At 37.3% G+C, this 144,179-nt stretch overlaps 8 protein-coding genes across 12 annotated transcripts in view; 3 read left to right on the forward strand and 5 right to left on the reverse strand.

The window, feature by feature from the left end:
- Window positions 1-4,998, forward strand: part of LOC309391289 (fatty acid-binding protein 5-like) — an 8,103-nt gene extending 3,105 nt beyond the window's left edge. The window contains exons 3-4 of the mRNA XM_081951592.1: window positions 4,500-4,604; window positions 4,757-4,998. Of these exons, the coding sequence (XP_081807718.1) occupies window positions 4,500-4,604; window positions 4,757-4,807 (156 nt within the window). The 3' untranslated portion in view covers window positions 4,808-4,998. The remainder of the gene's footprint in view (window positions 1-4,499; window positions 4,605-4,756) is intronic.
- A 26,671-nt stretch (window positions 4,999-31,669) lies between these two features.
- Window positions 31,670-39,631, reverse strand: LOC309392286 (myelin P2 protein-like). Its single transcript, XM_081953351.1, has 4 exons — window positions 39,384-39,631; window positions 37,081-37,253; window positions 35,762-35,863; window positions 31,670-32,105 (listed from the first exon to the last, which is right to left on the reverse strand). The coding sequence occupies exons 1-4, from the start codon at window positions 39,454-39,456 to the stop codon at window positions 32,055-32,057; spliced, it is 399 nt and encodes a 132-aa protein (XP_081809477.1). The 5' UTR covers window positions 39,457-39,631; the 3' UTR covers window positions 31,670-32,054.
- A 3,846-nt stretch (window positions 39,632-43,477) lies between these two features.
- On the reverse strand, window positions 43,478-50,880 carry LOC309391449 (fatty acid-binding protein, adipocyte-like). The gene is made up of 4 exons (XM_081951931.1): window positions 50,719-50,880; window positions 47,862-48,034; window positions 45,211-45,312; window positions 43,478-43,699 (listed from the first exon to the last, which is right to left on the reverse strand). Exons 1-4 carry the CDS (start codon window positions 50,789-50,791, stop codon window positions 43,649-43,651), a joined length of 399 nt encoding a protein of 132 aa, XP_081808057.1. The 5' UTR covers window positions 50,792-50,880; the 3' UTR covers window positions 43,478-43,648.
- A 600-nt stretch (window positions 50,881-51,480) lies between these two features.
- Window positions 51,481-65,063, forward strand: LOC309390838 (myelin P2 protein-like). 3 transcript variants are annotated; one of them, XM_081950653.1, is made up of 5 exons: window positions 51,481-51,584; window positions 60,805-60,916; window positions 62,384-62,556; window positions 63,187-63,288; window positions 64,944-65,063. In XM_081950653.1, exons 2-5 carry the CDS (start codon window positions 60,841-60,843, stop codon window positions 64,992-64,994), a joined length of 402 nt encoding a protein of 133 aa, XP_081806779.1. In that variant the 5' UTR covers window positions 51,481-51,584; window positions 60,805-60,840; the 3' UTR covers window positions 64,995-65,063. The 3 variants fall into 3 exon arrangements, with proteins under 3 accessions (XP_081806779.1, XP_081806781.1, XP_081806780.1); XM_081950655.1 differs by lacking the exon at window positions 51,481-51,584 and adding an exon at window positions 59,465-59,509; XM_081950654.1 differs by lacking the exon at window positions 51,481-51,584 and having other exon boundaries at window positions 60,628-60,916.
- A 1,191-nt stretch (window positions 65,064-66,254) lies between these two features.
- IMPA1 (inositol monophosphatase 1) lies at window positions 66,255-79,663 on the reverse strand. Of its 3 annotated transcripts, none has more exons than XM_081950327.1 (9): window positions 79,241-79,663; window positions 76,351-76,419; window positions 75,518-75,651; window positions 74,210-74,314; window positions 73,961-74,006; window positions 73,730-73,838; window positions 71,512-71,620; window positions 69,768-69,919; window positions 66,255-68,775 (listed from the first exon to the last, which is right to left on the reverse strand). In XM_081950327.1, exons 2-9 carry the CDS (start codon window positions 76,411-76,413, stop codon window positions 68,657-68,659), a joined length of 837 nt encoding a protein of 278 aa, XP_081806453.1. In that variant the 5' UTR covers window positions 76,414-76,419; window positions 79,241-79,663; the 3' UTR covers window positions 66,255-68,656. The 3 variants fall into 3 exon arrangements, with proteins under 3 accessions (XP_081806453.1, XP_081806452.1, XP_081806454.1); XM_081950326.1 differs by having other exon boundaries at window positions 76,351-76,423; XM_081950328.1 differs by lacking the exon at window positions 79,241-79,663 and adding an exon at window positions 76,569-76,592.
- Window positions 79,664-80,127: 464 nt separating this feature from the next.
- ZFAND1 (zinc finger AN1-type containing 1) lies at window positions 80,128-86,731 on the reverse strand. The gene is made up of 8 exons (XM_081952432.1): window positions 86,572-86,731; window positions 85,031-85,073; window positions 84,733-84,772; window positions 83,275-83,402; window positions 83,098-83,189; window positions 82,149-82,270; window positions 81,686-81,841; window positions 80,128-81,603 (listed from the first exon to the last, which is right to left on the reverse strand). Exons 1-8 carry the CDS (start codon window positions 86,624-86,626, stop codon window positions 81,436-81,438), a joined length of 804 nt encoding a protein of 267 aa, XP_081808558.1. The 5' UTR covers window positions 86,627-86,731; the 3' UTR covers window positions 80,128-81,435.
- A 1,789-nt stretch (window positions 86,732-88,520) lies between these two features.
- On the forward strand, window positions 88,521-105,041 carry CHMP4C (charged multivesicular body protein 4C). The gene is made up of 5 exons (XM_081952433.1): window positions 88,521-89,065; window positions 100,507-100,684; window positions 101,860-101,968; window positions 103,377-103,485; window positions 104,531-105,041. The coding sequence occupies exons 1-5, from the start codon at window positions 88,855-88,857 to the stop codon at window positions 104,593-104,595; spliced, it is 672 nt and encodes a 223-aa protein (XP_081808559.1). The 5' UTR covers window positions 88,521-88,854; the 3' UTR covers window positions 104,596-105,041.
- Window positions 105,042-125,644: 20,603 nt separating this feature from the next.
- Window positions 125,645-144,179, reverse strand: part of SNX16 (sorting nexin 16) — an 18,717-nt gene continuing 182 nt past the window's right edge. Inside the window, exons 1-8 of the mRNA XM_081951404.1 lie at window positions 144,132-144,179; window positions 139,415-139,870; window positions 138,030-138,116; window positions 136,215-136,363; window positions 130,615-130,684; window positions 127,968-128,104; window positions 126,973-127,092; window positions 125,645-126,471 (exon numbers count right to left, since the gene is read on the reverse strand). The exon at window positions 144,132-144,179 is cut by the window's right edge and continues 182 nt beyond it. Coding sequence (XP_081807530.1) covers window positions 126,363-126,471; window positions 126,973-127,092; window positions 127,968-128,104; window positions 130,615-130,684; window positions 136,215-136,363; window positions 138,030-138,116; window positions 139,415-139,783 — 1,041 coding nt within the window. The 5' untranslated portion in view covers window positions 139,784-139,870; window positions 144,132-144,179 and the 3' untranslated portion in view covers window positions 125,645-126,362. The remainder of the gene's footprint in view (window positions 126,472-126,972; window positions 127,093-127,967; window positions 128,105-130,614; window positions 130,685-136,214; window positions 136,364-138,029; window positions 138,117-139,414; window positions 139,871-144,131) is intronic.

The following is a 144,179-nucleotide window of genomic DNA, read 5'->3' on the forward strand; positions in this document are numbered from 1 at the left end:
GCTCGTATCTAGAGGAGTTTGGCCACTGTTCTTGTGTGTACAATCACACAGATATGTGTATCCCTTCCCTGTCATTTTGTGCTCATTTTAATTGTTACAGCCAACTTCTGGTGGCTGTGCTGAACTAACGTTTTGAGCTGAATCTAAGCCAGATTCAAGAGCCAGTGTATTTGCAAAATACAGGGATACAACTCATAATGTTACTCTCAATTTACATATGTCTGCAAAGGCAATTACCACAAATAAATAAACAAAAATCTTAGAAATAAAGTTCAAACTCAAGAATGTGTAATACAGAACAGTTTTGTAGACTGAACTTTACAAATATTATCTTTACCTGAATCCACTGTATAAACCAGGAGAACTGATCAGCTTGAGAGTAATTTGTATGTAGTATTTATGTTTCTGTGTAATTGTCTCTAAGTAAGCCTTCCCAAGTGGTACTTTTTTTAATAGTGTCAGGCATGTAGCTAGCCACAAAGTTGGGGATGTCTGCTCTAATATATATTTTTCTGTCATTTTTTAAATACACACAGAGGAAAAAACGTGAATGATCAGGAAACTATGATTACATAAGCAGTGTCATTTGCCTGGAAAGAAGTAGAAAAGTATAATTTATTAAAAATATTTAAATGCATTTGGGAATGAGGCTTAGATCTTACATAGAATCAGGTAGACAGTGATGCTGAATATATTAACTGAATTTCAATGCTTCAATGCTGATTATTCAAATAACATATTTCTTCATCATGCATCAATTTCTAGATGCCAAGTATTGTAGATTTATTTTTTATTAGTATTCCATAGTTTTTGAAATTTGCCCTCTTTCAAGTGTTGGGTGAATCATCCTTATGATCTGTGGTCATAGATCAGTTTAAATGGGTATAGTGGTTAAACAGATACAGATATGGGTTGTGTCTGTTAACCATATATTTTCAATTTAGAGTTCCAACATTAGAATAGAATGGAATGAATGAAATAGAATAGAATAGAATAGAATCTTCATTGTCACTATGTACACTAATCAGCATACGTTAAAATGAAATTTCAGATCATTCAGCTCTCAAAAGATAACCATTATGCTTATACCCACATACACATATATGATACAGGGAAACATCAGAGTCTAGTTTAAATGTATACATATACATGGCCAAAAAAAATCCTGCAAGTTTACAAGACGGATGGCACAAGGATCAAAGCTGTTACAGAATCTAGTAGTACTACTATAGATACTTCAAAACTTCCTCCCAGAGGTGAATAAAAGAAACAGACCATGAAGTGGGAGGGGAGGGAGGGAGAGAAAGAAAGAAAGAAAAAAAGAAAGAAAGAAAGAAAAAGAAAAACAAAGAAAGAAATGCTACAAATAAAAAATGGTCCATATTATGAGATTTCCAAATAGAAATTGATAAAGCCTTGGATCATAAAACACCAGATTAAACAGTAGTTAAAAAGAAAGAAGTGGACATGTGGTGATCCAAAGAGTAGTAGAATGCAAGGCAAAGAACGGGAGAAGATTTCTAAGTATTAAGATCTAGAAACTTGATAGATTATGGCATAAACCAGCTGTGATGCTCCCAGTGATGGTCAGCACACTGAGTGCCATACCAAAAAGTCTTGAATGGCACTTAGAAAATCTGCACATTGACAAAATTTCATTCTATCAATTACAAAAGGTGTGCTTGGATCTGCACATACACATTACGACAGCCTAGATTCTTGGGAAGAACTTGATCTATGAAGACCAACACCATCTAAAGAACTAGTCTTGTGATTTCCATTTTTGTGTCCTTCATCATCATCATCATCATCAAAGAATTTATGTTATCCCAGATTCTTAGGAAGGACTTGATAGTGTATAAAAATGTCAAATCCAATCTAACATCTGACTGACTGTGACCAACTATAATAATAATAATAGCTGACAACATTAAGCACACTAAAGTAAAAACAAAGGTTAGAAGGGAATACATGAAAGTGAAGAAGATCTTAAAATCCAAGTTTAGTAGAGGAAATGTCATCGAGGAAATGAACACAGCTGGAATAATTGACTGGACTCAAGAAGAACTGAAAGCCCCGAATAGGAAGACCAGAAAAATCATGACAATGAATCATGTTCATCACCCACACAGTGATGTTGACAGCCTTGTCATGGTCCTGGAATGTTGCAAGTACTTCAGACAGCTGAAGAAGAAGAAGAAAGGGCGTTGAAAGAATATTTGAAGGATGGTAAAGAAGATGCACTGAAACTAGTGTATCATGAAGGCTTACTGAATACCTCAGATAGCAAACTAGCCTACAAAAAATACCAAATGAAGAATAAAAAAGACATAGCAAGGCAAAATATCATATGTCCACTGCACCCACACACCCACAAAAAAACTCTGCATGCGGTGTACTTCACCAGAGGTTCCCCAAAAGCAAAGTCAATGGGGAAGCCAGCAGGAGGTCCAAATGATTATCATGGGCTAATGGGGAGCTGCAGTTGTCATAATTGCAAGCTGGTTGCCAAGTACCCAAATCACAATCACGTGACTGCAGGAACACTGTGATGGCTGCAGCCACAAGCATCAATCATAAGTTTCTTTATTCAGCACCATGATAACTTCACGCTTAATATCCACATGTTAAGCGTTGATTGCTTAACAATGGCAACTGAAAGTGTCAGAACACAGCACATCGTGCTTTACAACTACATTGCTTAGTGACACAGTTCTCAATTTCAGTTGCTATTGTTAACCAAGGACTACCTGCATAATCAAGAATAATATAAGATTTTTAAATTCAGAGTGAAATCAACTATCTAATCTAATATGAGCAGGTCATACAGCACAACATACAAGCAAAATATCTCCACTACAGAATTGCAGTTCTATTATACATTAAATAAGCAAAACCCTTATATCAAGATCAGAGGAAACAATTTCGCATAATTTAAAGCATGACTGGTTGGGTGTGGCTTGGTGGGCATGGCAGGTGAAGGATACTGTAAAATCGCCATTCCCTCCCCACTCCAGGGGAAGTTTACTGCAAAATCCCCATTTCTTCCCAATTAGCTGGGACTCGGGAGGCAGAGAATAGATGGGGGCGGGGCCAGTCAGAGGTGGTATTTACTGCTTCTCCGAACTACTCAAAATTTCCGCTACCGGTTCTCCAGAACTGGTCAGAACCTGCTGAATACCACCTCTGCTGCCAACCATCATGGAACTTCAGAAACAGCAATCCCAGCAGGACAAAAATAGAGGACTATTATGTGAGAGTTCCAGATTAGCTGCAAAAAGCACAGATTTACCCATTGTTTTAAACAACAAAAAGCCAAACAGGTTTTTCTGTTGAAAAAAAAATGGAAATAAAAGTTCTGCAGTGGGAACTGTAGAACACTGAGAGTAGAGATATCATAATGATGAGAGATGACTTTACTATGAGTGAAAGGAACACATTTTTAGGGTGCTATTAAGATTAGGAATCCATCAGGGGGCAATAAACTGAGACATTCTCCCAGAGGAAACCCAAGTGAAGTGATCAAATCCTTCAAATATTCAGTAGTTGGTGTTCTGGACATTCTTTTAATACTCTACTTTTGGCTCAAAATGTTTTTGGTTGTTTTTCAAGCTACTGGCAAAGATTGCTGTAGATTTTACAGTTTAAAAAAAAACATACAGCTGCATAGAGCCTCCACAATATGTTTAGTTTTTCCCCTTTTTAAAAAACCTGTATTTTTGTTTCTGATTATATAGTGATGGCCAAGAGTGTTGCTGTTCTCATAGAGAATTTGCAAAGAATGTTTTGTCTTTCTGCCCTTGCCTTCAAAGGGAGGGGGGAGAACTTGGTCAGTCAGTAGGGTGTGGAATTCTTGGATCAAGTTATGCTTAAGAATAAGATTGGATGTAGGCTTGGATAGAAGCCATAATACTAAAAACCTAAGAGCGAACTGGAGATAGCAGATATATTTAAAATGGTATGAGACTATTGTCTCCTTTGATCTGATGAAAGGAACTTTCCACATAGTTACAAATTTGGCATCTGCTGAAATTTTCTTCAGTGTGTAATCAAATATTGCATGCGGTTAGATGAGCCATGTAGTTGTTACAATAAGTTGTCACTCAGGAAAAACACTTTGTATGAGCAGGAAGGGACAGTATTTAGGCAAGCCTTTCCCTGGATAATAATCATTTAAACAAATAGATATAAAATGCATAGTTGGGTAGTCCTTTTATTAGAGCCAAATAACAATGGGCACACTGTCAGTTCTCCGGAATTCTTCACCAGCCAGAATGTTATAAAAAGGAGTGGGTGGAGAAGAAGCAAGAAATCTCAAGTTCTTGAAGGATGTTGCAGTCATGAAATGCTTGAGTTTGCCTCTGATTTTGATTGTGTATCACACTTTGTGAATCACAAGCCTAGAAACTATAGTTTCATTCCCTTCAGTCTCAAGACAAATTGAAAATCAACCCCATGAAGGAAAGAGCACACTACTAAACTTCTATCTTCCTTTACAGACCCTCATTACGTTAGATGACAACAATGTATTGACCCAGGTCCAACAGTGGGATGGCAAAGAAACCACAATAATAAGGAAGATAGAAGATGGGAAATTGATAGTTGTAAGTAGAATTTTCTCTGTTCCTTACGCTAAATTTGTACACTATAAATGAAATGTAACTTATCACAAATACCATAAATATCCACCTACCTTACCCTGCTTCCAAACAATCTGTTTGTAAAAAGAGAATGTATGTATCTTTTTATTTTCCAGGAATGTGTCTTGAATGGTGTCAAATGTACTCGTGTTTATAAAAAAGTATGAAGAGCTTGATGTCTATTTTGGAGAGTGGCAGATCATCCTCGAAAAAGGACTAGTCCATATTTTTTTCTTTTTTCTTCTTCTTTCTAAACTAGATTTTTTTAAAAAAAAAACCCATCATGTGCAAGAAACAGTGTTGTATGCAATTTAAAGTCCTTGATGACAATGATTAAATTTTAAAATTTCAAAAGAGATTGTAACTGTGTTAATATTTGTGAAATATTCCCCTTGCCCTTTTAAGAAAGTTGAGGAACTTGAAATTAGATAAATAAAATAGTAGGAAAAGTGTTAAAATGTATTTTAGAAAAAGAATGCTGGGCACACATATAGCGTGAATGTATACATTTTCCCCTAAAAGCAGACCTCAATAGCAACATTAATACACTGCACTAAGTAATTAGTTGAATTATAATTCAACAAATCCTGATGAAATGAGGCTATGATTTAGAACAGGGGTATCAAATTCACAGCCCCCGGACCATGTGCTGGCCACGCCCACCCCCAGTTTATCGAAGGGGACAAAAGTCACGATACATCATGTGACGATGTGATGCCGCGAGTTTGACACCCCTGATTTAGAATAATGTATGCATCTACTTATTCTATTTAAAAATGCAACACCAAAATCCCTTCCCCGAATGCAATTGAGCTGAAAAACACTTTGAACTGCTTGAAACTGGAAATTCAATCAGCCGTCATTGGAACAGCAGTTAAACACACACAAGAAGTCAGAAAAAATGGACAAATAGCTAAGACTGGCATGCTGTAGTGTAGTCTTTCTCCAACCTAGAACCAGTTGCAGAGTTGCAGATCTACCATATTGGAATTGCACCAGGTCAGAGGATTACTACAACACATCAAACACTGTGCCTCCAGCATTTGCTTTCATCTCAGCTCTACTAAACACTTGTGTGATCCTCAGTGCTGTCTTTCTTTGAACCCAGAGTCAATTTATTTATAAATAATGCTGCATTCCAAGAGGAAACACACCAAGACTGGTATTCCATGGAGAATGGAAGGTTTGCAGAGTTTGGGGAAGGTAATCAATTTCCAATGAGGACAAGTCTTGCCTTATACAACTACACAAGTTGCCCTACAACTACCCAAGGCCATTGAAATCTATGGATCAAATTGCCGAAAGTCTGCTGAGTGAAAGTCAGTAATCGTAGGCTTTCATTCAGTTCTTTTTCATACAACCGTTCCAAGAAGCTGTGGGAAGAAAGCATTTTTTTTTAAAAAAAATTATCCAGCTTTGTTCTTGATTCTGATGCAAAAACTTGGTAGGATGTTTTTTTGTTCCCAAACGTGCTATAGCTTTAAGTGCTAGAACCTCAGGCAGTTCCCATGAAGAAGTGATTGCAGTAAAGTCACAAATCTTACTTTGATCATTTAACCATGTTCATGGAATCTTATAATTTCTAAAGCTGCCCAGAACAGATGGCTGAAGCAGATTGCTTAGGTTAAACATACACCAGTGGATTCCAACTGTTTTGATTTATTTATTAATGTCCTATCTTTGGAATACAAAAAATATTCTTGAAACCTGGAGGGATTTAAGTACTCTCCCCAGTTGTTTCCTTTGTGATTATTTAAATTTTTCCAGCGCAATAAATATTTTTAACCACTGTTTTAGAACTGAGCACCAGTGATCATGTTATCTTCCCCTGTTTTGAAATTAATGGATAATTTGTATATTTCAATGCCTCCTTTTCTTTACTCAGAGCAAGTTGCAGCACTTGATCTACTGATATGGTTTATAATGGTTTTAGATGAGAAAGGCTTAACCTGAATCTTATTCTAGTCATCTTCTAGTAAAGTAAATTCACCTGAAATCAATAGGGCTTACTTCTAAATAATTATACCTCCATTCCTTCCAATCCAAACTCATGCAGCTCACAACATTTGCTACATCATATTTAGTAAAGATATCCAGATCTTCAGATTTGACTCCAAAGTGATGTTTAGGAATATGTAATCCTGAACATAGCATTTATCTGCAACTCTTTAACAACTGCATCTTTCCCCCAAATCACATGAATGTCTATGCATATGGCAAACAACCTTTTGGGAAGTGAATCCAAAGTATTGCATATTATTCATTTTGAACGAAATGACCATCATATCATTCAGATTGAAATGCCATCTCTTAGCTAATGTAAAAACTACTAAAATCTGGTGGCAGTTAGCATATAGAATTTCTCTTTATTTCTTAAAATTCTTTATCTCAATTTAAAGTGAATTGGGATTGATCTTTTCTGTGATACTCAGGAGTCAGAATTACTCTCCCTCACTTCATCCTCCCAAAAATGTCAGTTCTATTTTTCATTTGACAAAGAAGCAGATTGTTTTTCATTTTAGACAGTTTTGAGTACTACATATTGAATCAACATAAATAGTAGCACGTCATAGAACAATATGTAATTCAAACAATTATAGTTAAAACAGGTCAAAGCAAGCTGTGTTCGTTACAGGTAGAAGGTTGGCATTATTTTTCACCAACCAATGACTTTGAATTGAAGATATTGGCTATTTGACAGTTCCCCCCCCTTCGAGGGGTTCCGGATCCCATTGCAACCAGTACGGTGCAACGGGGCCCGGCGTCCACCACATGAATGCGCTCAGTGCGCGCATGCGTACTTACTGTCTGCATTGCTCTGCAATGTCTCTGCGACGCTCCAGCTGCTTGGTAGCTAATACAGGTAAGGATGGCGGGCGGGCAGGTGGGCCCTCCGGAGCACCGTACCGGAACAGTACCTGGTGCTCCCGGCAGACACTGGTACGCCCGTACTGGGGCATATCGATTGTAACCCACCACTGCCGTCTTCTTAAGTAATCCTTGAAGTATTTTTATTCCCCTTTAAAATAATGTACAATTACCAATTAATGCATTGCTCACTATAGTAAAAGTAACATCGCTAATTATGAGAAGAAAGTTTGGTCCTAATAAAATGAATTATTCCATTGTACTGTGAATTTTGTTCTAATGCTGTTCTCTTTATTTTAATCAAGCTTTTGTATGTCTTGGATGTGATTAAATAGGATATTGAAGGGTGTGTCTGCTTAGTTCCTGCATCTTCAAGAATAGCTCCCAAAAGTGAAATGTATTTTGAATTACAAATTTCCACTGGCCTACTACATAATATGCAATATTTAGAATGCATCCAAATATAAGCTCATATAAACCTAGCCAAGTCTCATCTGTTTGCTTTACTTTTTTAAAAAATTATTTTATCAAATAGCTTTATTCCAAACAGATCTGTAGCCTACAGACAATTATAGTCTGTTCCTTCTGCTTCATTGTAGGAGATCTTTTGAAGAATAGAGACTGATAGAGAGGATGAGGGGAAATAGCTTTGTAATCAACAGACAAAATAATAAATAATGGCATAACAATGAAACTGAAGTCTCAATTGGAGGAAGAAAAAAAATGTGATTTTTGTGAAACATAAGATCAACAAAGCAGAGTTAAACATGTACATATTCTGGTGAATTAACTTTCGGCTGCCTTTGTTTCCTAGCTTGCCATGAGTTCAGAATAGTTATATTCTTCCAAACGTTTCATTACCAAACTAGTTAACATCAGTTAACTAGTGCTAGTAAACAATGGATTTGGTCTCAGTCACCAAAACCACTCCCACCAACTCTGACTGACCAAGCCACTAGTATATAAAATGAGAGCAAACCCCACTTTCTATTAGAACAGAAGATATTATCTAATTTGTAATGAAATGTCTTCAAGAAAACAACCAAGTTCAGAGAGCACCAAAGACCTCACAGTTCAACCCTAAAATACAAATCTTCTGTTCTATAGGTATCAAAATAGTTTTAAATTTTTTCATTACCATTAAAAGAGTTGACAGATTTGTTCCATTGATTAAGACAATTAATTTAGACTTGTTTACAAAATACAAAAAAAGAGAAGTCTATTATACACAATAATGTCTTTTTCAAATTGTTAATTAAATTCTGGAGACAGATGTCAATGAAGATTCTCAATCATCCACAGCCTGATTGTCCCAAATGTGCTTTTTCTAAAAGGCAACTGGACTTTCTTGATTTTTTCCTTTGAAAATGTTTCACTTCTCATCCAAGAAACATCTTCACTTCTGGAGAAAGATAAAAAAAAGATCTCTCTATCCTTTTAAAAATTGTGAATTAGGGAAGGTTGGTTTTTTTTTAGGACCTTCAAAAAGGACAAACATTTTAGCTTACGCATCTCATGAACTTCTCATCCTGCAGCTCCAATCTGAATTCAAAGCTTCCATCAATATTGTTGTCTTTAAAATAATATATTACGGTAAGTACATTGCAACAGTTTTTAAATGTATTGCAATACATTGTTATATGCAATAGTACAAATTCTGCAGCAAAATTAAATCCCATTTCATGTTGTAAACAAAGATAACTGGGTTAACAGTGCTAAGTAATTATTTGTTTTACCTTATTAAACCAACCAATTAATCACAGTTGGCTTGATTTACACATTGCATCGACCCATTTACCATTGTCAAACTAGAATGAACTGGTTCACACAACTCACTATATGGCATTCTTAAGAGGGAAAGGCAGAAATAGCTGCCAAATAGGGCAATGTCCCTCTGATGTTTCCTTTTTACTTTCTTTTTTCTTTATCCTACCATAGGCATTGAGGTACATGCATGTGAGATAGGAACAACAAAGCAGAAGAGAAAAATTCAGCCTTATCTCACAAGAGAAGTGCTATCATTCTTTTACTAGCTTTTTTTCCCCCACCAAAAATGTAAACATATCAATCAAAACAAAAAGTTCCACTTGTGGTTGGGGCACCTGTTACAGAAATAGCAGCAAAGCCCACCAAGCCATTCCCACAGAACCGGTAGTAAACATTTTGAATCCCACCACTGGTGCGGTTGTCACTTCAAACAGTCACTAAAGGAATTATTGTAAGTTGAAGACTACCTGCACTCCTTAAGTAACAGCAGGTGAACTTGCCCAATGCTTTCCAGCTTCAAAGAAATGAATGAAAAGATGAAATGGACAGTCTATGACAGGGGTGTCCAAACTTGGGGACTTTAAGACTTGTGGACTTCAACTCCCAGAATTCATATCATACTGCATGGGTATTCTCAGTATGGGTGCAAGAAGAGTAATATTAATGTAACTCAGTGCTAACATATTCCAAGCCTTCCTATCAAATTTAGGAAAGACTGATCAGCAACTTAATATTCAGAACATTCTTGAGTAATGGATAAACACTCTGAAGAGTAGAAGCAGGTACAGCTTTGTGGCACAGCATGAATTTTGCATGCAGGAGTTCCTTAATTCAGAACAATGAATTTCCTGATAAACATGGATAAATTATTGACAGCCAATGGGGAGACAAAACTAAATGAGATGGACCAAGAATGTGTCTTCATATAGTCACAGTCTCTCCATTATTTCATCAAACTAATTGAAGAGCAATTCCCCATCTGCATGTAGCTTCCTTGGACCTACAGAGGCAGCTGTCTCAGACAGTAGATACTGGAGCTGAGGTAAAAAGGTAAGATGATGGAGGACATAAGCTTATTTCCTCTGCGTCTAGTCTGCCCTATAGCTTCAGGAATTGAGGGAGGTTTAAAGTGTGGTAGAAAAATGCTGGGAAGTTCAATTAGCTGTTTAGCTGCAGCAGTGAATTTGTAACATTCTAAAGAACCTGGGTGTAAACTAGACTTCGTCTACAAATGTGGGTATCTCAGATATTAGCAACTGCAGATTAAACAAACAAACCAAAAAGTGAAGACTTAATCTAAGCTTCTGATCAAAATTAGGCAAAAGAGTGTGTAATTTTATTTCTAGAACTGGATAAATATCTAGTAGTAGTAGTAGTAGTAGTAGTAGTAGTAGTAGTAGTAGTAGTAGTAGTAGTAAAAAATCCAATTAGTTCATTATTTTATTAAATAAACATTCAATTTATGCATTGGTTTTGGGGAATTCTTCATGCCCATAATTAGATATAGAATCAATAGGAAATCTCACACTCTAATTTAAATATTTATTCTAGCATTAGCAGGCCCCCCAAATCCTGTGTCAGTTAAAATTAGACATAATTATTTATAAATATATCCCATCCTGCCTATAATTGAGACATTTTCACAAAAATGCAGACTTTATTTATTAGCACACAGAAGTGTTGACGCAGTTCCTTTGTGAATATTATTGTTATGGAAAAGTCTTCAGCCTGCAGCAGGAATAGAACTTACTGGTTGCATTAAAATACTAATAGATGCCTGTTGATATACTAGCCAAAGAAAGCTGCCAAACCTAATAAATCACTTATCCAAACACTGATTTCCTTCAGTAGTTTCTTTGCAGAATATGAGTCAAAGCTGTTGTTTTTCCTTTCCCTTTTCCCTTCCCTTTCCCCACTGCAGGTTAGGCTAAATTTTGGTGGCCTGAATTTTCAATTGCAAAATAATATCAATATTAACTGAATGGAGGAAAAGAACAGCAGCTGGAATAAAATGAGATTTAATGGAGATATAAAAGACAAGGCACTCCTTTTCCAGATTGGCGAAGATTTTTCCAGGGGCAAAGAGAAGAGAAACACTAAATAGAACAAGGAGTCTCATCATATATAAGCCTATAGCAGTGCGACACTTTTATTTGGTGGTAATGATGTACCCATTATAGATAGTGGCAAAGAAAGGATTAGAAATTATATGTCCTCTTCCTGTCTATCCTGCTGGTCATTGCATTCTTATGAATATATTTAATCTGAAAAAGCAGAAAAAAATCCAGGTGCAATGAAAGGCAAGTCTAATTTCAACCCTAATGCCTAATGCCAGAATCAAGTGACCGAGATCTCAAAAACCTAAATGTCCCATCAGTGAGATAGAATAAAGAATAACAGGGTTGGAAGGGACCTTGGAGGTCCTTTAGTCCAACCCCCTGCTCAAAAAGGAGGCCCTATATCATTCCAGACAATTAATTGATGCTGTTGCATTGAAAATCAAAGAAGAGACGAATAAAGAATGCTACATTATTTTGAATAATACTTTAAATAATTCTCTGTTTAGGATGTTGCATCTTGATAGCCTAGCATAATCTGGGTTTCAATCAATAATATTGGGTACTTTTTGGCTTTTCTTTCATAAAACCTGAGACCATTTAGCTGCTATAGCATTTTCTCTGTCAGCTTATCCTTCTGCTGCTGTGCCCTGCCTAACTATTTGCAAATCCCTTTCTCTACATATAGACTTGATAACACCATGTTATCTTACCCTCCTTAACTTTGAAAGCTGCTATAGAACCTTGTATATCTGGAATGCTGAACAGAACTGCAGCCGTGACCTTGCCTAACAATTTCTCCATGGGGCCTCTTGTAACTCTAATCTCAGACTGTTCAACATATACTCTAAACCGCCATTTGTCAAAATATTGTAATCAGGCAGCTGTAGAGAGATAAAATTAAAACAAGAAGCTTGAAAATAGCAAAAGCAAAGTTGTTCCATCAGCAAGGAAAAAACACACTTGCACAAAACAGAAAGATAATAAATACAACAAAAGCCAGATATGTGAATGGGAAAGAGATGACCTTGTTTTGCCTTTCTGGCAGAAAGCAATGGGTGGCTGGCAAAACACTTAGCTGCTTATGTCTACTTTTTTTTTAATTCTTAGGAAAATGTAAATGGCTTTTGCTGTTGTTCCAAGAAAGGAAGTCAGGCTAAGTATTTTTTTGTCCTTACACTTGACACGTAACCATCATATTCATAGGGATTTTTTTTCAATAGCGCCCAGTAACTATAGTTTTGGGCTGGCATTTAGAGAAAGCAAGGATATTTGTCTTGGATTGGTACCAATGTCATTTCATAGATTTTACCATATTTACACAGGCTTCATTTGAAATAGCTGTTTTCCTGAGTATCCTCATTAAGGCCCAGGGGTAGTTTTCCAGGGGTTGTATAATATCGTTCAAACTTATCCTCATGTAAGGATACATTATATATTACTTTAAGGATGACATGCTTTGAAATGAGCAATTGGCTAAAAATTCACTACAGTGGTATTGTCAAAATGAATTGTGCATTAGCTTTAAACTATACAGTTTTTCATGTCTTATCCAGTGGGCAGCTGAAGTTAAATTAGATACTTCAGTGATGAATTATCTTCTTGCTTCACGTGTAGATTGCATTTTATTGTATTGAAAATGAACTGGGATTGTATCCAAAATACTATCATTTGAGCCTGGTCATTTGTAACTCAAGTAAGAATTTTGGATTGATTTGTTCTACAATCCATTTGTTTGTTTTCTTGGTCATGAAAATGCTTAGTGACCTGATCAAAAATAATCCACAGAGAAGAAAGTAGGTCTCATCCTTCCCCGAGGGGCTTTGCAAAAGAAAAATGGACCCCCTCCTGGGTGTTTTGCATTTGGATATCCATGAGGATGGAATAAAAAAAAATCAAGATGGTGAACACAACATGGGATTGAAGTCCCATTCTTTTTTTAGATGTGTCCCATAAAAAATATCAAGGGTTGCCATCACAACATACTTGATCCCCCTGGAACTTCCTGTTCTGTATCCACAACCATGTAAAAAAGCTCTCTCGCTCCCTCCCCCCCTCTTTCTCCCTCCCTCCACCCCTATCTCTGGCAAAATTCCTGTTTATTTCTGGGGATAGATAGTTCCTGTTTCTAAAAAAATATTTATTCCAAAAGAAAGGATGTTATTTTGATTGGTATTGCACAATTCTGAATTTGCTTTTGATTTTTGTTCAAGACAGTTAAAGGAAATTCAGATGGAAAATAAGAAGCCAGTAAAAAAAAGCATTCATTGTTTATTAGAAAATATATCTTTTCAGGCTGCTTTCCACTACTTTATTGGGAAGACATTAAACTTTAATTTCCTCCTTGCCTTATAAAATACCTTGGTGGTGCACGGAAGCTCAAGTTTATTAGAAGATTTGCTCTTGGAAGATTTAGCACATTTGATTAAACAGCAACTAAATGCTTTAAGATAGCTATTCCCATCACAGTCCCACCAATGCTACTCCCATCTTTCCTGTATTCCCAGCTGGGTGGAAGCTCTTAATTGGTAGGGGTTACTTTTAAAGTAAATTTGATCAGGTCTGGTTCAGATTTGAAAGGAGAATCATCAGGAGATCCCAGGCTAAATAAGCAAAGCCTAAGTAAAAAGCAAAGAAAAACCTAAGTAAAAAGCTTTCCTTTTTTTTTGCTGAAAAGAACAAATTACTTATACATTGCCAAAACAATCATATGGATCTGTCCAGGAAATCAACAGAAGGGAAACTGAACTTCCATATTTGCTTCCCCTGTCTTCCTTCAATGACATTTACTTATAAAATCTCCTATATGAACAATAGTTGAATAATGAAACCATATGTGGAAATAGTAGTCTACTAGACTACTTTTCTAGTCTTTAAAGGGCCATGAAATTCATTGTTTCCCTTTTATCTTTGCCTGTTTCATGTTCTGACCTAGACCTCCTGCAGTAATGCAAATAATTCATTCAGCTTTCTTACCATTTCCTTTCCAATTTTAATACCAACAATGTCCACAGAGTGGCTTAAAAAGTCAAGATAATAGTAGCATCAGGTTCTATTGTACTACTATAACTTTCATCTTGTTGACCTCTCTCTCTCTCTCTCTCTCTCTCTCTCTCTCTCTCTCTCTCTCTCTCTCTCTCTCTCTCTCTCTCTCTCTCTCTCTCTCTCTCTCTCTCTCTCTCTCACACACACACACACACACACACACACACCTTCATGGAACCCCTTGTTTATTTTTCTCCTTTGTTTTTCCAGAGTCCAACTGCCTCCTTAGCTTGTTCCTGCTCTGATGTCTTACAAAAGTTACAGCCATTCATCCTCAGTTGATTTGACTGAAGACTTGACTCAGTATAAGATGAATATGCACAACACAAGATAAAAACTGTAAATTTGTAAAATTTGTATGTATGGATTCTCTGCAAAGCCACCTTTCTTTTCTTGCCATCATACCTCGACAACTGGCTTAGAGGGTGCACACAGGTTGAAATGAAAGAGGGGGAATCTATTGCACTAGCAGACCACACTGAATGTATCTCATGAGCACTGATCTCCATTGTCTCATACAGTTGAATTTCACTAGAAACACATACAAGCACAGACATGAGATATACTAGCATATCAGGTGTGCAATATGTTCATATTGCAGGCATTGATTATATCATTGTAATTGCAAATTCTTTTTCCTGAATGATCACTGGCAGCCCCCCCCCCCAAAAAAAATTAATGCTTCCCTTGGATAATCTTTAAAAGTAATTAAATCTAAGCCTCATTAAGAATACATAGGTTGATTAAACTCCAAAATGCATTCAAAGAAATTTTGCCTCTGTGGTTGGGGTTTTCTTTCAGTGACATGAAATAGCTGAATTTCTAAGGAGAGGTATGTATCACGTATAATAGGCTTTAGCCCTTGTTATTATTTATTCATGAAATTATTTATTCATGAATGCAACAAAAATATTTCTGATGCACTTTCTTCTGCTTTTACACAGTCTGCATTTCTCTTTTATTATTTATTTTATTTAGTTGATTTTTATCCTGCATTTATTTCTTTATAAATAGCTCAAAGCAGCAAACATACATAATATCATTTCTCCCAGCTACTTTTCCCACAAGAAGCCTTTGAGGCGGGCTGGGCTGAGAGACAGTAACTGGCCAAAGTCACTGTTCTATCTTGCGGAGAACACAGGTGGACAAATGGAGGCGAGCCAGGACTTAACAGAATGCTAACAATTTATTGCTAACAGGTTGCCAACGCGGCAATTCACAATACACGCGCTTCGCTAACAGGCAACAGCTGAGCTCTGCTCTGACAGCCTTTATATATGCCGCTGTCAGAGCAGTCAGCCAATCAGCGTTTAGCACAGCGCCCCCTAGTGCAGCGGACCAGAGGGAAAACTATATACATAACAGTCACCCAGCTGGTTTTCATGCCTAACAACTCTCAGTCTTTTGGTTTCTAGCCTGGAGTCTTAACCATTATGCCAAACTGACTCTCTCAGCCAGCATGCCAAACTGGTTTTCTTCTGCTTTTCCAGAAGACTGGCACATTGAATATCACGAATTCAGTTGCATCTTCACATTTTAGGAAAACATTTATGTCACCTCCCATACTTGCTCAAGAACAGCTAACACGATGGATATAAGTGTGTAGATAGGTAAGGGGAGAGGAGAGAGAACACAGCATATATCATCATAAAATCACCAAAACAGTCTACGAAACTGATGTTTCCTATCCTTTCTTTAAGGTTTTTCTTATGTCTTTTATTTCCCTTTCTGCCTCTTTATTCCTCAAAATGTTTTGTGGATTTCACTTGGATCCACTAGGTGTCAGGATTACTCAACACCAAAATTTGATCAACTACTAGACAATCTATAGGGAACATCTAAACTACACACAACCATCGTATTTTCTTGGGGAAAGTGAAGGACAAATCTGAAAGAGACAAATCGGAAAGAGGTTCGTAAGGATTAAAAAAAATGTTTATGTTTCTAGCTTTGCTTTACAAAGGAAAATTCAAGAGCAAATACTAAAAGAAACACCCTACATAAAGGTTCCTCTCACACATAGGTACTAGTTATGCTCATCTCAGTTTCAAAGCCGAAGAGCCAGCACTGTCCGAAGATGTCTCTGTCCTCATGTGGCCGGCATGACTAAACGCCGAAGGCGCATAGAACGCTGTTACCTTCCCACCAATGGTGGTCCCCATATTTCTACTTACATTTCACTTGGAATTTGTATAAAATTTCATATTATCAATCTAGCAGTGACGTGCGGTCAGGGGAGGCAGGGGAGGCAGAGCCTCATCGCTCTCATGAAAAGAAAAAAATATATAAAAGGGAAAAGGCAAGTGCTGAGATGAGGCTTAAAAAAGCCTCTGAAAAAGGGAGGACTGTGACAACTTTGATCTTTGCAAGCGTGCAAGCAAAATACCCCAGGAACACGGTGGCGGGGACAGCAACTCCTTCCACTGCGCTGTGGAGAAGAGCCACGCTGTGCAGGAGGCTCCTCAGCGCTAGCCTCAGATTAGCGCGAGCCGCGGTCCCCTTCATGTTGGCTCAGGAAGGAGGGGAATGGGACTGCGGCTCGCGCTGATCTAAGGCTAGCGCTGAGGAGCATCCTGCACATGCGGTCCCATTCACCTCCTTCCTGAGCCAACATGAAGGAGACCGTGGCTCGCGCTGATCTGAGGCTAGCGCTGAGGAGCCTCCTGCACACGTGGTCCCGTAGTCTATATATCACATCTACTTTTCTAGATTTTGAATGTAATCAGTATAGATAGGCAAACATGTAGCCTGCCTGCCTGCTTTCCTTCCTTCCTTCCTTCCTTCCTTCCTTCCTTCCTTCCTTCCTTCCTTCCTTCCTTCCTTCCTTCCTTCCCTTTAAAAAAATAGTTTTTATTAAACATTTTTACCTTTAAAAACAAAAAAAGAGATGCAACAAAGAAAAAAAACAAGACAAACTTAACCATATAGAATAGTTATACAGCCTTCTGTATCGGCACTCATGTTTAGCCTTTGTAGTTCACCATTCTACATTGCCTTCCTATCGGTTTTAACTTCCTTCCTGATAGCTGACAAATGCACATGTTTTATATGGTAGAAACATATGTTGCACACACAACAGAGGTGGGTTGCTAATGGTTCGTCCCGGTTTCGCCAAACTGGTAGTGGAAGTCAGGTCTGGGTTGCAGAACTGGCAGTGACTCAGGCCTGCCACACCCCTGAACTGGTTCCCTCGCCACCGCCATTTTGGATTTTAGTGACTGCATGTGTGCAGTTCACTGTAAATTGTTCTGTGCATGTGCGCAGAACAATTTACATTGAACAGCGCTTGCGCGCATGTTTCAAACCAGTAGTAAAACCAGCAGCAACCCAATCTGGACACCCACGCACCCACACCCACACATCTACATGCATGGCTTCTTCCTGACAAAGCATCACACTTAGCCCTTGAGTGAGCTCTAGGATCTTTTCCAAAGAAACAAACCCCACCAGAAACCATTGGTGATACAAGGACAAACGTATTTTTTTAAAATCTTTAATATTAAACTTTAATTATCACACTATCTTTCTGGATGAGTGTGAGGAAATAATGTAGGAGTGGAGGATAGTGTTGCGGTGCCTTCCTTTCCATTAGATTGCAGCTGATGGGGAGAGAAGTTTAATCTAAGAAGGCCCATGCTTTGTGGGGTGCTGTAGGTTTGACTCTCTCCTTCTCCTATTTAATCTCTAACAAAGCTGCTGAGTGAGGTCACCTGGCAACATGGGGCCAGGTATTATCAGGGTGCTGATGATATCCAACTGCATATTTCAATCTCTGATCACCCAAGCAATATTTTTTCTCAGTGCGTGGAGCCTGTTGGGGTTTGTAAAGGAAGGAACAGGCTCAGACTAAATCCTAGCAGGCTGTTTGGTCTGTAGTGCTTCAAAAGAGATGTATATCATAGCTGTGTTTTGTTGAAACTAATCCAAACCTATTGGAGAGCTTACACTTTTCACAGATCTGAAAACAACTGAATGTAGTAGTCATAAAAGTGATGTTTTAAGGTAGTTTTTGATCTGTCTTTGAGGTTTCAGGTAAGGCAAGGAAAGTTTTATCTCTGTGCTTAATCCACAAAGTCTGCAGTAGTAATCCTCTCCAGACAATTCATTTCAGTTCATTTCTTTCACCAAAGTTATCAGATTGTTGTTGTTTTTTTGAAAGACAAAGACACAATTGAGCTGAGACATTATGGTACCACCCTTTTACTTCTGTGAGCTGGCTGGAGCCATGAAATGATGGGAAGAGAGATTTTTTTGAATTAATAGATTTTTTTAAAAATAAATGACTAAAATTCAGTTGGGCAAGTAAAGTAAAATAAATAGGGTAGAGTTATAAATAGGCGTTGTTCTGTTTGTTCTTGCCTGCTTGATCAATTGCCTATCAGCTGATAAAAATATCCAGTCTGTTGAGCGAATTAAGCAGCACAGTTTCTGGTTTGCTCAAATGCAAATTCAACAATTATAAAGTTCATTTAAGAAATATGAAAGAGGGCTTGTTCTGCCCACTTTCACTTGCACTTATGCATGCTTTTTCAAGCAGTGTGCATTTAAATGAATGATGAATGAAAGCCACTCGTATTTCTTTATGAACTGTAATAGAAATTGAATTCCTAAGCAATATGTGCCGCCTTTGAAAATGTAGGTTTGCTATTTGTAAAGTTTCCAAACTTCTACCCACCTAGGTTTCTTATGCTTTTTCCTGATTTCAGCATTTCTTTTTTGCTTTTTCAGCTTTCAACTACTTTCATAAATTCTTCCTCCTGCTGACCTCTCCCTACTAGGCAGAAGTTTATGGATTACTTAACATTCTGCTCCATATTTTCCCAATTCTTGAGCCAGAAAATATTTCGGAGATATGTGGCATTCAGGGCATGGATTCCTCTGAATAATGGCAGAGATTTTTGTAGCTTTTTAAATATTTGGCCCAGGCAGAGATAAGCAACATGAATTCTTCTTCAAGGTGTTTGAAAGTGAAAGCCTATTAAGCTAATTATTTCCTATTGTAGTTTTTCAGGGTGAATTTAAATTAATGATTTCCAAACAAATGAATCGGAAAAACTAAAAAACTGAAAATGGTATAGACGTCAGTAAGGCATATAGTAATAGTCTAGTATGAAATTTCTCACTCTGTTTCTGACATGATTTGATCCAATCAAATGCAATGGAATGCTCTACATTTTGAGAGTTATCTGAAGTGATGTCAGTTACATTAGCAACTGAAAATTCCAGAGCGGAGCTAAGATTTTGTATAGGTCCTTTCTTATTAACATAAAAACACGAGGTAGATATGAGCTGTTCAGCCATAACGTTAACTGTGTCCCTGATCTCAATGAATCTCTCAATGGAAGATTTCTATCCATGGAAAATTCTGTATATTCTCCAATCATGTGCAATCAAAGAGTTCTACATAAATAGGTTCCCAATTTTAGGATTTTTAGGAGCAGATAAATTGATACATGATGATGATGATCATGATGAAGCATCATAAAAGTGCCAGGTTTGAGTGGCACATTCTATCAGGTTTAATTAAAGGAAACAAATGCTATTTAAAGTAAGACAAATCAGCATCGTCCTTTTAAATTGTGTGAAAATGGCAGATCTCTCCTTCATCCTAAATTATTGTCTAGAGCAATGTGTACTTAGAGCATGACTAAATCAAAGTAAAGATTTTGTAAACCCCATTGACTTTAGAGATAGACTTGAGTATATGCTCCATTGTCATTCAAGCAAGAATAGGCATTGTGTGACCTTTATGGCTCAACAGCAACTCAGAAAAATTGCTAATATTGAGAGAGTTGTATCTAGAAAGTTACACATTGTCCTCCACTATATTAAGATTGCCAGGATTTTAATATGACTCTTTTTTATGGCTTAAAGTCCTGAATACTACAGTTCATTAAATAATAACACAACCAAATGATATATTTTTCTTCTTGGTTTATTATGAATACATCTTTTTAAATAAAAGATTATTGTCTCAACGTAAAGCATAATAGGTTAACATTATTGTTTCTGCAGCTAAATAGAATAATAAAAATATTTTGTTTTATGGAACCAGTAACTAATAATAAAAACTAAGAACAGGATATAAGTATATGTAGCTACATCAGTTTTCCAGCTCCAGGGAAGGAGAGAAGTTCACCATGCTGCTAGTAGAGGAAATCTGCTCACGGCATTACACTATGATGTTGTTTTACCAATGCAGTTTTGACAAATAGGGCATACTATAGCCTATACTATCTGGCTCTGAACATACCATTGCAGGCCAGATGATCCTGTCTTACGTGACCAGCCTACAAAGTATAACTTTAGTCTTGGACCTTTTCCCTGCTCAGTAACAAAACTATCCATCTGATAGCTGTTTGAGTCAGCAATAATTATACTGACATGAAATTTGCTTCCTGCAGTACCGATCCTTATCCAGTCTCTGTTCTGAGTCACTGCCAAATGCTGCAGTCCTGGTTTTGTATGTTCAGCATGCACTGGGCAAAGCAATTTGTTGAGTCCTCAATTTGCTTTCCTCCCTGTTCAGCACTTCATCAACCATCAGGAAAAAAAAATATCTACCAGTCGCAGGATCATCTGCATATCCAGTGCCAGTCCTAAAGCAGGCTGCTCTACTGTTTAGCATGGGGGCATATTCTCATAAGTGTCCACCTTAGGGTCAGCCCAGTTAGACCCGGTTAGTACTAAGACGGAAGGCCGCCTGGAAATTCCAGGGTTAAAAACAAGACTGGGAATTTGAACAAACATCCTGGAGTTGGTATCAAAGATGCTTTTTCAAAAGGCAACTGAATTATTGTTGTTTTTTCTTTGTGGAAGAAGAACAAAATATTTTACTTCTCACCCAAGAAACTTGGCTGTGATGGAATGTGCACCTGGAGAAACGAAGGGAGGGATAGTTTTGGCAACACAAAGCTTTCCCACAAAGAGAGCCAGATTAAGAATCTGTGCAATCCCAGGCTGGGTGGGGTGGGGAGGAAGAGGTTCAGGGTAGTTCAGCTTAGAATCTCTCTGGATATATCCAGTAAATTAGAAGGTTATAGCTTTAGTTTAGTGAGAATCTGTGCATTAGGCAAAATCAAATAAAGGATTGGGCATGACTGAATTTAGCTGTGTGGTTTTTGGCCCTGGGAATGTCAAACCACTTCTTACTGATGCCTGTCAAGAAAAACTACTCAGACATGTTTGTGCTATCATCAGAAGTTGAGCTTTTGCTTCTAGTTTCTTAATTGCTATATAATATTCATTTCTCATTAGCATTATGATTTTCATAGTCATGTTTCCAGTCTGTCTTATAAAATGCATAATAAAAACTTTTGAATGGCAAATAGAGAATGAAGAAAAACATACAGTGAAAGAGGCCTTAGAAATGAAAACGATTAGCAAGAAATGGCTCCCACATAGCAGATAGCAGGAGTGCTGAGTATTTGCAGGAAAATGCTGCATTATCTGGAGCTGAAAATAAATTGCTGAAAGCTACAAAATACCTAAATGAGCTTGGTGAAGAGCTAAGCTGACAAAAGTCAAGAGAGGCTTTTGAACTGACAGCATTAGTTTTTAACATGGTGGGTAGGAGAGATGGACAAATTAATACATGATTTTAATCAGTAAAGTTTAATCTGGGATTTCCAATATCAGGGATTCCAACATCATGAACACAGTGTGGGATTCTGTCACATGTTTTTTGAAAACAGGCTTCATAGTAGAAAATATAAACTAGCTGTAACTATTACTGGGTCTAGAGTTGCTGCTTCCATATAAGTTCTCTGATTAGGCATGTAAAAGGAAAGCAGGCATATGGCCTTAGAGTATGGAACCTGAAGGACTGAAAAACAGATAACAATTTAATGATAACATGTACAATTAGGAGACATGAGGTTTTTTATATATTAGAAAATCTTGCTTAAGAGCAGCTGCTATTTCCCACAGTTTTGTCACATATTGGTAGGAACTGGAAACAGAGCAAACACAATGACACTACACCAATTCCAGTAGTAATTAGTTTCCTATTTTCCTACCATGGGTGTTTGTATATCCACAAACTAGGTATTAGATGGATAATCTTTTAAAGGCTAGGAAATTAATTGAAATGTAAGTTAATTGAGGTTTTTTCATTTCTAATTTATTCTTGTTCATATTTACACCATTCATATGCGAAGAAACAAAAGGAGACTATTGCCTTGTTACAGAATAGACTACAGTAATTTTACAGTCAAGAGAATTTGGGTTCCTGATCCAAGCCAGGGTTTCACAAAGCGGATCCCAAACATGCTGCATGGAAAGGACGTAGTTTATTTTTAAGAGCAGGGAATCTGCTTCTGAAGGTAGCTACAAATGGGGATAAAGAGAACAGAGATCTTTATAAGAAAGACGGTCCTTATAGGGGTGTAGGGTGAATGTATACATGCCTTATAATTTGGCAAATGTGTAACTTGGGTGGGGAAAATATTTTAATTAACTTATATTGTGTTTGCAGATCTTCTTCAATGTGTGGGTTAAGCCTGGGCGACTCATTTGTGGGCCCAATGAATTTTGTGTGAAGGATTTTCCTCACTTGTTATTTTCTTTGATTTAATCAGTTTTGGCTTAGCTGTTAATTATTTAGCAGAGATGCGATATAACGATCATTTGTAACAACTTATTTACATTTGCTTGCAACATAGATTCTAGCCTGAGCCATTTGCAGATCATGTTAATGGGAAGGTTTGAGACAGTGTAGGAACAAAGTTATTTTGATATAAAAATACTTTTCACATTGCCATAGTTTGTGATTCCTTTCTTTGCTGCTGGCTATATTTTCTACTTCACTACAGCGCATGTCTACTAAAACTGAACTTTAAATTAACCAATAGTAGCGCTTTATAGTCATGAAAAGTGGCTGTGACTAGAAGATAGAAAGGGCAGACACAAGTAGCTATTCTCAGTCAAAGTAGCAAGTGTGAACAGATACATCTCTTGCGCATCTACCAGCATCATACCTAAATGTGATCATGTTGGACCCTTTGCTAAGCCATTTACAGTACTTTATTCTCAGGCCCTATTGGTAGATCTTAGGATTCTTAAAGAGAAAGTACTATATCTTTAAAGACTGCCTATAAGTGATTGACTGGGTTCTACATAACAGTTTTCATTGGAGGAGTCAGTCAACTTTTAAAATAATGTAAAATAGATTTATTCAGGAAGTCATTCGCTTGGATAATTACTCCAACACAGGAACCTTCCCCCAAACTTTAATGTATTTTGTCATTTGAAGATTTTTTTCTTTTTTAAAAAAATTAACGCAACCTTTAAAGAAAAAGAAAGGAAAACAAAAATATATACAAGGAGTGTCTTCCAACTTCTTCCAACGTTATAAAGAACACTTATATTTGACTCATTGCTTAAGATTGTAATAAAATGTCCATACCCCCCCCCCCAAAAAAAAGGGAAAGAAAAAAATCCTTTAAAATTTTTGCCAAAACCATATGTCAAAATTTAATTTATCTCCACCTTCTGCAAAAAAGTCGCATAGGGCTTTCAATTATAGATGAATTTCTTCAGTGATTTTTCTCTCACAACTCTCTTGTTGTGAGTTCTGTCACTTTTATTAATTATTTGTCTATTGTGGGTATTGTAAGACCTTTCAAATGCTGAATATATGAAGACATGCTGCTTTTATAGTATAACAATAAAACAACACAAGACTGTTCCATTATAATTCCATTCATAGATCCTAACAAAAAAAATGCTCCGAGTTTTATTTATTTATTAACTTTATTGGCTGCCCATCTTATCACATAGTAATTCTGTAGGATATTGTTTATATACAAGTTATTTACCCTGGCAGTATTGGTGGGATATTTGATTAATTTGTTTTATTGTTTGTCTGAGTTGGTATTTCCTTAGTTGGGGTATTCTACCACTGATAATGTTATCTAGTTGGGTAATGAAAAGTCTGCAAAAATACAATCAAACTCAGAGAGCACCAAGCACCTCACAATTCACTCTTGCTCATGAAAAACCTACCATAAACAAACCTCTAGCAATACCAAGAAAGGTTGTCATACCTTTTACATTGTATCTTCCATCCTTTTCAGTTCTCTAAACCTCTTTTTCTTATCCAAACCTGATAAGATGTATTTTATCATTTCAGTTATGTTTGTGTATGTTTACCTTTATTATTACTTAGGTACATTAAGCTGTCATTAGTTGTATTGTTGTATTGTATTGTTGTTGTTCTATTGTATTGTTCTGTCCTCCAATCAGCATCCAGGATGCTTACAACAGTTACTGTTAAACCGTCTGTCATTAGATCTTCCAAATGGTTAGTAGGCCACTTTCAAATTGAAGCTTGAATGTTTTTCTGAATATTGGTTCATTTCCTGTATGATAATTGCTGCGTTTTCCTTGGAAAAGCTATTTTTTAACAATGTTTCGTTCTAGTCATTATTCTCCAAATTGATACTGCAAATACTTCACATGGTATTGTAGAGGTAGACTGCTTGGTACCTTGATATTTTAGAGCCCAATGCATCCATTTCCTTAGTGTGGGCTATTTTATCTCAGACTACCGAAATTAAAACTGAAACCCAGGCTGGTTGTGTCCCTGAACTCCTGTATTCCTTTGGCAACTGCACTAATAATATTTAATAACATATACTCCAATTTATATGAGTTTCATTTTAAAGGGGTATTCTTTTAACCTATGAGTAGTTTCTTAAGATTAAAGTAAAGTTGATTGATAATAGCCAAAACGGAAAACCAAAACATTGGCTTACTGATGTCTTATAATTATCCGTACCACTGACCTTGTATCCACTGGAAAATGTAAACACATATTGCTTACAAGAGACCCTCTCAGTTTCTCCCCCCCCCTTCTTCTTCTTCTTCTTCCTGTGGTGTATGTGGGAGTCATGGTTGAAAATACCCTAGAATATCTCCGAAGAAGGAGTTGAGAGAAGTCATGTTGACTTTCAGATATGTTAGGAATTCAAACATCCATTATTATCTCAACCCTCTAAAAACCCTCTCTTGCCTTTATACTCCAGTCAATCATATCTCTTTGGTCATGTGAGATCATGATTAATGAGATCTGAAGAAGGCCTAAAAAGCTGTGTAAGGGCTTTGCATGGAGTGAAGATAAGTCAAGTATTATTAGCAGAACTTTATTTTTGTACAATGGCGTGGGTTACTATTGTACTATGGATATGAAGTTCATTATCATTTTAGCAACCACAATTCCAATCTTCATATTAGGTTTTTTTTCCCCAAAAAAAGAGTTAATGGTGCTTCAGTGACAGAGATGTCCACAAAGGACTTGATTATCTTATGAAAATCTGAGATCTGACAAACTAATCCTTTCTGGGACCTTCACTTTTTTAAAACCAGGATTTACTTGTACTGTTTATTCAATATGTAGAGTTTCATTCAATTTCTAATTTAATCCCTATCTTTAATGTATTTGTTGTAATCCATCCAAGATATTCATTTTTTCAGTTGTTACCAGATTCTGGATCCCAGTATGCATTTTCAGACCACATTATTTCTCAGTCTTGACTCTCATTTATGTGTGACCCTTTCCCCAGATGCTTACAAAAATGTGAAAAATATAGAGCTTTGACTCTAATTTCCTGCACAACAAATTCAACTTTCACCTTAAAAACCAGAAGCTGGCCATGTTCCTCCAAGTAAGGGTAGGTCAAGAAGTGTAAGTGAAATGTGGGTATGTTCACTATCACCTCTGTATCCTGTCCACTGTAAAAACAAATGGGGAGGGACATGTTATCAGATTTAGTCCCAAGCCACATATTATACTTTCTAATTCAATGCAGCCTGGATAATATTCAGTTGTGTAGACTTCAGTGCCTAGAAGTCTCTGTATTGGCCTTGTGTTCAAATATTCAGGAAGCTGAAGTTCATGCACTTGGAAGATGCCCAGGTTGGAGAAGACTAAAATAGAAGATCATATTGTCACCACTCAAGAGCACACTTGAAGAAGCCCAATTGTTACACTTAATTCTATCCTGTTGCTCTTAAATGATGGAAAAGCTGGAGAAAGGTATAATATGCTAGTCTAGAACAAAACGAGATGCTAAAAATAAGGATGGGGAAACCTGTGACCTTTTGGAGGTTGCTGAATTACATTTCCCACCATCCTCTTTTAAGGATCATATTTTACTTGGGCTCTTGATGGCTGTGTTTCAGCAACAATTTGAGGGTCACAGAGATCCCACCCCAGTGGTGGGGTTCAATTTTTTTGACTACTGGTTCTGTGGGCATGGCTTGGTGGGCATGGTAGGGGAAAGATGCTGTAAAATCTCCATTTCCATCCCATTCCAGGGGAAGGATACTGTAAAATCTCCATTCCCTCCCCACTCTAGTGGGGAGTTTACTGCAAAATCCCATTTCTTCCCAATTAGCTGGGACTCGGGAGGCAGAGAATAGATGGGGATAGGGCCGGTCAGAGGTGGTATTTACCGGTCCTCCGAATGTCTCACAATTTCCGCTACCGGTTCTCCAGAACTGGTCAGAACCTACTGAATTCCACCTCTGTCCCACCCCCATTGGGAAGGTTATTAACATTTGTAATGTTGTATTGCTTTATGTAAAATATAGCAGGAATCATTTGGACTGAACTAGTAATTTAAATCATCATTATTAAGACTCAAATAGTGATTTAAGCCATGATTATTTGGAGTGAAACAGTGATATACATCTTGGCTGTTTTTTAAATAATTCATCGTTTCCTGATAGTTAGAACTAAGGGGAAATTTCCTGATATTTAGAACAATTAATCAGTGGAATGATTTGCCTCCGGACGTTGTAGGTGTGACAACACTGGGGTTTTTGAAGAAGAGATTGGACAACCATTTCTCTAAAAGTATATAGGGTTTCCTGCCCGAACAGGGGGTTGGACTAGAAGATCTCCAAGGACCCTTCCAACTCTGTTATTTTGTTATTTTCTGAGAATATTTAAACCATGAAAATATTGTTTACACTGAAAATGTTTTCTTAAGTTTTGATCACCTTTGTGAATTGTCCTTACTTCTGACATATTTTTTAAAATGAAAACGAAAAGACACATATTGTCATCCACATATTGTAAACTGCTGAAAAATATATCTGTATTTCTCTTTTTCCCTTTTAAAGAAAATAAAAACTAACTCAAAGTAGTCTGTGTGATATTTGTCCACATATGGAAACAACTTTCAGGGTCGAATTGCTTGGCCCTGAATCAGATTCTTCATCTAACAAATGTGCCTTGGCTATTCTGCTCAAAGTCCCCTGAGCCTTTCATTTCCTTAAATAAATGTTTTATATTGTTACCAGAAAAAAAAAAACATATGGGAAAGTATGTTGAAAGGTTGATATAATCCAAAGCCTAGAGGAACTTTCTGATACAAGTTATGTTGCGCAAAACTTTTAGCACTGATTATTTTCTAATGAAGTTTTGAACTTTAATCCAAATTTTGTTACTATTATTTTCAGGAAGTTATTTTTCCATCTGAAGTACAATGGCCTATTACCCAGTGCAGGGTTTCTAAAGTAGCAAGATGCACCATTTCCTTCTTAATAAACATGGGGATTAATACCATGAATTGTCAAGGAGATCTAAACACTGTTATTTAGCCAGTTTGTCAAATGGAAACCCAATTAGAAGGTATTATTTGTGGATCTGAGTGTAATTGTGAAAGTAGACTTAACTCACTGTAGAGTCTACACCAGGAGTATCAGACTCAAGGCCCGGGGGCCGGATCCAGCCCACAGGGTGCTTCTATCTGGCCTGTGGGCATGACCTGGAAACAGCGAAGGACTGGCCCACAGTGCCACTGCCAGCAAAACTGGAGCTCATGAGGACCACATGTGGGACCCAGGCCCCATTTTCAGCCACGATGGCCTCCTGCAGCCATCTGCCAGCAAAAATGGAGCTCCATTTTCACTGACAGAGGGTTACAGGAGGCTGTCACAACCGAGAACAGTGCTTGGGGGAGGGCAAGCATGGCCCACCTGAGCTCTATTTTCACTGGCAGAGGGCTTCAGGCCATTGTGCCGAAAATGGAGCTCAGGAGCCTGTTTTTCTTGGCAGAGTGCTCAGGCCACCATAGGTACCCCCGATATGAATGATGTCAAGCTGGCCATGCCTACCCTGGCCCCTGAGGTCAAACTCAACCCTGATGCACCCTTGATCTATACACTTTTATTCATATCTATGATTGGTCAGATTCATTTTTTGTGCTAAGTCCCCCCTGTTTGTCTTAACTTGCATCATGACATAACAGTCTCCAGGTGTGTAGAATGTATTAAATTATCAAAATGCCAACAGATTGGTTATGGAGTAATAGAATGTATAAGTGTAGCTGTAATAGCCAATCAACTTTACTATCTGGAGTATATTACAAATTTATATCTAATAAATTCATGAAAAATTTCACCAGTGCTAAAGTTGCAATTGTACTGTGCCACTCAAAAGTAACAAACCTTGTGAATAAGCCACCATGTTAGGCTAAGGGCTATCTATTTTGAGTTCAGTATCTCACCATGTCCAGCCAGACACATCCAGGAAGATCACAAGGAGGACATCAGCAAAATGGTGTCTTTCATTGCAGTTGTTTTATTTTACTTCAATATTTACAGAGCTCATAGGGCATTCAAATCTACTGACACTAAGTTAATCATGATTAAAATCTATTGACTCTAAGTTGATCATGATTAAAATATCTCCTACGTACTGTTCATGTGGAACTGATAATCATGAATAAAAACTTCAAGAACTGTGAGTATAAGACCACTATAGATATTTAATAAGAATCTTAATGGGTTAGCCCCGTGATGACGAACCTATGGCCCTGTCAGCTCCAGTGCGCATGTGCACTAGCCAGCTGACTTTAGCCTTCATTTTTGGCAATTTTTTACCCGCCTCTGGGGGGCAAAAAACAACCCAACACAGAAACCGGAAGTTCAGGAACGGACTTCCAGTTTGCATGTTGGGTTGTGCTTTGCAACAGCCATGGGGTCGGAGAGAATTTTCTCAGGAGCGACGCCGGCGGGGTTGGAGGGAGGCGTACCCCAAGCTCTCTGGGACGGGTAAGCAAGTGTGGGGAAGCGAAGGGGAGATAGAAGAGAGAGAGTTGGGCAGGAACCACAGGAGGGGTAAAGCGGCAGCCAAGGGAGTGAGGAGATTCCGATTTGCATGCAGGAGCGAGAGCGCCTTTAGGCTTGCAGCTTTCTCAGCACCGTTGCAAACCACGGTGGCCCCGATGCCCAGCACCTTCCATCCACAGCATTTGCACCCTGTTTTTTATAGGCAGTCTCTTTTAAAACAGTAAAAATTCCTCACCAGCTGAAAACACTTTCTCTTTCCGTATCCTTCCGTTTTGGAGCCGCCCCGACTTCATCAGCCTAATGGCTGGATGTTTTGTCGCCTGCTTGAAGAAGCAGGATCAATCAGGGACTTTGCGATGTCCCCGAGATCAGCAAGATCTATTCTTCCTGTTCACTTTCTCTGCGGGAGGGTTTAGGTCCATTTGGACCACCCAGCGGCAAACGTATTGACTGCAATCTCAGAGCAGTGAGATTGCACGTTGTTTCATCATGACATTGGCTCCTCCTCTCCCAAATATTTCCATTCTTGATCTTAGGAAGCTGTTAACTGTTAAAATAGGTAATATTGGCTAGACAAACAAGCTAACTTGAGGTAACATTTCTATATTTGTTTTCCTTATATTGCTGCCTTCAATGTAATCTGATTGTAATACTCACTTATTATTAATCATTATAGTATTCTTATATTATTTTTAATAACACTATAAGGGTGCATAATTCCTACTTGGCAGAGTGAAAACAAGATCTGAGTTTTATTATAATACTCTGGCACTTGTCTATAAAAGGGGATAATGGCCCATTCAGGTTATTAACTAAACTGGATGGAGAAAAGAAGTGGTGAATGGACAAGTGGCTGGAGCTGTATCCTATGTGTATATATTCAGTTATGTCTGGTGTGTCTAAATTATATTAAATTGAAGCACAGGATGTAGTCTGATTGTTTTTAGAAAGATTGGACCACTTTCAGGGCCCCTCCACCCACCTGAGTCCCTGCTAAAACAAAGGTTTAGAATTTGATTGCATGCTGCCTATTCATCAATAGGATGTACCATCTACCTCATCTATTTATTTATTTTTTTCTGTGCTATCAGCACAGTTGCACTTTTCCTGTTCTGGAAAAACTCTTAATTCCCATGACACAGCTGCTAATCGTTATTTTTCTATAGAGAAAGTGCCAGGCAGATCTGTTGCAGAGCTGAGCAGCTGCATTTTCTCTCTCTCTCTTAATAAAGCATACTAGGCCAGTAATTTAGGTATGAACAAACAAAATGAAGTAAACCTTTTAAAGGCTATGAACAGCAGAACTAAACATCTCCTCACGTATAGGTTGAATTCTGAGAGGAAAAACATCACTTCTAATCAGGTGTAAGGAAACTTTTTATCATCGAACATTATATTCCTTAAAACCTTACTTAATCTGCTCATTTCCAAATGCACTGGAGGTATCATAAGTGGAAATCTGTGAACTTTATTCCAACACGTCAAGAAGGTACTAGTTAAATATTATATTGGTTTGAGACAGTGAAATTTGAATTCAGGGATCAAAAAATGGTGTCCATGATCAGAGCTGCCATGATTTTTTTTAACACATCCATGCACCTGCCCCATCCAAACGTATCTGGTTGGGTACCCACTGCCAATGTTGAATGAAGTTGAATGAATTGGTAGGTAGGACCAAGGACCAAGAAATGTGAAGCTTTTCATTTGGGTAGGGGGTGGGGTGGGGGGCTGATTCCCACTTCCCTTTCTGCTGTGAAGTTGATAATCAGGAAAGTGACACAAAAAAGTGTGATCTACTTTTTGGATTGGTATGTGGTAATGACCTTGAGAGTCCTGGTGAAGAGATGCTGCCTAGAGAATTGACTGATAAGAGGGAGCATAGCCCACAGATACACAATGGGTGAGTCAAGAGGTTCCTGAAGGGATCTTCCCTATCCTATTGGGCTGTAAAGATAAGGGGAGGGAAGAGACTTGCAAGATTCTATTAATGTAGCTTTATAATAAAGCAGAATTAGTTTATCTGGCCATGTTTCCTATCTGCTGTGCATAGTCAGGATGACACTTTCAAATGATGTTGAACTAAGCTGAGAACTACTTTAGCCTAATGTGAACTCTCAAGTTCACAGCACAGCTTTAGGAGAAAATAATGCCTTTCATTAAGGGATGAAAAAGATGAAATCTTGCCTTTCATTAAGAGACGGTGAATATTTTATTTTATATTGTCAAGGAACCCAGATGGGCTGTATAACATATAATTTAAAGAAATCATGAATATTCCTGTTTCTGTGTAAAATGACTATAGATTCCCTGGTGCAAGAGTGCATCACTATGGAATAAGAACAACTCATTAACAAGATATTCAGGAAGGCTAGATGAAACCATTTAATTTCACTGAAACTACACGTTATACAATGGTAAGCATTTATTTAGTCTAAAATGTGATCTACTTTCTTAATTTTTTAAATGAATACTTATAGTTTAGTTGCTCTCCAGTAAAAGGGAAAAAGGGAAAAGGTGAACAGAAATGGCAAGTCCTCGGCCACTCAAGGAAATGATGTGGAGAAATGGTCTCATCTGGTATAAACTTCAAGTTTTGTTACATTTTCTCATAAACTCTTGTACACAGGGCACCTTTCATGATGCATTCCTAAAAAGGGAAACATAATTTGAGATATAAGACAAGTCATAATCACACAATTAGCCTCAACACTATTATACAATATATTTATACAAATATAAGATGAGAATTCATAATTATTTTTTAAAAAATTAATAATCAATAATAAAAACTTGTGTTAAATTTGCAGCTACCAAGTTTATATCGGTTTCTTTTGATTTTGGTTTCTTTTCCAGCCTTCTTGTACACTGTCTCTTATGATACTGCTGCCTATCAAAAGTCAATGAACAAAATCCAAGATGCTTTTGTTTAATTTTAAGGAACACAAGATTTAATAAAGAACAAGTAAGTCAGCATGTGCCTGGAATTTTCTCTGAATGCTAATGATCAAGACATTAAAATGATTCTCCCAGTCACTTTAAATTTGCACATGTATGTATAATTTTAATCTAGAACAAGTGAAGCAGCCTTAAATTTAACTTTAGAAAAGGGTGGAACACAGCCAGATGAACCAATCACATTTTCATCTAGTCTACACTAGGAACTAGGGATGCAGTGGTTCAGTGGCTAAGACACTGAGCTTGTTGATCAGAAAGGTCGGCAGTTTGACGGTTCGAATCCCTAGCACCGAGTGAATGGAGTGAGCCCCCATTACTTGTCCCAGCTTCTGCCAATCTAGCAGTTTGAAAGCATGTAAAATGCAAGTAGAAAAATAGGAACCATTTTTGGTGGGTTGGTAACAGTGTTCCGTGTGCTTTCGACGTTTATTTATGCCGGCCACATGACCAGGGAGATGACAGCATTGGCTCTTCAGCTTTGAAACAGAGATGAACCTTTGAAACTGAGATGAAACCTCCCTAGAGTCAGGAACAACTAGCACATATGTGCGAGGGGAACCTTTACCTTTACCTAGGAAAGCCAAAAAAAGGATAGGAACACAATATTCCCCTGGACTACATTTATTAGGAAATAATGGAACTTACTGTTTTTGTAAGTATTATATAGCTATCATGAGTAATGACTACAAATAATATTTCTTTCATTTGCTTTTACAACCATTCAAATTATTGACCATTGCTAAACCATAGCAAATTCTACCTGTCAGCTTCATTTAATCAGATTTAACCCTCTTACCATTCAGCTTCACTGTATTTATATCTGACATTTTGAGAAAAATTTCTTCCTAACCACCCAACATGCATAATTTTATTATATAAATTTCTTCTTCATTTGCTATTTCTGCCTAATGTAAAAAGCTGAAAATACCATTACTCATTTGGGCCCTTTGAAAGTAGTCTTGATTTTAATCAAATTGGCTCACACGTATGTTTTCACCGATGAACACCATCACAAAATCAAAATCTGCTTTAAACTGTACAACTATGGAAGGACATATTCAAATCCATCCATTCATGAACTGTTCTCTGAGCAGATAAAGATGCACTTCCTGCTAATCCACATATTTTTATTTTTTAATGTTTAATGTGCAATTTCAGCAGGGTACCCTTTTCATCTATACAGCTCTCATCAAAATATATACCTTGCCATTCAAAAGTTCCTAAGATTGCGGGAGTTGACCTGAAGTTCTCCAGCTGGACAGATGTGGGGGATGTGAGCTCTGAAGAGTCTCACATGAACCCTGTCTTACAAACTGTCTCCGAGATCCGTTTTTGGATCAGAATCCCCCTGTGGGGGTGGGGGTGTGAAGAAGGGGCAGCTTCTCATCAGATCCAGAGGGAGTGAACAGGTCCCTTGTAGGTCAGGGATTTGCCCTCTGAATCGGAGCTCGGATAGCAGCATGGCAACAAGGCTGCACAAGAGCTGGCTCCAGGCCAAAGCAGCTGAACAGGAGTGAGCAGAGGCAAAATGAAAGCCTGGTAAGATCTATTAACCAACAGTTATAAATCAGAATTTGGAAAAAGCAAAGAACCTTGAGAGCATAAATATTATTAATGGACAGATCGGGATTTTTGAGAAAAGAAAGAAGAGGATAAATGTAGTGTTGAATCAATCGCCCCAAAGAGAGCCATTTGCCTGAAATAATTTGGATAGAAAGGAGAAAAAAGAGAAGTGACAAAGCCACTTGAACACAACCCATTTAAACACAAACTCTAAATTTGGTCTTGGACTTGAAAAGTTTGTGTTTTTAAAGGTGTCTAGGAGCATGAAGATTTGCTTCGTCCAAGTGTCTTTTAGCTAACATATCTTAAGCAACTCCAATTAATGAGAATTGAAATGCAACAAGGGAGAAAGATCAAGAAAAAAGCACCATCTCCTTATGGACAACTGATAACCTAATCTTGTCTGTATGGGAAATTTTAATTAACCAACTGCCATAAATCAGACCTTGGAAAAGCAGGAGGGAAGAGAAACATACCCGAATTTGGCAGTATGCAAGTTTGTTTCAATTAATATATCTTGAGCAATTATAACCAACGAGAAACGGAAAGTACCAAGGAAAAAATAATAACAAAATCAAGAACTGGGTAAATATGAAGTCTTTTTTTCTTTTTTGTCTGCAAAAGATGGTTCCAGCTTCTCTTCCATTTTCACAGTAGTTGAATTAACTAAATTTAAGGTGGACCAGAATTTTGGAATAAGATTTGTATAACTAACTGCAATTTTAGAACTGGACATTAAGGAAGAACAAAAGACCAAGATGGATCCCATCGGTCTTTCCCACAGCAACTGAAGTAGATACATTTAAGGTGGACCAGAACTCTGAAATAAGAATTGTATAACTAACCGTAACTTTGGGACTGGATATTATGGAAAGGTGGGAATTTGAAGAACTACATGATATTATTTTAAAAAATCACTAAATCATTAAAATCAAACCTAAATAGAATTCAGAATTCAGAGAATCAGGTATTTAAGGAAGAAGGGAAGGAAGTAGGGGGACAGACAATGAAGGGGTAGAAACGGTGGGAAATAAAAAGCAGAAAAAAAACTCTATAGGGCTTGGCAGTGGTATAGGGAAAATTGTAAAGGGGGATCTGTCCCAATAAAAAGCAGACAAAAGATGTTTTGGAGGTTGACAGTGGCATAAGGAAAATTGAAATAGGAGGGAATTGTAACCAGGTCTACATCTCGGCCAAAATTAGGCAGTTTTTTTTAAGTATAATGACTATATATGTATACCTTGTTGTTTTCTCTTTTTTAAAAAAAGGAGGAGGAATATATATGTTAAAATCAAATATGTATACTGAAAATGAATTATAAATACCATCAACATAAAATGGAGCTCGCTCAGAAGCTGAAATACACCAAGTAAATGAGATGAAGAGTGTGAAGTAGAGGAGAAAAGTAAGGGAAGAAGAGAGGGATAGGAGAAAGGGCAGGGTGGGAAGAGGAGGAGAGAAAAGAGGAGTGGAAAGGGGAGAGAGGAGAAGGAAAGAGGAAGGGGAAGTAGAGAAGAGGTGACAGAGGGAAGAAAGGAGGTACTGAGGGGGAGGAGAGAGGGAGAAGAAAGTGACAAAGATGGTGTATGGAGAGCAGAAGAGCCAATAATTGTTTTGGGAAGTTGATGGTAAGATGAATTGATGTAAACATTTAATAATACAATACAATGTTGGCTATGTAATAGTATACATGTGGTTATATGTTATGAAAATATATCCTAAGATTGCAATAAACAAATTAAACAAATGCACACCCTGTAGTTTTCTTGATTAAGAACTACTTACCACCACCATTCTTCCATCAATTAATTTCCTCCTTATTGTTGAGTCCTTGCCATTCCATTTCTGCACTTGAACCAGCGCTCCTTTTTCTAAGGTTACCACAGTCTGTAGATCCAAACAGTAATTCTAAAAGTTACTATTTTGACATGGATTGGGTACAATAAAAATGTGAAGTACTATTAAACCATTCCCATACTTAAGTCTCTCTCTCTCTCTTATCTATTTATCTATCTATCTATCTATCTATCTATCTATCTATCTATCTATCTATCTATCTATCTACAGTATCAATCATTGATTTATCTATCATCTACATATCTAGCCATCCATCTACCATCATCATTATCATTATCTTCTAGCATTTAGAAATAATCAGCCGAGAGAGAGACACACACACATATATCCTGCTTGTTACACTGCATAGCAGTACTTAACTGACAATGGTGGCTGAAAAAACTAAGCAGAACTTGGATGATGGGCTATCAAGAAGCAGAAGGGCAAGAGACTCAACCAAGTAGTCAAAATGCACCCTGGAAGAAAGCCAGGACAAACTACTTTTGTACTATTGATATGAAAATAATATAGATGAGTCCATGAAGTCACCAGTCAAGCTGTTCCCTAGATCCATTTTGCTGTTTCTGAATCATGAGCATGTGTTGTTCCATCATAAGCAATCTTGAGCTTTGCTACTCTAAATTAAATAGCTACAGTTTTATTAGCAATAAGATGCCAATTATTTTTCTGCTTTGAATCACAAACAAATGACGCTCAATATATATGTTATAGTATATTTTCCTCTTGATGGTTCCTCTTCCTTTTTTTCTGCTTTAGCTTCCTCATGATTTATGCTCAGCTCAGTTTTCAAATGCCTGTTTTGGTTTGGGCCTTGTTTGCTTCATCGCCTTTGGATTATTATTTGTGTTTGTATAATCCTTGAGGCCCTTCTTGCCAAACCTGAGGTGGAAAATCCAGAGGTCCACTATTTGGTACGAAGTTAATTTTCTCTACCTCTATACTACCCTCTTGCAGTCATCTGGATATAGTAATTCTATTATATCAGTAGTAAATTGGAAGTTAAAAACATTTTCAATTACAAGACATTTTTCTTCCTTTTCCTTCAAAATACATCTTAAACATATCCAATATATGAGAAATTCCCACATCAGGACTGATCTCTGAGGAAATATGGTAGACAGTAATCAACTGTTATCTGAATGACTCACTTATTAATTTCTTCTGTGATTGGAAACTCTTAAACTGTTCCTAAGAGTATCAAAACACCTCCAATAAAATATTTTAAAAAACCCACAAAACTTGTTCACCTTGGTTTTTCTGCCATCTGCTGTGGTTTCTTGAAATTCTTGACCCAACTTAAATGTGATCTGTGTATTTTTAAAGGTACTTTCTGTTCTGATTGTGACCTCATCACCCTTCATGCTGATGATGGTTTTAGGTTTTGCCAAGTTACCAAGTTTCCTAGTTGCCAATCCCACTCCTATGGAACATGAAGAAAACAGTAGTCATTCATTATTCATTTGACAAAAAGTGTATGTGGGGGGTTGTATTATGCAATCATTTACACCAATTATCTCTGACATACTACGTACCTGCACTCATATTTAAACTCATAATTAAATAACAGCATTTATTTGTGTTCCTAGAAAGACAAATAATGCATTGCTGCGAACCACATCATCATAGCCCAATAGAATTTTCATATTCCACAGTGATGGCAGGGGACAATGGGAATCGTGCTCCAATATGTCTATAGAGTGCCTGGTTGAGAAAAGCTAAAAGAGTAGCATCAAATGAATAATAAAATTAAATAAATAAAAAATGGAAGCTAAAGTAGGAAGAACTGCTTTTCTGTGATATCTTCTCAATATGAAGAGTCGGTTTCCAGAAGAAATTTTAGTCCTGCGAGAAAGCACAACCAGGAGTACTAACTGTATCTTTTTTGCACATTAACAGAGTTTTGCAATACTGAAAGTATGCCTCTCCTTCTTTACTTTTACTCCTCAGAAAACTAGGGTCCCTTTTGAAACATTTCTCCCACTCTCCCTCCTTCTCTACGGGGCTGAAGCATCTTCCACATGCTGGTTGTGCAGTCGGCACCTATCTTGTAAAGTCACTTTGACATAACATTACATCAATATGCAAGATCTGATTTTAGTTATTGAGTCTTCTGCATTGGATGCTGGAAGGCGAAGGGGAAAAAAGTCTTTTGCCATGCCGGGAAACATCATGGCAAAAGAAGCAGCTGGTGAGGTTGCCGGGAGAGAGCCCAGGAGGAAAAGTGCGCACTCAGAGGAGAGGAGAGGAATCTAAGGTAAAAACAGCACGTGGCTCTCCCCGACGAGCTTCCTCGCCCCTCACTGCTTTTCTCCGGTTGCTGCATTTTGTTGGAAGTTGCCCCCCCCCCCGCCTGCTGGAGCGTGGATGCAAATTGGCAATAGCACTTTTTATTATCCGAGGTGGGCTAGAATCCAGTCATTTCTCCTGAGCTAAGGCTCCCTTTTAACCACCTGAGGTTCCTTTGGTAACAGACGGGGATGGCTGCCTCACCAGCCATAAACTTCACCGCACGTCACTGGTGTACCGTGTGTATGCACCAGGGAGAAACATATTGCATATTACTTCCAAGTGTGATAACCACATTCTTTCTTTGATGTTTGATATCTGGTGATGCATTTACAAAGATGAATGATTGCTCGGTATGACCGGTACGTCTTGATGATGTAGAAATAAAGCATGTATGGGCTACACAAATCCAGATGACTATCTGATGGCAGCAAAGAGATATAGGAAACTCTAATGCTCAACTGCCATTTATTAGCCATGTGGATATTTACAGTCCAGACTCCATATAATAACCTCATCACACATAATCTCTTTTATTTTTTCAAAGATGCATTTTCATAGGTTAAAAAAGTAGTCTGAAAGGACATCTTCTTAAGTATATTGATCTTACAACAAACCTAAGTTAAAATTCTCTAGTAAAACAAATGGTAATTCACACAATTCTTTCTTGTTTCATATTTTACTTAATGTTCAAAATCAATACCACACAGTTTTATTTAAAAATAATATATATGTATATGTATATATATTTTATATAATATTTAACATATAAACAGCAAACTTTCATATTTAACTAAGTTTCCTTAAAATATCGTTCTAGGGACAAAATAAGCAACTAAATTCCAGAGACTTCATTAGTTAAAAGCCTTCACTGATGGAGTAATTCTGCAAATAAATAGTTGTGCCTATAGCTTCTGTGCAACAAATAATTTTATTTACTAGGAAAAACTGGCTGTCAGGAAATTTAGGACTATTTATTTAAATTGATTAGCTACCCAGGTCCAATAGACTCAGATTAAGTTTTTCCTTTTTCCATCATGAATAATGACTTGGAAGTTATGACATCTAATATTATAATAAAAGCTAAATAATAAATTCTATCAAGGTTATTACCAAAGAAGAAATTTAAAAATCCTCAATGTTTTCTAATATTTATTTTGAAGAGAATTAAATTAAACGTTTCATGATCTAATTGCAAAACTGATGAGAAATCAACAACGGATAATCTGCAACATTCTTAAAATCAAATCGAGATAAATCTCACCCAATTCTTTCATGTAATCATCAAAATTTTCACTAGAGATGAGTTTCCAGCTTCCCACAAATTTGTTACACATAGTTTTGCTGGTCGTGTATCCTTGGGAGAAGGGCAAAGACAGGAGCAATTCTTAAGAAGAGACAGATGGATTATATAAATGGTAATATCCCAGCCACATCTTTTTAAGAGAGACCTAGGACATGCAGGGCTTAGCACCTCCCAATGCAGAAGGGCAATGTCAGAGGCCAAACAATGGGCCCTTGTGCCCTACCATTCATGCTAGTACCAAGACCAGCGGCATTTGCCTGCCACCAACTCCTCCGCAGTAATACAAAGAGGAAGGGTGATGGGCGTGAGCGTGCTACTATTGTGCTGGAGCACAGATGCAACATAGTGCTCTTGGGAAGGACAGCATTTGATTTTCAGGAAAGTCTTATGACACTGTCTTATGAGAATGAGGAATAAACTTAATGAAGCCATTAAGGAAATAAATACAGATGAAATAGTGTTTAGGATAGAAAATGTTGTGTACTATAGGCAAGAAACAGGTTCCAAAATTCCTTGCACTATGTCAACATACTAGGAGGTCTTAAAGTCAAGATATTTCAGAATGTTGAAAGTATAGTGTTATATTGTACATAATATTGACACATTCTCCTGGCACCACAATAATCTAAAAGGTTCATAACACAGATCACAGAATGGCCTTAGAGGTATTTCAGTCCAACCCTGTGTATAGATAGGAATGTAGGGACTACAAGAGATATGTTTCTAACTTCTGTTTCTATTTCAACCAAAGGAAATTCCATTACATTTATGACTGTCTTTGTTGCTACTTTTATCCCAATGTTTCGTAGATTTGTGCAAAACCTTGAAGGCACAATGTCTTGCTTCACTGAAGGAATATTTGAAGTATCCTTTACAAGCTTTATGTTTTGTGAAGTAACACGTCCCCCCCCCCCCTTTTGAAAGCAAAGTGAAGCAGTTATGTTATTTTGCTTTAGCTCACTTCTGAGTATTCCTTCTATGGTTCTAAGAAAAGGAAGAGGATTCTGCACAAAAGCTCCTTCCTCTTAGTCCAGGGCTGTCAAACTTGCGGCCCGCGGGCCAGAGGAGTCATGCGCTTGCCACTTCCACACCTGGTTTAGCAAAGAGGGAAAAAATCGTGATACATCATGTGACGCCGCTGTGATGCTGTGAGTTTGACACCTCTGCCTTAGTCAGTCTTTTGACTTCATCTCCGGGAGGAAGTTGGTTACAGTATTGTTATGTGGAGCACCAGGGATCAGCTTCTTCAGGATACCTTTTCAGTTATTTGAAAGTTTTATTAAGCATCACTAAGTATGTTAGAGTTAGAAATTCTTTATTTAATTTGTTTTTTCTCGATTATCCCAATCATCTATCTCTGCATGTATTCTTTTTTTTGTCCATCTTATTCATAAGATATAATGTCTAACACAAGACAGGACCTCAAACGCAGCCTGACTAATGCAGAATAACAGCTGTCTATTCCAGTGATTTGGATTTTGGATTAACATAGTTTAAGATGGGAGATATATGTGTATATAGTTTGGACTTGCATTCAGTTTACTAGTAAGATACCAAACTCCTTCTCTATGTACTGCTCCCAAGTCTTTTATCTTTTAAAATGACAAAAACGTGAAATTCATGTTTCAGAAGTAAGGTACGGAATTTACTTCTTATTAAATTTGAAGGCTTTACCTGCTAAAGAAGAAGATACGGCATTCACTTTCCCTGTTTTTCCTGCCCTGGATTGTGGTCCAAGTAGTGCCATATCAACATTAAGATATAACAGAAATATATTTCCTGATTTTCTGATTTCCTCCACTGATTTTCTATACACTATATGCTTCTCACCCTTATCAAGCTTTCTTGGAAATTCTGGGAGTTGAAATATACACCTCTTGAAGTTGTCAAGAATGAGAAACGTTGCTAAAGATTCTTCTCCATGGTAGCCTCCAGATATTCTTTATTATTTTATATCTCATTTTTATTATTTATATAAATTATTATAACTATATTGTTATACCAATAACTCAAGGCAGCGAACATATTCAACACACCTTCCTCCTATTTTCCCCACATCAACAATCCTGTGAGGTGAGCCGAGTGACTGGCCCAAAGTCACCCAGCTGGCTTTCATGGCTAAGATGCGACTTGAACTCAGTCTCTTGCTTTCTAGCCTATATATTAACTACTAGACCAAACTTGTGCACAAAGTGGTTGGAAATGAACCTAGTCTAAGAAATCTGTTTCCAAATTTCAACTCCTTCCTCCATGGTATTAAACTAATGTCCATTAATTCTTTTGTGATGGCATCATTGCCCTGTTGATTCTTGGTGCTTGTGAAAATCTGCTTTAAGTATTGTCAATATGCAAGTGTGGACCTACCACCTAGAAAGTATAGTATTGACAAGGATGCCAATGTGGGAACCAGATTCTGCAACAAACCCAGCTATCTAGTCTTTGCCCACATCTAAACCAACACATTCACAACAATCTTTGTCAAGAAGTACATGATTAGACAGACCTTTAAATGGAACAAACTTTGAGCAAAATAATTAAACCCGAAGTCAAGGTCATCTGGTTTTCTGTGTTTATATGATGCTCTAAATCAGGGGTGTCAAACTGGTGGTCCGCGGGGCAGATGTGTCACACACAGACCACGCTCACACCAGCTCTGCAAATGGGAAAAACATTGCGAAACATCACAATGGCAACATGACACAGCGAGCTTGACACCCGCGCTCTAAATGATAATCCTCCCACACTAATGCTGATATAGTACAAAGAACAAAAAAAATAAGGGTTGGTAGTTGGAAGGGAAGGCAGCAGGGTGCAAAAAGAAAGATAAATTCTTTAATAAATGCTGTGATCGCCTAAAAAATCTACCTCTTCTTATACAGAAATATGTATAACTGTTTTTCAGAGTTAATAAATCTTGAAAAGCATATTATATATAGATTTTTAGTTTTCATAGATTTTCGCAGGTGTAGGTATGCTGGTTTTGTTGTATTCGGGTCTTTTCCTGTGTTTGATGAAAGCTGGGCTAACTCCTAGTATTTGCACTTATTTGATACAGATAATGTTGGCTGGAGAAGCCGAGTCATTTTGTTGTAATGCTATAAATATGTGTTCATTTGAAGCATGACCTCTGCCCCAAGTAACAGATAAGATCATTGCATCACAGGTTGCTTTACAAAGTGTATTTCTTAATAACTTTATTTTATTTTATTTTATTTACAAAAATGGAATGTTATTCCCTCTTGGACCTCCATTAGGGAGCCTTCTTGCATTTCTCTTGGCTCCCGGTGTGTTCCCTTTCCCCTTCTCCCTTTCTATACTCAAAGTACTTGAAGGGAAAGCCAGTTCTTTTAAGTTAAACTTCAACTTCTTATTTTATTTTTGACTGTTTCTGGAATCCCTAAGCATTCTTCGATCAGGGAAAGAAGAGTGAGAAGCTACACAAGCTACACTTTAGGAATCAATCTAATGTCCTGGTAAATGAATATAGTCATGCTGGCCTTGTCTATTAGGGCAAATCACTTTATACCACGTCCACAGCATAACTTTCAAATATAATTTGGGGATTTCAGAAGTCCTGATTTAAACATTTTTTTAAGATAACCAATATGGGTAATTTTTGGAACTATGCTTCAAATAGCACAGCAAGCAACTTCCTATTTTTCCAAAGGACATTAGTTTTTTCTCAGAAAGAATCACAGAAGTTTATTCTAACAAATTATGGTTCCAAAAAGATGATTCCTGAAACCAGCCTCTGGGAGCCCTGGACTGTATAGTTATTCCAGTATTATTATTTTTTTGAAATTGATTTTTCTATAGGTAATAAAACAAATATAGCAATCGAGAAACCTTGAACTTTTCAATGTACACAGTATAAAAGAATAGGTGGGATTGGACAATTACACGTTAGCCTATTTCATTATTTATTAGTTGGGGTTTTTAAAAAATATTTCAATAAGTGAGGACAAATATGAGGCTTAGTTGATCCCTTAAACAGAACCTGAAAATCTAGTTTGGACTGATCCTTATTCACTTTCCACAATTGAGCCAGAACCTTTTCATTTCAAGGTAAACACTTTATTGAATAACCAAAATGTTTTGAATTAGGTACAAAAGTAATTGGAAATTGGCTTGTCAAGCTCAGCTTCTGAAGAACAGGCTCTGCTCCGTGAATCAAACTTCATATTTTGCTTTGAGATCATTCTAATCTGTACAAGATGGATTTTTCATGCTTTCTCATACACTCGAGTGGAGACAGTTTTGTTCATAACACACTCCTAGAAAAAAAAAGTACAGAAATATCACCATTATATCATATCCTCAATACAGTTATTTTCAGTAAGTGGATTAAGTGTTCCTTTACCCAAATGAAGTTTGAGACTATCAAGGAAGCCAACAAGACTTGCATTGATGCAACATGATAAGCCAATTTTGGCTTAGTGTATTGCATGACCCCAGGCAATGGTGCTTTATTAAAAAAAACATATCCAAGGGAATAAGACTCAAATTGCTTAAGTCTGCTTATATGTGCTTATATCCTTGACCACTGAAAAATGCATTAGGCAAATTCTCTCCAAAAACTATTTGAAAATTGCTTTTTTGGCGTGCTTGAAGAGAATTTGACTTACTTTTCTGTTTAACAATGGACTGAATATTATGTTGTTAAATAGTTTTAATTATGCTTGTATAAAAGACTGAGAAATAATCAGAATATTTAATCAAGAGTTTTTAAGGTACCTCTAAGTTTTCACAGTTCATAGGTTGTGCAAGTTGACATAATACATTACTGCCAACATGTTTAAACATTTTGGTTGAAAAGACATTTGCTTAAGGCCCTTCCCTTGATGTTGTCACATAAACGATCAGTTAATCCAATTGTCTTGTTTGCACATGTCCCTGCATGCCAACTTCATCCTGAAATCTGAATGACCTCATTTTCCTGATACTGCTCTTGCCACAGCTCATACAGGGCAGGTTGGCATTATTTTCTCCAGTTAGAAGAGTATTTCTGATTACTTTTCAGTGAGAAACTGTCTGCTAGAATGCTTTTTCTTTGCTATAATCAAGGCAGCATTTCAATTACTAGGATTTTCTTTTCATTTATCTTCTTGAAAGCATGTATGTGGTGCCTATGGAAAAGGTTTTAAATATCAAAAGAGTGGAGTTTCCCTGCATGTCCTAGAGATTACAGCAGGGCTACATGATTTCCAATGATTTTCAACTGCCCTCGATATCACTTTTCAATCTGATCCATTGCTCTCTCTTTTAAAATTATAGATTCTAAGTGTATAAACATGAGAATTACCAGTTGGCCACAGTTAGGGCCATTCATTTCCAATGAACTCATTGCTGGGGGCTGCCACTGAATCATAATATTTAAAACCTGCTTCATTTTGAAATTATCCTATACTAAAATGGATGTTTGTTTTGCAAATTTATTTTAATTTGAGCCGATTTGAATGCATTCTCAGATTGAGAACGAAGGATGGTTGTAGTAGAGTCTGAAATAGTGCTCTCAAAATGAGATTTATTTAAATACTTTAAAAAATAATATACTGTTCTACTTTCAAAATAGCTTAGTATTGTCCCTCTGTATTAACTTGTTTATTAACTTCAAGGAATTCTTGACTCGCCAACCAAAATAGGACACATCTTTCTTCTATAGAATAGAAGAAAAGAGAATATCTACTTGTTTTGCTCTTTCCCCTTTGAAAAATGTTCATTCATAAACTTGCAATTTCTATTGCTGCAAAACACCCCGAATGTTTATAACCAAAAATGAACTTACCACAACCAATTTACCATCCACTATTTTTCTTTTTATTGTTGTCTCTTTGCCATCCCATTTCTGCACCTGATTGAGTGAGCCATTGTCTAGTGTCACAACACTCTGCCAAGAAAAATTATCTGGTCAGTTTTACAACCTAGTGAAGAAAGGGCAGCAAATCTTGCATTTGAAATATGTGAATCAATAAAATAACACAGTTCTCAAACTATGCATAATGTGCATCTCAGTAAGACAATAATCGGTAGTCAATGGGGTTTTTTAAATAATGAAATTACTAGCATGGTGAAAATTCTGCTCCTTGTAAGAAAATAATAACAGACAGAAATAACATGTATGTATGTATGTATGTATGTATGTATGTATGTATGTATGTATGTATGTATGTATGTGTATATATAGCCTGGAACACCTAATATCTATTTGTATAAATAGGGAGTCATGTAGATCAGAGGTGGGTTGCCAATTTTTCTACTACCGGTTCGGCTGCATGCATGTGCAGAAGTATCTGGGCGGATGGTCGGAGTCTCCAGCTGCCGCTACTACCGGTTCATCCGATCCGGGCCGAACCAGGAGCAACCCACCTCTGATGTAGATGGCTTGAACAGAAGATTCAGAAGCTGCTACAGAACCATATTTTCTGCTCTAGGAAAGAGAAAGTATCAGGAAGAGGCTTTGGCTGGCTCCTGTGTTTTTATGGGTATCAGTGGGAAGCAAGATAAAAGACAAGCAGATTTTATTACGATAACCTATCTCAATTAGTTTCCTAATCTGGTCAGCCTTGGGAGGACTGATGTATATGAGAGAAGCCTTCTCAATCTGATCAGATGTATTTGAAGTATATATATTCCCCCTAAAATTCTTGAAATCTGGGGCCACCATGATCTCAGAGTCATCAATTTTATTTTTATTTCACCTTTCTTTTCTGTAAGAGCCAAGGTGGTGCAGTGGTTAGAGTGCAGTACTGCAGGCTACTTCAACTGACTGCTAGCTGCAGTTTGCCAGTTCAAATCTCACCAGGCTCAAGGTTGTCTCAGCCTTCCATCTTTCTGAGGTGGGTAAAACGAGGACCCAGATTGTTGGGGGCAATATGCTGACCCTGTAAACTGCTTAGAGAGGGCTGTAAAAGCACTATGAAGCGGTATATAAGTCTAAGTGCTATTGCTATAAATAATGTGAGGAGAAATACAGGTATAGTCTTCATACGGCCATAATTGAGTTCAAAATTTTTGTTGCTAAAGTAATACAGTTGTTAAGTGAGTTTTTCCCCATTTTGTGGTAAAGTTGTGAATTACTGCAACTGTTAAGTTAGTAACACAGTTGTTAACTGCACCTGGCTTCCCCATTGACTGTGCTTGTTAGAAGGTTGCAAAAGGTGGATCCCATGACCTTGGGGCACACAAAAATACATGCCAGTTGCCAAGTGTCCAATTTGGATCCCATGACTATATATGGAAATATAGTTGAAATATATATATATTCGTGGATTTTCACAGGTGTAGGTATGCTGGTTTTGTTGTATTCGGGTCTTTTCCCTGGTAGGATTGAGATTGTCTTGGCAACGTTTCGGCAAGATCTCACTTGCCATCTTCAGGCTTGGGTTTAAAATGCGATCGGAGCTGCCGATCTGTGTATATACATACACACACTGTGTATATGTATACACACACACACACACACACACACACGGATATAGGTAGTCCTCAACTTACAACCTCAATTGAGCCCAAAATTTCTTTTGCTAAGCAATACAGTTGTTAAGTCAGTTTTCCCGAGTCCTCTTCGGGAGAGGGGGCGGTCTATAAGTGTGAATAATAAAATAAATAAATAAAATTGCCCCGTTTTGTGGCACAGTTGTTAAGTGAATTACTACAACTGTTGTTAGTAACACAGTTGTTAAGTGCATCTGGCTTCCTCATTGATTTTGCTTGTCAGAAGATCGCAAAAAAAAATATCACATTACACCGGGACACTATAACTGTTGCAAGTTTGAGTCAGTTGCCAAGTGTTTGAATTTTGATCATGTGGCCATGGGGATGATGCTACAATGGTTATTTAAAAATGGTCATAAGTCACTTTTTTCAGTGCCATTGTAACTTTGACTGGTCACTAAATGAACTGTTGTAAGTCGAGGACTACCTATACCTTTGTTGGCATCCACCAAGTTTCATGCAGTGTCCAAATTTCACATCCATTAATTAAATCTGCAGGAAATGGGCATGCTACTTGGCTGGCTGGGGAATTCTCGGAGTGAAGTTTACACATCTTTAAGTCGCCAAGGTTGAGAAACATTACTTCAGTTTACTTTCATCAATGCTTTAGATCTCCAAGTGGACTGCATATTCTTCTTAATTAACAAGAACATGTGGCTTCAGCCCACTGTTTGACTTGGATGTCAACTGCCCTGAAATCAGCAAAACAAGAACATCTTGTAGATTAAGTTGGGAAACAAGAGCTTAAAGCCCTTGTTTCCCAATTTAAAGCTTGCTTGAATTCTTAGCCAACTCATTCAGCTGGTATTCATGTCCCACATGTTCCTTATTTTATAAATGTGGAAGTTCCCAAAGACCCATTTTCCAAGAGGGTCCACAACACATTTTCAGGCGTCCAAATGTACTCAACCAAGATGATTTAAGGGAAAGTAGAGAACTCACCTTTACTTTTCTGTCATCTGCTGTGGTCTCATCAAATTCTTCTTCTAATTTGAAGGAAATCTCCGTGTTTTTGAAACTGCTTTCAGTCTTGATGGTGATAACACTTCCATTGCAAGTGATAATTATATTGGGCTTGGCCACTCCAGCTATTTTCCTAGTGGCAAAGCCCACACCTACAAATCAAACCAAAATCATGAATTTCTTGACCTTGAAGACTGAATTGGAAAAAAAAACCCTACTTATAAAGACTTGATTCAAGCTGAGTTATATAGCCAGACCCCTGCAGAATGAGAGAATAAAGAGTTTGAATACAAGAGTTTCTTTCCAGTCATTTTTATCTTGATGGGGTTTGCCTTTGATTAGAGCTTCTCTGTATAAAAATTCATCTGGATGTTTTAGGGCATGGTGTGCAAACTAGATATTCGATCGGGGGACCAACTTGAATTGTGTAGTATACTAAATTAGGTGATTCTATTGTTTGCCATAAACTAGGCTGAAAATAATATAGCAACCATCCAATCCAATCTGTTCTTGTATACTATTTTGTATAAGAAATCCAAAGTAGTTTCCATCAATTAGCTTTAATATATGTTTTCATAAATATCCAGGCTGATTTCATTTGGTCTAGCTAGCAAATAGCATACAATGGCTTTTTCTTTAAGGCAATATCACTATTACAATCACTCAAATCCATCAACATTATAAATATTTAAATGAACCAAACTATAAACTGATGAGAGGAATACTAAAAACCCTCCTGACATCCAGGACAGTATTTACCCCAGGCTGTCACAGATTGTGAAAGATAATTTCCCCAAAACCACGGGAAAAGAAAATGTCAGAATCTGGTTGGTCCTATATAGCATCCTATTTTCTACACTGGGCAGTCATACATTAGTGAGAAATATTCAGATCAGAAGTCAGGCTGTTACCCATTTCTCCAAACTGGCATTCAGGGGAAGCTTTCTTTCGGATTCTTAAAGTAATATAGACGTGAATTATAAGATAGAGTGATGGCAACTACTGTGATCGAAAATTATACTGTTTCAGCATCAAGAAGTTTAACCAATGCAATTCATGCATAGCATGGTTGCAAGTTATGACTTGCAAGAACACATTAAAGGGCTTCCATGGTGATGGGACAATGTAGATGGGGTTTTCCAGTCTAAGGAGTTAGAATAGGTTTTTCTATCTTTGTCCAGAGCATAACCATTTGTTTTAAACAACCACTTTACTCAATGCTTATTTACCAAATATTACCTTCATTTTTACACCCATCTCCACTGAATTTTCAAAAGATTTGCGGCAAATATAACTTCTTGAAATATTATATAAACTAAGTTCCTTACCCTACATAATTTGATATAATCCAGAACTGCATTATTTCATCTGAAGAAACATTCTTTGTAAGAGCTGATCTCTACAAGAATGTAAGTAGAAGATTGCCCCCCAGGTTGCTTAGCAGCAGAGGCACCTGGGAAGCTACCTTACACCTAAGGAGAAAGTGACTTATTTTCACATAGCATTGAACTATGATTCATTTAAATCAAGACTGCTTACTGAAAAATGCAAAAATACAATCACTGGAGGGGTGTAAAGAAATGCAGATTACCTTTCTATTCTCATATTATCTATTCCAAGTGAACAGTAGTTCCAGAAGTCTTCCATATCACTTATAGCTAGAAGTGCTATTAGCCAGAAAATGAAGTGTAAAGCTTCTGCAAACAATCCAAGTGTTCCAGGATAAAACTATGGGCTTCCCATTCCACTTGAACTTGGTCCAAGAAAAGAGTGTCTAACAGATTTAGAGGTATCTTTATTCCTATGCCCTATCTATATCTATCTATCTATCTATCTATCTATCTATCTATCTATCTATCTATCTATCTATCTATCTATCTATCTATCATCAATCTATCATCAATCTATCAATCAATCTATCAATCTATCATCTATCTATCATCTATCTATCATCTATCTATCTATCTATCTATCTATCTATCTATCTATCTATCTATCTATCTATCTATCTATCTATCACCTATATCATTAATATTGGAAGTAGGCTACTTGCATACATTAGTTTCACCACAGTTAACTAAGGGACCAGCATTCTACTTTAAAAGTGTGATGGATAAACAATGCAAAGCTTCAGGCTAATTCTTTGAGGTATCATTAACACAAAGCAGGCATGTCTTGATAAGAACATTGCCGCTAGTTCAAAGCTCATAGCTAGCCATTACCAAGCATCGCAAACCTTGCTCACATTTGGCCAGAGGGGAAAAAAACCGTAAGCTTTCATGTAAGGGAGCATCCCATCACAGCTTTTTCTGTTTGGAGTATTTTATTAACATTTGTATCGATGTTCTCAATGTATGTTGAGAAAATATCAGACAATAAACATTTACGTAAACAAGTAGCAAGAGCCCTTCACACTCCTGTGGTACATTTACCTGGATACAAAAGCTACACAAAATCTAAACAGGATTGTATGTTTTTCTAATATTGAATAAAACAATTCCAGGGTAACATTCTACAGACTATTCATGTTATATTATTAACTGAGTTTGCACGTTCAAAAAATAGTTGGGAGATAAAATGCAAACTAAATGAATTTTACTTAGCATACAGTACAACATGGATTACTATGGAACTAGCATAATGCTAACGTAATGTAAGCAACAGGTTTTCCTCCACATTACTATTAATAATAAAGAAAATAGGAGTTATGTTGTCCCAGGTTAAGTTTATAACAAATTAAGTCCACTAGTTACATACCTAATAAAAAAAATCTACATAACCACATTCTCCAGCAAAAACAAAGTTTTTTTTACTAAATTCAACAAATGATTCTTACCCAGCTCCTTCATATACTCATCAAACTTTTCACTCGAGATTAATTTCCAAGTTCCCAAAAATGGTTCACACATTGTGAAGGACTAAGTCTTCTAACACACTCTAAGCACCTTCCTGCAAACCTCAATGTAGTCACCACTTCTGTGACTAACCTCACTCATGCCTTTAAAAAGAAGCTTTAACCATGTGATTTTCTGCTATTAGCCAATAGTCACACAGGCAATCAATTGCTTTTACTTTTTTTTCCTTAGTGGGTCATAGTGCTATTAGGCATTAGGACAAAGCATTACCAGCACCTAACTATTATGTTTTGTTCTAGCAGCAGTAGTAATTTCTGCTACTTTTTCTCTCTCCCCCCTCCCTCCCAGTTATACTGTATTTGGTATGACTAATCCACTGCATAAAATGCACTGACCTCTGCACTGATCTAGCAATTAACTATTTGCTGCAAAATTATAATTGCATATAATGAATAGCACAACCCCATGCATGTCTGTTCAGCTGTCAATTCAACTGGGATTTACTTCAGGGGAATTTATTTCCACATAACGTTAGGAGAACTCTTTGTGTCTTAAAGCTTTCAGAATTCTTTTTTAAGTTTATTTGTTTGAACAAATCAAACAAATATGCTTCCTATCACTATTCAACTTGATTTGTGGTGATAATAGGATCCTTAGATTTGCTGTAGGTATTTTAATTATCTCTATGTGAATTATAAATTAGTCTAATCCTGAAGAGAACTGATACTCAGTCAACTGTTTGATGCAACAAAGAGGGTAACATTTTATTCAGAAGAAAGAAAAGTGTGGTTGCATTCATTTTAATGAGTGGGATTTTTAATGACTAGAAGAAAGACACTGTGCTTATGTGAGGTTTGAAGCATTTCTTCTGAAACTATCCTAATTTATGTTTTATTTGGTTTTAGCTTATCATGTTGTATAAACAATCAATTGTGGTTTGTAAGCATGGTTTATGCAGTGTGTTGTGTGAACCCAGCAAATGAAATAATTAGTACAAACTTTTCCAAAAACCATACAATCCAATTAAAATGGATTTCCTCATTGGTTGGGATGTTATTAAAATCAAGTTACGGAAAATTATATTATTACTGAAGTCAACTGTTAAAATAATAATTTTAGAGAATATTTTTCTACTCTTTTAAGCACTGCCTTATATTGCAGAAACAATATACAAATATGTTGATTCCTAACATAAGGAAACAAATCTTTGCAAGGATGTCTTAAATTGTAGGAGTTCCATCACCAAAATTCTCTTTGAGGAAGGATATTTTTGAAACAAGAAGGAATTACGGCAATCTATTTTCTAAAGCATCAGAAGGCAAGACAAGAAACAATGGATGGAAACTAATCAAGGAGAGAAGCAGCGTAGAATTAAAGAGACATTTCCTAACAGTGAGAAAACTTAACCAGTGGAATGGGTTGCCTTCAGGTTGTGGGCACTATCACTGGAGGCTTTTAAGAAGAGACTGGATAGCCACTTTCTGGAGTGATATAGGATTTCCTGTTTAAGCAGTGGGTTGCACTAGATTAGAAGACTTCCAACATCCTTTCCAACTCTGTAAGAATTCAAACTTAAACTTCCTTAAGAATGTATCTGGGCTACTATTATTGATGGGTGGAAACTCATCAAGGAGAGAAGCAACTTAGAACTGAGGAGAAACTTCCTGACAGTTAGAACAATTAATCAGTGGAACAGCTTGCCTCCAGAAGTTGTGAATGCCCCAACACTGGAAGTCTTTAAGAAGATGTTGGATAGCCATTTGTCTGGAACGGTATAGGGCAGCAATGGCGAACCTTTTTTGGCTCACGTGCCATAAGTGGGGGGAGCGTAGGGGGGGTCGTGTGCGGGCGTGCCGCACCCATAATGCAATGTGCGACCCCCAGTGCGCATGCACGCACTACAGGTGCTCCCCCTCCCATTTTTACATGCTTTTTCGCCGTCCCCAAGCTCCAGAGGCTTTATAGGAGCCAGGGGAGGGCGAAAACAGCCCCCCCCCACCCCGGATGCCCTCCGGAGGCATCAGGGAAGCCTCCAGACGGTCCCTGACGCCTTCGGAGCACTCAAAACGACCCTCCGAGCAAACTTCCGGTTTGCTCGGAGGGTCGTTTTAAGCGTTTCAAAGGTTTCAGGGACTGTTCGGAGGCTTCCCTGACGCCTCCGGAGGGCATCCTTGGGGGCGGGGGAGGCTGTTTTCACCCTCCCCAGGCTCCTATAAAACCTCTGAAGCCCGGGGAGGACGAAAAATGGCTTTAAAAAAGGGTGAACTCAATGGCCAGCGCACGCATGCACGCTGTCCAGCTGACAGGGCAGCGCCTCGCGTGCCCTGACAAATGGCTCCGTGTGCCACCTGTGGCACGCGTGCCATAGGTTCGCCATCACTGGTATAGGGTTTCCTGCCTAGGCAGGGGGTTGGACTAGAAGACCTCCAAGGTCCCTTCCAACTCTACTATTGTATTGTATTGATGAGCCAACTCATGAGAAAGTTGTTTCAGGATTGCATTCACACAGTCTGAGCCTTTGCATTATTAAATAAGTATAAATAAAAGCTATACATGCCTATGGAAGTACAGGATATTCTATTCTAAATTTTTGCAGAAAAAATACATGAAGCACTAGAAAATAAAATAAACGAAAAACTAAACAAACAAAAGACAAAAAGGGAGGAAGATTACAAAGTTTAGAAATCTATGCCACTGGAAAACACAGAGTAATTTTTTGATTAGTGGATAAGACTGTCTTTTCAAAAATAGAAATCACAGATCTCTTAAATCCAATCCTAAATCTCAGGAATATTATTGTTTTTCAAACTTAATAATAACTCTTCAAAAATAATTACCTTCCAAAGATTTAGAACATAATTTAACACCAACATTCTAAACTAAAAATTCCTCAACTCTATGTATATTGAAATATTACTCTGAAAAGATTTTAGTGATTCACAGGACCAAATCATCAGTCAATGACCCCTCAAATCTTTTATATCACCAACAGATATTAATCCTTTAAATCCTTTAAAATTTGGTGTGTTTAGTACAGTTTAAATGAATCCATTTTAATTTTATATCCACAGAAGCAGCTTTAATATTTCGAAGAACTGCAAGCTTTGATGTGCTCCAATTCTTTAATTCATGAGCCATAATACTGACTTTAAAAATATTTGTTTAGTTTTGATACAGCTATGAGCATCATAACTGCTGAAAATGTGTTATTTCAAAGGCATAAATATTTTCATTGTTTAAAAATTTAAAGCATCCAATGAAAAAAGGGGAACATGCTTGCTTGCTTCAGGGGTTACATCCCAAAGACAATAAATTGTTCCAACCGCCTTGGAAATTATAGAGATGTATTAATCCCTTTCCTATTATATCTCCATAAAGACATACCATGACAGAACCATACATTTTAGCTCAAGCTCACTAAGCTTTCTTAAGATCTCTTGAATATCCCTAGAAATTACAAATATTTGATCATGCATACCTAGGAGGATTTATGTGGATTTCTGCTAATATGTATAGGGTTCATGGAATTGGCCTTTTTGCCAATTATGTTCTCATACCCCTTTTTAAAATAAATGTTTCAGTGTCTTTATTATTTTGAAGATAGAGTTTAATTCTGCCTATTTGAGAATTATACATTTTATTAGGTTACTAGAAAATGAATATAAAAAGTTCACTTTTGCATAAAATGTCATAAAACCTAAATCAAATTGGTCCCTTCCAAATGTGATTGGACATCATGTGGAGAATTCCCAGTCAGGCTGACCTTTAGTAAAAATATTATTTGGGGAACTATATTCATGAAACCATATTTATTTTTAGAAAAGAAATGAACTTTGTTCATGATTTTTTTCCCTTTCTGGCTCCTAGTTTGAACTATTACTTGTTCTTTTTTCCCTACAAGGGAAGCAAGATTTCATTTCTCAGCTTCACTTTAATAGAAACTACTTATCCTATTATTCTTCATTATCAACAGCTGTTATTAAATGTGAGTTTTCTGACAAAAGTCCTGAAAATATTCCAGGGCCATCATATCAAGACTGCAACAATCTGGATGACCACTAAGTGGCAGCAAAGATTAGAAACCCCAAATTTAGTGGTGGTGCAACCCAGCTAAAATAGCTGTAGGTTTATGTTAGGAAGGAACATAGCAGACAAAACTCTCTCCGTGTTGGAAGATAATGCCCCATAATGCTCCCTAAGACAATGCCAGATTGTAGCCACTCACTTGCACCATGAAGCACATTGCTGCTATGCATAAAAAACTGAATCACTTTTTAAATTTACTTCTATTGCTACCCATCTTAAAACAGTTCTGGTTGCTCACAACTACAATAAACCCCCCTTCCCCCCCCAAGCTATAAAACCCATAAAGCTGTAAAACACAACCAAAAAATCAATGCATCTGCCATCTACTTGGGATGCACCAACAACTAACCCCAGGCACTCTCACTCTACCCTAACACCTAGATAAAAAGCCAGGTTTTAAGGACCTCCTGGAATGCTAAAAGGCTGGGGAGGGGCTACTGGATTGCCTGGGATAGGATGTGCAAATGATAGGAGCAGTCATGGAAAAGGTACACTTTTGAAGTCCCACTAGAAGATGCTAACATTTCAGGGAAAGGACTTGTAGCATGCCTACTCCACCTAATCATGTAGGATAAGCAGATATGTTCAGGGATCTAGCACACAGGGCATCTCCATTGCACGTCATATAAATGCAGACGTATACTGTAAATGAATAAGGTTGCTTCCTACGTCTGTGGTAATAGGTAGACATACCAATTGATGGAGATGCATCTTGTGCTGATGGAGCTGTTTTGGAACTTTTTTGTTTTCCCAGACATTTTAATTGATGTAATTGTCCTGACCACTGTCTCCCATACCCCTGCTTTCTTTGTTTATACTGCTATTATATGGTTTTTACTGTTTTATATGATGATTTATCGCCACCCTGAAAATATCTGGGAGAGCCCCATATTCCCATTTTTTGCTCTGCTTGGTGTGATGTAGAACTTGAGTTGTAATGTTGACTTTGGGGACAAAGAAGCAAGTACTATAGTGGCCAATTTATTGTATGAGAAAACAGACTTCAAGCTTATTAATTTAACTTTTCTGTGAAATCACTGAATCTCTGCTTCTTGGAGTGGGATTTTGCTTATTGTTTCAAATATTTGTATTTTTACTTGCCACAAACCAAACCTTATCCATAATTGACCGACATGAATTGTAGTTAACTACTGTTAATACCTCAAAATAAGAGAGAGGACGAGAGTTCTTGAAATCTATCTGCTGCATATCCTGTTCATTGTTTCCGTAGGAATAATGACTCATGTTTCCATAATATCTGAGATTAAGAATCCTGCAGCATTATATGTCTTGAGCAAATTTTCAACAGGAATGACCTTGATTTTAGAGAAGCTGGTAAAACAGCAGAAATATATGGCAAGAGTAAATACCACCATTTTGATTTAGGCTTGAAGCATAACACACCAACTCGGGTGTTTCCATTTTCCTAGCTACAAGGATTTTATGCTAAAGCAGTTTTGTATCTGACACTGTTTTTAATTAAAAATAATTAGGAGGAAAGGCAACATTGTTGCAGACTTCCTTTGAAGCTCCTAAATGAATGAATCATTTTGCCATACATTCTTCCAGATTAATGCCCCATGATTGTTGCTGCTTCAGTCATCAGCAATTTGTGGTTCATAATCACTGAACCAGATGAATGATGTCAAGAAGCCTGCAGTGAGAAAATTGGAGATGGAGAGCACCTTCTGCTGTTATGATTTCCAGTGCTCTGCTTTTTAGCAGAAAGGCATAGATCAAAGTATAAATGAAACCTTTTTTTTAAATTTATGCCAAATAATCCAAACATTTTTATTACATATAAGATATAGATGTACATATTAAGAACAAGGTGGGTGTGGTGATTATAACATCTGGATAAAAAGCTGGAGACTATGAATTCTAGTCCTGTTTTAGACATAAAGCCAACTGAGTGACCTTGGGCCAATCATTTTCCCTCAGCCCTAAGAAGGAGACAGTGGCAAACCACTTCTGAAATCTTGCCAAGAAAACTGCAGGCACTACTCTAGTCTAGGCAATCACCAGGAGGCAAGATTGATTCCAAGACGACTGTGCACACATACACACAAAACATGTACATAGGATAAAAGCTTGCTGCTTTCACTCTTTTGTTGGTATCTTATTTATTGGATGGCAGAATAATGACAGATTTCCCTTGAGTACAATGAACTTTCCTGCTCTTTTTATTCTGAAAAATGTACTTTTCAGGAGTTAGGAGCTTTGTTAAGGACAAAGCAGCCAGCAGAAACAAGTAGAAACTTGTTTTAGTTTATGCATATCCATGTTCCTAACCATGTTGCTGAAAGATGGATCCTAGAATCCATTTGGTTATACTGGCTGAAACGTATATTGGGAGTTGTGTTACAAATGTGGAACACCACAGTTTCCAGTTGATACTTATGATTGTTATATTGTTGGAAAAATTTGAATGGTTTTCTCTGAAATAATTACCCATTTTAAAACTGCATCTTATAATTAATAGAACTGAGCAGAGGTTTGGAAATAACTTAGAAGAATTAATTAAGAGTGTAAATATACCCCTTTCTGCAACTCTTCAAAACAGCTGCATCTTTTCTAAGGAACGCATAGCAGTTTTCTGCAGCTACTAAAGATCCAAGAAAAAAATGCAGTTTTGCAGAATTCCAGAAAAAATGTTATATTCATGCTTCTGTGTGCCTCTTGGAGACTGAATTTCAAAAACTCTACAATCCTAAACATCTTACTTTCTGTACTTTATATTGCAAAACAATGTTGGACTCCACTGAATTAATATTATGACTTCATTCCACACCCACATCCCTTTTTATAGGCTTTTGTTTTGAGGTAGGGACGTGATGGCGAACCTATGACACGCATGCCAGAGGTGGCATGCAGAGCCCTCTCTGTGGGCACACACACTGTCGCCAGCTGCTCTTCATGGGCGCTGGAGCACCAGAAAATGGCCCCCAAAACAGGTCATTTGTTGGGCTGTTTTGAGGCTTTTTCAGCCATTTTCAGGCTGTTTTTTGTGCAGTTTTCAGGTTGGTTTTGGGCCACAATTGCCCCCCCAAATTGCCTGAAAACGGCCCCCAAAATGCCCAAAAAACAAGCATGCGTGCATCCGCCAGCTGGTCTTTGGATTTCTGGTGTTCCGGTGCGCACACGCACGAACATACATTCTGGTTTGGGCACTTGGTGCCAAAAAGGTTCACTGTCAGTGAGGTAGGGGGTTTAGTAATTTGCCCCAGGCTTAAGTTACAATGGGTTGTTATTATGAGCACGAGTTGTGAACTTACTGAATAAATAGGTATTCAGTTGTGATTTAAATATTTCAAGGTTTCACTGATAGCATATTTATAACCTGTAAGAATAAATATCCTGCAAGAATGGTACTTTTCCATGCCATAGGTATAACTTAATATTTTGTAATATCGTGGTATTTATGCATCTTGATTTGAAATTGCAACTATGCAAGTAAAGCATTAGTCTTGATTTTTGGACTTTCTGTTTATAACCATCTCACATTTTTAAATGATCACTATTTCATGAAGAGTTCTGAAAAACCTGAAATCTGCATACTTTTAAAAATAATTTGATTTCCATAAAAATAATGCCACAATAATGTGTTTTTCCCCCTCTCATGGATCCATGTTGCTGCATTTCTTTATTCAAAATGGTCTCCTCCCAGTTTACTGTATGCAGATCTTTTTGAAGTAGCTTGATTTTTGAGTTTTAAACCTGTTAATTCCCGGAGAGCTAGCAATCATGAAGTGTTTCATTTATGCACTCATTACATTTGCTGACTTTTTAAAAAAAATTGTAACATATTTGGAAATACCAACAATGATATCATTAAAGAAACTCACACATTTCTTTGCTAAGTCTTCAGACAAGTCGGTCAGCTTTATAAATTGAACTCTAGCTTCCTTTTTGCACACTGTATTTCTGACCTTAGTTCTACTTGTCAAGTATAATCCTGGCTGTTTCGTTCTGTGAAAATACAAAGACACCCCCTGCTGGTCTGGGTGACAAGCATAAACCTCTGATTATACTCCCTGAACTTTCATTAACAATTTTGCTAATTGATTACCTGAATCATAGTGACATGCAGGGATAACAATGTGTATTTGCATTTGATTATTTCATACAGCAGATGTCAAGATGTTCTTGTTTTCTATTCAGAAATCTTTCTTTCAGGAGAATATAAGAGTTGGGCTGGCCAAACTCCTGGCCTCTTGAACCAGTACAGTATTCTCTGACCAGATACCATTTGAAGTCACGAGCAGGACATCTGGGCCACCATCATCTCCTACCAAAAAGTAACATTTACAGTGCATGGAGCACTGAATTTCATGGCCACGTTCTCTAAAAATGTCTTTGCTCTCCCTTGAAGGAGCGTACCAATTATCTAGGGGCAGGGTGGGAAGAAGGAAGAAAAAATTAAAAATGAGGTCAAAATACCACTTTGGTGAACAATTTAGGACTTAGAGAAAGAGCTTTTATTGACAGGCATTTAATCTATTTTTGGTCTATGTGATAGTGTACATTTTTTAAATATTTTACATTTTTAAAAATGTCATCTTCCTGGAAATCCAAAGTTCTTGTGGCCTCTTTTGGGTGTACAGTACAGTAAAGAACAAAACAAAACGTTAGAGGCTCTAAATTTGATCTCTCTATCCAAAAGGGGAGCACTGTCAGATTTGCAAGGTAAGTTGGAGAAAAATATTTTTTGTTTTTAGTGCTTCCACCCACTTACCTGCCAATATCCTTATTCTTCCTTCTTTCCACTCTCTTTTTGCAGGGATGGCAACAGGGTGCGGTTAAAATCAACATGGGAGCCACAAGCCCATAATTGAAGCTCTTTCCCTTTACATGCATCAAAGTATGTGCAAAGAGGGTTAGGGCTTGGATTTCAGCTGCCATCTTGATTTTTTTTTTAACCTTTTCCAGGATACCTTTGTTCTTTTGGCCTAGGAGAGTCACATTCCATTTCTGATAAAGAAGCATTATTTAGAAATCAAGGCAAAATGCTTTGCCTGAAATGCAGGGATGGGAACATCCTGCCTTTCTGAATTGCTGTCTGCTATGCAACTCTTAAAAATAAATGAAAGCTCTTGAAATCTCTGTTTGCTTTAAGTTCTATTCTCTTAGATGACTCAAATTACTGAACAGATAAGACGCCAATGCCATGCAATATCCTGTTTGTGTTGAACTTACTTCCTGAGTCTTCCAAAGTAATGGAAAGTCCTACTGCTAAAAATAGGCATTAGCCTGCTTTGTGCACAATATTAAATCATTATAACTTTTAAAACAAATTGGAATAAAACCAAACTGTGGTGTGGTATGAACTTCTATTTGTCCTGTCACGAGTTATAACAGTACATCTGTAGGTACTGTTTTCATTTCATTTCACACTTCAGGGGTTCTTTTAAACGTTTTCCAAAGCAGTAAGAAATAATAAACATTTAAATGTGAATGAAAGCAGAACTGTAAAATAAAGCACTACCGTGACAGGAAAATATTCGAAGCCAACATTAAAATAATCATCAGCATTGCCATGAATAGTTTGTGAAAGAATAGTGACTAGAATCTAAACATTCTGTTTGGTTTGGCACAGTTGCCCAGCTATCCTGGATTACTGAGAAAGCTAGGATGAAAAATGACATGTTTTTACTCCGCACTTAGCCAGTTTCACCAGTACCAAAAAGCCCACATGGATAGCCAGGATTCTTGCTAGAAAAACTGACCAATGAATGGTTAAGGCTCATAGCCACACCTTGGAATATATTGGGAAAGAAATGGAAAATGAATATACAGTTATTTATCCATTGTAAATTAAGAAGTCCTGTGTTGGCTTTAGTTCCTAACTGATTTCTCCCTAGGACATTCCTTGGAGAAATTCAAATAACATAACCTTACATGAATCCATGATGCAGCTACCATTGTGAAAAATCTATCCAGTGTTCCATTCTTCTTGAACGTTCTGTCATGTTAATCCACAGATCTATTCACGTGTTTTTTTTCTACATCATAATTAAATGATGGTGGAGCAATTCTTGGGAACCTGGAAACTAATCTTGAGTGAAAACTTTGACGACTACATGAAAGAACTGGGTAAGCAAGCACACTGCAGAAAAAAAACCCCAAAGTTTTCAGAGATAACCAGATTTACTTGTTTCTTAGAATTATAGACTGCTTTTTATCCAACAGCAAAAAGTAGCATATATAATGTACCATACTCCATTTTTCTACATAAAAATGTGAAGTACAGTAGAACCTCTGATCACAACCATAATTCGTTCCATAATTTTGGTTGCAACCCAATTTGATTGTGACCCGAACCTAACCAAAATCAATGCAAAATTAATGGGGCCACATGTGGGTCGCTGTTGTTTGTAAACAAACAACCAGGAAATTTGGTGCTTACAAAAAAACCCGGATTTGATCATGGTCAGAAGCGTTTGTGACCAGAGGTTCTAATATATGTTGGATTGACAAAGAGTAAGAATGAGTAACTGATCCAAAGTCAGCGAACTTGCAATTTTGGATCTTCCCAGTGCCAACTTTTCAATCACTACCTTTTAAAAGTGTGTTGCCTACAAAGGAATATCAGATATTTCTGTTTACAAACATTGGAACAAATACTATGAGATACAGTAAAAGAATGAAGTGTATTTAAACTGCAAAAAATAGGACTAAGAAGAAGCATGATAGCATCCTTTAGCCCTTTAAAAAGAGAGTTGACTTGTTCTCTCTTGGTAGGCTGGGAGTTACTAGGCTTGCACTTATGTAAGGAGGTCTAAAGTATTTCTTCAAAAAATATTTGAAACCAAACAGAGCTATAATAATTGCTTCTAATACTCCTTAAAATGGCAATTTCCAATCTGGTGCTCCCTGAATAAATTGGATTGCAGTATCCATCATCCTTAATTAAAATGGTCAATGCCTTTTCCAATTCAATACTTTCCAGGAATATTTTTGATTAGACTTTACAGGTATAGTTAGAAATTGTAGATCAACATATATGACACCTATCAGGCTAAAGAATATTATGTGTCTTGGATATTTTATTTTGGCTTGCATTGGAAGATTACTAATCAAATCCACTAAACAAAATAAAATTATCCTAAAATCCAAATCTTGATTGTCTAAATTCCTCCTTCTGCACACTGAAGTAGAACATATTGTGTTTTTTTTAAAGTTTTATTTAACCAAACCTGCAATTCCATACCAGATTTGGAAAATATGAAGATTTAACCCTGTTACCAGGATGAAAATAAAGTGGAATGTTATGGTTCACTAAAATAATGAAAAATTAGAAATTATACTATACCAGTGAGCAATGTGTCATTTATTTTACTTTCAATAAGTTTTAATTCACATTCAAGTTTTAAATATTTTTTGTATTTATTTTTACTTTATCTGTTGTTTTTCTATAAGATACAGTATGTATTCTTTCTTAGAAAAAAGGTGGCATATAAACCAAAGAAATGGTAATAAAAATTAAAGTTTTCAAACCTGAGTTATTTCTAAAAAGGCCTTTAAAACACTGGATAATATTTCATATTTTGCATTCTGTAGGAATAAGCTTTGCCCAAAGACAACTGGGTTCTCTAGCCAAACCCAAAATAATCATCACTATGGACAAAGATGTCATCACCATCAGAACAGAAACTATCTTTACAGTTAATGAGATCTCTTTCCAACTGGACCAAGAGTTTGAGGAAAGAACAATAGATAAAAGGCTGGCCAAGGTAAATATTTCTAGGTTTTATTCCCATGTTTAAGAAGATAGAATAACTTGCTATATAACAGAATCATTATTAGAATGTCAGTCTAGTGCAGTGGCTCTCAACCTGTGAGTTGGGACCCTTTTAGAGGTCGAACAACCCTTTCACAGGGGTCGCCTAAGACCATCGGAAAACACATATTTTCAATGGTCTTAGGAACCGAGACACCAATTTTATGGTTGGGGGTCACCACAACATGAGAAACTATATTAAAGGGTCGCAGCATTGGGAAGGTTGAGAACCACTGGTCTAGTGGTTTAAGTACCAGACTAGAAAGCAGAAGATTGTGAGTTCAAATTTTGCCTTAGTCATGCAAGCCTGATGGGGGACTTTGGGCCAGTCACTCTCTCTCAGCCCAACTCACTTAAGGGGTTGTTGTTATAAAGAAAATAGGAGGAAGAAGGAAATGTTATGTGTTGGAAATATTTGCTGCCTTGAGTTATTTGTAAAAATGATAAAGGTGGGATACAAATAAATAAATAAATAAATGTCAGCAAATGAAAAATGGAACGTATGGGGCGATGAAAGAAGGGGTTTATTTAACAAGGAGGGAGAAAGAAACTATCTTCCCCATAACCTCCTGTGTATTTTTAGAGCATCGTAACAAAGGATAATGACACCCTCATTCACACACAGAAGTGGAATGGCAACCACACTACTCTCAAAAGAAAAATAGTAGATGGAAATATGGTGTTGGTAAGTTTCTTTCAGTCTACCTTGCATTTTAATTTATTTAGTTCTATATAAAGTTCCACAAAGATTTGAATTTAGAGGAAACATTATGTACCTCATTGTTCCTATGACATCCCCAACTTTCAACATAACATTTCAATTGTTCTCATTTTTTGTTATTATCAGTATTTTGTTAATTATTAAATCCACACTGTATGCTGGGAATTGGGGGATGTTCAGAATACCTTAGCCCTAACAGCTACCAAGGAGATTTTAGGTTTCTTCAGCTATAACCTGCGGACAGTTAAACTCTGTGTGAGCTGTGAATTATGGTTTGTGTGAACTCAATCCTTTAATGCTTTTTACCTCTTTTTCACTTTATGAACTACACTCAACTATTTTTAGAATTAAAAAATGACAACTCTGGGGAAGAGGGATAAAGAGCATTTTCTTCAAACCGTAACCTCTAAGTCACTCTTATATTTGAAGTAATCTAATCTATTTAAAACTTTTCGAGAATAATTTACTAGTTTGGAGTAGGAGAATTACAGGTAGTCCTTGACTTACAACCACAAATGGAGAAGGCTTTACTTTGTTAAGCAAGGTTTTTTTAAGTGAGTTGCACCTGATTTTACGATTATTATTATTTTTTGTTAAGGTTGCTAAGCAAATCACTGTAATTGTTTAATGAATCATGCGGTTGTTAATTAGGCTTCCTTCGTTGATTTTACTTTTCAGAATCAGTCTGGAAAGGTCACAAATGGCAATCAGGTGACCCCAGATGCTGCAATCCATGCTAATTGCCAAGCGCATGAATTCTGATAATGTGGCCACAGGGATATAGCTACAGTTGTAATTGTGAGGACTGGTCATGGTTACCTTTAACCATGGTTAAAGGTTACCTTTAAAGCGCTACATGGCACAGGGCCTGGTTATCTTCAGGACTGTCTTTTCCTAAGGACATCTACCCATCCTACCAGATCGGAGAGAATGGGCATGCTCCTATTCTCGTACCTTAAACATTGCCATCTTATGGGATTTAAGAAATAAGCGTTTTCCATGGTAGCACATACCCTATGGAACACTTTTTCCCTTGAAGTTCAACAGGCCTCTATCCTCCGAGCCTTACAAAAAGCACTGAAATCCTGGCTTTTTCCTCAAGTTCTTGAGTAGGGTAAAGTGCACGAGAAGATTTAGCAAGGGACTATATGTGAAAGCTTAACTTTGGTGCCAGGTTTTTAACATTGATGGTTTTAATTGATATGCGTACTTTATTGTTTCCATCAATGTTGTTTTAATTGGTGATTAGGAGCCACCCTGAGTTTGATAATATGGGTGATTCTACAAACATTTAAAATAAATAACTACATCCCTAATTTTGTAGTCTAGACCTCTTGGTATTATTGTTGCAAACATTACTGCCGCTGCAGCGCATACCTGACTCAGTATCTGTTTCTCGTTTTGTAGGGTCAGCACAATTCCTGTCAGGTTTAGTTTCAGGTTTTGGGTTTTTTGGGGGGTGGGGCGAGTTATCGTTTTGCTTTATTGTAGTCTACTCTGGGATTATTTGTGATGGGAAGCAGATGAAAATTGATCTAAATGGATGTTAATCATAGTATATTTACTAGGAATTTCTGAGTACATGAAATTCCTACTACCATCTTTTTCTTTTCTTCCAGGAATACATCTTGAATGATGTCATTTGTACCAGGGTTTACAAAAAAGTATAAGACCATCCCCTGGTTACATTTTTCTGCTTCTTATTCTTCAAGTGATGTCAATGTTAACTATGATGCTTGTATGCAAAAAGAAATAAAGAATTTCATACTGAAATAAGATTGAAGAGAAACAAGTCCAACATCTTAATCACTATGTTATTTATCATAGAATTACTATTTTCTTGATGATCATAGTTACTGAACTGATTTTGATATTCTTAAAATTAACCTCTGCATTGGGACCCATTATGCAAGTTGAAATCAAACCAATACAGAATAAAGTAAAAGTGTTGGGTTTTTTTTAGCTGAAAAGTAAGGCCCTGTTACCATGAGTTAGAATCACATCGGTCTTTGAAGTTTCATTACACTGCTGATTCAGGTTTGATACTAAAGTAGAAGTAGAATGGAAAGATCACCATGAGAAGCCATGCATCAGTGATTGCACAAAACCTTTACTGAATAGATCAGACAGAGTGTGACACACTCACACCCACATTTTTATGTTTTTTAAATACAATTTGACAATTCTCCATTTTGAAATTCAGTTAAGCAATCTGATAAAACCACACAACATAATATGTTGGATTTGAGAATCTGTCTGGGGGTTAGGAATCTTTTGGGACCAAATCACTGTTGTTTTATACTGCAAAAGTATAAACACCCCTCCCTCCCATTTTAATTGCCTCATAATTGATTGTGTGATTTTCCCATAATTTTGTGGCACGAAATATATAGACCGTTGCGTAAATCCCCTAAGTGGGAGAAAAAAAAAACGAATTTCAAAAACTAGGAAAAAAGATTTTGCTCTGCCTACTTTATAATTGCTCTGCTAGTTACAGCTCCCTACATCTCACAATCAATCAGAATATTTCAGTTTAGTCTATCAGAAATCATAAAAGATCTAGGCAAGACAGAAGCCATCATTCTCAGTTGAGAAGAATAGTAAACTGAAAAGACATATTTCAGTGTATTATAAATAGGACAACTGTATTAATTCATCAGGAAAGCAAAGAGAAGTATTTGAAATGAGTGAAATGAGTCCCTCTACTGGCGGACTTAAGTAGGAGTAGCTGGTCCAGTTTCATGCGTTTGGGGAACCAATTTAATAAATCAAAGAAAACATATTTTAAAAATGAAAATAAGGAAGGCAATCATTTTTTTCCTTTTTTTTCCTCTGTCATTCTTGTCTTGCCATTTTGTAAATCTTTTTTTTTTTTGGTATGGTCTGTAAGCTAATACTTTTTTTAAAAAAAGGCAACAGTGTACAATATATTTTATTGTTTCCAGCAATTTTATTTAGAAGATGGGACAAGAGGGAAGAGTTCCAGCAGTAGTTTAAGAAAACCATTGTAATGATTTTTAAAAAGATTGATAAATTGCTAGAAGCTGGAGCTGGTAGGTTTCTGAAAAGAATAGGAAGGAGAAAAAACATTTAAAGAGATAATTTATAACTGACAAAACTGATCTTTATTTTAAACATATTATGATCTCACATTTTAAAACAATTTGTACATTTTACAATATAAATCAATTTATTGTACTATTCTAAACTCAGATATTTTGCAGAAGTCCAGGTATTCCTATTTGACTTGTTGTTTACCAAATCTTGTTTCCATACAACAATTCACAGAAGTGGATTCCAAGATACCCAGAGTTAAGCCAGAGATTGATATGCAAGTAAAATCAACAGGAAATGAGAATTAGGCTAAGAACAGTTTATTTCTACATGAGGCTAAACTCAAACAATTTGAAAGGAAATGAGCTGGGAAAACAACTTATCAGTGAAAATTATACGTATACTTATCAGTGCTTTGGAACAAATCATTCTCCCAATATGTCAGAGCTTGCATAGGTATAGCTAAAGTGAGAAGACTAACATAATAAAGTTTTCAACCCAAAACACAAGAAGATAAAAAAATATGCACGGAAAAAAATCAGGAACCTTTTTCAGGGCTAGATAACATTGTATGAACTTGTAAGAAAGGCACCCCCAACAATTGAAAACAGTTCTAAACTGTTTGGGCTATTTGCATTTTAAAAACATTTTTACTTCATTTCAGGGACATCAGAATGGTTGATGTCTGTTCACATTCCGTTAACCCCTGGAATAAAATAGGTTGAAATCTTGCATTTATGATTTATCATCAATTTGGGAATATGTCATTAGTATATGCGAATTATTCTGTCATGCAAATCTTTGTGTCAAAGTTATGGTTAGATTTGAGTTCTGCACATCACCAGCATCAATATATGATTCCAACCTTCTAGATGTCATAAAGGTAAAGCTTCTTCACATCTTCAATTATAATTTTCCCCCCACTAATAGATATAGCACTTATCAAGTAATTTACAGTAAAACACTCAACTGCACTTCAAATACTTAGAGTAATCCCTGAAAGAACTAGTTTTTTAGCCTATTAGAAAATGCAACATCTTGTGGGACCTTAAAAACAAATAAATAGATCACACTTTTGTGGGTCAAGACCCATATTATGTCACTGATACATGCAGGTTTATACAACATATTGAATTACCCATTGCAAGGCAATCTGCTGCACTGAAATACGTATTTACCTAGTATTTCTAAGAATGAATCCAACTCTGGATTAAATATCTACTTCAAATCATCCAGTTTATGAAAACTGGAAATAAATGATTAAACCACACATATATTCACATACACAAGTAAAATGCCTAATTCAATAAAAGTTCAATATTAAAAAACCCCACTTATTTGATTGTTGCCATTCTAAGAGACCAAAATACACTCACAGTGGCTTAATCTGATATAAAATACTGTTGTATTATTCTACTCAAATCTAGGTAGTTAAGATTTTTATTTTTAGTTCGGTCATACCTTCTGTTCTGCCATTGTGTTTGCTATATACCCCACACAATACTCAATACCGTAATTAATATTGCAGTTTATGGAAACTCTTATAAAAACGATGAATAAAATAGGTATGTAAAAGGAAAGTTAACAGAAAGCATTCTTTCCCTTAGAAATAGGAAGCATCAGTGGGGAAGATTTTCCCAGCATGTTGTTCCACACATATTTAAAACAGTACATGCATTACTAAGCAAGGAAATCAAGTTGGTGGAGAAAGAACAACCTGATCATGGCAACTGCAAGAGGAAAGAGGAAAAAAGCATTGGTGCATCTCTTTACCTTTGGTCTGTCTTGCCCTTAAAAGTTTCCCCAATCCCTGTGTAATGACCGATACAGTCCCCTAGACTATAAAATGAGTCTTCATATTTCTATATTTTGTGGCAACAAATTCTTTTAAAAATTCGTTTCCATTTTAAATGAAATTGTCTCTCTTACAACATTTGGCTAGGGATTTTATTCTTTTTTCCTTATAATATACAAAGGAAAAAAAATGTCACATCGAACTGTATGGACAATCAAACTTGTTCTGAACTGTTAATTATATAAATGAATTACTCCATCCTCTTTTGCACCATATCCCATTTATTTTCTTGTCAGAGACAAGAAAGCATGACATTTAAAAATGTGCCACACACATGATAAATAATAAAGAAATGTTTAAAACATTGGAGAGGGGAAGGATTTCAGCAACATATCAAGATGGATTACTGAGCTTATATTTACTCGGGTACAATGGGTAAGCATCAAATAAGTTCTTTATGAAATAGAGGCCATATGATAATATTTAATTCACTGCATCATCCCTTTGCCAAGGAATTATCTGGATCTCTTTTGCTATCCGCTCTGCTATTGCTTGACAATTTGCAGCAATGATCCTTCTTGACATCAAATCAAATGGTCCTCCTAGAAAAACAAACACATAAGTCTATTGAACACACGTCTATATATCTGACTTAATTTTATTAATTCACTGATAAAGTGAACTATGTCAGCAGAGATGCAAACTGAATATTTTCTTAAAGTATATTTGCCTGTTATTTCCAATTATATTCAAATTCAAAGCAGAATTCATGTATTTTCCTCCAACAAGAATACTGGCCCAAAATAATGCAGTGAGCTTCCCTGGCTGACAGTTGATTAATTTGGCTCCCCAAATGTTCAATCAGCCTCCCTGATCATAGTCCAATACTTTCTACCATACCACAATAATTCTCTGGACTAGTCCAATTAATCACGACAAGAACCAACCTCATGTACAGTTTTCAAAATCCTGCAGTACAGAAAAAATGATGACTAAATAAATTTTCAGTCTTGAATGAAATGTTATCAACACCAATTCTCTATAGGCACTGAATCCTAGTGTGAGAACTAGCTTTACAAATTAAAAGTGGGAAAATCTTACAAGTCAATCATAAAGTAGCCATATTCACATGGCACTTCTAGAAAGATCTTTCTTGTTGTGGAAGATGTATTATTGTGTGTACAATTTCTTAATTCCCATTTTGTTTTGCCCCTTAGCAAAGCAGTGGTGGGTCATTTAGTATTTTCAACTGAGTTACAGTTTGTATATTACAAAGGAAAATCAAAAATCAGGATAATTCTTATTTTATGATTCCGAGCAGGGTACACAACACAGTAGAAATTAACAGCATTGCATCAAACCCTTGTGATGTCGTCATGCAAATGCTGTTCTGATGTACCCAGTTCCTGACATATGACACAAATATGTAAGTTGCAACATTTGCACGATGATGTGTATCCTGAACATTTTGCTATTCTCACCCTCTCTACAAGGAAATTCTCAGGTTTGAAACCGCTCAAGTTCTTTAATAGTCTTTAGTCGTGAACTGTTAACTGTACAAAACTGGCTTTACTTTGTTGTCAACACATTTTACCTGAGATGTCGAGCAGCACTCCCCCTGCTTCAAGAATGATAATTCCAGCTCCTGCCATGTCCCAGCAGTGAATCCCCATCTCATAATAGGCATCCGCTCCTCCTGTGGCCACCAGGCACATGTTAACAGCTGCTGTCCCTACTGCTCTAATCCTAAAACAGGTAACAGAATTATTGCAACCTATTAGTTAGGCATTTAAATTAATGACTAATTATTGGACTGCTGAAGCACAGAAGCGAATTCTGAATTTTGGAGAACTGAGTGGAACTTAGTAGAATAAAGTGCATGTACCTAAATCTGGATATAGCCAATATCGGGGTATTAGTCTTCATAATAGCACATCATCCTATCTTAATTATTCAATATGTGCCTTTTTCAATCAGCTAGAATGGTGACTTTGCACATTATATATATATTTATTACTGGGTACAGATTCTTTTAATAAAGATAATGCATTAAATAGTAATTTGTCAGCACGTTTGGAAATCAGCTATATACATCATAGAGAGGTAAGAAACAAACTCTTCTGGATGGTGAAAATCAAGGGCAACATCCAAACATCTCTTTTCATGATTCAGTGGACTTGGGGCCTTATTTCTAGCTACTACCTGTGAACTGATGGCATTCAACAATTTATTTATGTATAAAATTTATAGGTTGCCTGCCCTACCTCAAGGTAATTCTAGGCAGCTGAAGTCAAAAATTTAAACACCTCCAGGATAGATAGGTCAAGATTAAATTATTTTTAAACAGATTGCTCCTGTTGAATTGAAGATTATCTCCCTTACCTTCAGCAATCACCTTCTTTTGCACATTATATATTTTTATGACTGTGTACAGAGATAATGCATTACATGGTAATTTGACAGTGCATTTGGAAATCAGTGACATTTGGCACACAAATCTCCAGATTGGCAAATAAACTCTTGTATTGCCACAAACAGACCTCTGCAGAAATGATTAGCCTCTATTCTTCACCCCTAGCCTAAATTATTTTTCTTCCCTCCAGCACTGCCACTCATACTTAGTGTTCAAAATCACATAATTTGTTGGTCATAAAGAGGTGAGGTTTACAATCAGCATTCTTTTTACTGTACTATATAGAGTCTGCTTTCTGCTTATACCATCTGAAACAATGTATTGAATCAGAGGTACCATGTTTCCCCGAAAATAAGACAGGGTCTTATTTTCTTCTGACCCCCAAAATATGGTCTTCCCCTTATTGGGGGGCTTGTTTTGGGGGTGCAGGAGGCAGCAAGTGTGGTCACCTCATGGCTGCTGTGTTGTGCTGCTGCGACAGTGCAACACAGCTATTCACCCCTGAGGCTGTGCCCGCGTCCTGCCGTCCGCATGCCAGGCTCTTGGGGAGCCCGCTTGCAAGAGAGCAGCTACCCGGCAACCTCCCACTCCCGCTGTGCAAAGTGCCACTCACTGACCCAGTGGTATCCCAAAGGCACCAAGCCGCGCAAGCACCTGTTCCCCCCTCCCAGTTCCTGCAGCTTAACACCTTCAGGATACCGCTATGTTGGGGGGGGAGGGCATATATTTTTGCCCACCTCAAAAATCTGGCATGGCCTTATTTTCAGGACATGTCATATTTTCGGGGAAACACACTACTAATTTGGATCCTTGTGTGGACTGAGAGAATAATGGGGACATTCTCATCTCTTTGGAAATATCTGCATTGTAGTGATGCTTCATTACAATTAAATGCAAATAAATAAAAATAAAAAAGATACTGTACCCATGAATAGGAATGCTAAGGAGCTTTTGCATATTAGAAAGAACTGTTTTAATAACTTCTGGGTCACGGTCGGACCCCAATTCTGATACTAAGAGTGCTTTTGTAATGTCTGCAAAATAAAACAAAATTGCATCCATTAACTTAGATTTGATCAGTGCTGATAAAAAAAGTCAAAATCAACAATTTTAATATAACATATTGTTTAAAGCACATTGTTACTTATTTTGTACTTAATACCTAGAAGTGTGAGGAAAAAGCCAGTGTCTACCCGCAGGCTCACTTAATGCTTACTCAGATATGTATGACCTGAATATAAAGAAGAAAACAAACTATACTGTATAAACCTTCATTAAAGAATACAAAGTCCCACAAAGCTCTGAGCAATTCTCTAGCCTTGACTATTGAGCCTGAGTACCCTACAGACATTACATGAACAGTGAGATTGTATTTTATTCAGATATATGGTACTCTCCAAGTTCATTCTCTTGTTGACTGTTCAAGTCAGATATCCTCTGTACTGTTTCCCACAATTCACCTTCTTTTAATGAAAAAAATAATTCAATGGCAAAGGCACAGGACATCTTGGCAATGCTCCAAAAAATAAAAAAGGCAGACAAGTTATCTGAAATGACATGGGGGTATGAAGCAGATTGCTTGAATAGCACACCTATTGCCAGTTAGCACAGAAGCAATAGTAAATATGTGCTAAGAGAACACATACAGAATAAACTATTTCCTAAAAGGACCTTTGATCAATCTTTTTACACATTTCACTCTTCATATATTTCTCTGGCTGAGTGCCATCAAATGAGCTCATCTCTGTTCCTAAATGATTTGCAATATAAATTACAGAAGTTCATTTAAGGTATTTACATCTCTCAAGGCAATTTCTCAATGCAATATAAGAACAAAAGAAGCCTGTGCGGATTTCTGAAAGACATTATTATATTTTTATCCTGCTCGTTTATAAGCATATAACTCAAGGTGGTAAACATACCTAATACTCCTTCCTCCTTCTATTTTCCCCACACCCACCACCTTGTGAGGGCTGAGAGAAGGATTGATGCAAAGTCACCCAGCTAGATTTTGTGCCTAGGGCTGAAGCCTTGTGGTTTCCACCTTTATCATTACACCAAACTAATAATTGGAAGAAAAAGAAGATTTTAGGAAGAAAGCCAACAGTAGAAAGGGCTATGGCGACCTTACAATCTATATATATCTCAAAAACAAATTCTTTGTGTGTCCAATCACACTTGGCCAATAAAAATTCAATTCTAAATGGCTGGGTATTTGTATGTTCCAGCATAACTCTGGAACGCGTCAAGTAATTTCAACCAAACTTGGTACACAGATGACTTACTCTCTGGAAACAAACACTGTGGGGGTAAGACATTCCTAACACCCCTCATGGTGTGTGTTCTGTTAAGATACAGCCTGTTGTGCCTTAAAATGGCTTCTACTGTACTGCCTTAAAATTGCTTCTACGGCACAGCACAGTAGAGTTGCCATGGTAATGGCTTCACAGTACTCCACAAAGGGGCTCCCTCTGGTAAGGGGGAAAATACAACATTCGAAATTATGCTTGGTCTGGACATTTATGAATGTCTAATACAGGATTGGGATAAACAAATACCCAGGCAATGCCAGGTTAAAAGCTAGTTTTAGAATAAAAAGAAATTTGAAAAGTGAAAGTCAATGGAAAAGGTCAAGATATAGCAAGGCAAGTAAAAAAAAGAAGAAGAAAGATCTTGTCCTATAGAATGAAAAAAGGTAAAAAAGTGGAAAGAACCTTCCTCAACTGCAGGTTGATATCAGCAACAAGGGGATGCAGAAGTGGAAACAAGCAAAGGTTTTTTTATTTTTTATTCCATTTATTTATTTGTATCCCGCCTTTATTATTTTACAAATAACTCAACTCAACACATCGTTCCACTATTTTCCTCACAACCACCTTGTGAAGTGAGTGGGACTGAGAGAGACAGTGACTGCTTCCAAGTCTTAAATACGAAAAGAAGTTCCTTGGCAAAGGAAATAAGAAGGAAAAAAACCTCAAAGAATAACAGGGCAAAGAAATTCCAAACTAATAAAGTGGAGAGCTGTTAAACAGGATACTGTAATCATTGTATAATCGGTGTGAAATAGGCTAACACAGTCTTCGGCTTCCTCAATCTTATGTAGCACTGTGAAATGAACACACAGAAACCAGATAAAGATTTACCTCGTTGTTTTGACACTTGGAGTTTTTGTCCATTGCAAAAGGCTCCTTTCCCTTTTCGACCAGTATACATCTTGTCTTCTACACAGCTATACACAATTCCAAATTCCATCTGTTATAAGAGAAATGCAACACCTATAGATCTTTAATGGTCCAACTTTACATTATAGGAAGAGGTTGCAATGAAAACATTTTTTCCTATTAGAAGTTAAAATAAAATGAAAAATCGGTTACCTGTTTCTTTACTACAAAGCCAATCGAAACGGCTACAAAGGGAAACCTTGAAGATCAAAGAGAGAAATATATTGCCTTTGTAAGATGAGGACAGAAGCAACAACTGTAAATTGGAAAAGTAAAATTTGGATAAAATTATCCTAGACATGTTTAAAGAAAATACTGAAAAACAGGTTCTAACATTTTCATACCAAAAGAGAAACAAAGGTCATCCTCTAAGTAATATGTAGTGATAGCTGAAAAAAGTACCTATGCACAAAATTAGTAGTTCCATCTATAGGGTCAATAATCCATGTGGGATTATCTGTCAAAATACTTCCTGCGCCAGCTGCAACGGATTCTTCTCCGATAAAGCTAGAATGAACAACATATAAAGACAGACAACAGATTGTAAATTCATAATTAATATACATGTATCATAAAGCAACACTACATCTTCAAAAGCCGTAAATCATCCAGTAAACTACTTTTAGGTCACTTTAATTTTTTTAAGACCATCAGTCTTAATCATTACAAAGTTGAATCATTATAAAGTGATCCTGAACAACCAACTGAATAATTGGTCCATGTAGTTAATACTTTTGTACTTAGAAGTATATAGTCTAGTGCAGCTTTTCTCATTCTAATATCCTCCAGATGTGTTAAGATCACAATACTGTTAATTCCTAATCAATATAATTGGGAAACAATACAGGCAATCCTTGAGTTATGATAGCAACTGGGACTAAAATTTTCATTGGTAATCAGTGAACATCCCTGAAGAGGATGCCATTTTGGAACAGTCACAATTCCTTGAGGCTGTTCAGAAAATGGTAGCCGCTTCTGGGATGCAGTTGCATAGACCCAGGGATGCTGAGCCACGGAGTAACGTGCCCGCCTTCCCCAATGTGAGGTATGGAGCTCTAGAAATCTTCAAAAGGTAAGTACTTGATGGGTAATGGGGGTGGGGTGGGAAGCAGACCCAAGGCCCTATAGGAATTCACTGGAAGGTGAAGCAGTCTTAAGGCCTATGGGGACTTGGTGACGTGGGATTGGGGGAGATAGGTGGGGGCATTGGAATATCCCTGAGGTTGGTTATTAAGGTGAATTACCATGAGGCAGTGCAGTGTTCATAATGTCAAAATGGGGTCTTAAGTAGCTTTTGGGGGGGGGGGTCTTCACTTTTCTAAGTGATCAGTTATAAGTCAAAGACCACCTGTATACCCAGTTTTCTTATTCCCTTGTAACACTTGATTTATAGCCACTCAGTTATTATTGCTGCCACTCTGCAACATTTTCTCTGAATCTTTCATAAATGGAATCTCAAGGTTTCAACAGGGACTCAGACCAATGTAGCACATAGTGAATTATATCTTTCCCTTTCCCTATTTATCCAATTATTGCTTATATTAATGTGGCCTAAATCGCATTCGCCTTTTGCGTAGCCACTTCACGTTATTATGAAATTCAATGAGTTAATTGATGATAAGTCCAAGATCCTACTCAAGGGTACCTTTGCTGAGACCTGTATTTTAGAGACATTCTCTTTTGCAATTAACATCAGAAAACACGCTGTACCTGTGTGATGGATATTTTTCTTTTATAGAAGATATGATCATATTTTCCACTTTTTGATCAGTGACCGTCACTAGATCTGCTGGAGAACTTTTAATCATGACAGTTACTTCCTCTGTCAATGCCTGCCGGATTACCTGTGTAGAAAAATCTTCATATGATTATCTTGAAAATAATATTTTTAATTATCAGTAAGACTTAAGTTAAAAACTGTCTGTTGGGGCAAGGCATAGAAGCAGCAAGCAAAATTATACTGAAAGACTCTGATTCAATTCTTATTTTGCAAGGTACAAACATTTGTAATGAATAAAAATGTAGAAAATTGAAGAACCCTTTCAGATTGTGTTCAAGTGACATGGATAACTAATACATATGCAGGCACCATAGGAAGTACACAGATTTATAAATGAATTGGTTAATTGTTTTTATAAGTTGACCATGATTTAGGGTTTCTAAATCTTATATTTATTTTCATATTTTAAAGTATATGTGATTTCTTGTTTGCTCCGTAAAACCCTCATTCCTTTGTATTGCTTAGATAATAGATAGAAATGCAAGTCAGGTTCTTGAACACGTACAACTTCTCAGAAAAGTTCATATTCTTAAGCAGAGATGGCAGCTTAGAGCAGCACACGAGTGTCCCTCAATTCATTATTTTTGTAGTTCTTACAGCAGTACTGAAATATGTTAATACAGTTATTCATTATTGGTGACTAGCCACAATTTCCAAGCTGTGAAAGCTAAATTTAAAATCAGTACTTGAACACTTAAACCATTTTTGAGAATGATATTTTAAAATGTTTCTCTGATCCCAATAGAAAGTAAATTATTCATACCTCTCCAGCTTTTCTTGCTAAAGCAATTGCATAGTTCATGCATTCTTCCCAAGGATCAGCCATCTTGATCTACCTAGAATATAATATTTGTTACTTTTAACTTGTAAAATAGCATACAGTACTGATGCTGAGGGGGAAAAAATCTTTCTAGAATCTTTGTCTTTAGTCTGATTAACTTTATATTCTGGATTTCCTTTGTTCAGATTGTTCAAGTAGACCTACATGCAAATAAAGATTAACATTGGTGTGCCTGGTGTCTTCCTTAGAAATTTCTTTGATTGAAAAGCTTAAGAATTTTGTTTGCTTTTAAGCATAGTTTTGTTCCAGAATGTTGGGATCACAGCTAAAAATAGACTTGCTTGGAAGTAAACCCTATTGAATATGAAATATTTTTACATTTATGCTTAAAGATACACTAAATACTCTTTAACAGGTTGATGCATAAAAATATCTTTGTCCAGTCTTCCATTTTTTTTTTATTATGATCCAACACAGGTGACATTTACAATGAACAGATAGTTTAGGTAGATGCAATTAATTGGATTTTTTACAAACAGGATTTGAACCTAATATTGGGGCAGAAATCCACCCAGATTTCTTGATAGTGAGATCGGCAGCATATATGTTTACTACATAAATAATGATGGATGATTTATGCCAAAAATGGGGAAAAACCCATCCTCAAATCTAGGGAGAACTCAATGACTAAAATAATTAAGCAGGTTACCAACAATGAGAAAATGCAATTGATTGTACAGCTTAATTATTATAAAATGAAACATTGCTCTAAACTGAAGAAAAGCAAATTTATCCTACGCACATAGAGGGCCAACTAGGAACATAGGGAAGGGATCAAAGGGTTGAGCCCATTGTTGAATTCTCTGTTACTTTCCAAAAAAACCAAACAAATCCCACTCAAATTCTCTTTCTCTGCTAGCGAATACTACCATTAGATTTTGATTATCTTGTGTTAGCTAATACAACAACTCAATTATATCCGGCTGTTTTCTTTGTTTTTCTCCTGGCCAAGCAATTTGTGAATTCAGTATAGGATGGAAATAGCGTGAACATTTTCTGAAATGGGAAATATATAAATCTTTCCAGCATCCTTTGAGACAGCACCTACTGAAAGCACAGTTCTGCCTGTTAAACTCATAACACAATTCTGACCCTGCAAGATCCAATCTGTTTATCCGAAGGCTCCTTAATACTTTATCTTTGCAGGCTCTTCCTTATCCTTTGCAGCAGAGGAACCTTGCTGTGGTCATAGGGAAGTAGTGATCTAAACCCCTTCCTAGCACTCCATAGACTCCTATGTGCATCAGGCTGGTTAGCTTCTACCCAGTGTTGCTCTAGAGAGTACCTGCCTACTTCCTCCTTAATTATAATTAGAAAACACTAAATGGCAAAAGAGCATCTCTGAGAAAATGGAGCCTTTTCACCTTAGCTTAATTAGAGCACTAAACTATCTTCAAGCAGAGATGATTCCCGCTATGTCAGGAGGCCTATTCCTCCTCCAGCCAAGTTTGCAGACGGCTTTTCATGGCCTCTTTCTGCCTTTATCCTCCATTTCTAGCTTTCCCACATCCTAGTGGTTTTGAGATATGCCTGCCTTTCCTCATCCATCTTGCTGTTCCATGCAGAGGAAAGCCACCAGGAAATGAGGGAACGGCATGGTGCAACAGGATGGGTGTGGCAAGGCTGTCAATGAACATAGGCTTCTTTATTGTTTTATTGGCAACAATATAAAATAGCTTGCCATTTCCTTTTTCAGAATTATATTTTCTGTATTCCCCATTTTTGCATAAAGCTCTGGGATCTCCTGGTGGTCTCTCATCCAAGTACTTAGGTCTTCACCTTCCCCTAGGCCAGGGGTCAGCAACCCACGGCTCTGGAGCCGCAGGTGGCTCTTTCATCCCTCTGCTGTGGCTCCCTGTCGCTCAAAATATGCGTCATAACTGCCAATGTGTGATACCCGCAGGCACCCAATTTATTGAGCCAACCATGGATAAATCCAAGAAAAGAAAATTTTAAGAAAACAGAATGTTTAATTCAACTACATATGCTAGTTCTGTGGTCGCTCAGGAAATAGTCAGGCAAGGGAAGGGTTTTGTGTTTTCTTTTCTGTGGGAAACTGGTCCAAATGGCTCTTTGAGTGTTTAAGGTTGCTGCCCTCTGCCCTGGGCAATCTTCCACATCTCACTGTCCACATAAGGTTAGCAAGAGGATGGAACTGGAGTAATGATCCTCTTCTTTCAATACTACTTGATCTCCCCTTGGAGCAAAGGAAGTAGTCTTGGAGAGATAATTACTGGCTGAGGAGGGTCCTTTGTGCCCTTGAATACTGCTTGACTGCCTGATCTATCCTAGTGTACATTTTCTTCAAAGTCTAAGTGACACATCAAACAGTCCGTTCTCTGTGCCTATTTCCAAATAAATGTAGCCAGACCTTTAGGGGACATTTATACAAGGAACGGTGGTTTCCAGCATCCAACAAGGACGTTTGTAGCTGTTGAATTTTTTTTTTAAAGGGGGGGGGTAGGATTGTCACTTCCTGTTTTATTTGGCTGCTGTTTAAGCAAGAATACAAACGCAAAAGAGGACTACGATTATGCTTTTTGAAAGTTCCGGCCTTGCATATTTAATGGATCTGTCCGGAAAAAACCCCGACATTTTCCTGCTTCCATTAAATCCAGCGTCGGTTTTTTAATGATCCAACGCTCGACCTAAACGTACATGACACAGTGGTAAGGGAGTTGCCAACGTGTTGGAGCGCAGTCCACTCTGAACCCTACGAGCTGCTGTGTCAAACAGGAGAAAAAACAAAGAAATCCTAGAATTAAATCAGATCACCGATTAGAACAGGAAATCTCGCCAGCTCGGGACTTACCGTTAGACGGCCAATTTTTTTGCAGCAGCTCCCGGGTACTGGCAAAGCCGGTTCATTAGACACCCCCCCCCCCAGCCGAACCCACTGCGCAGGCGCCACAAAGACTTAAGCCGTCCCCTCTGCTCCTGCGCTGCCATTGCAAATTGTCTGATCGTTCCAGTGCAGTGCGAGCCTGAAAGATGTAGGCCCGGCTCGTGCTTTCATTGGTTGCCTTGTGTTCGGATGTTCGGGGAGGCGTGGCGAAATTCCACGGCGCTTTCCCGGGAAAATGAACCTTTCTTCCTACGCGTATTTAACCGAGTAGCTGAACAAAATTCCGGCATGTTTACGTTTCGAATTCGCACGTGCATATCAGCCTGAATCGGACACACCAAATAGGCGAATAGATCATTTGCACTTTGCTTCCAAATACGAAGTGAGAAATAAAAGCAGTTTTAATACAAAGGTCTGTTTTTTTTAAAAAAAGAAACAATTTGCGCCTTTAATTGGAGTGGATCGTTGAGTGTATTAAGGAATGGAGATAAATGACGGTCAGAAGGAGAGATCAATATTCTCTGATTGTAAAAAATATTTCAATAAGATGTTACAAAAAAAATAGCATTGGGTATTGTCTCGCCCAAAAAAGGAGCTGCTGGGCACACTTGCATGATTTCCTTCCCCAGTCTTACATTACTTCAATAAATACAAAACCCAAAGTAGTTAACCTTTCTTACCAATGTATTTCAACACGGTGTTTTGTTTTGTTTTCAAACTGCCCACGAGCAATTAGTATATTAATGTTTAAAAGATGTTTTAAACATGCAGGTATATGTCTTAACTCTCGATACTGTGATTCATTGGGTTTATTTGAGAAACATGGAAATATTTATACACATTATAATTTATAAGAAAAAAAATGGCCTGGTTGTTCCAGGATTTGTATGACCACACACAGCTTATATAACAAAAATATTTCTGCTTCCATGGCTGATAGAATTGCAAATTGACTGTAATAGTGTCACTTTGTCCAGTAGTGAACATCTCAAAATATTAATTACGTTACTTAAAATATTTTTGACAAATAAAACAGGGTTGAAAAAGATTAAACTGTTAATAGTTGATACAATTGTAAGACACAATGATAATGTTCCGTTGACATTTGAACAGCTAACATCAAAATTAAATATGCAAGTGAACCGTAAATACAGAATTGTTTTCAAAATAAATATAAATGTTCCAAAAGAGCATCTATGACTGACTGACTACATAATGCATTGTCAGAATCTTAAGTAGATATATTTGAAGAATTTGTGCAATTAAATCTTTCTTTTGGCTGAAACAGTTACTGAATAACGTGTCTTCTATAAATTGCTTTTGTAATTAAAAAAAAGTGCCACTACTATGGAAATTGTATGTGAATCACTCTCCATTCGTTGGATCACAGGAGTAGAATGAGCAATACTTATTGAAGTATTCTTTTTAACCAAAACTATCAAGTACGGTATTTCCATTCTTGCCAGGAATTTTTTACTCCCTATCGCTATTTGATAAAAAAATATTTATTTAAAACATTTATATAGTAGACCAGGGGTTTCAAACTCACGCCACGACGGTGTTACATGATGTATCGGGACATTTTCTCCTTTGCTAAACTGGACGTGGGCATGGCCAGTGCATGACGCATCTGGCCCGCGGGCCTGGAGCCTTGTAGTAGACCACTTTTCAGACAACTCTGAACGGTGCCTAAAATATTTTTTCAGGACTATTTGTAGCAAGACATAGTACATAAGCAAAATTTTGTGACATAAAGTAGCATAATTTTCCACTACGTTTAAAAAAAACCCACCCTCTTTTGGGATTTTATTTCAACTTCATGTATTTTAACTGGTTCAGAAAACAGCAGGCAAATAACACAATCCCCTGCTGTACTTGAATACTAAGTTTATAATAACTCACATATAGGAATGCAGCAGCACAGATTAAGCACCACAGGTAGACTTTTCAATTGAATAGCTGTTAGTCTGAACTCAATTTTCAGAAAATGGAAAGACATGTATGACAAATGTATTTGCGCACTTTGGAAAACAACTGACTCAATACAGATTTCTTTTTAAACTAAATTCCCGTTTCACTCTTGTACCATAGAGCTAGCGAAATAAAGTCTTCTCATGTTCAATCCGAAACAATAAATTCAAAAGCAGTATCTTCCATAATTACTATAGATAAGAATCTGCATCTGCTAAAAATTCAACATCATTATCAAGATATTCCAGGATTACATTTCCACCATTATATAGCGGCGATTCTTTAGAGTTTATCCACGATTCTACTGTGTGATCCAAAGGCAGGGCTTCTCCAGATGCTGTGTGGCAAAGTCTTAATTTCTGAAAATTGGGAGGGGACGAAGTTAATCATTCTTAAATCCAAATATTTGGAATTCCCACAAAATTGCTTCAATTGATTTACCTTGGCTGTGGTTTTGTTGTTGTCATTTTTAAGGCTTGCTAAGCGGGCTGCACAATCTACTGCTTTGCCAATGCTCCATTTGCTGCAAAAGTACATAGGTATACTTTTATTTTTGCTTCCTTTAGGTAAAAATACTTGGAAATAGATTCTGTCTGTCTATAAGAGAGAGAAAAACAAGGTGCAGTATTAAAATAGTTCCTAGTGGCATATTCCATTTACTTTATTGCTTTAAAAGGAACCTTTGTATTTCTCCACCAGTGCATAAATTTCTCACCCCAGAGCTATAATTTTAAGACAAATTCCACCTTCTTCATTTCAGTAAATCTACATCTTACATATAAGCAAAATGTCCCGTAGAACCCTTGAAACAAGTTTAATTGTGGGATTAGAAAAAAAATTGTTAAGAGAATAAATACTGCAGTTATTCAGAAATGTATTTGTCTAATCCATAAGCATGATTTACCTGCGGTACAGACTTCTCTCCACATGCATGCATTTTTAGTTTCATCAGGGCCACTTTCGCAGCTGTTTCGGGGTTCTTGGCTCCTCTGCATTTTTTCATTGCAGTGGCTTCTTTTTTAGAATCTAAAAATATAAATATATCACTGGGTTGAATTACCTATCCCTCTTTTTTAAATGCTGAGTGTAGTTATCTTGGAAGAAAGTGCTGCCTCTCTCTACTTGTGTGTTTGAGATGCAGTCTCTTCCCTGATCTTCAAATCCTCACAGTTGCCAATATTCAACATGTGTGACTGAGAAGTGACAGCAATGAAATCTAAAGGAAGAGATGCTTAGGAATTCCGTAGTATGAGAAAAGAAAATTCTATGGTACAGTGTAATTATTTTAATATAAAATACTGTGGAATAGCAGTATTGTTATTGAAAAAAGGCTTTGAGTTATACTACGATCTATTCTTGCAGATTTCAATATATAGCAATGATAGGGAGCATGGTATTTATGGACACCCAAGTTCCCAGACATGATCTGTCTTGCTGCATGCCAGGCTCAACAATCCATGTTTCTTTTCATTTTTAAAGTTTTTTAAGTAAGTGGGAAATTGCTGCAGAACAAATGCTGCAGAACCAATTCCAGCCTCCAATGTCATCCTTATTTATATTGTAAATACTATAGGGGGATTATAACTCTGGGCATACTTGGGGAAAAAAGTAAACATTGGAGTATGAAGTATGGAGTACTGTTTTGCTACGGTATACCATTCAGTTCAAAAGAAAGACTCAAATTCTCATTATAATCAACCAAGCTTACAGACTGCAGCTTAATCTCAGCACTTCTTTCGAAGCAGGATTTATTCAGCTAAGGGGCAGGGATCACTGGATATGTGCTCTATTCTAACATGGAGTTCTGAACACTCTATTAGAGGAAACAATATTTTAAAAAATCCTGCACTTACCTACAATGTCTTTAATCAGTTGCCGAGTGACAGTCATACGAGCTTCAGGGATTTCCAGTTTCTCACACTCATGGTCTGACTGATGACGGTGCCTGAAAATAATAGATTGCCAAATATTCACGAGGTACTTTACAGAACAATAGGATAAGATCTGTTTAGATCATTGTCTTTGCTCACCTTAAGCAAAAATGTTTTTCACAGTAAGCACATAAGACGGGCACAAGTTCTCTTCCATTACAATCTTTATACGTGCATGGAAATGATTTGTGATAATCCAGTTTCATATTTTTGGTTTTTAGATTTGCCTAAGTGAATTTAAAAAATACAATTTAAAATCTTATTTTAAAAAATCAAATTATATATTGAAATTATTAAAGTTCATAGTTTAAACTAAATGTACACTATTTAAACTACCTGGTGGTGACAACCTGGGAGGATGTAACTAGTTCAAATTTAGGTATAATGCCAAACTATAGCAGTTAATCCTTTGTTTACATGCGTCTTCTCTCTCTGTGAACTCCTGGATATATAAGGGCCAACAAAATAATTTGCATACTGTCCTTCAAATCTGGAGTACAACTTGACTTAATAGCTCTTTGCAGCGTAGACACAACCCATAACTAGGCTACATAGCAAAAACAGATCTCTTGCTGGTTATCTTTTGCAAATCCTGATGGCACAGTGGTTAGGATGCAGTACTGCAAGCACACTCTGCCACAGCCTGAAGTTCGATCCTGGCGGGGCTCAAGATTGACTCATCCTTCCATCCTTCCAAGGTCGGTAAAATGAGTACCTAGACTATTGGGGGCAATATGCTGATTCTGTAAACCACTCAGAGGATGCTGTAAAACACTATGGATTGATATATAAGCCTGCTACTGCTACTGCTATTTACTTGAAGCCTTTGGTTTTACCCTCTTACTTTTTGAAGCAGTTCCCTGACTCTAGCAATTGGTCTCTCTATGGTGCTCTGTGTATCCAAATTGCAAGCTAGAATCCTTCAACTGGTCAACAGGAAAGTATAATTAATAATAAAAGAAGCCAACTAATAGTCAACCTCCAACCTATTTGTTCTTCCCTAAAGATTAGCCACAGAGCATCAGAAAAATAGCAATAGCACTTAGACTTATATACCGCTTTACAGTGTGTTACAGCCCTAAGCAGTTTACATAGCTAGCATATTGCAATTTGGGTCCTCATTTTACCCACCTTGGAAGGATGGAAGGCTGAGTCAACCTTGAGCCAGGTGAGATTTGAACTGCCAAATTTCAGGCAGTCAGCAGAAGTAGCCTGCAGTACTGCACTCTAACCATTGCGTCACTGAATATTTTGAGGCTTGGCTGAAAACTTTCAACTGCTGTAATGAAAAAAATATTTCTTTTCTTTCATTGCAAACAGACTTGTGTTCACAATCAGTCTAATTCACAATAAGGTCTTCACTTGGTCAGCCCTTCTAAACTATGTAATCTAAGAGAGCTTTTTTTGCAGGCATAATTTGGCAATAAGACAACCTGGATAAGAAAGTTTTGCTTGCAAAAATATGCCAAACAAATGTAAAGAATATGAATTTCTCTTATTAGGTAAAATGTTCATAAATGTAACTTGTAGCAAATTAATTATGAATTATTAGCTTACCTCAGAACAACCATGAGCAGACAGACTTCTGTGTTGAATGCTTTAAAAAAGTTTTACAGAAACAAAAAAAATGCCATCAATATGTGGGATAAAACTAAACACTGGAGGATTTTATGAGTGACTTAGTCTTTCTTAAACTTCACTTGAAATGAAACAGTATGATGTAATATTTAATAGTTAAAATTTATTCTCTTTCCTTTCTCATTTCCATATTATTTTCTCTGCCTTTTACAATCCTATCCCAAATCTCTAAAAAGTCTATATTGCTAGACTATGCCTTAATAATTAATATAATTACCAGAAAACTCCTGAGCAGCCATCACAGACGAAAGGGAGGAAATCTAATATAAAAGAAATATTGTAATTATATTCACACTTTGATAGGTATAATTATCATACTGATAGTAAGTTGGTAGATCTATTCTGTAAGTTATATGCTAAATGGAATAAACTTGAGGCCAAATTGCAGAATTAACTAGGTATTCTTAAGCACACAGTTTTTAATTTGTTGGATTTAAAGAGGTTTCAGTCATAAATTCTGAGCAGTATACTGGCATTTGTAAATCAGGTTGAAAATATTTCAGTAATAAAATTGAAAAAAAAGTCAAAGAATATAGTACAGTGACGTGTACTAGCTTTATAGAAATACAATTTACTAACTGCAGTGGATTATGATTTTGTCTTTAGAACTTTCAAATAATAAAAAAATGAAAGGTAATTGGTGTTTCCATCTTGCATAGAGTCATGGTAAGAAAACAATTTCTCTGACTTTTTGTTTCCTAATTTTATCTTTTTTACATTTACAGGAATATAATTTTTCAATAGCTGTATAGTCCCTGTGTTAAATTCTCAGAGGGTTGTGGTTGTTGTGGGGAGCCTTGTATAACTTTCGTGAAGATGATGTGGGTTATGCATCTAATAAGACACCAAGAGAATTTTCAATAATATAAAAGTGCATATTGAAACAAAATAACACTAAACAAATACTAACACTAACAATTAATACTAAAGAACAATAAGTTATGTTAAATGTAAATCAAGTTTGGAAGATTTTACAGAAAGGTGTGAATAAAACTCTTCTCTCTTTGTCCAATTTCGTAAAACCTCTGGCCCACAAGTGCTTTCTTCTTGAATGCCTGGGATGATTTTCAGTAGATCAGTTATAGTTAGCAATAGCTAGAAAAAATGATTTTTTCATATATCCTAAATTAAGCTAAAGATGGAAGCAAAGTGAAATTTATTGGTAGACTGGTAAACACACCTCTGCTAAAAAAAGGCCTCCTTTGGGACTACTAAAGATAGGCAGATTTCACTTTGTACCTTAATTCTAGGTTTTACACACATACCTTTTACACACAAACATCAATTCTTTGTTCTTAAGGACTGTTTAAAAGATTAAATATAAAAGACATCGTCAAAGAACAGATGGTTACTCCTCCTGTTTCTTTTCTTTTCTTTTTTAAAGACATTTGCTTTTCACTATGCTTTTCATAACCACAAGCGTCCTTCAGCTGCATCTAACCAGCAGGCAGGCAGGCAGATTCATAGAAAGAGCCCTCGGCATTTATCCTCCTCTTTTCGATCGCCCCCTCTTCCTGCACCCTGGTTTGCACTCGAGGGAAAGGTAGAAGCACCAAGCCAAGTGTGGGATTCGTTTGGCGCTGAAATTCCCACGGTGACAGCCAGCCAATTGAGATGCATAATGTTTCGCGGTAAAAGTTGCAAGCCCTCGAAATACTTAATGTGAGTCCGCCTCCCGCCCCAAGCTCCTCCCCTGCCCATCACTCTTTTGATTCTACAGAGTCCCCTAACCTGAACCTCCCAACAAAACGCTCTTACCGAGCTGTTTACACTCTTCAACCCCGCAATGCTGCCCGATTTCCAATTCCGCCATGTTTCCAATAGCGCATGCGTCCGCCGCCACCTTCTTCCGGGGATACTTGAGGACTTTATTCCACCCCCTTTCCCTTCCCCGTTGCTTGAAACCTAATAGGAGGCGGAATCGCGCCTGGCGTCAACAGAGGGGTGGAGCTTGTGCGGTAACTCATGAATAATCCATGTAGCTATCCCAGCAACAACAGCAAACTTGTTTTGTGTTTCCTTCTGGAGATTTTTCGGCTTCCCATTCTAGACTTCAGTTTAGGATTTCTTTGAAGTTTCTCGTTCACTTCTGACAAACTATGAAATGAACTAGCGATGCAGCAAGAATCCATTGCCTTATGGATTGTTTCTATTTTGTGAGCTAAAAAAATAAACTGTAATAGACATTCAGAATCGCTTAGGAAAAGGGCGTATGTTTTTGTTTTTTCAGTTAAAAAACCAAATATATAGCAGATATATAGCATATACCAAACGGGAACCGGGAGAATTGGGGATTGTGGTTAATCACAATTAAATATGAGTCCGCAGCAAAGCCTGGCTGCCTTGACAAAATGTAGTTTGTAAAAGGTGGGAAGAGTTCTACTATATTATGTACTAGTCAACTTTCAGCTCAACACAATATTGCATTCTATATATGCCACATTTTAAGAAAGATTTACAGAAGTTACTGAAATAAGTGTAAAAGGTGCAAAAGTAGATGATCAGTGGACTAGAAAGTGATATAAAACCATGTAGTCTTTGAAAATAATTTAGAAAAAATATGTTCATTTTTCTTGCTCAGTTTTCTACTTTGTATTAAAGGAGCCTAAATATATGTCGTTGCTTTGAAGAACTGCATTATGACCCAACTCCATAAAGTGGCATTTTAAAGCAGTGTAATATCATTGAAATACATTGCTCTGTTTTAATGTCCAGGAGAGGTAATAAAGATGTAATAAAATGAAAACTATAGAGCACATTTTTCCAAAGTGTGCACAGAACATCAGAAGCTGTTTTTCATTATTGTAAAACATATAATAATATAGTTAATATATATTATTATTAATAGTGGAATAATAGTTTAAACTTATAGGAACATCCCAGTTAAGTATTAGGGAGACAAAAATAACTTTGGTAATTGTGAGAGCAGAAAAATACCTATTGTGAGTTCCCTTTTGTGCATGTATTCAAACAGAAGCTGGATAGCCATCTGTTAGGGATGATTCAGTTTTGAATTCTTAAAATACTTTCCACTGCTACAGTTCTTATAAAATATTATAAATTTTCTTGCATTTTACAACACGTTAATTCTAAGAGTCTTTCATGGACTTTGCTATGTATTAGACAATGTTAAAGTGTCTTGTAGTTTTTTGCACAAGAGATTCAATATGGCTATCTGCATGAAATCTACAGAATCTACCAGCCTACCGACAACTGGTGAAGAAAGTTATACCCATCATAAATATTTAACTTTTTAGTTACTATTTCACTGAAGACTGACATTGAATGCTTGTAACCTCTTTCATTCCAATGGCAATCAAGTTTTACTTTTAGTTACAGTGCCTTGGACTTTTACCTCATGTTCAAGGGTTCAAAATAAAAAATGCAACAATAATGGACTTGAAACAGGACTGTAAGTTATGTGAATTACAGCAAAAACTTAGATTTAGAATAACTGGTCACTTTGAATGTACATTAATTGGCATACATTAAAATGAACTTTCGTTGCAAACAGCTCTCAAGGGTCACCACCTCCAACATACACTGTAACAAACTCTCTAAGTATTGCTTAACTCTGGAATAACCTGCTTCTGCACTTATACTGAACATGCATTACTATTTATCCAAACTTCAGGAACGGGAGTTTGGTTACAGCTCGGGACGGCATGTTCCAGTGGGGGGAGCAAGTCCAGACTTTACAAAGTCACCATTTCTCCTTTTTACTGGGCGCGCTGCTTCCTTCCCTTAGTTTCCACAGTTGCGGATGCCGCTCGAGAAAGGGTGAACCACACACTGCCGGCTTGCAGCACCTGTCGCAGGTGCGCGTGGGTCACGTGGCTCTGCCGTCGTTCTTGGGAGCCGCGCCAGCTTCCTTCCTTTTAGGCGTTTCTCCGCTTGCGCGACCGGACCAGATTAGGGAATGCGGATAGAGTTGGCCGTCGCTCGGTAGTTCTCGGGGGAAACAAAAAAAAAAAAAACCCGAAGAGGGAGAAGTATTCAGGCCGCCTTCCATTAAGACGGCGGCGGTTCGGCGGACCGAAGATGAGCAAAATCCAGAAGTTTTTCAAGGGCGGCGGCGGCGGCGGGTCTGGCTACTCCAAGGGGAAGGGGAAAGGGGGCCCCACCCCGCAGGAAGCTTTGGCGCGGCTGCGGGAGACGGAAGAAATGCTAACCAAGAAGCAGGAATACTTGGAAGCCAGGGTCGCCAAGGAATTGGCCCTGGCTAAGAAACACGGCACCCGAGACAAGCGAGGTGGGTTTTCTCGAAGCAGGCCTTAAAGCTGGCAAATCAAGGTGATAAAAGAGTACCTCGCTGAGACGTATGGGCTTTAGGAAACGAGCAGTACAAAGCCTCATCGGACAAATTATCATTCAAACTCTTGGTTTTAGAGAGTTGTCCACGACTTTAAAAAGTATCGTTGTTGTGTTGGTATGAGGAAGGGCAGAAAGTGACTTCGTATTGCAAAATCTTGCCTTAGAGCCGTTTCCTTAACTCCGTGAGAGACTTTAACTTTACTGTTTGGTTCAGTGATTTCTTTTTATACACTTTGGAAGTTGGAGGTTGGTAGCTGTGGTTTTAAATTCTGGTGCTTGAATTGCATTGCTTGTACATAGTTTTAAAATTTGGCTGCAGTTGTTGAAAGATATTTGTGTCACAGTAAGAATTGTCTTTGTTCACATGACTGAACAAAGTTATAATTTGAGCGCTGGAAATTGGTGTTTTTGTGTCAGTGAGTTCAGATTTGGCTGCTGCTATATTTGAAGCTCACCCTCCCTTTTAAATAATCATGTGTGGCTCTATCTAGGATGAAAATGCTTTCTTTCCTATGTATGTTTCCTTTCTTGTTTTCACATCTCATAGGGGATATCAGCCTCAGTGAAATAAATTTAAACACTGAGCTTAAAAATCTTGTGTGCCCTCTTATTACATTTAAGATATTCCATTGTTGTGCTTAATTCTAAAGGTAATCATAAGATTTTTGCCATCAGATGGCTTTCAGCGGATGCCACTTTCGAATGCTACCCTGTGGACTTTATTGTCAGAAATCCTTCCCGTGTTGTTCCCCCATAAATTTATTTCCCAGGAATAGAAACTTCCACAAGCAACTTTTCCTTTGAGCAATTTCGAATGCTTCTACATATATATTTCCAGATTGCTTTGTATGTGAACTTGATACCTGCTAGAAAGCTTTGATTGTGGATGGTTCAATAAATAAGTTGACAAGCAATTGCAGTAATATATCCTCTCTCTGTTTAATGGTATTCAGAATGAGGTCTTGTTTTTTTGAATAAAGCTTTTAAGATTACCTACCAAGTACCACATCTACGTTTGTTTTGTTCTTGTTTAAAGCATTGCTAATGCTGCCTTTAAGGATCCTTATGTAAGAATAGTTGTGCCTTAACAAATCCAACTCACTGAGTAGGACTTATTTCTGAATTGATTGATATGTTTTTGACTCCTGGTGTTCACATAGATATATTTCCAACTCATGATCTGTCCTAATCTGGCCTTTCAGGTATTCCAACATTCTTTCTAAATAACACTTTTTCATGATATAAACTAAGTGGAAGTAATGGAACCACCTAGGTTTTTAGGATTCAGGTGTGAAATTTTACATGCATGCTTAAAATGTCCCTAGTGTGAAAATTAAGTAATGTAAGAAATTAAGTAATTCATATAAAATTATATAAGTAAATAAATATATCACGACATCTCCCTTTTCTGTTTCAAATCACTGGAGTATAACTCCCTCCAAGAAAGGCATCTGTGGGAGTGGGGTGTATGGAAAAAGTCAAGGTGGCAGCTGGTATCACAAGATTGAAACTCTGCCTATTTTGTGCATGTGATGAATGTAAAAAATGCAAGTGTAATATATAGAAAAAAGAAGTGAAGCTTCATTTACATATCTGCCATATTACATAGATTTTTTTTACCCCTGCCGCTTTCATCAATCTTTTAAAGTAAAGAGTTGCAAAGCCTAACATTTAAAAAACTGGAAGATAATGTTGAAATTGGGGAAATAAACATTGACTTAATGTGGATATGATTAAGGATGATGTTGGACTGTCTCATTCATGGGCTAATGGCAAAGTCATTGGGGCAGGAAAGAAAAAAATCATCAGCGTATATTTGTATTGTGGTTAGGTGCAATCAGGAAAAAACATGAAATAGATATGTTTTGAAATAACTCATTGTGTTTTACATCATTCTACTAAAGTAGCTGTGTAAAGGTGCAATATTATGGTTCTCAGGGCAGTATGGGGATGCTGCAACGATCATAAGGGTGAAAAATGGTTATTTCACTGATGTTGTAAGTTCAAACAGTCATTAAACAAATGGTTGTAAGTGTACAGTTTTTAATTAAAAATAGATTTATTTAGCTTCTCATTAAAGTGGAATCAATGCTTTTGTTATATTGAAGCAGGGGGTTGGACTAGAAGACCTCCAAGGTCCCTTCCAACTCTGTTATTCTGAAGGTAGCTTAGCAGAGCATTGTCGCAAGCCGTTTTTAGTAATATACAATTATATAAAATTTAGAACACACTTCCTGAAACTATTTTTATTGGCTAGCAAGAATGGATCTGCAAACACAGAAAAAGCAGCTGTAAAGTTCTAATTTTAGATTACATTTGATCCCAACTGAAACTATGTGATACTATATTACAAAATGGTAATCAATTTAGTTTTAACAAGCAGGCTTGGTTGGTTTTTAACTGTTCACTGCCCAGAATCATTCAGACAGGGAGATAGATGCTACCTGCATTGACAAATAAAATGAAATAATTATTTGCTCTCTAAGGATAGAAGGAAAATTCTAATTATGTAGTGGGAAGTCTGAGATATTTCCTGCATGCCTTGTGGCGATTTGTGTTCTAATTCAGAAAGGCCTGACTTTAAAAACTCTTAAGAGAATCTTCTGGGATTGGACAGGGCAAAAGAGCAAAGTCTTGGATTCAAGACTTCCCAGTTTCCTTCATTCTTTTGAGTCCTTTTTTTTAGCACTAAAACCCACCTCAATCACGATCACCAAAATCTAAAGGTATGGTTTCCTGCCGTATAAGATGAGAAAGCTATAGCAAAAGTTTGTTTTTAAAAAAAAGAAAGGTAGGAAAAGTATGCTGAACATTGTTTCTGTCAGACAGATTTACCTGCATTGGGCTTGCCAGCTGTCTGTGTATATTTGTTTATGTGTTTTTCAGTTATCACTTTGTGTTACGTCTATATGCATTATGCTGGAAAGCACTGGGTGCACTACATATAAACTTCATTGGGTCATATGACCTTGAGGAAAGAACGGAGTGGGCTTAGAATGATGCAGGGACCATCTTTCAGAGTCACAGCCAGTTGTGTTTCCCATAGAGAATTTTTGTAAAAGGATTATTTTGTCTTTTTCCAAAGCCTAATGGTTGTGTTTTGCTGATTTTTTCTCGACACCAAATTTGGATCCATTCTGTTCAGTTCTAAATATATGGTGCAGACAGAGCCCCAACCCCCTTTACATAATTTATTTTCAGCTTTAGTTAGAACAACTTACATGTTCAACTTTAATATCATCAAACATCTACAGCTTCTCCTATCCCAGGTCTAGGTGGACAAAAATGTCAAATCCAGTCTGAACATCTGATTGACTATGCAATGAACCATAATAACAATAATGGATAGTCTCATCAACCTTTGCGGGTTGATATTGACCACTTTGGAAAATCCTGCCCTAAATAATGGATAATATTATAACATCCAAGCTCCTGAAGGGAGAACAAGAAGCAATGGATGAAACTAATCAAGGAGAGAAGCAACCTAGAACTAAGGAAGCATTTCTTGGCAATGAGAACAATTAACCAGACATTGATTACAGCCCCAAGAAAACGTTAATTGTTTGAGAGAGTGCTGCAGTTTGAAGACAAGATTGTTATTATTACTAGTAGATTATGCTATAATTACAAAGGAAAGTCTGAGTGGGCAAACCTACATCCAAGAAAAACAATATTTACTTGTGTATGTTTATGTGTGCAACTATATTAAAAACTGTACTGGTATAGTACTTTTTGCTTCAACCATAAATGAAGAAGAGAATATACTTTGTGAGCCATGAAAAGGACACTAAATCTCCCAGTTTTTTGTTCAGTTTTGTTTATGTTTTTTTGGTAGGGGGAGTAAATAAAGGAAATCTAGCATTGTATGCAAGTTGTAGATAGGGAATTTACTGATGTCTGATGAAAAGGGGCCAGAAAAAGCATACAATGTGATATTATTCTGGGAAGCATGAAAACTAGCTACCCATAATTTCATTTCATAGTTGCCACACAAATAACATAATATTTTGGGTTCTGTAAATTTTGTCCAAACAGCATTTGTATAATATTCCCACAGTTACTATTTCAGTGATCATTGTATATGTTGCTACATATACTGTAACTACAGTGATGCAAGGGTAGCTTTGTTACAGCATTTGGTGAAGGTGATTGTCATGCTCATTCATAATTCCAATTATTTGTGATTAGCTAGATGTGTCTCTCTGGTATGTGAGCATTCTTAAACAAGAGTGGTACAGCATGACATAAACATGTAGAAAATGAAATATAGCAACCTAAGTCTCAGGGCAGATCCAGGGCAAAAGATTTTATTTTTTCTTTTCTGTCTATTGAAAATAACACATCAGTAAATAGAAGAATGCGGGAAAACCCAAAATGCAGGTACTCCTCAAATTACAACCACAGTTTGGATTGGAATTTCCATCACTAAGCCATGCAATGATAAGGCGAGATATCATGCAACTGCATCCTTTAACAACTGCAATTTCAGCAATCCTTATTGCCATTTTAACTTAGATTTGTGAGTTGTTAAGTAAATACCCACTTTAATCAAGCCATTGCAGACCTGAGCCTCTGTAAGGTAAAGGACTCCAAATCCCTCACTGTACCTATCTCCCTCTATTTTTGCCCTTTGGCAAGCCTACAGCTGTGCACTAGGATTCCACAATGATCCCAGCCCAGTATCAGCCACAGTGCAATTGCCAACCTGAAGTCTGAGAATATTGGCTCCACATTCAAAACAGAATTAAATTTCCATTTGTGTCAAACAGGAAGAGGTTGTGGGTGAAATGGACACAGCCTTAATATATCCCAATAACTCTCCATACTTCAAAAGATTTGAATATCTAAAGAAAATTTAGATGCTTTTGAAATCCAGGAAAATGTGCTCTGATAGGATAATTATTGTATTTCTCATGAATACTATCAACAATTTTGTCCCAAAGTGACATAGTAAATTGCTTTTGGCAAACTTCAGGAAAATACTCTAATGGTGATAGCAAGACAGCTATGAGTGAATGTGTTGCAAACGTTTTGATGACGATTAGCATCCAAATGTATGATGACATTGCCATGATTTCACCCTATTTGAAGTTGAATAACAACAGAGTAGTTTCAACTTACTACAGAACATGCCTGGCTGCATGTTCACAAGCAGAGATTGCGAAGTAGAAAACTGCAGCAAAATATTCCTAGTTGCCACTTTTCTCTTAATTTTTCCAGTCAATCTGCAGACTTTAAATATGTGAACAGAGAAAATACTTTATTGAATTCTTATTATAAAAGGCCTAATTTCCCTCTTCATTTATATCATTGTGGTACAAAGTCCAATTTCAATCCAAGATGAAGATACTTAAATAGATTTTTGGGTGCCACATAAAAGTCTTGTTAACTGCTGATTCTCATTTGCTTATGATGTGGGAGATTCAGCTTTGGATCATTATAACAGTGGTACAAGATTTAGCTTTGATACTCCCACATCCTTTCTATCATTTTTTACCCAAGGCAAAAATAGGTAAATATTAACAGGAATCTATTGTTTTCTACTTTTTGAGAAAGAACAACTTTAGTTAGGAACACAGAACAAGTACCTGAATTGTGGTCATGTGACTGCAGGGATGTGCAACTGTTGTGTATGCAAAGACCAGTGATATGTCACTATTCAGTGGTGTTATAAGTTTGACTGGTCACTTAAATTAATGAATGTTTTAGTTGAGGTTTATCTGCTAACTGCTGCTATTTCCTTCAGCTTTCCAACCTTCTATTCAAATGCTTTTGGAATCTAGCAGTTTATTACACTGTTTTGTTTTAGCTTCCATGTTGTTGTTGTTTTTATTGTATTCAGTTTTCCTATACATTGCCTAGAAATTATAGAAATTGGGTGGTAACATAAATACCTTAAATATATTTTTTCCAAAATTATTTTTCTAGTTTCAGCAAGTGTTGCATTTTTGTCTCAAAAACGCAAGAGAGAAGGTAAAATGAATGTATTGTTATTATTTATGGAGATTCTCAGTCATCCAGGTCATGGTTATCCCAAAGGTGCTTTTTAAAGAGGCAACTGAACTTTCCTGGGTTTTTTTTGAAGATGTTTTGCTTCTCATCCAAGAGGTTTCTTTAGCTCTGATTGGATGGGGAATGGAAGGGTTTATATTCCTTGCAGACAACTGGTCATTTGCATTTTTTTAGAGTCATTGAGGCTACTTGGAGATTTATCTGTGTCATCAGGGTCACCTGAGTAGTGCAAATGGATGTGGAGCCTTCTTGGAACTGCTGAGAGGACTGTGTTGTAGACTGTAGATAGATAATGTTGTATACCTCTTCATCTGTTGAGAGAGGGCTGTTCAGTTTTGACATAGATGGACTCTCTGACTCCTCTTTTAAACCAGCGGTCCTCTCTGTCCAAAATGTGGACATCATCTATCTCCAGTCTACAATTCAATCCTTTCAGCAGTTTCAAGAAGGCTCCACACTCATTTGTATTTCTCAGGTGACCCTGAGGACACAGATAAACCTCCAAGTGGCCTCAGTGACTCTAAAAAGAATGCGAATAACCAGTTGTCTGCAAGGAGATAAATCCTTCCATTCCCTACCATCCAGTCAGAGCTGAAGAAGCTTCTTGGATAACAAGAAAAATGTTGTCAAAATAAATAAACAAATAAATAATAAAGTCCAGTTGTTTTTAATTTGGTAATAATTGAAAACATAAAAACTTTTGAATTATGGATGAACTATGAGTTAAATCATGATCATTTTAGTTTTCCTTTATGTAATTATATTTAAATCACTAACAATCTTGCAAACTAATTGAATAACAGCCTGTATATGTGGCACAGATGAGACACTCACAGCATAAGCATCATAAGAATAAATATTTTCATAGGTGAGGACTATAGCTCATCCACCATTTTTAAAATTCAATTACATATACAATGTTTAAATAATTAAAGAGGTTCTGTGTATACGTAATTATGAAAACATTGGTTGGCAGGAACAAGCCTTTTTATTTTATAAACTACAAAATTCCAGAATCTCCTTTCAAGTTATAGCTTAATTTTCACTTGATACAATTTTCACAGGTAGAATCAAAAACTGTCCATTAATTTTCAATATTCTATTTAGTTAGTTTTAGGAAAGCATGAAATAAATGGAATTTAAACTTGCAAATATTAATGGAAACTGGACAATTCCAGGTCTGTTTATGTAAAGGAGCTTTTTGACCTTCCTCTCTGGAAAACCTGTTGCTGTGTTGGCAGTCCTCCCAGAAGAGTTGATAAGTGAGCTATTTCCTAGGGATTGACATAAGGTACGGTAGTTTCTCACTCTGCATAAAATCAGTATGGATTTATTGTGGGAAAGAATATTTTCACTGTGATCTGGGTGAAGACTATTACAATTATTTGCTTTATATTATTATATTTTGTTTGTTTTTAAATCCCATCCATTCAAAATGTACTGTGATTCCCCGAAAATACAACCTGTCCTGAAACAAAAGCCTTGCCACATTTTTCGCGAGGGCAAAAATATAAGCCCACCCCTGAAAATAAGCCCCCTGGACAACCCTTCGCTCCGGCCAAGCAGAACATCGCTCGCCGACCTAGCGGTATCCCGAAGGCACCAAGCCGTGGGAATGAGGTGGGGGCAAAGGCTCTCGCGTTGCTTGGTGCTTTAGAGGTACCGCTAAGTCGGTCAGCGGTGCTGTGCCCAGCTGAAGAGGGGGGGTTGCTGGGCAGCTGCTCTCTTGTGAGCGGGCTCCCGAAGAGCCGGGCACAGCCTCAGGGTCAAATGGCTGTGTTGTGCTGTCGCAGCAGCAACGCAGCAGCCATGAGGTTACCAAGTTTGCGAGCAGCCGCCCGGCAACTCCCCTTTCCAGCTGGGTACAGCACCGCTGACCGGTTTTTTTTTCAAAGCACGGAGGACGGATGTCGCTCTGGAAGTACGCTCTATAGTTGTGGGCTGCAGATTGTACAACCATAGAGCTTACTCCCAGAGCAGTATCCTATCTCCGTGCTTTGGAAGCCGCAATGGAGGACGGATGCTGCTCTAGGAGTACGCTCTATGGTTGTACGATCTGCAGCCCACAACTATAGCACGTTCTTCCAGAGCGGCATCCGTCCTCCGTGCTTTGAAAAAAAAAACCAAGTGGCGGGCGGCGGCAGCAGTGGAGATGCCCTTCGCACAAGTGGGGAGCGGAAAAGCCGCTGTGCAACCCCCCTCTCCAGCCATGCAGAGCCCCATTCACTCACCTAGGGGCATTCGAAAGGCACCAAGCCGCGGGAGGCGGAGGGCAGCGAACAGGCACTCGCGCTACTTGGTGCCTTCCGGGTATTGCTAGGTCAGTCAGCGGTGCTGTGCCCGGCTGGAAAGGGAGTTGCCGGGCGGCTGCTTGCGAGCTTGGTCACCTCATGGCTGCTGTGTTGCTGCTGTGACAGCACAACACAGCCATTCGACCCTGAGGCTGTGCCCGGCTCTTCGGGAACCCAGTCGCAAGGGAGCAGCCACCCGGCAACCCAAAATTAATAAGCCCTCCCCTTTAATAAGCCCAAGGCCATATTTCGTGGGTCAAAAAAAATATAAGACCCTGTTGTATTTTCGGGGGAAAACGGTATGTTATTTAGTGTATTTGTAGTTAAAGCAGCCTAAACAAATAACAGTAATTAAATATTATGGGGATTTAGGAAGTTTTGCCATATTTGGAGAAATTAATAAAATAATGAATGTTTATGTATCTTACATGGCATCTGCCTTCTATTATGTCATGAACAAAGCATTGATTATAGTTATAATTGTAGTTTTAATGTACGGAATTATTTGGGCAAAAAAAACCCCATTGATATCATTTTCTTAACTGGAGAAGTACCTAAAATGTCTATAAATATACGTATCTCTACAGTAAATCCTGTTTTTGCTTGATACTCATTTTTTTAAAAGAAAAGGTTTGTCAGAAAATATATATACACACATGCACTACGAAAATCTTTAAATTTTATAATGTAAATCATAATCTTATACATTGTATAATTTTATAAACTTTTAAAAGTTAAAAGATTTTCAGAAGGTCACAAATTACTGGTTTAAACAAAATTATGACCTGTGGCATTATGTTTATTTCAGATTAGTCTCTGATTCTCCTTATCTGGCTTTCTACTTTTTCTGACTGTTTGGAGTGGGGAATCTTCTTTTTCCAGTCTCAGAGTTTCTCTGATGTAAGTTTATTTCCAGTACTGTCAAATCTAGGGGTTAGGACTTGGTTATGTTGCTAGTCCAATAAACAGGACATGCACATTTACCATATAAATAAAGTAGTGGTATTGTCAAAACTCTTAGACTAGTGTTTCTCCATATCAGCAACTTTCAGATGGGAGTTGAAGTCTGCAGCACATTTGAAAGTTGCTGAAATTGAGAATCATTGACTTAGTAGACCATTGCTGTCAGATACTTGTGGTGACTCTGAATTCAACAGTTCTGTTTTTGACTTTGCAATGCTAATATGTTCATTAACTGGTATTAAACTTTGGAAACCTTGAGGATAGTATTTATTGCATAAAAGCAAAATAGTAGTATATTCTTATCCATTTATAGTTCAAAACAGAGAGTGGCAATATGGCACTCCTGTTTCTCACAAAATGATACTTGTGGTCCAATTACAATTTCTAAAATTAAATTTACACAAATCTTGGTGAACAATTTATTTACAGTAATATTCATTTTATGACAAAATTACCAAAATCTCATTCAGCTTGATGTTTAGGAATTTATTTAATATATTTTTTATTTATTAAATTTATAGGTTCCCACCTCATTGTCCTGTAACTCTGACTATTCAGTTTTGACTGAATAGCTGGGGAGCTAATATGTGAGATCAGGGAATGCTGTCTATCCTAAAAAGAATGACAGTTGTGTCCAAGTTAAAGCAGTCTACCATTTATTTCTAAATATTTTGAAGTCACAAGTTAAGTATACTTTGGGGAAATGTGACATGACCTCAGGACATGTGGTAGTTGTTTACCTGGTCCAATAGGACTAAAAAACTCGAAGTTTAGAATTCTCATACTTTGAACCCTAGAAACCTAGGAGTTCCATTGATTCTCCATTATTTTTGAGTGATGGCTATAGTCTCATTTCATTCATCTTTCCAGTTTTTAAATGTGAATGGAGGCAATATTTCTGCACACTGGTCTTTGTCATAAGCTGTTGTACTTTAGCAACCTCTCCCCCCCCCCCCCCCCAAAATGAGATGCTCAACAGGGGTGGGTTCCGGCTGCCATTACTACCAGTTCGGTAGTAAACAAATTTGCGTGTGTGTGCGCATTTTCATTTGCAACGATCTGCACATGCGCACAACCTTAAAAAACCAATAAAAATTACATTTTTAAAATGAAGATTGTTCTGCGCATGTGCAGAACAGAAAATCAAGATGGCGTTGCCGATCATAGAACTGGTACGGTCACGTGTCTGCCGGAGTTAATACCTATTCGGCCAAACCGGACCGAATAGGTAGGAACCCACCTCTGATGCTCAAGGATGCTAGAATTTGGCTTTTTTTTTGGAGGAAGGGTTCTATTGTCACTTTTATAGGATGGAGAAAAAAATCAAAATAACTTTGTAACAAAGATATGATGTTCCATACAGAAATTGTGCATCTAATACATATCCAAGATATTTTCAGCTTTTAGCTAGTTGCTTCTCTATATCTCTGTCTGTTACAAACTGCTTCTGTGTTATTTCTTCTTGCTGCCTCTGTATGCCTCCGCATCTATAGATGGCCATTATCACAGAACAATCTTTTTCTTGTAATTCGGAGAGGGGCTATTACTAAATTTGTTATGCTGATTAACAAAATTCAACTCAGCCCCAATAAGGAAATTTATTTATTTATTAAATTGATATACTATCCATCTTGCTATCCAAAATGATCTTGGATTCTTCCTCTCCTCCATTTGTTTTAAAGGTAACCTGATGCCTTGAGTCACTATAGCTAATGGAAAGAGATTATATTGGACCTCTATTCTAAAATATATGGTGGAGACCACATCTCTTAACGTTTACCTTGTACAACCAAATATATTGCTAATTGATTTATAGCAGTAATTTTATTGCTAAATAGTAAAAAAATAATATAATACAATGCCTTTCAGAAGGAAGAACAATTAACCTGCCTTGAATCACCAAATTCTTTTGCTATTGTAGTAAGCTGAGAAAATGGTTTTGAGTTGGGTGGGCGTCCTGGTAGATTTTCCAACTCTGTTTAGTTTCACCGAATTTGCTCGCTCAGTAAAAGTGGCAATCTGTCTCTGGTTTTTTTGTTAAGAATTAAATCAGCCATATCAGTATCTTTTGCATTGGCTTATGAGATACTTTCCCCTGTTCTTACTTCACCAGCTGCACTGCAGGCACTGAAGAGAAAAAAGAGGTATGAAAAACAGTTGAGCCAAATTGATGGGACTCTTTCCACTATTGAATTCCAGCGAGAGGCTCTTGAAAATTCCTACACAAATACAGAAGTGTTCAAGAATATGGGCTATGCTGCTCAAGCCATGAAAAAAGTACACGAAAACATGTAAGTGGAAAATATTGTCAAACCCCACAGAAAATAACCTTAACTCTTACATTGACACCTATTTGGTGGGTTTCTTTCTTACATAAGAATTGAGATGTTTCATTCTTGTATATGATGCTAAGGTTTATCTTCAGTTATAGATAAAGTTGCCAGGATTTTACTGTTACACTTTAATCTAAAATTAAACTCTCTTCTTGGATTTACCTGTCCTGCAGCAAGCTAAGATTAGTATGGCCTGAACCATAGATCATTGCAAGCTGTACATATTGCTTCAACTGAGATTTCTGCATAACACTATTAATTGGCATTCCCCCCCCCCACTTTTTTTTTATTGCCTTTCTCCAACTTGAATATACCTGAAGTTAAATGGACTTCAAATTCCAAAATTCTTCTGCTACAATGATAATTCTTTACAATTGTGGAAGTTGAAGTTTGTTCATCTGGAAGGTATACACTCTGGAGAAATAGAATCTTCCAGAAATCTTCTGAATGTTTGGGTCCGTCCGTAAACCAGTTCAGCCATTCCAAAAATAGCACAGTGACTTTTCATAAATTGATTCTCAAAACCAGAAACAGTTCATGATATTCTGGACATGAAAAATAATTGTTTTATGGCTTGACCCTCTCTAGGACACCATGTTTAAGTTCCCAAATAGAGTTCCCCAAATCTCCAATATGCAAACTGCTTGAAAACTGTTTGGGATTGCTCCTTATGTACATATCTGTTTTACTTATATTATTCTATTATTCTATTCACTACTGTTTGTAAGCAGTTCAAGGACTTTTATAGAATTTAAAGCCCTTATGGAATTTGAAACTTGAATACCGGAAGGAATTTTCCTGTAACATTAACCTTATCCCAGGCTAAACTGGTCTTTGATGGCCCTTTAAATGCCCTAATAAGCCAGGAAGATGGCTTAGAAAGAGTGAGAGTTTATTTATTATGCTTCATTTTATTGAAGTGTTTTATTAAATTAGATAACTTACTAATATATCTTTGCTATTTTTCTAGTCTTTTAATATTCCTCTCCCCAAAATTTAAATTTCTATTTTGCTGTTGCTTTTTGTTTCGATGATTGATTTTTATGAAAATCTCAGAATTTTACTGGAATCCACTATGCCATCCTATCCATATGCAAATTGAGTAAATAATTCCTTCTTTCTTCTATCCTTAGGGACTTGGACAAAATTGATGACATGATGCAAGATATCACTGAGCAACAAGATATTGCCCAAGAAATCACAGAGGCTCTCACAAGAAGAGTTGGTGATGACTTTGATGAGGTATGTTTTGATATCTAAGAACAAAAAATGGCCCTTAATATTACTAATTTTAAATTTGCTATAATTGTTGTCTAGCTCTTTTCTAAGCGCTTCAACATTTTTCCTTCAACGCAGTCGAATTCTCAGATGACTGAAGAGACATTTGTTCAGAAATAATCTGTACTGTCTTGAATAAAATATTCAAAAGAGAATGCAAATTGTTATGTCAAAACAATGCATATACATAACCTCTTTTGGTATGACAAAAATCACTAGATTTCTGACATATCAGATGGAATCTACATAAGTAGTAGCAATTCCTAATTTTATCCTAGCTAGTCAGTCATGCCGCCTTCTAGTACACTGCATTGTCCTCATCTGGCATACAGATAACTTGTGTACCACCACATGCAAGGAAGGAAGATTACAGTCAAGCTACTATGTTTTTCTCTATTTCCATTTTCACCACACTTGCAGCCCAGCACTTCTGTTTTGAGGGCCTCATCTATAGGTTGTATTTCAAGCCAGGAAATAGAAGAAATTCCCTATTTTAGCTTATGAATAAGGTAATGAAAAGTGGACTACAAGATGGACTCCTCTTCTTTGTATCTTGTGATGAATAACTCTTGGCACACTTCAAGAGGTCTTGTTCCATTCTTCTTTCCCCACTTTTCTGTTTTTGCCTTCATTATGAACACATTTAGTAAACATGCTGAGTATAAATTGAGCTATTTGGAGTGGAATTCATTAATATAATTTAAATTGAGTAATCTTCTACCACTAAACTGAAGCAATTGTCAGCATATATCAATAACTTCTCCTTTTACAAAACCAGAAAGACTGAAGCCATTGAGCCATTTTTGGATAGTAGAATGATCACAAAATAGAGCAACTCTTTTTTTTTTAAACACTTGTAGCCTTTTCTGTAAACCATATTTTGTATTCAACTATACTTTTAGTCAATTACAGTAATATAATTTTGATATTTTTGATGTTATTTCATTTTATTCTTATCAACCAATAGCTACTTAAAATATTTGGTTGAGATCTTGTCAGGTGCAAAAAATCAGAAACATTCATAAGATAACAGTTTTATTCATACACAAGAATCTGGTCAATTAATGGTCAGGACAAAATTGGCACTAGATAAGGATCAATGAAATTCAAGGGGAACTGGACTTGGATATCTTTTGGCAATGCAAGGATTATAAACTGTTGACATGTTTAATTATGCCCATCAGTTCTGCCTGTTGTTCTACAGATTTCCAATAAAATTTATTTGTCCTAAAAATATCCATTTATATAGGTCCCTGGCATGCTGAAAACCCAAAATAAAATTTATTTTATAAAGTTTGTATAGGCAATTTTTAATTAGAGATTCTTTTTTATTCTTTATTAAAATATAATCTGCCAATTTTTAACATTTCAGGATGAACTATTGGCAGAATTAGAAGAACTGGAGCAAGAGGAACTCAATAATAAGATGAAAAACGTTCATTTGCCAAGTGTCCCAGCTAACCCATTGCCTTCACATCCTGGTAAATTGCTTTCTTATATTAATTAGTCTGTTACGAAAATAGGCTATAGAAATATTGAAGAGAAAAGGAACAATCACAGAAATTTAATATATCTGGATATAATAGTAGCTATCTTGACACATAAGAGTGATACAAGTTCTTGATGTGATTGAGGAGTACTTATGACTGGTCCTCATAGATGTTGTTGTTGCAGTGCCTCCATGGTCACCTGGTCCCAATTTGGACATCTGACAACCAGCTGACAATTGTGACATCACAGCATCCTGTGTCACGTAATTACCATGTGCAAACTTCACTCCCAGCTTTCAACAAGCAAAGTCAGTAGGGAAGCTGGCAGAAAGTTTGGTGATCACTTGACTACAGAATACTGCTACTGCATGGGATTTGCCCAATAATGGCAACTGGAACTGCTATCATAAGCTGGTACAGTCACATGATGTGCATTCCTTGCTTAGTGATGGCTTTCTCAGTTCCAATTACAGTTGGTAAGTGAGGACTACTAATAGTAATTGGACTTTGGTGAAAGAATACATTGTACACAGAGTGTACATTTGGCGATAGCCGAAGCTGAACTTTGATTTGGTCATCTGGATTCAAGTCTTATGATCTGATGTAAAGCTATGAAGCAATTCTTATTGAATATCATGTTTCCCCGAAAATAAGACACCGTCTTATTTTCTTTTGACCCCCGAAATAAGCACTTCGCCTTATTTTTGGGGTGGTCTTATTCTTTTTGAGGGGCAAAAGGCGACAAGGTATTCATGGTTGCTCTTGTGTTGCAATACTTTTGGGGAGGGCTTATTTTTGGAGGGAGGGCTTATTTTATCGCATACGCTCAAAAACCTGGTAGGGCTTATTATCCAAGGGCTTATTTTCGGGAAAACAAGGTAGATCTACTGAAGTCATCCCTTTACAAGTGTCTTGTAAACTATGTCTCTTAATTTTTAGCCACAATGCCTGTAATCCAAATACAAAATCTTTCCAGAGATAGCAAAACTGTATCTTTGTTGTTCCAGTATGCTGAACCATTATTATCTTGTTACAGCGTCTTCAAAGAAGAGGGTGGAAGATGATGAAGATATGCAGCAACTGGCAGCATGGGCATCTTAACAGCAATTTCTCACTGGCTTCAAGGGAATACTACGGGAATATCATGGATGGACTTCATGGAATAATGCTGATGTTTTACACAGAGTGTAGCAGCGTGGAATCTTGACCAAAATTGGTCTCTGGTGGAATACGTGTATATATTTTATATAGTCTTGTATATACTATTTTGTTTTTTTGTTTTTTAAAAAGCCAGCATTCTCAAGTATAATCTTTCTCCTTCAGGTATATCTCCAGACATACCATTTTTATGCTAAAGAAATTAGATAACAAGCAAGACTGTATTAATGTTCTTCTTAGCTGATACTTTTTGAATGCACGTTGATAACGTTGAGGTTGCAAAACCTATTGGTGCAATAGTGAGTATTATAGTGGTTTGAAAGAGAATTAAAATTGGCTTCGTTTTGGAATCTTGTTTTCCAAACAAAATTATTAAAACCCATGGTCCATAGGTCTGCACTGAGTTTTTTTGTTTTCTGTGATTCTTCACTGCCAAAGGGTTGTTCAGAGTACAAAACAGAAATGATGGTTTTGTACCTTAAAAACTAAGATAATGAAAATGGACCTCTGTTGAAAGAGAGATAGGATGCATTCTCTATGCCTGTGATGGTGAACCTGTGGCACGCAGAGCCATTTCTTAGGGCATGCGAAGCGTTGTCCTGTCAACTCCATGTGCGCGCTGGCCAGTTGATTTCGGCCTTCATTTTCGGCTGTTTTTCGCCCTCTGTAGGTTTCCCTGAAGCCTCTGGAGAGAGAAAAACGGCCCTACAGGCAAACCCGAAGTCAGAAAATGAGCAGTTTTCAGCCTCCGGAGGGCCTGCGAGGGGGCAGGGGAGACTGTTTTTTCCCTCCCCAGGCTCCTAGAAAGCCTCTGGAGCCTGGGGAGTGCAAAAAACCAGTTCTACCATGCTATCGCATACCAAAAATGGGGAAGGCGGGGGGCTCCCATGCGCATGCATGTGGGGGTGTTGCACGTGCGGGGGGAGGGCACGCGCGCACATGATCCCCCCCATGCTCCCCCGCTTTTGGGATGCGATAGCAAAAGGGTTAGCCATCACTGCTCTATGCAAAGAGCAGGACCAAAATAAATGGATTAAAACTAGAAGAAGTGGGTTCAAGGTAGCTGTCAGGAGGATGACAATAGCAGACTGTAGAATAAGCTGTCATAGAAGTGATGAGGTTTTTTTCCAGTGAAGTTCTTCAGCGGAGGTGGGTGAACATCTATCAGATCTTGCACTAAATAGATAATGCTTCCAGTTCTGTTGTTCTGTGAAAGATCATCAGAGAAGGAAGAGTGTTATAGATCCATTACCAGCTGTGTTTAGGTGATTCGTATGCCTTGAAATTGGTTGCTCCAGGAACAGTTCAAAAAAGAGCTTTTGATTGATTGACTTTCAGGTTGTTTATAATTCTAAGAAGTCTCAGGGATGAGATTCCACTGGCCATGTGGGAGCTAGAATAATTGATTTTCCTACCCCACTTTTAATGGATTGGGAATTAGTGATTTTCCAGGACGCTGCTCTGGAGATTCCAAGCAAGGGTTAAATACAGCCAATCTGCCCAGAACTGAATTGAATCTTTAAACCACGCCTCTGGTACTGATTATCTTCAGTTTTTTTCAATTCAGCTAGCCCAGTGGACGCGCTTTGAGTTTTTCTTCAATTCTAGATAGTTTGCTTGGACTCCCAATTATACTACTGAAAGAAAAGATTGTGTTATTTATTTGGAGCAAGCTTGGTGAGCTAAATTTACTTTAAATCCCAATTTGGCTTTTCTCTCGCCCTTGGTCCTCCTGGTGTACCGATCTTGCATGGGCCCCGCATGGTCACAGACAGCTGTTGGGGAAGCGCGTGGTTCAGACTGCCGCCGCCAGCGCCGCCACAGCAATCCTGCTGCGGGAGGAAATCCCCGCTGAGAGCTCCGAGACTGCTTGCCACAAAACTCACCAGGCGGCAGCATGGGCGATTAAGTTGTCCGCCTCAGCCTCCTTCCTTTCCTTTCTGCTTTGGGTGTAGCAGTTGCTGAGGAAAATTCCGACCAAGGACACCAAGTTGAGGCAGGATGTCAACAAAATCATGGCAGCTTGAGTGGAAGCTTGTCACAGTCCCCTTTAAAGGGGACAAGCTCTTCGGGGAGGTCCTGGATCCTGTCCTAGTAGAAAACAAGGACAAGAAGAAGGTGACGCCATCGGTCACTAAGAAGTCCGATCGGAAGGGTTCCAACTCCTACAGGAGGCAAACTTTTCGGAACACTGAACCTTCCACTAGCTCCGCCCCATTTCATTGGGCGTATCCCCAGCAAACCGATCGATCCCAGGACCGTCAGTCCTTTCACGACAGAGGTCGCCAGCAACACTACTCCCAACGCCCCTTTCAGGGGGGAGTCTGGTTCACGCCCCTTCAGGAGATACAAATGACCATCAACGATCAGCTCCCATAGGAGGACGTCTCCAGTTATTTCACGCCAAGTGGGAGCAGATCACGTTGGATCAGCGGGTCCTACAAACAATCTGCATGGGCCTCACCTTGGAGTTCCTTTCCCTCCCCCCCGCCACTTCATCAGGTGCCTCGTCCCTTCATGTCCAGTCAAACGGTCCCTCATGGAACAGGAGATCAGGCATCTCAGGGATATCAGGGCCATAGAGGCTGTTCCGGTGGGTCAGGAGGGGGACAGGATTTTACTCAATCCTGTTCCTGGTTCCCAAAAATTCCGGGGGATGAAGGGGAATATTGGACCTAAAAAGGTTAAACTATCATGTAACCTATCGAAGGTTCAAAATGCAATCCCTCCAATCCATCATGGAATGCATCAGGCCGGGGGATATATTGACATCCATAGACCCCAAAGAGGCCTATCTCCACGTACCCATCCCCAAAGCCCATCGCCAGTACCTGAGATTCACTTACGCAGGCCGCCATTACCAGTATCGAGCCTTGCCGTTCGGCTTATCATCGCCCCCCAGGACATTTACAAAGATCCTGGCGGCGGTGGCGGCCTTCCTCAGATCCCATCCAATAAGACTGCATTGCTACCTGGACGATGTCCTCATCCAGTCATCCCACCAACAGGCGACCAGAGACCTGGAGTACACCATCCAGGTGCTTCAAGACCACGGGTTCTCCATAAACCTGGAGAAAAGTCATCTTCTTCCATCAACCAGACTGCAACATCTGGGGGCCATCATCGACACCGTTTCCTGCCGGGTCTTCCTATATCCGGAGAGGGTGACCAGCCTCAGGGAGAGGGTCGCACAAGTGCAGCATTCGCCCCTAGCCAAGGTGGTTCAGCTGTCTCAGCTTCTAGGCAAAATGATCTCGTGCCTGTCCATCATGCCTTGGGCAAGACTCCACTCCCGTCCGCTCCAGTGGCTCCTGCTCCCTTACCAAAGGACCAACGAAAGCAGCTCGACGAGGCTAATCCCGGTCTCCTCAGAGGTACGGTGTTCCCCCAGGTGATGGTTGTCCCCTGCCCTGACAAAGGGGTCCCCCTTCAAAGAACCTGTCCGTCTCACCATCACGACGGATTCCAGCCTTTACGGCTGGGGAGCTCATTGTCACAGTCAACTGGCGCAGGGCAGGTGGTCTCCTTCCGAGGCTGCTCACAGCATCAACTGGCTGGAGCTGAGGGTAGTCAGGTTGGCCCTCTGCCAGTTCCAGTCCAGCATACAAGGGCGCCACGTGAGGATACTGACGGACAATGTGGCGACAAAGGCGTACATCAACCGCCAAGGGGGCACTCGCTCCAGATCCTTGATGTCAGAGGCCGAACTCCTAGGATGGTGGGCGGAGAAGCACCTCCTGTCCCTTCAGGCGGAACACATCTCGGGCAGGACCAACACCCAGACGGACTGGCTGAGCAGGGCCACGGTTGACCACTCAGAGTGGCGCCTGCATCAGCACCTGTTCCAGCAATTGTCCCAGAGGTTCGCCTGTCCGCAGGTAGACCTGTTCACCACTGCATGCACTTCCCGAGGTTTTTCACGAGGTTCCACGACCCAGGTGCCAAAGGAGTCAATGCCTTGCACTGTCCTTGGCCGCGGAGACTACTGTACGCCTTCCCTCCGTTGCCTCTACTTCCCAGAGTCATCCGGAAGATCCTGTCGGAGGCAGTGGAGGTACTGCTGGTGGCACCGTTTTGGCCCAGGAGAACCTGGTTTGCAGACCTGGTGAGCCTCTCCGTCGAACCACCGTGGCGGATCCCTCCGCAGGAGAACTCCCTCAGCGAGGGGGCTCTTCAACATCTGGAGCCCCAGTGGCTGCAACTAGCCGTCTGGCACTTGAGAGGGATCTCCTGAGCAGAGGCAGTCTCTCGGCCAAAGTGATTTGCACCATCCAAGTGTCCAGGCGTCTGTCCACGACCCGGATCTATGACGCTACCTGGAGAGCCTTCGCCAGCTGGTGCTCTGCTCGTGGATCTTCAACCTCCTCAGCCTCGGTCCCTGTCATCCTGGACTTACTGCAAGATGGTTTGGACAAGGGCCTGGCGCCTAACACTCTACGGTGTTAGGTGGTGGCTATTTCCACCATTCTGGCTCCCGATGGACATTCCTCGCTCGGCCAACATCCTACCATTTGCAGTTTTCTCAGGGGCGCAACTAACCTGAGACCCCCAGTGGTTCACAGATATCCATCCTGGGACCTCAACGTAATGCTACGTGCTCTTATCGGCCCCCCGTTTGAACCACTCAGGACTGCCAGTCTCAAACATCTGACATTAAGACAGCATTTTTGGTTGCCATCACCTCAGCTCATCGTATTTCGGAGTTGGCTGCCCTGTCCGTCAGAGGGGACTTATGCTTGATTTGACAGGACAGGTAATTCTCAGGCTGGACCCGTCGTTCATCCCCAAAATCAACTCCTGGTTCCACCGAGCCCAGGAGGTAGTTCTACCGGACTTTTGTCCGTATCCTAGACATCCAAGGGAGAAACGCTTGCACTTGCCAGATGTGCGCAGGACGCTTCGCAGGTACATCAAGCGCACGGTGGGGTTTCGACACTCTGAATCACTCTTCATATCATTCCAGCCGGCTTCCCAGGTCAGGAAAGTGTCTTCCTCTACGATCGGTGGGTGGCTGAGGGCCTGCATCGCCCTTGCTCATGTCCTGCAGTCCAAACCTGTGCCTCACAACATTATAGCACATTCGACTAGGAGTGCCGCTACCACAGCAGCCTGGGCGACCCAGGCACCGATTGAGGAAATTTGCAAGGCGGCTACCTGGACTTCGTTGTCTCCATTCGTCCGAAATTATAAATTGGACACCTTTGCATCAGTGGAGGGGGCGTTCGGGAGGCGTGTTCTTCAAGGCATTCACACCAGCGGAGAGACTCTGAATGCTGCTGCTTCCCGCCCTAGTGACGATTAGCTTGGGCATGTCCCTTGCTTGGACTCTCCAGAGCAGCGCCCTGGAAAATGACCATTGTCTTACCTGAAGGGTCGTTTTCAGGGCGCAGCGAAGGAGAGTCCACCCCACCCTAGGGTCTGGCTCCGCTGGTGACAGTTTGAACGTTACGGTTCCAGTTGGTTTGGTTTTATTATTGACTTGTTTACATTGTTGGACTTCTCAGTGCGCAACAGTTCCACGTCTTCATTGAAAAAATCTGAAGATAATCAGCACCAGAGTGTGGTTTAAAGTTTCAATTCAGTTCTGGGCAGATTGGCTGTATTTAACCCTTGCTTGGACTCTCCTTCGCAGCGCCCTGAAAATGACCCTTCAGGTAAGACAATGGTCATTCTGAACTATGTTATATCATGGTTGGTTTTTTTTTAAAAAAAGTTTCCCCTGCCTACATAAGTCCTTAGAAAACTACGAGTCCATCACTTCTATCTTATCCCACAGGCACTTAAAACTAATCTAGAATATTTATATTTTATCAAGAGCCTACTTAATCACTGAATATAAAAGGTGATAGAGGCATGAAATCTAGTGCATCCAGGGGAACTATGATGCATTATGCAGTCTAAAATATACTGGAGGTATGATTTGGTTTACTCAAATTTAGTAGCACCAAACTTTTACTGATTTTTCTGTAAGTTAGATTAATTTGATTTTATAAAAGGGAAAAATGTAGATTGATTTTTTTTTTTGGCTGAGTGACCAGCAAGTGATAATTGAGTTTATTAGCCTCTTTAAAAATAGGAGATCATAATTCAGTAAATCAGATGGATTACATTCAAATAATGTGTGCTGGATTCATGCATACTGTATTTTCTTGATGGCAGACAAGACAAGCATCTTGTTAGGTAGAAAAACTGTAATACCTTATGATTGTAGTTTTTAAACAAACCTTATTCATTCTATTTCTTCATTTTTTGGTTTGAATAGTATAGTTCTCTTTAAATATTTCAATACAATAATTTATATGATGTTTATGTATCTTCTTTGAACTATCTTTTTTTTTAAATCTGGGAAACCAATCATATGAAGAAAAAGTTTTAAATTTCTCAAAATAGTAAAGTTCCAAAATTATTATGTATGTCAACATTTTTTTTCATTCTTGAAATTAGTCTCTGCATATGTAACTTTTTTTCCTACCCCCTCTCCCTTTTGAATTTTAATGTAAGATGACATTACTGTTCTTTTCCTGGAATATACAAGATTTAAGTATTCTAGTAAGTATTAAATTGTGCAATTAAAATCTGACATTGGTTTTTTACAAGAAACATATTCCCCAAAGGAAATATATATGCAGGACATTTATTATTATGTATCTTTGTGGAAATTCAACATTTACTACGTCTGTGGGGTCTCTGATTTACTGTTCTAATCATAAAACAATAAGTGATACAGAACATTTTTTTAACAATGATCATTAAATAATGTGCTACATGTACTGAATTTAGGGTCTAAGGATTATCCAGATATATCACACAGGAGTTTTACATCTTTTTACTTTAGTAGAGGGGATCAGCTAGTTTCTTTATTACATCACAATTTATTCCACCTAAATTTAATTCTTGAAATGGAAAACTTTACACATTTTTATATTAGAATTTAATTTAGGGATAGGAGCTTTAAAATTCACCATAGCAAGGGCATACTAAACTCCAGATTTTCTCAATTGCTATTTAATATTTTGGTGTTTAGTTGAATGGATGGATAAATGTGATTTAAAATTTTCTCCCTAGATTTCCCTAGATTCAGTAATTTATAATCTAGTGACTATTTGATACACCTTTAAAGCATTATAGTTGTATTATTATTCCATGAAAAAATTAACTGAGAAATTTTGAGGAAAAGAAGAATAAATATTTTTGAATGCAAAGGTAATAATGCATCCACATTACATAAAGGATTTTCAGAGTGTAGTGCAAGAAATTAATTCCCTCTATGCACTTAATACATATATTGGTAGTGAGAAGAAAGATCCAATAAACTACTGGCCTCTTTATAAATGCAGTTGAACTAATATTTCTATTATCAAAAATATTGGGATAAAATATTTAATAATTCCAATTTAACCAATAATTAGTGATACTATTGCATCTATGAAAGGAGGAAAAGTTCTAAGCCTGATGACTTACCACATTGACTATCACATACTTACATACACACTGAAACTTCCAGTACAACTGGAGTTTTAAAATATTTTTCTTGAAAAACATTTTCCTAGCCTCTCTTAGTGAGCCTTAATAGCTGTGATTTTGATAGCTTCTAAAGAATCTGTTGGCTATACAACTTTCTTAATACTGATGCCAAAACAACATGCCGTTTTCAGATAATACGATTCTTGATTATCCATCTGGCACAATCTGATTTTATAAAGAGGTGTCTTATAATACTTTGTTACAAATATAATGGATACATACTTCATAAAAATTGAAATCAATAATGATTTCATAATTGTAAGAGAAAAAGCCTTTGATGTTGATATAAGTTCATTTAAAATTTTAAATCAACCTACTTTAGATGGCTTGTATTATAACCTACTATAACCAATACACCAACTAAATCAACATAAAAACAAAATCAGTAACATATCAATCAATTCCCCAGCTATCGATCTTCCATGGGGCTTTTCTCTCTAAAGACCGTGTAGATAATTTTTAAATAATATTCTGAATGATAAGAAGGTACTACTCTGACTTTATAAGTCAAGATTTCCCCCCAGAATGTGGAAGCTTTACAAGCTTCAAGAATTAGATCAACAGAATCTACCTAAGATGAATGGTCCTGAAGATAATGAGAACAACCATACAGGGCTTAATACAATATGTGATAACCAGCATCTTGAATTTTTCCCAGAAGCCAACTTGTAACCAGTGCAACTCCCATAGCATTAAGGTGCCTCTGCTATAGCACCTATTACTCAGTGGATGGGCAATTTCATTCTATGCCAACTGTAATTTCCAAGTGATCTTCAAGAATAGTTCCATGTAGTTGGAAGTATAGGTATTTTAACTAGGAACTGATGAAGGTATGAGTCACTCTTGCCATGACTCCTAGTTCAAGAAAATTCACTACTGGTGGAGCAATTGGATATAGCCAAGGATTTATCTTACCATGAAACACATTATTTTCATAGGTTTTGAAAGAGAATCCCCAGACTGTGGCCAAAATCTTCAGGATTATCTCAGCCAAAGCTGTCTAAACTACTTTGGTACAAGAAGCCTCTTTTTGTAATAGTAGCTCCTCCTTGCTGAGGTCCTCCTAAATCTGTTTCTTCACATGGATTCAGATGAAACTTTTGAAAAAAGACTTGGTCAAATACATACTTTTTATTTTAAAAAATTAGTTTGATTAATACGTAGTTCCTAAATCTGCTAGTATTGTTATGACAATGGAAATATTTTCATCAATATGTGTTATGGAACTTATCATCATTATCTTAAAACTGCTACTGGATATTTATTTTTCTCCTCCCTCCCTCCCTCTAAAAAATGGGTCCCAAACAGCAGAGATGCATTTGAAAATTCTTCCCTTTTCTACAGCTCCTGATGATACCTCTGTTAAGAAATAATGGTAGTAACCGACAACTGCAATCTTTTTCAATATGTTGCTCTTCAAATGACTCAAACTACAACTGTTATTGCTCCAAGCTAGCAGTCATTGGAAACAAACTGATCTAGTGATTAATGCAAGAAACTGGGAGATTGTGAGTTCTAATCCCACTTTAGGCAAGAAGACTGCTTTCTCAGCACAAACCACCTTACAAAATATTTAAGCATGCATAGGCATCCTTTAAAATGATGCAGCATCAATACTACTTAGCCTTACTCTTCTCCTGCTTCTGGAAATTATTTTTTTGTATGCAGTTTACGGACAGCTTATGTATGTAGTTTGTCCATTATATCTGAAGTATGCTAAATTGCTCTGTTAAATTGTGAATTTGCTAATGCCACCATAATCAAAGGACCTACTCTAAGTATGAATAAACTTTGATCTAATTCTAGACCTTATTGTATATAGAATCATAGGACTGTAAGGAATCTTGGAGATCTTTTAGTCCAACCCCTTGCCCTTGGCAGGAATCCTTGTAACAGAATAACAAAGTTGGAAGGGATCTTGGAGGACTTCTAGCCCAACCCCCTGCTCAGGCAGGAAACCCTATACTATTTATACTATTTGAGACAAATGCTTGTCCAATCGCTTCTTTAAAATCTCTAGTGTTGGAGTACCCACAACTCCAGGAGACAAGCTGTTCTACTGATTAATCACTCTGAATGTCAGGAAATTCTTCCTTATTTCTTCTGACCCATTGCTTCTTGTCCTATTCTCAGGTGCTATGGAAAAGAAGTCAAAACCCACTTCCCTATGACAGCACTTCAAATATGGAAAAACTGATATTAGGTCTCCCTCAGGCCTTCTCTGCATTAGACTAAATATATTTGTTTCCTTGGCCATTCATCATACAATGTAGTCTCCACACACCTTATCATCTTTGTTGCTCTTCTCTGCGCTCATTCTAGGATCTCGAATTCTTTTTTATATCATGATTGGAAATGGACACAATATTCCAAATGTGGCCTCACTAGTGCGGTATAGAGCAGAACTATCACGCCCTGTGATCTTATCCTCTGTTGATGCAGCCTAGGATTATGTTGGCTTTTTTGGCAGCTGTAGAACACTCTTGATTCATACTTAAGTGGCGGCCCACCAGGACACCTAAAGCCCTCTCTCAGACATTACTGTTGAGCCAGGTACTGCCTATTCTAAACTTGTGCATCTGGTTTTTCTTGCCTATGTGAAGGCTCTTACATTTCACACTGCTGAACTGCGTCTTTCTGAATTCTGAAGCTATCTTCCAAAGCGGTAGCAATTTGTCCCAGCTTTGTGTCATCCACAAATTTTATGAGTGCCCTTCAGTCTCCTCATCTAGGTCATTTATGTAGATACTGAAGAGTTAATTCCCACATTTAAATTTACTTTACAAATCAAATGAAGTCATCTGTCAGAAATGGAAACTCATTTATTCTTACATCAAATCATTGTGAGCTGTTCTTAATACAATCCTCACTTGACTTATTTTAAGTCAATACAACTGATTAGAAGTGCAGAAAAAACAATTGCTATCAGTTGGCCTTCCATTGAGGATCTGTATACTGCACGAGTCAGAGGGCTGTGCAAATACCTACAGACCCCTCACATGGACATAAATTGTTTCAACTTCTACCCTCAAAACGACGCTATAGGACACTACACAACAAAACAACTAGACACAAGGACAGTCTTTTCCCAAATGCCATTATTTGCTTAACAACTAATTCCCACAACACTGCCAAATAATTTACCAACTCCGTATTACTCTTATTCTTCTCTTCCTTCTTAGTATCTATCTCTTCCCACTTATGAATATAACCATGTTGCTTGTATCTTTCAATTTATATTGTTTGTTTCCTAGTATGACTTGATAGCTTATTAGTAACCTTGACTATCACCAAGTGTTGTATCTTTTTATGCTTGATGAATGTATTTTATTCTTCTTATGTAGAGAGCATATGCACCAAAGACAAATGCCTTGTATGTCCAAACACACCTGGCCAATAAAGAATTCTATTCTACTCCATTCTATTCTATTCATTTTCAAACTCTTATGATAATTATTTTCTATTAAGCATTTTTAGATATTTACTTAGCACTTCATAATGAGAATTCTTTTATTGCTTTGAGTGAAGGAAGAAGCCCTCAGTAGCATTCCTAGAATTCCAATGAAACTGAATCAGCTAGTCTCTGTTATTTATTATTTATTCAAACAATCTTTTAAAATGCAGGCCAAAACAACACTCAAGCTATTTTGCGGTCTCTAGATGGAGCTGTGGATTCAGTAATATTCTGTAACTTGTTTGACAAAATCTACTAAAATACCTGCTGTTTCTCCTATGAGGAAATCCACGGCCCTGGAAGTCTTTGAGGATATGTAAATAGTATTTACTGTTTCGCCAGGGTCATTGCTTTGTGAAATCTATTTGAATCGGCTGTATAAAAACTGCTGTAGTGATAAATCTCCATTCCACCTACCTTGTGGCCTTTAATGCAGCTGTTGAATTTCAGGAGCACGGAAAAAAAAAGAAGTAAAAATAAAAACTTGTTTTCATTTCATAGAATCTGTTCAAATGAATAAAGGGACCATTTCCTGAACTTCTTTGTATTCTTTGTTAAAATGTATAAGTGCAGAAATTTACAAACAATTTACCAGGCGAGTGACATTACTTTGGAAACAATGTACAGAGAAAAAGTTGGATCTTTAAAAATGACACCCATCTTCTTCTCCAAGGAAGTCTTTAAGAAGATGGATAGCCATCTGTCTGAAACAGTATAGGGTTTCCTGCCTAAGCAGGGGGTTGGACTAGAAGACCTCCAAGATCCCTTCCAACTCTACTATTGTATTGTATTAAGGAGATTGGAAGTGCATGCAAAGCATTCTTCACACTTCAGGCCTATTTATCTCACAAACGTTTTTCTGAGCTAGTTTAGGATTACTGGCTCAAAGTCATGGAAAGTTTCATGGCTGAGAAGATTTGACACCCCCCCCCATTCTTTTTATAATCTAGTCCTTCTGTGCTGGGAATGATAGACATTGTAGTATAATGCATGTAGGATCAAGATGTATTGGTATGTAATCAACACTTCTGGAAGGCCTCAGAATAAGGAAAGCTGCTTTAACCACTGAACATACCTTTCAGTTGATATTCAAAGTTAATAAAAAAGTATTATTTCTATTAGGAAAAATCCTTACTCCATCTATTGCAACATCTTCGCTCTGCCAACTATGTCACAGAATAGTAGCTCACCAATACCACAGGCAAGAATTGGCACAGGCAGCACTGAATTCTGTGTTTGCACAAGTAAATATCTTTGGAGGCAAGGGAGAACAATGTTACTAATGACTCAAGTAATAAATTGGAATTTTCACAATGGTCTCGAGTGCCTGAACAGACAAAGTGCTTTGCGTTGTTTCTGTAAGAACCACCATTTTCTTTGGACAAAAATGTTTTTAGTTATATCGCTGCCCAATTTTAGGTCATCCTTTTATTTTTATATTTCTTAAGAATGCCTTAATTATCTTTTTGCAGAAAGGCAATGCAAAAACATTAATTATCAAGAAATATAAACCAGAAATATGTGTTTCATTGTTAAAAAGCTAGCTGTTAATGAATTTGGGGGTTTATGAAAAAGATTGGTGCAGAATTGTGAAACGGAACACAAACGTTTATTATTTTTCTAATGTCTCAAACAACTGATAGATCTAAGTTAAAAAGAATTCCTGATTATACTTGAACAACTCAAATAGGGATTGATTATTTTTAACTTAGTCTGTCAGCAAAATGTCAATTAAAGAGATGGACTTGCTGCAGCATAAGTAATTGAGTACCTCTCTGCCAATGTTACATAGATGTATTCTAGTAGTTATAATAACTGCTGGATTATAAACATATTCTGCCACACACAGAAACATAGTATTAATTTTAATATTAAACTTCTTAGGGGATTTACTTAGATATTTTTAGCACATTTATCTATAGTTTAAAGAGCCAGAGGTATCCTATTACTAGAGACAAGTAGCCTTAAGCGCCATTATGTTTAAGCACATGTTAACTCTCTGTCAAGTCAATGGTACTTCAAGTATGTTTCAAACCAATTTTATCTCATTGTTAATTGCATTTTCTGAATCCACACTGTAACCACTGAGTTTTAACAAAACCACTATTAAACACTGAAAGGACCAAAGCAATTTGCTGTGTAGAAATTTGTACTTGTTACAAATTTGGCGAGGATGCAAGTATACCAAATTTAAGCATCTGTCTGGTTGGGCAGTCCAAGAATTGAAAGAGTTGTCATAGCCACTATTACTTCCCTCGGATCAGTAGTTCTTACTCCTTAAGGTCTCTTTTGTTCCTTTGTGAAACGGCCACTGTGTTCAAACACACTTCTTTGAACTTTCATACTGAAATTTTTATACCTCCCCGATCAAGAGACTTGAGCACATTAAGTGAGAACATAGCTACCGCTCAGAGCTTCATTCTCACTTTAACATCTCACATTGCACCATTTAAATTACCGTATTTTTCAGACTATAAGGTGGTCCGAAGCATAAGATGCACCTAGCTTTTGGGGAGAAAAACAATAAAAAAAATCTGCCACCTATCGCCACCTCTGCATGTCCCATTTTCAGCCTCCATGTGTCCCATTTTTGGCCGATTCAAGGCGGCGAGGATCACCGTGCCAATTACCTCTGCCTGGAACAACCCGAAAATGGGATGCAAGGAGGCCGAAAAGGGGGCACATGGAGGCAGTGAGAGGTGGCAGCAGTGATGGGTGGCAATGGTGCCAATGGGCGGCGGCGATCCCTGCAGCCTGGAACAGCTGATGGGTAGTACTCCGTGAGGCAGATCCAACTGCCAATGAGTTGCTTGTGCTAAATCAGGCTGCGCTGAAGCTGCTCACACTGTTTGCTGTAAAAAGTGGCAAATTGCTGGGAGGCAGAGGCCGAAGGTTGGTGGCCAGCAGGTGGGCGGGGATTTGGCAATATTCGCTGTATAAGATGCACGGACATTTCCACCCACTTTTTTGGGGGAGAAAAGTGCATCTTATACTCTGAAAAATAAGGTAACCAAGTTTCTTCCTCAAATCTATTTTTTGAGCATGAAAAATATTTAATAATAAGATGTGCCTTGTTAAAATACTATCAGTGAGTTACCTCAGTGATTACAAGTTTTGCACCATAGAAGGACAGTTTTGGCAAGTGTTAAGGCCAAGGGAGTCTTTGAAGACAGAAAAAATTCTAAAGGAAGATTTTCTTTAATTAATCATTTTTCCAGCTTGATTGGTATTCAGATTTAGCAGTCTCCAGGCAAACTCTCTTCTGATATTGTATCAAAATATTAAATTTGATAAGACACCCTGTCAGAACAGTCTCATTCTGTTTCAGAATTCAATTCTTTTGATTTCTGAAATTCCTTTGATGGTCAATTGCAATTTCCCGGGCATTCCACCAAGCGTTTTCCGGCATTTTAACATGGACAAAGCTCTTGCTTCTCTCTCCTTCACCTTCCTCTGAGTTACCTCAAGTTCTACTTCAATAAAAAACTTCCACAAGGAGGCAAAATATGCAATTCCAACGGGATTTTCAGATGTCAGTAGTGGACTGAACACGCTCTCATAGCTTCATCTGAAAGAATGATACCAATTTTTGAAGACTTGTTAGAAAGATTTTTGAGAAACCATACATGATGTGTTTTAAAATCTAGAAATGTGCTAAAGAAATGCTTTCTGCTAGGAGTGCAATGTATTATACAGCTATGCTAATTTGCATAAAATAAACATCCCAAATGAAGAGATTTACAAAACATAGAATGTAGAATCAAAGAGCTAAAAGGAACCTCAAGAGTTCTTCTAGTCCAACCCCCTGCTCAAGGCAGAGACCTTATACGTCCTGGGTCAAATAGTTGTCCAGTCTATTTTTGAAAACCTCCAGTGATGGAGCACTTACAACTCTGGGCAGCAAGCTGTTCCACTGATTGTTCTTGCTGTCAGAAAATTTCTCCTTACTTCTAGGCTGGATCTCTCTTTAACAAGTTCGACTCATTCATTTTTGTCCTACCCTCTGGTGCTTTGAAAAATATTTGAAAAAATAAGTCAATCCACTCTTCTTTGTGACTGTACTGGAAGTACCGAAAGACAGTTGATCCTTCTCTTCCTTGATGCTTCTCTTCGATAGGTTAGACTTACCTGCCTTCCTCAACCATTCATCATACAATTTGGCTTCTGGATCCTTTATCATCTTTGTTGCTCATCTCTGCTTATGTTCTAGGCTCGGCATAAGTTTGCATCGTGATATCAGTGTATCATAGAAAGGCTATGGAACTGTATCAACACTATTGTAGTTTTCTTGTCCCAATGTAAAATGCTTTTTGTTTGAACAGAACAGAGCTCACAGATGCACGCACTGCTAATGATATGACATTTAATATCTGTCTGTTAATGCTTTGTCCAAAGGCATTATTTAAAAAAAAAAGAGGGAGAAAAAAAAAGACGTCCAGTACAGAGAAAAGAAGAGATTCTGTTGAATTTGGAAGGTTACAGCACATAGGAAGTGGAGCGTTGAAATGTTGCAAATCCTTTTTCCTGCTGGGCAATCAAGCTGAAAAAAATAATTGGCGGCAGTGAGAGCATTTTTTCTAAGCTTAATTGCTTTGTAAGGGTCACAGGATAAAGAGGAAGGTTATCTTTTCTTACATACTTTTACACTTATGCTTTGAAATTCTTTCCCTATTCCCCATTGCAAATTAAGCTTTAACAAATATTTTCTGTTGGCACATTCTTACCTGCCCTAGTTTAAAAACCACATAGAAGGAATTTTTGGAAATTAGATCCCAGGGCTTTTGCTTCCTATCCCAATTGTAACCTTCCCAGGTTACTGACACCCAGGGATCTCTAGGAAACAGATTTGGGACAAGGGGATATAGACTTCAAATTGAATCCGTGTAGGGTCAAGCCTAGTAATATTGATTTACCAAGCATAGCTCCTGGAATTAATTGTATGGGGAAAGGTCCACACACACTTTTGCAGTTTCCTTTTATCAATTTGATTATCTTTCTATCCTTTTAATTCCTCAAGGAACAGAACAATTTTATTCTGGCTCTAAATGATTAGAATGGTGTTTCCAAAGAAATAAGATGATGAGTTAGCATCTTCATTGAAGAGTTAGCAAGGCTGAAAAAGAAGAACACATATATTTACTTCTTATTAAAAGTGAAAATTAGGACTTATACCAATTATTATGTGACCCAAACAATCCACCAAACCACACTTGGGTGGATCCTGAGATTTCCACCAAGCATAAAACAGTTGGGAAAACAAATCAGATTGAGATAAAACGCTTTTGTGAAGAAGAGGAAAAAGTCAAACAAATGAATGCAAGGACTATTCAGCTAAATGGCCTAGGCAAATGGAGTGAGATGTAGGATGGAAAAGAGTATAGAAGACATGGGGTTTTAAAGAGGAATACCTCAATATGAAATGATCACATTCAATCACAAAATGACTTGGTTAGCAAAAAGATTTGAAGAAGCAGGGTGGATCTAGAATTTTTTCCTGCAGGAAGGCACTGTCATGCCCCACATGGGGGGGGGGGGGGAGCCTGCACGCATATGCAGCTAGGTGAGCACGCGTACGTGCTGTCAGCCTTCTGGCTGCCATTCAGGGGAGAGCCCATCTATCGCCACATCCACTCGGCCATGCTTACATGCCACCAATGCTGCCGCGTTGATGTTGACTCTCTGATGTCAGCGGAGCCTGTAGCTGTATGCGGCACTGCATGGCTTCCCTCACTACTCTGCAGATGCGCCTCCTGGACAACAGCTGCACTTCAGAGCCTACTCAGAAGTAACTCTTCTACTCGGGTGCAACTGCCTACTGTGATATAACTTCTGCTCGGATGCAGCTGACCAGAAAGGAGGCTATGATGACACTGAGTGGAGGTGTGGCTGAGGATGGCTGTGGGTCATGATGATTGGTGCTGGTGGTTGGGTGCCATCTGGGTGGAGTTGTGGGTGGAACTAGGTGGGGTAATGATATATATATGAGTGCCGGTGTTAACTTGGTTAGAACTTGACTCTGTATTCAATGTGAACACTGGAATGTGACACACACACTATAGCATGTGTTTCTCACATTAGAAACTTTTCAAAGGAGCTGATCTTCTCATGATTTCTCCAAAATATGAGAGTCTGGTCATTTGTATCTCAAGCAATAATTGACTTGTTTTCTGAATTATGCATGCAATTTCCAAGAGTCTTCTCCAGCATCAAAGGTCAAAAGTATCAAAACTCTTTCCACATTCTCACCTTTATCATCTTCTATTCGTTAGACTATCTAATTATTTTATTCTACCTCTCTTCCATATTGATACCCAGCACTCCCTTTTCCAGCCACTACATCTCCTCTTTTTTCATACAAATAGAACTTTCTGGCAACTAATGATATCATTTTGGAGCTTTAAACAATGTTTGCCAGCAAATAAATGTTAGCTTTTAAAAATATTCAGTCACAAAACATTAAAAAAAGCAAGTTTTTGATGCAGTTCAGAGTGGGGAAAAAGATGGCTTGTTTTCTGTCTACATTGCAGAAACAAATGGGTGCATACAAACAGTGTAGACTAGGGCTATGCATACAGTATGTTTTTAGAATTAAACTCACAGTGCAATTACCGTGAAGTGCAATCCATATAAAAAGCTCTGTATTTTAAAATATTGATACATAAAATAGATCTCTCCAGAGTGATACTATTCTGATCTTAAATGTCTCCTGTCTTTGGATAATTATTTGGGGAATCAAATAAAGGATATTTTTAATGTATGGCTGCTAAGAGAAAGCATTCTTGGTTTTCTCATTTTAACGGCTAAGATTTCTTTACTATATAAGAGAAACTTTAAGTTCCTCTAAATTCTGAAATTAAATGCCTCTGGCATCCATCCCTGTCCCAGTTTACCTGAAATTGCAATTCCAAAATAATTTCCTACTCTGCTCAATTATACTCCATTTCCTTTTCATACTTGCTGCACCTAGTTTCTACATTCTCTTCTACATAAGAAGAGATTGCATTTTCCCCCTGCGTGTCTTTTTCCCCAGCTGAGAATAATAATATTAGATGTAAGTTAATAGTACAAAGAGGTGGTGAAATTGGGTAATTTGAAGGAGAAGTGAGGAAAGGAAAAAGTAAGATTAAGAGAAGTAAGCAGAGCACCACATAACCTGTTAATTTCGCCAGCTGTCTGTTTACCTTAAGTTATAACATGGGAATAGAGATTCATGTAAGATCTTCAGTGATACAAGGAAGATGTGTTAAATTGGTTAAACAAATTATATGACTATTATTGATATATTGGCTGCGTAATAGAGTGAGCTCCCGTTACTTGTCCCAGCTTCTGCCATCCTAGCACATCATGTAAGATCTGACATTTACTCTATTCTTCAAATAGTCCCATCTTGGGAGGCAATAACACTGTATAGTGAAAGCTAAAACACTGTTTCATATCTATGATTTTGAATCTTTCCTGTGTGAAGATGCCTGAAACAAACTTTTCAATAATTAGTTTGTTGACACTAAAAGACCAGCCCTATAAAATTTTCATACAAACTCTTATACAAAATATACCTTTAAAAAAAATCTTCAAATCTGAAAATTGTATATTACAACTATTGGATATAATGGGATTTCAGAATTTAGACATCGTGTATCTGCTTTTGTGTATGTAGGGAAGCCTGAATAAATATCAATTAAAGCTTTCATACAGTATATGGAAATAACACACCCAAATGTTTATCTGTATATGAGCAAAATATCTGGTGCATCAAGCCAGATATGAAGCCGCTGGGCGAGATCATTCGTGGTTTCGGGGTGGGATATCATCTGTACGCTGATGATACCCAGCTGTACATTTCCACCCTGAACCACCCCAACGAGGCCGTCGAAGTGATGTCCCGGTGCTTGGAAGCCGTACGGGTCTGGATGGATGGCAACCAACTCAAACTCAACCCCTCCAAGACGGAGTGGCTGTGGGTTCCGGCCCCCCGGTTCAACCAGTTGTCTCCATCTCTGGCCATTGGGGGCGTACAGCTGGCCCCCGTGGAGCAGGCGCGCAATTTGGGCGTCCTCCTGGATGCCCGGCTGTCCATAGATGACCCTGTGACAGCCGTGGCAAGGGGGGCGTTCCACCAGGTTCACCTGGTGCGCCAATTGCGCCCCCTATTGGACCGGGATGCCTTACGCACAGTCACTCATGCGCTGGTGACGTCTCGCCTGGACTACTGCAATGCTCTCTACATGGGGCTTTCCTTGAGATGCACTCGGAGACTGCAGTTGGTCCAGAATGCGGCCGCGCGGGTGATTATGGGGACTACTAGGTACTCCCATGTAACACCTCTCCTGCGCGAGCTGCACTGGCTTCCTGTGGTCTATCGGGTGCGTTTCAAGGTTCTGATAACGATCTTTAAAGCGCTCCATGGCACAGGACCTAGTTATCTGCAGGATCGCATCCTGCCCCATACATCCCTACGCCCAATTCGCTCGCACAGAGAGGGACTTCTCCAGGTGCCGTCCACCAAACAGTGTCGGGGGGTGACGCCTAGGAGCAGAGCCTTCTCTGTGGCGGGCCCAGCCCTGTGGAATGACCTCCCCCCTGGTATCAGGATTACCTCTGATCTCCGCTCCTTCCGTGTAAAGCTCAAGACCCACCTCTTCCAATTAGCTGGCCTGGCTCAACCATAGTTTTATCCTATTGCTCCTGACGGGTTTTTTAAATTTTGTAATTTTAACTGAGGGTGTTTTAAATAGTTATTTTAATTCTATTTTATATATATTTTATGAGTGTTACCTCCTCCATGTATATGTACGTGTATGTGTTTATTTGTATTTGTATATGTATTGTATATATATGTATATTGTATGTGTTTTATTGTACGCCGCCCCGAGTCCTTTTGGAGAGGGTGCGGCTAACAAATTAAATTTCATTCATTCATTCATTCATCAGATATTTTGCTGTTAGGCCTGTTTTAGGATTTTGGAAGGATTTTGCTAAAAAAACCCTTACAGGAATTATTTAAAAATATATCAACATGCCAAGTAATACATATAATACAGGATTAGATCCAGCCATGCCTTTTTCATGGAGGACCTATGTCCAGTGGAAGTTCATAAATGAAGGGAAAATACCTATTCGTTATATATCTTCAATTCCTGAAGAATGATTTAAATACTGAGAGACTTCATTGATAAATTTGGAGATGGCAGTAGAAGTTTTAGGAATAAGCAGTAATTGAGAAATCTGTATGATACCCAAAGGATACCTCATGTTTTCATACAATGAATATATTTGAAACTTTGATGCCCAAGTGTGACATGGGTGCATGTGTCACTGAAGTCAGCTTTAGTATGAGGAAACCTTTACCTTTACTTTGGCTTTTGAACGTTTTTCCACAAAAGATGGCAAAAGGTCTTATGTCCAAATCTTTATTTTCTTCAGACAGCTTTGTACAATTCTACAGAGTGCTTTTCCTCAGACCCCAAAAATTACAAAGTGAACATTGAAAAATCTAAGCACATGGAGCCTCGTGTGCTAACAACATTAAGACAAACAAAGAGTAAATGGCATAAAGAAGAACAAAGCTTGCTTTCTTTTCATGGGAAGAGGAGACAAAAGGCACTTTGAGCAAACAGCCGCTCAGCAAAATGTTTCTGAAGATTCCATAAAGCTGACCCACACTACAGCAAACATGTGTAAAAAGCATAATAGAAAGAGACATGATTGTGCAGATCACTTCACCTTTCCTTAATCAAAAGGTATGCATGGGTGTGTGTGTATGTGTCTCTGCTTATGCCAATGATCTTGACACAAGGTGTCTGTTTACAATAAAGTGCATTGTTGGGCATAACACAATTTGTATGTAAGCACAGAATCCCTGGTATCTTCATACAAACTGCAACTAGATTTCATTAACGGTGCAGAAGTATGGCTTTAACAAATGGCCATTATCATTCATACATATTGAATAGGTATTAAACAGCACACTTATGCATAAGTAACAAAGTAGGAGGTAGTGTTTTTTTAATATATATATATATATATATATAAGGCAGTCATTGATTATGTAGCAAAATTATCATAAAATTTAAAGAAAAAAACAAATACAATGTTAAATCAGTTTTTACATTATTTTCAAGTGTATATGACTATCTACAGTATAACTAGGCTATTATTCTCCCTCTCCCATTACAAAAACCTCCCAAACTGATTCCTATTTCTGAAATATTATTTTGGTACTATAAGCTTTTCTAGTTTATTGCATTAAAACATACATATTTAAATTTATCACTTTAAAAACATGAGAGATCATATACTGTTTCTGAAGCCTGATGGCAGAATTATATTTCCAGAGCATAAAACTATATCCTATATAAATCTGCAAAATCAGATACCAAAAGCTGCCCATACAAAATAGTCACATATTAGTAGTAAACAGGTGTGACAAGCCAAATAATAATTGACATTTAACCTTTATCTACTGCTATATTATACATATTACTTAGGAGTCTAGGCATAACATAAACTTAACCAACATTTTTATATATTAATATAGTTCTCCACATATCTATATATCTTAGATATCAAATGAATTAAAGCAGCAGCATTGATTATTCTTCTTGTGTCAAAAATGTATTGTGAGTGATGTATGTAAACATTCCTATTATCTTCAGTTCTACTGCTTTTGTTCAACAACTTCCAGATAGATCTTCTTAAAAAATAAAATAAAATAAAGCAAAACAAGTCATGCTTACATATCTATATCAGCAGTATATGCCACTTCGGCTACTTCAATTTCTGGCACAAAGTTTTCTACCAGTGACTCATTCCAAGAGGTTTTCCAATCCTCTTTTTCAGACCTGCAGATTCAGATCAATATATTTATCATAAAACCGTAAGCCAGCAAGCTCTTTCTATCACTCAGTCCTAATATGTGCTATATTTTAAAACTACAAGTTTGGGGGACACTGTTTATCTGCAAATTGCTGGGCTCTTATTTTATATAATACTCATATCCTATGAGTTATAATGCTGTGCAATTTCTTCAGCAAACAGCCAATTGGAGAGCTAGTGGCATCAATTAATTGTCTTTTAATTTCAATTTCATCCAATGACTTTTTGAATGGTAGAAAAGCATTGGAAAACCCAAGTACATGTGGGTACTATATAGAAACTTTGAAGACAAGTAATATAAAATTTACTATGTTGGATTATAATAAAGGGACAATCCTATGTAAAGTATCTCCAGCAAAATGCCTGAAATATCTGCAGTGCGTTACCCCCAAAGGACTGTTCTAAGCTTGCAGATGATTTGCATTTCAGAGCTTAACTTTAAATAAAATTGCTCAATGATCATTTACCGGGTGTCTTCTTCCAAGGTTCTTTGATCTGCCTCTGTTGCGGATGACTCCACTTCTTCACTGCATTCACTTCCCTCTCCTGACAACTTACAAGACTTTGTTTCCACTAAATTTAAGTCCCTGCAACAAAATCAAGGCAGGTCTTTTATTTTAGTTGGAAATTATTATAAAAATGTCTCTGGGGAAAAGCTTCCTTTGTTGGGGAAAATTATGGACATGTATTTAAAAGAGTCATTGCATTCACTGGAGTTTGCTCCTAGAAATTGGGGATAAAACTGCAGTCTTAGAAGAATTTTCTAGGAAATTCATTATTTTAAAGCGCAGCTTTCTACTGATAGAACAAAGCAGTAATTTACATTATTATTACAATCATTAATATTACATACTGAATGTATGCTGAAAAATGTTCACCGAAGATAAAGTCATCTCTGATATCATTTATTTTGTATCTGGGATTGTAAAATTGAATATTTCTGAAATTATTAAATATAAACGGAATATTTAATTCTGAAAAAGACCTTTGCCAGAAAAGCATTCCCCAAGGGACTGCAAGCTCTATTGCAATTTTATCATTCTCCTTTTCAAAAAGAAGTTAAGACATGATACGGGTTGTATCACAAAGTCTCACTTAAGACAGAACTTAAAATTTCCTATTTGATTACAATCTCTTCAAGTATTTCCTGTCTTTTGGGGCCCCCTGGGGAAACGGCCAATATTAAGATGGCTCTGTTACTATTAATATCCCTTTGTAGAAGTTTGTTTAGCTGTATTTTATAGTTTTTAATGCTTGTAATAATTATAATTGTTATTTGTGAACTATGTTTTTAAACTTTGTTGTAGGCCTCCCAGAGTCATTTCTGTTGTGAGTTGGGCAGTTATAGAAATTTGAAAAATAAATACATACAAGGAAGCATTCAGAAATCCTAAAATATTAGATTCATATCACTAGCTATGACAGTGAGATTTTGTGGTGAGCAGCTTTGTTTCGGTCTTACCCAAGTCTTTTCTCCATTTCATTTATGTACAATTCTTTTTCATTTAACAACTTTTTCAGAGCTTCCACCTCTTTTTGTTTTTCATTAAGTTCCTTTTGAAGCCGGTAGTTTGTTTCCTCTAAAGTTTCACAAAAAGCCTAGAAGGAAATTTAAATGTTTGAAAGTAAGTTGGGTTTTTTTTTGTAAAAAGCAACACAACAGATACATTGGCTTGCTCTTCTTCTACGAACAATTATGAATTATTTTTATATGTACACAAATAACATCATTTAGATTTGGTTTTCTTTTATTGAAAATAATATTCTGATATAGTAATAATGTGACCAAGCTATCATTCCCTAATTATTGGACAAATCTGTAATGAAAATATAACACCTTCAAGGTTTTCTTTTGGCCTCTGATCACATATTGCTGAATTATGAATTTCAAGCTTCCATTGTAGCAGCAAGATATAAACTTGCAGCACTGACTACCAAGATTTATTCTTACTAATGTTAGTGATTTTAATGGAATCTCACTTAAATCTGATGAAGTAAATTCTTTATGCTGTGTACACTAAGGTTAATTTCATCAAAAAGGGGTGACAAGGTAATTTTGATAAAAATCAAAACTGAGATGAGCTATATATTACTTACAGTAAGTAAATAAGCCTAGAGGATATATATGTGTATATGTGTGTGTACACACTATTCAGATTTTGAAAGACTAATTACGCTATCCTGTTTTATTTTTGGGCCTTAAACACAATAAAAAAGAAGCAATTCAGGAAGATGCTGAAATGTCTCTGACATGAATGCTAAGCCCTCTGGTAGCCTCAGCAGATCATAGCACCTAAATGATTCTTGTCTGAATTCAGGTACTAATTAGGGCTCTGATTAATCCTTGGATGAAAAATCATCAGAGTGTATGAATCAGGAAGTTAGAGCTGGACATTAAAGATGCACAAGATGAAAGATGACAAAGGCAAATCACGTTTTTGAAAAAACTGCATAATGTGTCTTTATGAAGTTAGACTTGAGAATGCCTTTTCCTTTCTTTTACAGACACCATTTTGTGAAGTAAATTATATACTTAAATTATATGCTTTGGTTTAGATAACCAAATAATTTTTGTTAGATACCCATTTATCATCCATATGTGACAAATATTGTATGGCAGTTCTACATTTTCATTGTATGTAAATACAGATCTGAAGTGCAGAATTCTTCCTTTACAGCAAAATATTATGTGTATATAACTGTTTAGTGTAGAGAGTGATGACGCACTGACCAATAAACAATTGCTATCCTAAAAGCAAATCTATAGTTAACAGTGAGAAGTTTGCAGTTCATAATTTATCAGTGCCAGAAATCATTAATTTGGTAGGATATCTCATTTGGCATTTTAGCCTTTTCAGTGAACTACTGAAGTTGTTAAATATATTCTCCCAGTTCTTCAATTGTAAAACACTCTGAAAATACTATTTATATGCTACAGTTAAAAATATTTGGAAGTTGGTATTGGATATAAAATAGGTTCAATCTTATTTAGAAAAGTCCCAATGAGCATCAATCGCCTTATGTAAAGTTATTATTCTTTTAAGATTGCTAATAAATCCATTGTAATATCAACATTAAGCTGTTTCAATCATATTTGCTGGAAATGATCCCAAATAATACATTATTCTATATACTTTGTATATTTTATACAAAACTGCTTAATGATAGCAATTTTACGAATGCTCAAAATACTATTTGTACCAGGTCAAAAAAAATTAGTGACTCTAATATATTCACAAAAATATGACCAAATACTTTTTTCTCTTATTACAATAACAACAGTAATATAATTTAAATAAGAAATTATTGTTAAAGCAAATATATGAACTACTTGTGATAGATTTTTACAATGTTTGGCTTAGTATTCTAGAATTATATACAGGGCAGGGAAACACATTATATTTAATATTTATACAGAGAAAAAGAATAAAAAAGACTCATTCAATTGTACATCATGACTGAAATGGTTTAAAAAGCCTATAAGCAAACGTACAAATAAACCACATTTAATATAAATATAACAAAATAAAACATACAAATAGCATGAACAAATTGTGGAAGCTCTGTATAGTTATTTATTATGTTTCCCAAATTCTTTTCCCCACCCTCCAGTGGTGGGTTCCAGGGGTACGGCCCAGTATGGCTGTACCGATAGTAGCAGTTTGGCACACACACCCGTGTTCCATAGCTGTTTATAACGCGTCTGGCTGGTGCTTGCGTGGCCTCCGCCGAGCAGCTAGGTGTCGCAAGGCAGTGACATGCACAAGCTTGTGCAGCGCACGTACCCGACTAGGATGCCCGGCTCCGTGCACAGAGTACTGGTTGCACCGAGGTCCAGAACCCACCACTGCCACCCTCCTGTTCTTTTCACTTTCACTCTTTACTAGATCCATCTCTTTGCATTTTGGTTCCCAGCTCTGTTCAAATACAGTTCACAGATTATTCATTCGATTTATTTTGCTACATGATGACCATGTTTAATCTATAGATAGAGAAAGTACAAAAAGTTGCTGCTATTCACATAAAGGCATTAAGTGATAAAACATAGGTCACTGTGCAATTAAAATCTTCCCTTCTACGGTAAAAACAAATTCCTCTATTGCACTTACCCTGCTCTCTTCAAGGCTATCAAAGGGCCCCGGAGGTTCATCCAAACAAAGAAACTCTCTTACTGCAAGGCTTTGAAAAGAATGGGAAATAAGAGCAATTGACAATGAAAATACAGGACAATATGAAACGCATATTGGGAATATGCTAAATGTTGTACAGTAATGCTTTCCCAAATAGGAATTAGCTGAATTATTAAAATTTATAAAGACAGATGCAAACATAATTAGAGGCTTGAAAAGGTTTGAATGTAATTATTTTCTCTCTAGTAAGCATACATGTTATTAAAAAGAGTTTAATAATATTTTGAAAAGGTGGTTCAAGATAAAAATAAAATAAATAGTTCAGTTGCACATCATTTTCTTTGAATACGACAAGTCATGTGTAATTGAAATTTAAAATAATCAACATCATTTAAGATACTGGTATGCTATAAATGGCCTACTTGATACACCACACATTTTCTTCCTGCCTTTTTGTTCAATTTATGCATTACATTTATACAAAAAAGTTCCATATAAGTATCAGCAGTTATAGATAAGTATAAGTCCTCATTTTTTCGAACACATTGCTACCTAACCCAATTTGTAGAATTATTTATTTTAAGGAGTTATTTAAGATTCCAATTAAAGCTCTAAATAGCTGTGGCTACAGCATAAATACTATCAAAATGGAAAAAAAACCCTCTCACATTATAAGAAATGTAAGTGAAGACATTCATTTCAGTATATCTATTATAGAAGATAGTCAGTGTGTGTGTGTGTGTGTGTTAAGAAACCTCAAAGACAAGATCCGGCTAGAAACCAAGGAGTCTATGAAATACCATGCAAAATCTGCCCAGCCACATACATTGGACAAACTAATAAGAGAATAAATGCACGCGTCGCAGAACACAAGAACACAGTTAGAAAAGAAGAAAAAAACTTCCTCCCTTTTCCAGCACCTTAAAGCAACAGGACATGAAATTGATTTTGAAGGAACCAAATTAATCTCCAAAACAGAACACTTCAACAAGAGAATAATTATGGAAGCTATCGACATAGAGAAACACCCTCACAACATGAATAAACGTGATGATACCTCCCACCTACCTGACATCTGGAAACTAGCCCTAGTCAATAAATGAGTCCCAGCCACAAAAACCAACACAGGACCCAGAACAACACAGGACATCATCACCAATCACCCTCATCAAACATCAATTCCATCAACCAATCAAGATGTGACAACACAGCCAACTAATCCGTTTAAAGCAACAAAGCCAACATTCCACACACTCCCTATATTTATAGAAAAACGGCAGCTCTGATCACGCTTTGCTCGCACAAGCATGAAGCCAAAGGCACCAGCCTGAAGATGACGAGTGTGACCTCATCGAAACGTCACCAAGATACTGTCAATCTTTCACAGGAAAAGACCCGAATACGCCAAGATCTGCATATATACATACATACATACATACATACATACATACATACACACAATATTACCAAAAGTATTCGCTCACAACTGCTTCTGATTATGTGGATGGGTGAGCAAATACTTTTGGCAATATAGTGTGTACATACATACATACATACATATGCTTAATTTATTCGGGTCTTTTCCCATGTAAGACAGATTGTCTTGGCAACGTTTCATTGAGGACTCAATCGCCATCTTCAGGTTGGGTTCCATGTATAAGTTCCATGTGCAAAACTCACTCCACTTCATAGAAACAATAAACAAAGCCTACAACCCAGTGACCTACTCACGAGTTTCGATGTCATATCCCTCTTCACCCAAGTGTCTATAAAAGAAGCCTTGACAGCTATCCAGAACAAATACAACCCCCTAAACACATCCTGGACCTGACCAACCACTGCCTAACCAACACATACTTCATTCATAATGGACAAACAGATAGAAGGAGCACTCATGGGATCACCCCTCTCACCCGTCATCGCAAACTTATACATGGAACATTTTGAAACTGATGCCTTAGATAAATCTGAACACAAAACCAAACTCTGGCTTAGATATGTTGATGACACTTTCGTGATTTGGCCACATGGGAAAGAAAAACTGGACAACTTCCTCACACATCTCAACAGCCTACACCCCAAAATACCATTCACCATGGAAATAGAAGCAAACAACCAACTTCCCTTTCTAGACGTCCTAATCTACAAAAAACCCAATGGCTCCCTAGGACACACCATCTACCAGAAAAAAAACACACACCACCTGCTACTTAAATGTACAATCCCATCACCACCATGCACAGATCAACTTTGTAGCCAAGACCCTCATGTCCAGAACCAAACACCTAGCTGACAAAGACCACCTGAAAACTGAATTACACACTCTCACAAATGTATTAATCTCCAACGGATTCCAAAGAAAAACAATCACCAACCTAATCCAAAAGGAGACTCCCTCAAAAAGCCAAGACACAGAACAGGACAATGGCATCACCCTCCTCCTTTACATCAAAGGCACCACAGATAAAATCAGCAAAATTCTCCACAAGCACAATATCAAGACAGCCTTCATCTGCCAGGCAACATATATAGGACAAACAAACAGGAGAATAAATGCACGCATCACAGAACACAAGAACGCAGTAAGAAAAAAAGAAAAAACTTCCTTCCTTTTCCAGCACCTTAAAGCTACAGGACATGAAATCAACTTTGAAGGAGCCAGGTTAATCTCCAAAACAGAACACCTCAACAAGAGAATAATTATGGAAGCCATCGAAATAGAGAAACACCCCCACAACATGAATAAACGTGATGATACCTCCCGCCTACCAAACATCTGGAAACCAGCCCTAGTCAACAAACGAACACCACCCACCACCCAGGCCGTTACAATACAAAACAACAATGCACACACAGCCAGCACCAATCAGCACCAATCTACCAATCATGATACAACCACACAACCAATCATTCCACTTACTGAAACAAAGCCAGCACTCCACACACCTCCACTAAGATTTATAGAAAGACTTCTAAAGCTCCGACCATGCTTTAAGCCCAAAACCCAGCCTGAAGATGGTGAGTGAAACCTCGCTGAAACGTTGCCAAGACAATCTCAATCTTACACAGGAAATGATCCAAATACAATAAGACCAGCATACCTACACCCGTGAAAATCTACAAATAAAGTTACAAAAGTCCTTTATTTTCTTCATCTGATATGTTTGGAAAAGGTCACCTTTTGTAAATATTATTATGTTACAGTGTATATTTTTATTGCTAGCTGAACTGCTGTTTTGAAAAGAAGTGTGATGGGGCTGCAAAAGGCCATCTTAGAACTACTACATCTTTTAATGAAGTACTGCTGCTTGTTATTGTCCAATTTGTCCTGGACTTTATTTGCTCTGTAACACATTTAGAAAGAACTGTCAAGTTAGAAGGACAGTTCCAAAAATACATAACTATAAAACTGAATATTAAGTAGCCAATATCAAAGCATGATAATAAAGCGTACATTTCTATGTGCTTATCTAAGCATGTCAGTTGCCTTTACAATAAGCCAGGTAACTTCATTAGCAATGCAGCTTATAGCCTGTATAACAGTAGTCATCCTATGTATATAAGAAGCAAAGCTTTCATCAAAGAAAAAATGCAGCTTAAATGTGCAATTTGATAACTCTCTCACAACCACATTTGAAAATAAGCCTCAGATGGCAATATGCTTCTAGGTGCTAAATAAATAGGGGGGGAAATCCACACAGAAATTTTGTCCTCATGCCAACTGGCTCTTATTTGAAACAAGATGTAATGTAGCAAGCTACTTTAATTAAACATATTGTGTGTAATCTAACCATATAGTGGAATGAGGTAGCCAACAAATTGGCTAAAATCTGGTTGATTTTGGGTTTTTGTTAGCAGGATTTCAGGGAAGAGAATTTTAGTTTTAGATTTTAGGGCACCTGAGAGCTGTTACAAAATACTGTATTGAGATTACAATAGCAATCACACTTAAGACTTATATACAGCTTTCTATGGGTGGTTTACAATACCAACACATTGCTGATCACAATCTGGGTCCCCATTTTATTGACCTGAGAAGGATAGAAGGCTGAGTCAATCTTAACCTACTACTAGATAAAGTAGAAGAATGTGGGTTGGACAGCATCACCACCAGATGGATTCGTAATTGGCTGACCAACCGCACTCAACGTGTAGTTCTCAATGGAACTGCATCTACATGGAGGGAGATATGCAGTGGATGTCACGATGTTAAAAAGTTTGCTAGACATGAGCTGACTGGAAATTGACACTCAAGAGTTAAACTAAGAAAGCTTTATTGCGCAGGTCATAAATGTTATCTGAAAGTGATTTATTGCGCATGCTTCACACATTCCAGGAACTCATTCCTTTCTTCTTTGTCTGGCTGCCAATTTGGCAGACGGAGCTTTTATTATCAAAATGTAACAATTAGTTAATTTTCTGTTTTATTTACTTTTATTAAAGTTTGTTTATTAATTAGAATATACTTCTCAAAGACTTTTATTTTATTTTCTTAACATCTCAAATGATATGCTGAAGGGAATCAGCCCGGTCCATAGACCTTATTTTCTCCAGGGTGTTTTTTCCCCTGACAGTGGAGTACCCCAATTCCTCACCAGCTGGAAACACTTTCTCTTTTTGTATCCTTCCATTTTGGAGCCGCTCCGACTTCATCAGCCTAATGGCTGGATTTTTTGTCGCCGGCTTGAAGAACTTCTCTTGGATCCATCAGGGTCCCTGAGATCAGCAAGACATATTCTTCCTGTTCATCGTCTCTGCAGGACGGTTTAGGTCCGACTGGACCACCCAGCGGCAAAAGTATCGGCTGCGGTCTCAGAGCATCAAGACCGCACGTCCATATCATTGCGACGTTGGCCCCTTAATAATTTTCTTAATAATACTTCAGGTATTATAAAAAGAAAAATAATATTTAATATCCACAAAAGCAGCAAAATCCATAGATTTAAGTTATAGTGTGCCTGTCTGGTATTGTTTTGTTTTAGCACATTATGAAAACCCAGCCACTGTGTCATATTCAACAAACCATGGTTAAGTAAAAATAAAGCCTTTTTTACAAAAGTGTTCTGAAAAAGGTTTGTGCAACTGCACTATAAAAGTGAAAGGTTGAAACATCTGGAATAGGCAACAAATATGCTCTAAGATTATCTAAAGCTTATGCAGCAGAGCTGATGGTTGTCTACCAAGTGGTATCTATTTTTGTCACTACTGTTCTGTCTCTCATTCAGTCAGTCACACATCCCCTGCTTCTGTATTGAAACATTCAACAAGAATACATAAGGTACAACTTTTCTCAAACCAACTCTCAATCCTTATATCCCTTCTACTCTGGCAAGACATTACAATCACTATTCTGAATCTCTACTATTAAAAAAGAATAAAACCTCTGAAATTGAACCTTGCAGTCTCAGAATTATTTAAAATGTAAAAACATTGCCAAATTCTTCTAGTCTTATTAAATATTTTGTTTACAGAATAAAATTATTTACACCCTCTGGAAAAGTAACAGTGCTATTTAAATGAGGAAAAGGAGAGCTGCAACATCTGCTAAGATGAGAATAGTGTTAAAAAAAATTACATACCAGTTGGCAATGTCTTTGTGAGCTACTAAGTTCTGTAGAAAGGCTTGGAGTCCTAGCTGTCTATCTTCTAGGAAATCAGGATTGTAATTGTCCTTGAACCAACGCTTTGGGGGCAATGCCAGTCGAAAGCCAGGAAACATATCTTTCAGCTGAAAACATATATCAGAAGGTTATGGTATACAGAATAATAATTTCTGTAGATAAGAGGTAATAGTAACATTATATTATAAGAGTTATAAAAAGTCAGTGGTTAAGGTATCAGGCTAGAAATCAGGAATGTTTGAGTTCTAGTCCCGCCTTAGGCACGAAAGCCAGCCATTCTCAACTCAGCCCACCTCACAAAATTGTTATGGAGAAGCAAGGAGCATTAAATATTTTAGATGCATCAAGTTAGTTATTAAAATAATAAAAGTGGTATAAATAAGTAAAGTAAGTAAGGTAAGTATATAAATAGGTAAGGTAAGGTAGGGTAAAGTAGGGTGGGTAGAAGGCAGGCAGGGTAAAAACTGGGAGACTGTGAATTCTAGTCTAGTCTTAGGCATGAAACAAGCTAGGTGACTGTGGGCTAGTCTCTCCCTCAGTCTTAGAAAAAGAATGATGGCAAATCATTTTCAAAGATCTTGCCAAAAAAAACCTGTAGGGAGGGTTTAAAAAAAAATCCAGGCAGTCATCAAAAAACAAGAGTGAAGGAGCATTCATGCATGACATGCCCACACTCACATAAAAAGAGTTACAGCAGTTTAGCAATGATGCTAACATTCACTTTGCATTTCAGATTTGTATTAACATTAGATTAGCAACATTTCCCAAAGTTGCACTTTTAAAATTAGACAACTTTTCATGCTCTACTTTATTATACTCAGTGATTCATCTTATGAATACTGTATGTCTATTCAAGGAAGTTACCTATCTTTAGATAGGTAACATAGAAGCTAACCATATACCTAAGCTGCAAATCTTTCCTTTTTACCCACCTATAGTAGTAGTTTCCACATATTTGCAGCCTACCTGTGGTATGCCAATTAAATATATATATAGAAACTCTATTATAAATCAGTCACTTTCTCTCAGAGCCTTTTCACATCCTTTGATAATTATATGTGAAATAGAAACAGCATTTAATTTTCATTCATTCAGTTCAACAGTAAACATGTCAGGCAAATGATTTAGGACTCGTATCCACATTTGTTTTCTTTGAAGGCTGCAAGCTTCAATTTCATTTAACTCATTACACAGGATTGCTATAGCTCATTTCCACAAATACATTCAGAGTCAGTGCAATGTGCTTGGGAGTTTGCATCACTTAAACATAACCTAAACATGATAATTCAGCAATGAAAATGTAAGCACTGTTGACAATTACCAATTGTAATTTCTGGAATGCCAATTGTTAACACTTTTCTGTAACTGGAAACATTTGAAAAGAGCACTGGACATATACTAAATACTATCTTTAGAAAAACTCTAACTGCAAAATGCTACATTTTTAAACAGGTATTGTGAATCTTTGCTTTAATTTTGAACAACAGCTTACTGTTTGGTACAAAAACTGAAAGCACCTATACACAGTGTTGGATTCACATGTTCTGGTCTCTCATCCAATCAGATTATATAGAATATATCTTTACAAATTAGCTTTTAAATCAAATATATATTGTCTTTATGGCAAATAATAGATGTACTTTCATGCAATTTTTATGCTGATTTTCATATGTGTTCATTTTTATTTTAACTTTTCAAAGTAATTTATGAAACACAGGAATAATATTAAATTTGTAATATTAATTACTGATTGGCCTATTTAAATGCATGTACCTTGTCATTAAGCCTGGAGAAGTCTGTATACCTTCTGAAAACTACCCAGTTTTCTTCTGGATTTTTCTTCACAAGTATTTTGTAAACCTATTAAAAACAAAAAAGACAAAGCCCTATTAAAATAGTTTCAGGAAATAGCATGTGTAGCAGGCTTCTCATATTTCACTGTAATTATTGAATAGTTCACATAACCATTCTTTGTTTATTGAACCAAACAACCATTAACAGATATGGCAAAGTTTACAGAACTTTAAAAAAGAACTTTTTCATACAAGTTCAGGATAGATATGGTTTCTACTAGCTAAGATGAACTAATTAATGGTTTCAGCCAGTACTTTTAAAAACTGATTTCATAAGCAAATCAGATTGCTGCAAACTATATACATGTACAATTTATTTAAATTATATTTAATCTGAAGAATATTTAACTATAGTTCTTGTATTATATTGTATTATAATATATAATATATTATACCTTATCCATGCCTCAATTCTCAATTCTGAAAGGTATTGTGTTGAATGAGACAAGATTGGAGAGTGTTTGTCATCAACTTGCATTACATGTTTTTTTTCAACATATAGCTTTTATTGATTATATTCGTGAATAAAGATGGCAAGAAAAAAGCAAAGTTCTTCCTATTCAAAAATGCATTCAGTGAGGCTGATATCAAGGGAAATAAAGTTGCAAATTATCACGAAAACTATGTATCAGGTTCTATCTCCATTACAAAAGTAGGTTAACATTAGACTGTAAAAAGTATGGTAATATCAGGGGTGAAATTCAGCAGGTTCTAGAGAACCGGTAGCGGAAATTTTGAGTTCGGAGATCTAGAAAATACCACCTCTGGCTGGCCCCAGAGTGGGGTGAGAATGGAGATTTTGCAATATCCTTCCCCTGCCACATCCACTAAGCCACACCCACAGAACTGGTGGTAATAAAATTTTAATTTCACCACTGAGTAACATTACTTTATGTAATTCTAGACATACTTAAAATTACCCATGAAGGTAAAACTGAACAGGATTAAAATGTACAAAGCCAAATCATGCATGATATTCAAGAAGTGTGCTGAAACCAGTAAATTTTACACAAGTTTAGCAGTTTCACATAGCATTTAAGAGTTACTAGAAAATAAGAACTGGTGTCCCATTCACCAGTTCTTTATTTTTATTTATTGAATTTATATAGCAGCCTATTCGCCCATGGTGACTCAAGGCAGCTTACAGAATTTAAAACCACATTTAAAACAATAAAACTAATAAAAAGAATCAAATAATTTAATATAGTGTAATATAATAAAATCCCCCCCTACCCCCAGCAGATCTCATGAGCCATTTAATGGGTTCTGTCTATATTATTACAACTTACAAATATTACAACTTACAGTGAATTTTGCTCTCTCCTCCATTACTTCATAACCAAGTATTGTAGGAGTAGCAGGTCGATCTTCCCAGTTCTCCAAGGTATTTTGATCAGTTGTTTCCAATGGTTGAATATAATATTCCATAGAAGTGTTTAAACCTAACATTTTAGTCCTAACAAGTGGACTATTGCAAGGACATGAAGTAGTACCAATCTCATCAGGAATACTCATTTTTTTAAAGTTACTTTTAGACGACTCTTCTATCTGCCCTTTTGAAGAATCTGAACATGTTGAAATACTCCCAAGAGATGATCTTCTTTGGTTTCTGTTTATGGTAAAATTAGTAGAACTTCCTATAGGAATTGGAACAGGAACATATGGAGTAGACATCCTTCCTCAGAAAGTTTAAGAACGTTTATATATGTCCAAATTGTTGAGCTTAAATGATTCTCTCATTTTAATTTTTTTCACAGGTATCTGGAAGGATAAAGAAAGTTTAAAAGTATTTCAATTGTCCTTTCAAGAAAAAATTCAAATTAAATGACAAAGAAGAATAGAACATTACATATAAAAATATATGATTAAATAATAATCCTACAAATCCAGAGTATAATTTAAGGTTATTAAATATCATAAAGTACTTTAATAGTGATGTATCAAAACTAGAAACCTCAAACCAAATCTTACTAATCTAAAGAGAAGCAAACAGGGTTATTAAAATGTAATACCTGTATCTTTCCAAATATACTCCCAAAGCATATTAAAAAGTAACAACAGAAGAGTTATTTCAATCAGCTGATGAGTACAGAAACTTGCCATTTTTTAAAAAAAATTAACTAACTGAAATGGAATGCCATGTCCTAAAACTCATTTCACTAACCAGTACTAAAGAAAGTTTTGATTTTGAATGTATCAATATAGTACAATTTAATATCACCTAATGTATGCTTATAGCAATATTTTTAAAAGAACAAAAACATCAGCACTGGTATTCTCTATCATGATTGTCATCCCAGAAACATATATGGGATGGATTACCAAATTATATACAATATTTAAAACTGGATCACTCCACACCTCCACCTAACACTAGAAATGCTCATAATACTCCCATTGTTTAATTACAGGCAAAAGTACATAACAATATTTGCCCTAAGCTGAGAATTGTACTGACATAAAACCATTAAAAGTAATTTCATTTAAAAAAAAACAATACTTTGAACCATGTCATTTCAGTCTCTTTTTTTTGTAACCTCCCTTCTCATACTGTAATGCAGACCTTGCAGTTCCTTTTACTGCACCAGATCTCTATTAATTTTCCCTTTTCTTTCAACTTCTTCTTCCTCTTTCTTCTCCACCCTCACTCTTTGTGTGAAAAGTAATTTGTGCTAACTTAGCCATTTTAATTGCTACCGTATGTCTGCCTCCTTCAAGAGAGCCAAGTGGAACTCTGGGAATGCAGACATGAACGTGGCACTGTGTGTCGTTCTCTGCTGTGTTTGGATATACCTAACAATAAGAGTATACATTTTTTGTCAGCTTTCCAATTTAGAGAACAACGTTTGGCTATCCAGGAAAGTTATAGTTTAAGAAAGAAATTGCTCTCTGAAACGTGCACCTACAGGTAGTCCTCAACTTACAACTTACATGTATTTAGCAATCTTTCAAAGATAAAATGCATTGAGAGAGGCGACTTATGATTGCCCTTCATATTTATGTCTGCTGCAGGTCATGTGATCAAAATTCAGGTGTTTGGCAACTGGCATGTATTTATGATGATTGCAATGTTTTGGGGGTCACATGATCACCATTTGTTATCTTTCCATCCAGCTTTGACTAATGTGGAAAGGTGGACTCACTTAACCGTTTGATTCATTTAGCAACTGCCATAATTTCCTTCACAGCCATGGCAAAAAGGTCATGGTTGCGAATCCCTAAACAACTGCCTTGCTTAGCAACAGAAATGTTGGTTCCAAATGCAGTTGTAAATGTGGATTACCTATACAAAGTATTCACCTGGAACACAGAAACAAGGACTGCATTGTGAAGAAGCCTTACAGTTGATTATGCATTGTTCCAGCACTGTACTGAATGTTTCAAATGGAGCTATTGATAGAACTTAGTGAATTCCGGCATGCTTCTACGATAGATTACACTCCTAAGACCAATGCTGAGCAAAGAGAATTAGAGGATGCAGAACTGGTCATTTTATCCCCCAAAAAAATCAAACAACCTCTAAATTCCAGTGTAGCAATCAAAAAGACAATGCCCACAAAATATGCTGAGGTTAGACTTTTTTAAACCATGACTGAGTAAAATAATAATTGTGGTCAACTTCATAAATAAAATTTGTTCAATAGAAAACCAAAAGTATAGTTGTGCCTGTCTGGCCCAAAATCAAGAATGACACATGGTAATTTTATTCAAGCTGAGTTCTTTATTGTTTTATACCTAGAGGCAAAATCTTACTGGACTGAGTACTCTGGTATCTGCATCTACCATATTCTCTTAAGATATACTGGAGAGGGGCTGTTTTCACCTTTTTATCACACATAATATCTGGACTGAGCTGCCTTTTACTCCTCTGGAATGCACCCCTCCCTCCTGAAAATCCATCTCTTTACTACCATCGCCTTATCCAATATTACACTAGAAGTACAACAGCTGATACTACTTGTATACCATCAATATACTTTCATCCCAACTCACCTCACAGGTTGTTTTTGTGGGGAAAACAGGAACAAAGAACATTACCGGTATGTATGCCTCCTTGACTTATACAAAATGAAGGCAAGAGGGAAATGTAATAATCAATAAGTAACTGGGTGCATAGAATAAAACTGTCTTGTGGAATTGATTTCAAAGTGCTGGACACTGAAAGGGTCTCAAGGATGAAGTAGATTTCAAGGGTTGAAGCTACTAGATAAGCAGCAGAAACTTCTACAGGAAAGTTATAAATCAAACTTTAGCAAAGGTAGAATTATGTGTATAAAGCACCTTATCTTCAGTTCGGTTAAAGATTAAAAAAAATACTGTAAAAGGAAAAAAAAAACTCACCTTGGCCACTTTAAGATGCATTTTAAAATCTTGGACCTAGAAAAACTAAGCAATGAATTTTGCTCACAACTTCTAGAATCAGTAGTGTGTGAATTTCTAACCTTTTGAACTAGTGGACTTATTTGGAATCTAATAAATATATCTATTCACTTAGTTACTGATTTGTTTTCTTTGTCACTCCAATCATAAGGCTCTTGCATGGCTGGCATTAGGCACTCAAATAAAATGACTGCCAATGGAAGGATGTCACTGTGGGTGTGACTTGTTACAAAACACCAGGTATGAGAAAGCAAACTTGTGACCTATCCAGCTTCTTAGAGTGTGATCTACTACCCTAGGTTGCATGCCTTTTTCACTGATTAGGTGGATAGTCTTCTAAATAAACAAGTGTATGCACTCATTGTTTAGTTTTTGAAGACTATGCATGAAAGACCAGAATCTTTTTTATAATAAACATTCTATTTTGCTCTGCAGCATGTCTATTTTGGTCTCTTCTTTTTTAACTGAAAGCATCAGCAATAACAAAAACAAAACTAAGAGGATTAAAGGCCTTGGTGGCTGCAAAACAGTATTTTCTGAGGGTACAGTGTAAGAAATTGCAATAATACAGGAACTTCTCAAATTACCTATGAGTTTCCAACCTTAGTTTCCAACCTTTTCAAACCTTAGCAACTTGAAGAAACTGGCTGCGTAATTCTGGGAGTTGAAGTCCATGCATCTTCAAATGGCAAAGGTTGAAAAATGTGATTCCTAGACAATACATGGTAGAAGATCCATTATAACACCACCCCCCCCCCCATGTTAAGGCAATTATGGGTGCCTGTCATCTTAAAGTTAAAGAAAAAGCAAAATAATAAACTATGGAAAAGAAATGTAGTACCTGTATTTAGTATTCAAGGCAAATATTCCAGATTTGTGGGATACATATTAAATGGATGTAAAATGTTTGTTTGAAAGCAAATTTTCAAGATGAAACATAATTTACCAAACTGACATTAAAAGATAGAACAATATCAATTGTAAGAGAAAGATGAGAAAAAGGTATGTATTGATTATAAGAAAATAAACTATGAAATGTACCTAAGGAGCTAGGAGAGTCTCATAAATTAACTGAATCAGGCAAGCCGCTTCATAATTTTGAGTACTTACATATTCAAATATCAAAAGGATTAAGCTGAGAAATGAACATTTCAATCGGCAAATTCAGAAAATATGACACACCAAGGGGAAGAACACTTGTCAAAATAATTGATTATAAATAGAATTAAAATCTAGAAGCCTATAAGTTATTTCATGATTTTTAAAAGAAATGTAAGATTATTTATTCCTTCTCTCTTCAAACTAAATAAACACCAATTCAAATGGGACAGTCTAAAATACCCAGTGATGTCAAAAGAAAGATTAGCGCATCACATGATGCTCGGTCTAAACCACGAAAGTTTATGCCGCAGCACAACTCTTAGTCGTAAAGGTGCCTGGACAATCTTTCCATACTTGAGTAAGTTAAGCAATTGTTTCTCTCTTGGGAGAGGAGTCCGTAGAAAGCAAGCAGTAAGCCAAAGCAGACGACCGCGAGGGACCGGGGCAAAATCCCGCACAATCCCTGGTGGGGAAAGGCACGCACACCCTCCCGCCGCAGTGCGAGGTCCTCTTCTCCGTCCGAACGCTGGCGCACCCTTACCTTGCGGGGCAGCAGCTGGGCGCTTAATTGGCTCGCTTGCCTCCTTCG

Source organism: Natrix helvetica, assembly GCF_964273705.1.
Source record: "Natrix helvetica genome assembly, chromosome: 4".
NCBI lineage: Eukaryota > Metazoa > Chordata > Lepidosauria > Squamata > Natricidae > Natrix > Natrix helvetica.

What these genes read in the sequence shown, in the direction of transcription:
- LOC309392286 (XM_081953351.1), bottom strand. Translation starts at nt 39,456, where the DNA reads ATGTGTAACAAATTTGTGGGAAGCTGGAAACTCATCTCTAGTGAAAAT. An exon ending in CAGATGGCAGAAAAACCAAG is followed by an intron (nt 35,864 to 37,080) that starts GTGAACAAGTTT and finishes TTGGATCTACAG; the next exon opens with ACTGTGGTAACCTTAGAAAA. An exon ending in TTGATGGAAGAATGGTGGTG is followed by an intron (nt 32,106 to 35,761) that starts GTAAGTAGTTCT and finishes TTCCCTTTTTAG; the next exon opens with GAATGCATCATGAAAGGTGC.
- LOC309391449 (XM_081951931.1), bottom strand. Translation starts at nt 50,791, where the DNA reads ATGTGTGAACCATTTTTGGGAACTTGGAAATTAATCTCGAGTGAAAAG. An exon ending in CAGATGACAGAAAAGTAAAG is followed by an intron (nt 45,313 to 47,861) that starts GTGAGTTCTCTA and finishes TTTTCTTGGCAG; the next exon opens with AGTGTTGTGACACTAGACAA. An exon ending in TGGATGGTAAATTGGTTGTG is followed by an intron (nt 43,700 to 45,210) that starts GTAAGTTCATTT and finishes TTTTTTTTCTAG; the next exon opens with GAGTGTGTTATGAACAAAAC.
- LOC309390838 (XM_081950653.1), top strand. Translation starts at nt 60,841, where the DNA reads ATGATGGTGGAGCAATTCTTGGGAACCTGGAAACTAATCTTGAGTGAA. An exon ending in CGACTACATGAAAGAACTGG is followed by an intron (nt 60,917 to 62,383) that starts GTAAGCAAGCAC and finishes TGCATTCTGTAG; the next exon opens with GAATAAGCTTTGCCCAAAGA. An exon ending in TAGATGGAAATATGGTGTTG is followed by an intron (nt 63,289 to 64,943) that starts GTAAGTTTCTTT and finishes CTTTTCTTCCAG; the next exon opens with GAATACATCTTGAATGATGT.
- IMPA1 (XM_081950327.1), bottom strand. Translation starts at nt 76,413, where the DNA reads ATGGCTGATCCTTGGGAAGAATGCATGAACTATGCAATTGCTTTAGCA. An exon ending in GCTTTGTAGTAAAGAAACAG is followed by an intron (nt 73,839 to 73,960) that starts GTAACCGATTTT and finishes CTCTTATAACAG; the next exon opens with ATGGAATTTGGAATTGTGTA. An exon ending in CTTAGCATTCCTATTCATGG is followed by an intron (nt 69,920 to 71,511) that starts GTACAGTATCTT and finishes TACCTGTTTTAG; the next exon opens with GATTAGAGCAGTAGGGACAG.
- ZFAND1 (XM_081952432.1), bottom strand. Translation starts at nt 86,626, where the DNA reads ATGGCGGAATTGGAAATCGGGCAGCATTGCGGGGTTGAAGAGTGTAAA. An exon ending in TGAAGAGTGTAAACAGCTCG is followed by an intron (nt 85,074 to 86,571) that starts GTAAGAGCGTTT and finishes CTTTTATATTAG; the next exon opens with ATTTCCTCCCTTTCGTCTGT. An exon ending in GGCTGCTCAGGAGTTTTCTG is followed by an intron (nt 84,773 to 85,030) that starts GTAATTATATTA and finishes ACTTTTTTAAAG; the next exon opens with CATTCAACACAGAAGTCTGT.
- CHMP4C (XM_081952433.1), top strand. Translation starts at nt 88,855, where the DNA reads ATGAGCAAAATCCAGAAGTTTTTCAAGGGCGGCGGCGGCGGCGGGTCT. An exon ending in TTGGTGATGACTTTGATGAG is followed by an intron (nt 101,969 to 103,376) that starts GTATGTTTTGAT and finishes TTAACATTTCAG; the next exon opens with GATGAACTATTGGCAGAATT. An exon ending in CCCATTGCCTTCACATCCTG is followed by an intron (nt 103,486 to 104,530) that starts GTAAATTGCTTT and finishes ATCTTGTTACAG; the next exon opens with CGTCTTCAAAGAAGAGGGTG.